This window comes from Cnephaeus nilssonii (genome assembly GCF_951640355.1).
Source record: "Cnephaeus nilssonii genome assembly, chromosome: 3".
Lineage (NCBI taxonomy): Eukaryota > Metazoa > Chordata > Mammalia > Chiroptera > Vespertilionidae > Cnephaeus > Cnephaeus nilssonii.
The window spans coordinates 10993179-11137357 of record NC_137074.1 but is presented as its reverse complement, the minus strand read 5'-3'; the positions used below and the strand labels follow the sequence as shown (position 1 = coordinate 11137357).

The window sequence follows — 144179 nt, the reverse complement described above, 5'->3', positions numbered from 1 at the left end:
TGAGGGGAACTGGGAGTGTAACAATGGAATACTCTCTCCAGATAGAAGGAAAGGCCAGCAGTAAAGAAGTATATTCTCCCCATACACAAATGGCCTTCCTAATGAAGAGGTTTTGGTCCTCTATGAAAGAGCCTTACATACTCCCTGATAAATAGAGTGCCAGGTTGCAGGGGGAATTCATCTTATGCAATACCTATTACCATAGAATTCTTTATGAAAATATGTTTTTATTGATTTCAGAGAGAGGAAGGGAGAGGGAAAGATAGAAACATCAATGATGAGAGAGAATCATCGATTGTCTGCCTCCTGCGCATCCTCTGCTGGAGATGGAACCCAGCAAGAACCAAACCCTGACCTCCTGGTTCATGGGTGAACACTCAATCGTTGAGCCATAGCAGCCAGGTGAATATGTATTTTGCTATAAATGTCTATGAAACGATGTAAACTTTTATCCCATTTGACTTCATTCTAGGAGAGTATCTGCCATAATAGCCCAATCATCCTCTGGCTCCTTGTACAGCTTTCCATTATTTTTGTCTGAATTCATTTATTCAGAAAATATTGTCCAAAATGTTACATATTTCTTTGACTGTAACAGACTAGTTTAATTTGTCCTATTTTTCTATAAAACCAATTCTGTTGGATTCGCTTCTACTTCAATTATGTTTGATGCATTAATATGTGAAATGTTGTCCCATACAATCCAGGGCTTTATGGACATCTATAGTTTTGTCAATGTTTCTATGCAAGTTTACAGATAGATTGAGTCAATAGAAACTTTACATAAACCTAGAAAATTTACTTGTTTGTTGTAATAAATTTGTTAAATTTAAAGTTGGTATCTTTAGAGAGTCCTGAATCTGTACAATGTCTAGGTATTAAGATGTTTCCTGTGTTTACAAGTAGAATGTTTGAAATGTATTCTATCCAGATCCTCTGTGTAATTGGGTCAGTAAAAAAAAAAAGATACTATATGCATTGTTTTATGTGTACTCATTCAGTTCAATAACAATTTATTGAATGTTTTCATGTGCTGGGTGTTCTATTAAGCATGGAGAATACAAAAATGAATCAGACAGACTTCAGAACTTGCCTTCTGCAAAGGAAAGCATACAAAGGAACAGAAAATTATAATATAGAGTGAATGTGTGTGCATTATAATACAGAGAGATGTATACACAGAGGTATGGCCAGAGTGACTACTGTGGCAGTTTGAAGAAGAAGCTGCTTTCCTGGGCCTAGGAGGTAGAAAAGTAGGAGCTCTTCAGGTAAAAGGCAGTCAGGGAGCCGGGAGGGCAGTCATTCCAGGCAAAGGAGCAGCAGGTGCCCAGGGCAGAGGATGAGATAATGGTGCTGGAAGGACCCATAAGTAGTTCAATATGCTGGTAGCACAGAATGGTGAGAGATGAAGCTCAAGAGACAAACATGAGCCAGAACAAGATAGACCTTGCTTTTCATTTGTTTGTTTAGTTACAGCTCACTTTGTTCCAGAAGAGTTCTCAAGTGCCTTGAAGGGCTGTGAATACCACCCGAAGCTATTTGGAGCTCTTCGAAGACAATGGCGAGCCTTGTGGGGAAAGCAAGGTCATCCGATTTGTACTGTAGGAAGAAAATTCTGTCTTCTTAGAGGAGAATAGATGGTAAGGGACAAAGACAAAGTCAGAGGGGCCAGTTACTAAGTTGCAACAGGTAGTTGGTTGATAAATGCACCAGGAAGGGCTGAATTCAAGGAGAGACTTTGGTGATGGAAGGAAGTAAGAGCTCTAAAATAAGCACAAGTACATGGTTTGCTAATACATGTTTTATCAATGAATGATTTGTAACTAATCGTATGTGTGGGGTGAGGAAGAGAGAGGTCAAGGATAAATTGCAGTTTCAGGCTTGGGAGACTAGGTGGGTGACAAGAAAAGTCTTTGCTTGGATGGTGAATGCATTCCTTCTGAGCTCTTTGTATGCCTGGGAACAGTGACTGTTGCTTGTAGATTTATCTTGAGTCTACAGTAAACCCTCTGGGAATAAGTCAATATCTTCCTTTTTTATTCTTATACATTTTTCAGCACTGAAAACAGTACTGATCCCACAAAACAGGATCCATTATCTTCACGGAATTGTAAACAATTCCTGTTTTAATTGAGTACCAATTGGGATTCTTTGATTGTGTGCAACAGAAATGGACTTTGACGAACATAAACCAAAGAGAACTGTGGTGTGTTATTGGGAGTTCTCAGGCATGACATAACGTCTGGAGAAACAGGCTTGGAAACCGGCAGTGAGGCCAGCAGGTGCAGAGAACAAGCGAACCACAGGAAGTGTCCTATCGCACGAGGGAGCTAGTCAGGAAGCCACTGCAGAAATGGACAAACCACAACAACTTTCCGTTCTTTTCCTGTGTTCAAGATTCAAGTTCCAGAGAGCTCTAAATGATTGCTCATCTTGAGTAACATCTCCACTGCCTCCCTAGTGCAGGGCTGGGCCCCTAATTATAGTCCCAGAAGAAGGGAAGGGGGTAATTCCTCAAATATTTAAAAATCATGGTGTTCCTACTTAGGAAGAAAAAAAAAGGAGGCTAGTCAGCCAAATATTACAAATGTCCACTTGAAGCTGATTATAACTTCTGTCGTATGCTGTTTAGAAAAAAAAAGTCTTAGAAATAAAAATGAAGATTTATGAAGTATAGGCATGAGAATTTTATTTTCTAGCTAAAAGGAACTTGGATTTTCAGTTCAGCTACTCTCTTTGACAACTTTAATCTATTATTTAGCATCTGGAGAGCAAAATGGACATTTGAGAAATAGAACACAAACACTAAACTGAGACACCATAAGAAGTCCTAGGCTTGGAAGGAAATATATAGATTTTACAGGAGAAATGGAATAGGCTGGGGGTGGGGTGGGAAAGAAAACGTGAGAAAAAGGAGGAACACACACACACACACACACACACACACACACAGAAGAAAAATCCAGCCTTATTTGGATAAACTTTAGAACAACATTCAAACCAAATCTCTCTCTTGAGTGTTGGGAGGGAACACCCGACACTAATTACAGGACGAAGATATGCAAAAAGCCACTTCAGGGCCCTGGGGCCCGACTCAGTCATCCCAGTGGTGGCTTTTAAGATGTGGTTGTGGTTGTTTGTTTGGTGGTAGAGGGAGTTTAAATTTACTTCCACTGGTCTTAGTAGATGTTGATATTTCTTCCATCTCTAATCTCCCTCCAGAGCTAGGGAGATACCTGTGCCAACTATGGCTTTGTTTGGTATGCAGACAGCCCCAGTGCTCCAGAGTCAAATCACCAGGAAGGATGTTTATGTAAATGTGGGAACCAGGACTGCAGGCCTGTTTGAAGTTTGCTTAGAGATCTCTGAAGATCCCTTACCCCACCCTTTATGAGAAAATAAAGGGACTGCTTTTATGCTTGAATTTGAAAACTATGAAAGGATTTTACATTGTATTTTCTTGGAAGCCACCATTTTGATGATGTTCCTATTTTCTTTCATTTCTAATACATTTTTTAAAAAGTAAACAGTAGTTTCTCTTTTTTCTGCAAACGTAGATGAGCTCAACCTTGAGAAAGCCTGCATTTTTTCGTAGGGTAGAATCCAGATGAGACATTTGATATGATGGGTGAAAAGTACTTTATTGAAAACCTAATTAGCATTTTCTGTGAGAAATGTGGTTTTGTTACTGTATTAGACATATTATGTACTGGCTCAACAAATCTATGGAGTTGAGGTTATAAATTACTCTGAAAAATCTGTTTTTCTTTTTCCAAACTATCTAGAGATGTCCTAGAGAATAAACAATGACTTAGAATTCATTTATTTACAGTTATTTTTAAATCTCATGGGTGTGATTTTTTTCTTTCTTTATGTAGGAAAGATGATTATGGAACATCCGATGGGAAGAGGTAGTCTTCAAAATTTAGAAATCGGATGTCTGAGCTAAGGATTAACTTTAAACTATTTTAATTTGTCACACAGAAAAAAGGCCTGACATATTCTTTCTGCTTCAGAAATGTTTATCTATTCTTATGGCTAGGAGAATCCATACATTGCCAAGGATTAATGAAGACATTAAACATAAGTTTATAAGTTGTATTAGACAACCTTTTAAATTTTTTTCAAAAATGAACTACTTATGTTACTATTGTGGTCAACGATGTAGTCAACAATGTAAGCCAGACTGCCTGGATTTAAATGCCAGCTCTCAACTATAGAATCAGCCACCATCCATAAGTCGCAAACAAGTGGCCTTTTGCAGAGCTATAATAACTATGTATATTAGTTGATGCAGAAAAAATCCAGAAATTTTACTTTACCAGTTGCTCTGTCATTTGACGGTTCTAGAGAAAGCTATGAATGTGTGTGTGTGTGTGTGTGTGTGTGTGTGTGTGTGTTAATATATAATAGACATCTGTGTATGTGGAAACATGTATGGATTTAATGTATGTATGCATGTATAACTAATAAAGCTGACAGCCCTAATGAAGATTAATTTAAGGGTCTAAATCCTACTAAGCTATTCTAAGAGGAAAACTTTTGTTGATGATCATAATGCTGCTCTCCCAACCCCTTTCACAGGGAACAGTTATGTCATGGTTGAGCCTCTCTGCACTAGCTCCTTTGTCTAGCATAGATTCCTTTTTGTAGACAGATGAGATGAGTTGGTAGGTGAAGGTGGAATGGAATTCAAGATAGATTCCTATTTGTTTTATAAGCTCTTACTTCAGTCTGGGAAGAGGGTATGATTAAGGTGAGTGCTGAGATATTGTCCCATAAATGGCAATCATTATAATTTTTAATATGGAATATAGAAGGGCATGTTGGTGATGAAGAGTTGATAATTCAACGTGGGCAGATTTTTACAATAATTTTCTTTTTCTTTTTAGTCATCACTCTCTTCCTTTTAGGCTGTTATTTATGGAGCATGATGAATCTTGCCTGATAGCTTGGAGAAAGTCCTCGAACTAAATTAATTCAGCCTACTATTGACAACAAAATTGTATGGCTCTCTGTGCATTTTTGGGATTATGTCAGGACAAGTTTGGTATTACTGGACCAGAAGCCATTTTGAGCTATCTACCAAAATAAAAAATTTTATTCCCTGGGCAATGCTTACAAAATTACATGCATTCATGATTGTATTTCCTGATAATTTGTCATGGATAAGAAGTGTCCTTGATCTAATAACAGAGGAATAAATTCCCAACTACAAAAATGTTGTCAAATCTGGCTTTATTCCAGTATGAAAGTTGACTTTGAATGTTTGTTTGTTTGTTTATTTTTTGTGAGTTTTTTTAGGGGTAGAGTGGGATAAGAAAGTTTTAAAATCTTGTTTTATTTTGAGAATTTATATTTCCTTTGTTGCCGTGACTTTATTTGGGTGGGATAATACCAAGGGCACTTATTTGGAATTTGAGAAGTTTATAGCAGATTTTTCATTCTGACACTTGTACCAAAACTATTTAGAATTCTCTGAATTCTCTTCATGGGTTCATTGTCTATTCATGCCACACTGAGAACATCATTAATATATGGCAGCCCATCTGGAAACTGAGTGGCAAGGTCAGGTAGAAGTCATGGAACATTCCAGAAAGACCAAAATTATAAATAAAAACAGCTTAACTCAGAATGCTCTTCAGCAAGCGATGATTGTTTTGGCTTCTGCAGCAATGCCTGCCATTAAGAAGCTTTCAACAAGTAGATTTTTAAAAAACTTTGCCCTTCTCAAAGAGGAGTAAGAATTTCATTGACTGTAAGCATTAGATATAGGCATTCATTAAATCGGAGTGTTTTCCTGAAGGTCACACATTGTCATTATTCTTTGGTTCTAGCATTACACTGTCCAGTATAGTAGCTGTTAGCCAGGGGTGACCACTGAGCTCCTGAAAGGTAGTGAGACAGAGAAACATAATTTTAAATTTAATTTAATGTTAATTGCTTTAAATGAAAAAAAAACTAAATATAAAACATCTCATTAATATAGTAAGGTTGCTCATGAGTTTGGAATTGTCCCTTCCTCCTCTGATTTCTGGGCTTATGGAAAATTATTTTTTCTCCTTTAATATTTAATAGAATTAACCAATGAAGGTGTTTGAACATGGACATTTTCTGCTGGATGCTTTTTCCCACCATTGGTTTTCAACAGTGTGATTAAGCTATGCTTTCTTGTGGTTTTCTTTGTCTTTATCCTGTCTGTTCAGATTTTTAGATCTGTGGATTTATAGAGGTATTATCCAAAGGGTACAAAAAGTTTTAGTTCTGCAACATGAATAACTGCTAGAGCCCTGCTGTACTGCACAGTGCTTGCAGTCAATTATACTGTATTATATACTGAAGAATTTGCTGAGAGATTAAATCTTATGCTGTGGTTTTATCACCCAAAATAATAATAAAGAAGGTGGGAGAAACTTTTGAAGGTGTTATATATGTTGATGGCATAGGTTTGGTGATGGTTTCAAGGTTGTACACTTATCTTCAAACTCAGGTTGTAATACATTAAATATGTGCTTCTTTTTGTTGGTCAATCATACCTTTATAAAGCAGTTTTTAAAAATAATTTGGAGAACTTTTGACCAGTCTTTTTTTTTCTTTTTATTTGCCTTTTCTTCTTCTTTTGTTGACGCTCCCAATTTTTCCACAGGTAACTGAGGTTCTGTTTATTTCTTTTTCAACTCTTCCCCCCACCCCCCAATACTACAGTTTGCATTTCCTTTGCTCTGTTTTCAAGTTCATTAATCTTTTATTGTTCAGTCTCTAATCTGCTATGAAGTCCATCCAGTTAATTTTCCCTCTCAGATATTATGCTTTTCAACTCTAACAATTACATTTGTTTTCTTAAATCATTCATTTCTCTTGTCATTAAGTTCTTGTTTATATTCAAACCTTTGAGAATATGTATAATATTCTTATAATGTACTTGTCTGCTAATTCATCATCTGTGTTATTTCTCAGTTTATTTCTATTAAACATTTTTCCTGATTATGAGCTAGCTACATTTTTCTGCTTCTTTCCACGTTCAGTAGTTTTTATATAATTAGAGATATGGTGAATGTTATAGTGATAAGGGTACGGATTTCACTGTCTTCATTTAAAGAGTATGGAAGTATATTTTGACAGGAAATTAAATTATTGGTGGATTATTTTGAATTTATCTTTGTGCTTTTTTAGGGTGGCATAGAGACTAGCTCTGCAATGAAGACCCCTTCTGGGGTCTCTATTGAATGCCTCAGGCATTCAACAAGGTTTCTCCAATTTGGGTGGTCCGTACAAATAGCCTCCCACCCTTGTTGAGTTTGGGATTTATTCAGCTTACGTATAGCTCCAGAGTAGTTTTCATTATTGCCCAGCCTTCTTGCATTTTACTCCATGCATTGCTTGGTGTTCATCTAAGGCAGTGGTTCTCAACCTTTCTAATGCCGTGACCCTTTAATATAGTTCCTCATGTTGTGGTGACCCCCAACCATAAAATTATTTTCGTTGCTACTTCATAACTGTCATTTTGCTACTGTTATGAATTGTAATGTAAATATCTGTGTTTTCTGATGGTCTTAGGCGACCCTGCTAGTGGTTCTCAACCTGTGGGTTGTGACCCACAGGTTGAGAACCGCTGCTGTAGAGCCTAAGACCATTGATCTGAGGTTCTCAACCACGGATCTAAGGTCTTACGGGGCACCATGCAGGTGCATAGAGCTATTTCTTTGGCAGTGTCCTTGTCATCTGTACCCTGCCTTGTGAATCCAGCTGCCTCCTGTTCTCCAAACTCAATACCCGTCCCCTGAACTCAGTGGGACTGCCATGCTTTGCTTGGGTTTCTCTTCCCTGGCTTGAACGTAGGAAGTGCTTCCAGGCAGGAAGTTGCACTGAGCATAGAGTTCACCTCATGTGTTTCATTTCTCTCAGGTGTCACGGTCCTGTACTGCCAGTTGTCGAATGGCTGGAAATATTGGTTTCACATGTTTTGTCTGTTTTCTTATTTATCATGGGAAGGCAAGGTCAGTTTCTGTGACTGTCACAGGAAGAAGGTATAGTTCTTTGTTAACTTTTAAATATCTGTTTTGAAGTTTAATGTGTCAAAATAATAATTCATGATAGTATACTTTCAAAATCCACATTTGTTATAGATGTTGTTGAAAGAGGAATTAGTAATAGAAACTTTTATATTTTGGGAATTCTTACAGATCTCTCTGCCTGTCAGAATAATAATATGGCTTCAATTTTGATAATGGCATTGAAGATTAAAATCTTTTAGCAAACAAATTCACCCAAGCATCCTCAAAGCAGCCAAATGTGTTTTGTTTATTTCTCATTCATAGTTTTTAGAGTTAAATTCATATTCTTTAGATTGAACTAGTACTGCTGGGAGTTTTTTATTTCTTTGTCTTATTTTACATACTAGAATCATAGTCTTTCATTGAATTCCAAAGCAAATAAATAAAAAGACAAGAAATAAAGTTAGAATATTGGCATGTATACACACACACACACACACACACGCGCACACACATGCAATCCCGTATGAATGTAAACTTCTTTTTTTAATATTTAAATTTTTAAATTGAATTCAAAGAGGAAGGGAGAGAGAGGGAGAAAAAAAAAGAAAGGCGGGGGGGAAGAGAGAGAGAGAGAGAGAGAGAGAGAGAGAGAGAGAAACCTCAATGATGAGAATCATTGATTTGCTGCTTCCTGCATGTCCCCCTACTGGGGATAGATCCGCAACCTGGGCATGTGCCATGACTGGGAATCTAACCTTGACTTCCTCATTTATAGGTTAATGCTCAACCCCTGAGCCACACCAGTTGGGCTGAATGTAAACTTCTTTTGCTCTCTCTTTTTTTTTTTTTGAGTCATTTTGCCATGCAAGTAAACATACAAAAGGGGCAACTAAACATTAGTGCTCCCTGGCATATAATAAAGATGAGTTTCACTGTTGTGTGTGTGTGTGTGTGTGTGTGTGTGTGTGTGTTTTCAGAAACTTTAAATAGTGTCTGTCCCCAAATAGCACTTTAAAGAGCTCCCATTTCCATTCAACGACATGTATAACCAATGTTTCTAACTCTGGTCAGAGTCTCACTTTGATTCCTTTATCGACTCTCCCTCCTTATGTCCTATCTACCTACTCTTGCCCTAAATCAGACTGGCACACCACAAAGGCAGCACAGGGCTTTCCGGTGGTACAATTCCAGATCTCCTAGTGAGGACTAGAGGTCCTGTGTACTGCTGGGTCCCTGAATCTCAAAGAGGTGTTGGTTTTGGTCGATGCCTGTGGTGGGAGGTAAAGCAATGAGAGAGGTGGGCATGGTACCACGCTTGCCATGAAGAGCATAGTGAAGTTTACGGAAATGTGAAGTGTTGTGAGGACATGAATGTGGACTTAGTTCCTTTGAGTCAATAGATGAAAGACTGCTGTTAACAGCACTGGCAGGTAATTTGACTTCAAGTCATGAATTATTGATCTCTACCCATAAAAATGCAACAGGACAGGTGACCACACATTTTCTAATTGGTTTTGGCATCATCAGCTTCTGGTCACCTCTCTGTGTATGTGTTTTCTTCCGCAGGTAAATAAACTAACTCCAACTGTTCCGTGTCAACTCTTCCAACAAGCTTGGACCTTGGTTCTGATTTGGCTCCATACAAACCAAGCACTGTCTCCACCCTAATATTTAGTTTGACTTCTTTTTTCTCAGGTCCATAATACTCATGAGTGTTTCTCAAGTGATTTCCACATATTTTCATCCAATTAAGCAAGCATTGAGTCAGCACTCAATCTAGCTATCTTGAGTCAATGTTGTCCTGGACTAAAGGGGTCTGTTTGCCTGCGGCTCATCAGAGCCCAATCAAAGGCAAACAGGAGTATATTGCCAAGAAAGTAAAGGTTTATTTTTAAGGAAGTGGCACCATGCCCAGAGTCACAGGTGAGCTCCTGCTCAGAGACCTGGCTCCCAGATGGCTTCTAGGGGATGGGTTTGATAGGGCACTAAGGTAGTTAGGGTCATGGTTATGGTCCTGGTCTCTAGTGATTGGTCAGCACTAGGGTAGGGGGTAGTTGGTTATTGTTAACTGATCCTGAGGTCAGCCATGATATCACTCTGTCTGATTTTGCAAGGGTGTTGTCACTGGGGGCATTCTGCATTTCTGGGTCTGGAGCTGAAACATAACTGAGGCCTAGATGTTATCTCTAGATTGAAACTCTGTCTCTTTGGTCAATAGACTGGAGGCATTTTTTCCCAAGATTATTAGATGCTGACCAGAAAGAACCTCATTGTCCTGACAGCTTAATGATTAAGGAAGTGGACAAGCAAGAGAGAAGGATGGTGAGGCAGGTTGCTGAATGGGGCCAGAATCAAAAGGAAAGAAAGGAGAAAAAGTCATATTAAAGAAATGAAGTTTCTGTGTGGTTACATCAGTAAGACAGAATACGATGCCATATTTGAAAGCATTTGCAAAAAACTACACAGTACTATTTTATGTGTAAGAAATTAGCATCATTTATCTAGAAACTTGAGGTTTAGAATTATCTTGAGGTATTTAGAGCATGTTAGGTGTTAGCATTATCTGGGATCAGGATGTACATGTTGATCATCTCAATTTTTCTCAGATCCTTGAGACTACATTCAGTGAAATTAATAATAAATAGTTATCGGTTGAGCCAAGATGTGAAATTGATTTAGAGGATGGAAATGGGACCATTTGCAAGGTTCTTCTACTTTGAAGATGTTATTTCTCTGTGTTTTTTCTTCTCATTTTCCTATTGCTATTAACTTATTCATCTTATTTCAGAGCTAATACTTTGATACTTTTTGAAAAGCTAATAAGAAAGATACAGAGAGAAATTAAATGAAAAAAAAATTAAGTGAAGGGATATAGTATGGGACCAAAAACTCAAGGAGTGAATGTACTTGAGGCTTTAGGACTTTTCAAAAGTAACGAATTCTAGATACCATTCCAATTGATATTTTTCACTAGCTTTGTCATTGGCGCTTCTCAACTCACCTGGGTATGTCTACTTAATATTTGAATTCAGTTAACGGTAATCTCATGTTCATTTTATGATTTTAACACTCATATTAGCAATACACTTATCAATGTTAAGATGCCATTTGACAGGATCAATAGTTATGGAAAAGATCTATATGAATATAAAATAAGGTTATGATTTCTTAAAGTAATCCTCTCAGATATTTATATATTCATATTCAATTTAGGGAAAATTATAGTTTTTAAGTTTTTGTTACAAAAGTCAGAGGAGTAAACATTCATTCTCTTTCTCAACTTTCCCTTCTCACATTCTTTCTGTTTTACTCAATGTCTTTCTGTCTCTATTTTTACTCATGACTTGATTTTGTTGGTATATTCAGTTTGCCATTCATTCACTAAAATGACTGGAAGTGAAGTTCCTTTAGAAGGTTAGCACAAACACGACTGGTTTATTTCAGAGGGAGTCCATCAACCAAAGGTGGAAAAAATTCCAAAAAATTCTATTTGCTGGAAAATTTGCTAATAAGCTTTTGGTTACTCAAAGGCTTGCTCACAATGTGGGATTTGAGGGTGGGGGCCTGGGTGGAGAGAAGACAAAATATAATAAACACAACAGAAACTTCCTGGCATCAAACTAGAGTGCATTAGGAAAACACGAGAGAGAACTGTGAAAACAGTCTTTGTACTTTGAAAAGTGGAACGTTTCAGAGATGCCGATTATAAAGATTGGAACTAATAGCAGTGCCCCAAAGCAAGTTTCTGATTCAGGCCTGCATTTGCACATTTTATTCTTCATTCATAAAGAAATCTTAGTTTGCAAACAGGATGTATACCAGACCCTTCAATGATCTAAGAATTTCATTTACATAGAAAATTAATGTAAACACATGCCCTTCTTTTAGAGTGAGAAAAGACTAAGCTAAACTGAAACAAAGGGCATTTACCATAGCTTATCTAATTTTTAAAAATTAGATATGTAAAGTGTATGAATGAAGAATCAGATTTTTAAGTAAAAACATATTTTAGCATGTTTTCATTTTTCCCGGCACATTTATTTTTTTCTTCCATTTGTTGACTCCAATGTGAATTCAAGTAAGTTCTTGGTTTATTTGACTTTTGATTTTAAAAAGCAAGGGATGAATTTCAGTCCCTAAATTTGGAAACATGTCTCTGGAGTGAGGTCCTTCTAACTTCCGTGAGGGAGTGGCAATTAAATTGGCTCTTAGAGAAAGGGTATGATTTCAATAACAAAAGGATGGGGCAGAGTTCTCCCATACCAAGGGGATGGGATCATTGAAGGCAAGAATGTAGATGTGGATCAAGTCATTTTTGATGAGTGAGAGTGACCTTACAGTGTAAGACAAAAGCAAAAGAAGAGGAAAGTTAGGAAATTAGTCATGTGCATCACCCCAGAATGCCAGGACTAGGAGTTCTATTTGAATAATTGGCCAGTGGAACACATTGACAGTTTTAAGCTACATGAAGAGGCAGTGGGTAAGCTAGAAAAGAAAACGAATGAAGAAAGACTAAATGCCTATGGAACTATTCCTTGTGCTATACATTATATAGGTATGTCAGATTCCCCACAATGCAGATAGGGAAACGTGAGTTCAGAAATGTTGAAAACTGCTAAGATCTATAAATTTAGCATTCAAATCCCAGTTTGTTGAATGAAAGCCTAACCTTCAATAATGACAAGATGCAAGAGATATTTTAGAACCAGAGATCTGGCAGAAGGCATAGAGATTGGGGGCAGGGACACTAAATTGAGGCCTCTAGTCTGCATCTAGAAAGACCTCATGGACTATGATGTTCGAGAACATAGGGCAAACACCAGAATTCTGGTTTGTTATTTTTTCTCATTATCGAAGTTAATAGGATTTCTGGGTTAGCATACTAGCCATACTTAATAATATACCTCATCTTAACTTCCCATTAAAATATCATAACGATACACAGACAGAGTGGCTGCAGCATTATAAATTAAACACAAGAAAAGATCAAGGCCAGAATTTTTTTTAATTGTATCTCTGGTGTGGCAGATTTGAAAAGCATAGTCTTTAAGCTATATGATCTGGGTTCCAACCTCTGAACTTGGACAAGAGAAAAGCCAGCCAAGCCATTAGGCAAACATGTTTATCTCTCCATTACAGGTGGCTGACTATTAGATTGAAGGGGCTGTTCTTCTGGACACATAGGCACCGACTTCTGAATGGTAAGTGTACTCAGATCCAAACTCATGAAATTCAGAGCCCAGTTCTTTCCTTCCTTTCTTCTGTGTATATGCATCCATTTCTCTCTTAACATTCACTGAGAGGTTACAAGTTCAGGGTACTAAAAGCCAGGAATTAAAGGGGGGCTAAATGTAGATAGAGATGGGAAAAAGTTGCTAGTAGCACACTGAAGATATGAAGAGCTGTGAACTGTATCTGATTCAACCATTGTCAGAGCAACCTACTGTTAGCATTGAAGAAGATGCAAACTCAGTTCACCACGTGCCCTGCCATGTTCCACAAAATGAGCAATGCATTATGCACCTCATCTTGGCTTTTAGGTTCATTGAATCCACATTCAAATAGATTATGAGAGAGGCTGGTCATCCTCTACATTGCAAAAATCATGTATGGATAGAATTCAAAGATGAGCCATTAAAAACTAAATCAAATCAAAGCATGTGGCCTCTGAAAGGAAAATATAGAATAAGAACCAAGAATGTTGCCACAAAGGCATGCAGGAGTACTTTGCATGATTAATCTCCTGAAGGCACTAAAAAAAAAAAATACCAACACCTGGGCCTCAGTGCCAGAACTTCTGAAATTATTAGTGTGGAGGTTTGCCTGAGCATTGGTATGTTTTAAACCATACCACATAACTCTAATGCAGCCAAATTAAGAACATGACTTAGCAAGAACATCTCTCCACAACTGTGCTCCCCTCACTGAATGGCACTTTCTTGATATGGTAGAAGAGAAACCTTCAGTAAGAAAACCTTCAGTCAACCATTGTGTTTCTCCTACCTTCGTGGAAATCTTTCTTCTGTAATGCATATATTATAAAATGCTCCAAGAAAATAAATACCATTTAACAACATAAGAGCCAATAAGAAAGTGAGATAAGCTGAAATTACATGATGACCTGAGATTACTTCTTTGCCCCTTTTTTATAGAATGCACTAGAGGCCTGGTGCACAAAATTCTTGCATAGGGGGGTCCCCTCAGCCCAGCCTGTACCCTCTCCAATCCGGGACCCCTTGGGGGATGTCTGACTGCTGGTTTAGGCCCGATCCCTGAGATCGGGCCTAAACCAGCAGTCGGACCTGCCTCTCACAATCCAGGACCACTGGTTCCTAACTGCTCACCTGCCTGCCTGCCTGATCGCCCCTAACTGCCTCTCTCTGCTGGCCTGATCGCCCCCAACTGCCCCCTGCTGCTGGCCTGGTTGTCCCCAACTGCCCCCCTGCTGGTCTGGTCACCCCCTACTGACTCCCTGCTGGCCTGGTTGCCCCCTCTGCCAGCCTGGTTGCCCCTAACTGCCTCCCCCGCCAGCCTGGTCACCCCTTACTGACCCCCCCTGTCAGCCTGGTCACCCCCAACTGCCCCCCCCCCCCCGCTGGCCTGGTCGCCCCCAAAGGCCCCGCTGCCAGCCTGGTCGCCCCACGCAGCCTGCTGTTCAGTCGTCTGTCCAGTTGTTTTGGTCGTGACACCCCCTGGCTTTTTATATATTAGGATTGTTGAGTTCAGATTAACAGAGAGCAGTTCTAATAAAGACAAGGACTGCTAACTGGGACCATTGCACAGGGAAGCTGGCTGGGCTCTGTTCATGGTCACGAAACCCAAAGAGTGACCTGAAGATCTAGCATCACCAACTAAAAAAGAAGTGAAAGTGTTTTCCTGGACTATTTTCTTCTGAACTCGCTTGCCCTCGGGTGTTTTATCTATGAAGAGGACAGGTGATATGATTTAAAGCTTCCTTAAGTCTGATCTATACATTATCATATTGTTTTTCAGTATTAGAATTTGATTAGCATTGAGGACAACAAATAAAACAAAAAGTATGTTCTACTTACCTTTCAACAGTTACTTTAGATGTCATGGATATTCCAACATCAGATTTACAACGAGGTGAGTGAAGAACTTGCATGTAGCACCAACTTTAAGGAGCGGGAGGTGCCAAAAGACTCAGTAATTAAAAAAAAAAAAAATCTAGTGTCACATTTAAAAAATCAATATCAGTACAAAATATCTATGATGAGCAAAATATCAATAACCAAATAAAAATACACTACATTTTAAAATTTAGATTTGCTTAGTGTAAATTAATGTTTATAGGGTTTGACTGGGTTAATATTCAAATGCATGTTTATCAACCATTCATACAATAAACCTGGAGTGATTGCAAATACAAGGATGTTGAAAATATAGTCTTGGACTTGAAAACATTTATAATCTAATGTGGGATGGTGAAGTCTGTGGGGTAGGGGGAGAAGTAGACACATGCATTTAATTTTAAGACAAGGCAAAATAGAAGAGTATAATAATACAAGTACCCATAATATGGATATTTAGAAGACAGGGTTTTTGACAGGGAGTGTGTGTGTGTGTGTGTGTGTGTGTGTGTGTGTGTGTGTTTGTGTGTGTGTGTGTGTGTGTGTCTGTGCACACACCCTGTGAGGTAGATTTGGGCAGTCTTCATGAAAAAATGTGACTTTTTAACTGTATAGGGTTTTGTGAGGAGAGATGATGGAAAGACAAACTGAAGGAATGAAGTGACAAAGGCTCAGAGACTTGGGGATACAGAAAAAAATTCAGGAAAGGAGACGGCTTTTGTGGCAGAATCGTAAGTGTGCATGATTAGGTACAATAGTCAGACTTGTGGCTGGAAAAGTTGGTAGGAATTTGAATGTTATGAGTACCCATCATCAGCTAGATTCCAGAGTCTGGTCCTCCGGGGTGAGGAACAGAGCTGTAAACACCCTTTAAAGTTTGGAGTCCCCACAAATGAGAACCCACTGTGTTTCTTAATGCAACAGTGTTTGGGAACTTGGTAGCTCTGACCTGGTAAACTTTGCCAAGAAGGTTTAGTTAAACATTGAGGGAAACACGCTGCCTCCAGAATTTAGCTTTGAACTGACAAAAGCCACTATTCACTCCCCATCTATGTCACGTGCACAGTGAACCAGAACAAAGGTAACACATTTTTAGCGATTGGCCTCAGGTTGGGTGGCTCATGAGTGATACCATTCACTGTGTAACAGGTTTTTGAATGAAACCAAGACTGACTCTTAGGATGGAAAAGAATTGCTGTGAGAGAAAAACAAAGCACATCAAAGAGCAATCATTTTTCAAATTGTACACTCGCTTCTGGAGATGTAGCGTTTTTGGCCTTGACTTGAAAGCTGTGGTGTTGAGTCTGGGAGGAGGTGGAAGGTAATGTCTGTAGACAGCAGCAATAAACGAGAACCTCAGGAACCCTTCTGGTTTGGCATGATGGAATCCAGCAGCAAGTACACTGTATGTATCTAAAATGAATAATAACCTCATAAAAATGTAAGCAAAAGTTTGTTGTGTGTCCTCCCCTGATCTTACCTGACCTTAACCATAACACTTCTCTCTCTCTCTCTCTTAAATTAATTAAAAAAATGTTCTACTTAAATTCTAAGATACTGCATATTGTGTTTCCTTTTTGGTTTTGGCCAAATTTCCATCTATTGAGTTATTGGTGATTTTCTTACTACATTAGGATATTGTGGTTGGAAATAAAGAAAAGAGAACCCCCATTTTTTTCTCTTTTGTCAATTAGAATAGAATTAGGGGTGTTCTAAATGGACAAGTTTAAGAATGTATACTTTGGCTCTATAAAGCCTTTATTTAACTCTTATTCTTAAACAAAAAGATTTGAAAGCAAAACAAGAGCCCAATATCTATAGCTAGTGACTCATGTAAAAGTTGGACTGGGGTTGTTTATTGTATGGCTGTATTTTTGTATTTTTTAGAGTTCTTGTATTTCTAGAATTCTCTAGAAACTAAACTATGCCCGCTAACAGTGCTTGCTATTTAAAAATAAGTGCTATTTGCACCTAAAATAAAATGTTGCTTAAAAATGTGCTTGAAGGAACAAAACTTTCATTCTTCTCCATTTCTTCATTTGGCTATATGGGAAACATTCCACTGAGCTCATTCAGAAAATGTGCAAACCTGGCTTTGGGCGCAATACTAATTTTCTAAAGTGGATGGGCCAGGACTGGTTTCCGTATATTTCTTGCAATCAGTTGCACGTGGCTGGAAGACTAACGGTGATTTATAGTAATTGCCTGTCATCAGTCTATGCCATGCTCACCTGCATAATCCATCAATTGTCCCAACAATGCCCAGAGCTCATAACCTCTCTAAGGTTATTTGGTTCTTGTGTGAGGAAACACACACCAAGTGCCAATGTTCCAAGAATGAAGCCCTGGCCCCCTGTGCCTGCTGCTCCAACTGCCACAGCAGCAAGTAGAAAAGAGTCACAGGCATGTTGCCTCGCGTCTAATTGGAAGGTAAGAAGTCGTCCCCTGAGATTGTGCATTACACAGGCAGAGTAGGACAGGCATGGTCTACAAGGCAGGGTTCTTCAACCTCAACACTATTGGCATGTAGGATGGGATAATTCTTTGTGGTAGGGGCTGTCCTGTGCAATGCAGCATCCTTTGATTCTACCCACCACATCCCCCACCCCGGCCCTGTATTGTGACAATAAAAAATATCCCCAGACATTGCCAAATATCTCCTAGAGGGACTCAATTTCTCTGGAATGAGACCTGTACTGTACTTGGGGGAAAGTAAAACAGCTTTCATAATTGGCCAGCATTGCATACTCAATGCATGACATCTATAGCAGTCTACAGCATGGAAAGGAATAAGACAAGTATTAATTAAACATATTTAAAAGTAATGTATATACACACAAAGCATAGATCAACACTTTTAGAAAACTTTTCACTGGAGAGGGGAGTCATAAAAATAAACCTCCACAGTTATGGTATTTCTGAAGCACCTGTGTTTGGAAGAAAAGTGAATGGTAGAAAGTTTTTCTACATTGGTTACTATTTTGATCAACTCACTTATTTTTTTTTTATTTTTTTTCAACTCACTGATTTTAATTCTACCCTTCTGTTATATAAAACTAGAAGCCCGGTGCACGAAATTCGTGCACGGCAAGGGGTTGTCCCTCAACCCAGCCTGTACCCTCTCCAATCTGGGGCTCCTGGAGGGATGTCCGACTGCCCGTTTAGGCCCGATCCTGGTGGGATCGGGCCTAAACGGGCAGTCGGACATCCCTCTCACAATCCAGGACTGCTGGCTCCCAACTGCTTGCCTGCCTGCCTTCCTGATTGCCCCTAACCGCTTCTGCCTGCCAGCCTGATCACCCCCTAACCACTCCGCTGCCAGTCTGGTTGATGCTTAACTGCTCCCCTGCCAGCCTGTTTGCCCCCAACTTCCCTCTTCTGCCGGCCTGGTCACCCCTAACTGCCCTCTCCTGCAGGGTTGATCACCTCCAATTGCCCTCCCTTGCAAGCCTGGTCCCTCTCAACTGCCCTCCCTTGCAGGCTGGGTGCCTCCCAACTGCCCTCCCCTGCTGGCCATCTTGTAGTGGCCATCTTGTGTCCACATGGGGGCAGGATCTTTGACCACATGGGGGCAGCTATATTGTGTGTTGCAGTGATGATCAATCTGTATATTACTCTTTTATTAGATAAGATAGAGGCCTGGTGCACGGGTGGGGCCAGCTGGTTTGCCCTGAAGGGTGTCCCAGATCAGGGTGGGGTTCCCTTGGGGCGTGGGGTGGCCTGAGCGAGGGGCCTGTGGTGGTTTGCAGGCGGGCCACGCCCCCTGGCAACCTAAGCGGAGGCCCTGGTATCTGGGATTTATTTTCCTTCTACAATTGAAACTTTGTAGCCTGGAGCGCAGCCAAGCCTGCTGCTCCCTCCGGGGCGGCAGCCATTTTCTGTGGCAGTTAATTCACCTTCTACAATTGAAACTTTGTAGCCTTAAGCGGGTGAGCCCGGCCAGGGTGTGCGGAAAGCTTTGCTTCCCCTGTTGCCGCCGGCAACCCTGGCCTGCTCTCTCAAGCTCCATTCTGTTGCCATTTGTTTGAATTTGTTTACCTTCTATAATTGAAACTTTGTAGCTTGAGTGGAGGCTTAGGCCTGCAACGGCTATGGAAAGCTTGGCTTGCTCTGTTACCTGGGAAACCTTGCTCTCTGTGGCTGTAGCCATCTTGGTTTGGGTTAATTTGCATACTTGCCCTGATTGGCTGGTGGGCGTGGCTTGGTTGGTGGGCGTGGCTTATGTAGTGGAGTGATGGTTAATTTGCATATTACCATTTTATTAGAGAAGATAATTATAATTTTTCTTCCCCATGGTAGTCCATCAACTATTTGAAAGCATCCTATCTAATAAAAGAGTAATATGCAAATTGACCATACCTCCGTGACACCCACAAGCCATGCCCACCAGCCAATCAGGAGCGAGTATGCAAATTAACCCAACCAAGATGGTTGCAGACACAGAGAGAGCAGGAGGGAGGCTTGGGTTTCCCCGGCGATGGAGGAAGCCAAGCTTTCCGCACACCCTGGCCAGCCGAGGCCTCCACTCCAGGCTACAAAGTTTTAATTATAGAAGATAAATAAATCCCAACAAAAATGGCAGCAGCCATGGACCTGGAGAGAGCAGGAGGCTAGGGTTGCCCCTGGCGATGGAGGAAGCCTAGCTTTCCACACACCCTGGCCTGGCTTGGCCTCCGCTTAAGGCTACAAAGTTTTAATTATAGAAGATAAATAAATCCCAACAGAAATGGCTGCCGCCATGGAGCGACCAGAAGGCTTGGCTCCGCTCCAGGCTACAAAGTTTCAATTGTAGAAGATAAGTAAATCCCAGAAACCAAGGCCTCCGCTTGGGTCGCTGGGGGGCGTGGCCGGCCTGAAAACCAGCACAGGCCCCTTGCCCAGGCCGCCCCATGTCCCAAGGGAACCCCCACCCGGATCTGGGACACCCTTCAGGGCAAACCAGCTGGCCCCCACCCATGCACCAGGCCTCTATCCTATCTAATAAAAGAGTAATATGCAGATTGACCATCACTCCAAGACACAAGATGGCTGCTCCCATGTGGTCAAAGATCCTGCCCCCATGTGGACACAATATGGCCACCACAAGATGGCCAGCAGGGAAGGGCAGTTGAGAGGGACCAGGCCTGCAAGGGAGGGAAGTTGTGGGTGATCAGGCCTGCAAGGGAGGGCAGTTGGGGGCAATCAAGCCTGCAGGGGAGGGCAGTTAGGGGTGACCAGGCTGGCAGAAGAGGGAAGATGGGGTGACTGGGCCTGCAGGGAAGGGCAGTTGGGTGGGACCCAGGCCTGGAGGTGAGAGCAATTGGGAGGGACCAGGACTGCCGGGGAGGGCAGTTAGTGGCAAACAGGCTGGCAGGGGAGCAGTTAAGCATCAATCAGGCTAGCAGGAGAGTGGTTAGGGGGTGATCAGGCTGGCAGGCAGAAGCGGTTAGGGGCAATCAGGATGGCAGGCAGGCGAGCAGTTGGGAGCCAGCAGTCCTGGATTGTGAGAGGGATGTCCAACTGCCTGGTAGTATCAGGCCTAAACGGGCAGTCAGACATCGCTTGAGGGGTCCGATTGGAGAGGGTGCAGATGGGCTGAAGGACACCCCCCCCCCTCACGTGCACGAATTTCATGCACCGGGCCTCTAGTATACTATATCATTCTAAAGGCCCTTTCAAACCTTTTTATCCTATAATATAGGATGTAGTTTTAAGTTCCTTCATCTTTCTCATTTCTTTGAACTAATAGAGATAGCCTATTTATATTATTCTTAAATTATGATTCCCAGGATTGAAATGAGAACTTGAATCAATTAGAAATGCTTTTGTTTGCAAGAAAGAGAAAATTCAGTACGAATTTAAAACTTTAAAAAATGGTCTCACAAAATAAGAATTTCAAAGATGGTTGATGGTTAGCATTCGTTCAGCTGTTCCAGGACCCAGTCTCTCGCTGATTATCTGTCTTACCCTTGTTCATATAGAGCCATGGTTGGCAAACTGCAGCTCATGAGCTACATGCGGCTCTTTGGCCCCTTGAGTGTGGCTCTTCCACAAAATACCACGGCCTGGGCGAGTCTATTTTGAAGAAGTGGTATTAGAAGTAGTTTAAGTTTAAAAAATTTGGCTCTCAAAAGAAATTTCAATCGTTGTACTGTTGATATTTGGCTCTATTGACTAATGAGTTTGCTGACCACTGATATAGAGCAAAAAGGGAGGGTAGAGAGGATGTTAGCATTACCAGTATCTGCAACATATATCACTGTATAATAGGAAGAGAATCACTGAATATATACAGTGTGTATGTTACTGCATCAATATACTTGAAAAGCCTAATTGCTTCTTACTATATTAATGACTGCCACTGTATTTAACTATATTCTAGAAACTATTCCATTGCAATATAATTTGTCTCTCCTTATCTTGAGATCATTGATTACTGGAACACTATATTATTTGTTATTGCACCCTAATATTATTGTAGCTTATATACATAAGTAATTACTAAAAATATTTTAAAATTATCAATGTATATAAATATGTTCTCACCTTAAGAGCAAAATTTCACTTGCAAGAAGTTGTTTATTAGAAAATTTCTATTTACAACATATTTATTTTTCCTTCTGCTACATTGGAATTTCTTGTGGAGGTCCATGAATTCTCGAGAAACTGTATATTGTATTTTGTGTACATGTACATTTAGGAAGTGAACCACAGCTTTACTCAGGTTTTAAAAGAGGTATTTGGCTCAAGAAATTGTAAATTCTCATACAATATAGATATTTCAAAAGAGGAGAAATAGAAGATCAAAAGAAAAATACTCTGAGAGAAGAAAAGTGTTTGGGAAATCTAGACAGCCAGAAAAAGCCTCTATTTGAAGAGATTTCCATTTTTAAAAGTTTGAAAGAGAAAAAAAAAAGTATGTGCAGTGATAATCCTGATTTCATATTAAATTCTGTCACTGAGCTCCCATAATGGAGACTAGTTAATGCCAAAATCCAAAAAAAAAAAAAGGTTTAGGAGTCTAATCTCTAGTGGATTGTGAGTATAAAAATAATAGGCTCCAGAAACACTATCAAAATTAAAATGGCTTTATTCTTTCAATAGGATAAAGATTCAACATACAGCTGTCTTTTCTATGGGTTCTAGATCCATTTTCAGCAAATGCCTTTTAAATTCTGTGTTGATGGATTTACACAGATTCTGCAGATATTTGACTGGCCCACAGTAGGACCAACGTAGAGGAACTGGCAGGATTTAGGAGTGAGATCTATCACTTGAAAGGAACAGGAACTTGACCAACGCTACAATAAAGAGCCAAATTAAGGAGGTAGATGCATTTATTCTATATCACATTTCCTAAGTCTTCGTCCTCCTAATTAGAGGGATTTTAGCTTCATATGAGATGACCTGCAGGTGACTAAACAATTTATTATGCTATTGTATACATTCAGCTTAATATATTTTGGGAAATAAAGATGTCCAATTCCACATGTACAACTGATACCGAAAGCTTTCTTTGCAGTCTTAAATTGGAGGCCTCCTTAAGGCAAACACTCCTGATCCACGCATGTTGAAATGATTTTTCAGGGAAAGGCATGCAGACTTGGAAAACAAAACAACAAGAAAAATAACAATGAAAATAAATTCATCTTCCCCACCCAAGGAAGAAGAGTCCCAAGAGTCGAAGCTGGCGCACCATGTGAATGAGGACTGTATGACTTATTGTCTGTGGCTTGGTTTGTACTCAAATGAATATTGAGGGTAATGATTTCCACTTGATTGGTAACTACTATGCTTTTATATTTCTAAACATTGTTGTTTTTAAAATGAATACCTCCATTGATTTGAATGTTGAAATATGGTTGCAAAGAAAAATAAACTTTAAAATGCTGATAACCAAAGTGCAAAAAAACGGCATATTGTATAATCTTTTAACTTCCGGAAGAATCAAGGAAGGATCTTTGAGTGTTCCTGATTTACACACTGGTAAATTTTTAATTAGTTTGTGTTAAAACGGGATGCTCCAGGGCTCCCAGTCTCTGCCATAAGAATTTCAGGTTCCACTTGGTCCTCTGCAAACACCTGCTTTTGTTTTGTTAAAATATATTTTTATTGATGTCAGAGAGGAAAGGAGATAGAAACATCAATGATGAGAGGAAAGGAGATAGAAACACCAATGATGAGAGGAAAGGAGATAGAAACACCAATGACCAGCTGCCTGCTGCACGCCCCACACTGGAGATCAAGCCTGCAACCCGGGCAAGTGGCCCGACAGGGAATCAAACCTTGACCTCCTGGTTCATGAGTCGATGCTCAACCGTTGAGCCAAGCCAGCCAGGCTGGAAACTCCTGCTCTGGGAACCCTGGACCACCTTGTGAGAAGACTGACTACAATTTGCTGAAGCGATCACAGGAAAAGGCTGCCACTATATGAAAAGGGAGAGGCATAGCTGAGCCTGACCTTCTCCCAGTCACTGCCAAGGCGCCAGGCTTGTGAGTGAACCTGTCATGGCAAGCTCCCAGATGAATCTCATCAAATGACCCCAGGCGATGTGAAGGACAGGCTTACGGTCCAGCTGAACCTTGACTCACGAAATCATTAAAATGTCATCTTAAACTACTAAATTTTTGGATGATTCGTTAAGAGCAATGTATAATCAGAACACCTTTGTTAAAATTTTAATTTATTTGATCAAAACCTTTATTCACTTATTTAATGCCAACGAAAGATTTCTTAGTTGCATTTTGGAAAACATTAATCCAGGCAAGAGATCCCCCCATTCATAAACTCCCATTCCTTTTGCCCCCGTTTTCAACCTTGTTTTTGGTTATTCATATCACTGTGGCTACAGATTCTGATTTTAGGCCAAGCTTTTAGCTAATTCTATCCTTGAGTCAGAGTGTTTATATGTCTAGCAGCCCAAGTGATTCCCTATCAAAGGTAGCTTAGATGGTCTTATTCCAAGACATTGTGCCAGTTCTAGTAACTCTGATTCTGTGTTTTTCTTTTGCATCCCCCTCCCTCTGTACTGTATGCAGTCCTAGTAACTGGGTCTTAACCTGTTCATTCTCCTTAAGCACCTAATTTGATAGCCTTTCTAATACTCCACTGTAAATTGAGATCTTTCCTTGTTTTCATTTTCTGTAAGTACCATAACAAATTGCTACACATTTAGCAGCTTAAAACAACACCAATTTATTCTCTCACAGTTCTACAGATGTCTAGGCTCAGCATGGCTCAGCTGAGTCTCTGCTCTGGGTGTTACCAGGTGGGAATCAAGATATCAACAGGGCTGCCTCCCTTTCTGGAGGCTCCAGGGATGAATCTGATTCCAAGCACCTTCATGTTGTTGTTGCAGTCTAGTTCCTTGCGTTTGTAGAACTGAGATCCCTGTTGCTTTGCTGGCTGTTGGCTGGGGGTTGTTCTCAGCTTCTAGACACCACCTGCATTTCTTGGCTTGTGGCTCCATTTCTTTACTTCAAAGCCAGCAATGGAGTATAAAATGCTTCTCATGCTTTGGAATGCCTCTGATTTCTCCTTCTGCCTTTCTCTTCTGCTTTTAAGAGTTCATATGATTACATTGTCCCCACCCCTCTCCAGTTAATCCTGGAAAACTTCCCATTTTGAGGTTTGTTGGTTTAGTGACATTGTTTCCATCTGCAAAATACTTTCACAATAGTATCTGGATTAGTGTTTGGTTGAATGATGAAGGGACGAGAACTATGGAGGAAACTCTTTGGAATTCTGCCTTCCACCACATACCATCTCAGGAACTGAAGATCTATCTTAAAATCAAGGAGCCGAGTTCTTGCTACCACCTATCTATTCTGGTTTCCCGACTTTCCTGGCCTAACCCTGGTTTCTTTTTGTCTTAAATGTCAGTGTCACACGTTTAGTTTAAAATATTTTCATTATCCCATTTTGTCCACTTGCAAAGACACCGTTGACCATTTTCTGAACTCCCTTCATAATGATTATCTCTGCCTGGATTGCCATTCATTCATTCATTCATTCACTCATTCATACATTGTAAAAGTTCTTACTAGGTACTTATTATATGTCAGGCACCTTTTAGGAACTAGTAATATGGCAGTGAAAAACAGAAAAACAAAACAAAAACAGAGACTGAGCCCTCAAAATATATATATATTTGTGTCCATATATGCATATATGTGGTATAAAACATATACAAAATGAGCACATAATGAAATTTCAAGTGTTGACAAGTGTCATGAGGAACAATGAAGGATGAATGGTTCTAGTCAGGAATGGCCTCTCTGAGAGATAACATTTAAGCATAGATGTGAAGGGAGAGAAGAAGCACGCGTCTCTCTGGGGAAGAATGTTCTAGGCAAAGGGTTCTGGAGAGGATTCCTGCTTAGTGCAGTAAGTAAACAGTAAGAAGATAAAGCAGCTGGAGCCCTGAGCCAGGGGAAGAAAGTAGGAGAGGAAGTCAGAGAGGAGGCAGGACCCTGATCCCAGGGGGCTTTAAGGTCATGGAATGTACACTTTTTCATTTTGACTAAGACAAGAAGGCATGGGAGAAATTTTTGCAAAGGAGTTAAATGATCTGACACGGCTCTAATGTATCTGGCTGCTGAAGAAAACAGGAGGCCCTATTAGGAGGCATTTGCTGTTGTACACGGTGGAAAGGTTGGTGGCTTGGACTACGGTGGCAGCCGTGCAGAAGCTAAGAAGTGGCTGTTCAGCATAACCTTGATGGAAGGGACCGCTACTCCTTATTCCTGTACACTAATATTCTGCCTGACATATCTGCAGTGAGTCACGGCTCCAGGCCCTTCTTCACTTATATAAGTTCTTCTGCCTGATCCTATCCAGCTCTCAGATCTGAGCTCCCATCTCAAAACTGCCCACAACCATACAACTAAGATCCAAGGAGCAAGACAAAACATTTTTAATGGGCAAATATAGCAGAGGAACTGGAGAGTAAAGAAAAAATGTGGATACATTCCTTACAATGTCTAGGAGGAACCAGACTTACTCGTATTTGGAAGATGAATAAGTTAGTGATTCCCAACAGGAGAGACTTTTTTTTTTTAACCTAAAGCTAGTTCAGCCACTGTTTTATGATGAATCTACTTACAAGCAATTTATTTATTTATTTTTATTTTTTTCAGAGTAAGATAGTTATATTAGTTTTCGATCGCTGAGCCACAATACAAATTGAGCAGCTTAAAATAAAACAAACTTATTAGTCTCCATATGTCAGGAGTTTGGGTATGGGTTTGCTGGGTTCTCTGCTTAGGGTCTCACCAGACTTGAATCAAAGTGTTGTCTGGAGCTGTAATCTCCTTTAGGCTTAGGATCAATTTCCTGCATCCCTGGTTGCTGGCAGAATTCAGTCCCTCTTACAAGCAATTTAAAAAGATACTTTCCTGCTGTCCAATATTTAGATGCTTTTAATAATAAGTAACAACAGCAAAGGGTCGGTAGCTACAATTCAAGACAAACACCAAAGAAAGCTGGAACAGGGAGACAAAATTCTGTAGGCGTCTAGAAGTGGAAAGAGAAATCTATATAACAGCAAATATTATGACTTCGTGTTACAGGGAGGTTCTCAGAGTGTTTCTTATCTTCCTCCTTACATGGGAACTGCCCCAAAGGGTTAATCATTCTAGGATTTGATTCTATTAACTTATGAGAGGGCCTTGGAGGGGAACTGAGAAAAAGCAACACCCTTTTGCTTGTGTCTACATTAAGACCCATAATATTTCATTCTGTGGGAAAACATAAGTTTAATCGAACAGATTAAACAATAATATATCAAGGAACACCCTACACAATCTGGGAAATAAAGACAGTTTTGACTTTCCAAACATCTATAGTTCCCTTTCTAACCATCTTCTTTGTTCATTCTACTCCTAATCTAAAATCTACCCCCAGGGCCATTTTTATGCCTTTGACCTTGTCTGAACTAGCTCATTATTAGCTGTGAAGGAGTTTGTAAGGTTAAATACCATAGGTTTTTGTTTTAATCCTTCCGAGAAATTTACTAGTTTTCTAAATCAAATTCTCTCTCCTTAAACAACAGTCCTTTGTACACTCTAAGCTCTTGCCTCTAGTCTTGCTGCTTTGCCTGATTCTCCAGAGTTTCCTTGCCATTTTTATTGGAATTTTAGGACCCCTCTTGGTTTTACACAGGGGCCCCACACAATAGGGCATCTAAACAGTTCCCCTCATTTCTCTAAACTAACACAGTCCTCCACCCAACCTACAATCCTTCCATCAGGCTCACAGTCTATAAGGATTTAAGACTCTCAGTGCTTAAAAAAGCAAATAATTGAAAATAAATGTCTAAAGTGCTTATAACAGTGCCTGGCTCTTGGCAACAGCTAGATGACCATTAACAGTTCTTATGATGTGATAGTCATCCATGATATTGGGCTCTTAAGACTAAGGTCAAAATGGTCATGGAGAAAAACATGTGGGAGAAAGTTGGTGAGGTGTTTACCTCTGGGCCTGACCCAAAGAGATGTTCAACAAATCTTAGCCATTTAGGATGGTTCTTTATGTACGATAACTTTAAAAGTATAGGTGTTTTAAATTATTTCTTAGGAAGGAAACATCTTATTAAGAAGAAAAAATACACAATTCTGCTATATTATTTGATATGAGAGAGAAATGCAATGTTTGCAATGCATACCGAACAGTTATGATTGCAGGTTTAAAAGGAATTGATGTCCTTAGGAACCTTAATACCACGCATTTGTGGTAATAAATAGGGTTTTGCTAGTGAATGTCAATTCTTTTTGAGTTTCCATGCATGCATAGCTAGAAAAAGTGTATCTTTAAAAGGGTAGGTGATCAGGTAGATTATGTTGCTTGCTCTTTCTAATTGAATAACACAATTTTGATATTAGACAGACTTAGGGAATGGCAGCCTGGTAAGAAGACTTGAAGCAATAGTTCCATAGTATCTTAAGACACAGAAAGTACTAATTGTCTGTGCCGAAGTGGATGAGGGCTGTTAGAAATTATAGACAGCCTAGAGTTTCCTTATGACCTGGCTGGGTCTACTGCTGTTATAAGAGTATTTAAAATAAATGGACAATAGTTTCCAACTCTAGAACAGATTATATGCAGTACATACTTTACCCTAGTTTACAGTTTACATTTATTATGCTCACTGAAACCACAAAGTCAATGTTTAATTTTACAGTTTGAAGTCACACATAGGGAAATGCTTTACAAAATAGGATATTGCTCCTCAATGAAAAATATTACAGTATAGGTCCCAAATGACTCAGTTCAAGTGCTTTACCCGAATAACAGCTGTTGTGGAATGCAGACTATAGGACATAGTAATGCTTTCAATAGTCGATTCCGGTTTGAAATTTGCCAAAGCTGAAGAAACATTTTAAATGAGATCCATCTTAGATTTCAAAGATTTTTTTGCTTTTCCAACTGCATTATATTTACGGAAAAATGTCATCACTTTTGGAAAAACAGGGCTCATAAGCAGCTTACATTTTACTGCTTATATACAACATGTAAATCTTCAATGTTTTACTCTACCTTGCAAGCACCTTTCAAGATTTAAAAATACTCAGTTCTACCTACTTAGAGTTATTACCTGAAATTATTCACAGACTCTAATACAGAAATCAAATATTTGTGCCACTGCTCACATAAAATTGAACATATTTCTACAACCTGTTTAGTTATCGGCAATCTATTTACAAAGCATGTGCATGATTTTCTCTGACAAATATGTAATACAAAAATGTAAGCAGTGTTTGTCAACTTCGACATTTATGTCATGCTTAGTGTATAATGCAAACACACCATCCAGAGGACTATGTATTTCTTAGTCAAAAGTCTAGTCTCACAAAGTACACAGAGCGTGATCTAGTCTCAATATGCTCTCAGTGTGGGATGAAGTGCTTCTAATATGTTGTGAATTATTAAAGCAAAGACTGAGATACAGTAGCCAAGTGTTTACTATAGATGAAAAATATTGCAAAGCTTAAACAAAGTCAGGTCAAATATACATTTTGTTTGTGTCTAAGAACCAAATAAGTGTGTTGAAAAGGAATGTTTGAGAAGAATTCTGATGTCTTAGTGAATGATGAAACATGACTCTTCTAAAAGTCTGCTACTCCAGCCTGATACTCTTCAAGTTTTGATGTCACCCGAAACATCCTCAATGTACATACAGCTTGTGTCACTGTACTCTGCTGATCAGAATGACCATTAGATGCAACTCCCTTAACTTTGAGTACCAAGGTATGCCCAGCCTTGACAAAAACAGAAAAGCCAAAACAAAACTTAGTTCTTTCTTGAAAACTGAAAACATCACATAGAATAAAATAGTAACTCAGAAATACCACATTTGACAGTTGATCACTGAAGATGTTAGCACCTTGATAGAAAATTATAATTGTTTATTGGATGTGCCAAAGAAAAATGGAAATAAAAAAGAATGCCCTGTTTTATTTCTAAATCACAGTTTTCTCACAGTGTTAGACTTGGGTCACTGATGTGACAGTGCCTTATAGGGCGATGGGCCACTATTTGCTTTTTCATCCACCTATGGTTGTCTGCATGGACCAGTTGGAGCTATGGGACAGGGATCACAAACAGCAGACTTATTGCTAAAGTGCTAGTATATTAGGAAGGTGCAATTAACTGTGTTAGCTAACACATACATTTCAATCCTATTCTCTTGTAAAATCAGCATCTTCTAACAAAATATGTATTTTTTCCACAAAATCTGTATTGGGAGTTGCGGTATCATGGCACCAGAAAGACATTTCCCAGATTAAATGCTTTTCTGGTCTGAACACCATGTCTATTTCCTTTATTGTTTCACTAATGCATGGGTTTTATTTCATTATGTTCCCATACACTAATTGACCAGAACACAATTATGAGTTATCAATTGTTGTGTTTCATGATGATATAACTTGAGAAGTCATTCCTGTCATTCCTGCTAGCAGGAAGCTCTTAGGGAGATTGCTTTTTTCCAGTGGACTAGTGAGTTAAGTTGATCTACTTGATAGACAATCTAAAACTACAGGTTGTTGGTGAATGAGAAAAATAATAGAGAAAACATCCAAGTTCCTTTTCTGTGTATCTAAATAATAGATCACCTTGACCCTGAACTCTATTACAGCTTTGGATCCTCATTTCTCTATTCATGGTTATTCATTTATTTTGTAGCTTTGAAATGTTAAAAATATAAGGTATTCTTATGGACTCAAGTTTAATTATAAATAGGATGGTAGTATTCACCAATCCTGCCAATGAGATTTCACACTCAGCCACAAACTATCAGCAAAATTTGGTCATTGTCACATTCAATCTTATTTCACAAACAGTGAACTCTAAGTCATGGCACAAGTCCTGAGCTTTTTAAAATTTGGCTGCTGTCCTCATCTAAACCACAACAAATGACCCTGATAATATGGAAGGAGGCAATGGGAAAAACATTAGAGTCAGAGATTGATCTGGTCAAATGTGTGTGCAAGGATGCTTTGCCTTATTGCTGTAACCAGACTGTAAAATCATAGTCAGGGGTAAGCTGATGTGACCTGAGGGGTCCCTGCCTGCCCCAAGCCCTACTATCACTCCATGAGAGACATTGGTAGTCACCCTTTATCAAATTAGACCCCATATTTGTAGAACCAGTTATGACCACTAACATTGGAATCAATTAAATCCAATTTGTTTACTCTCATCTACAGAATTCTATAGATACTAGAGACTAAGTGATATTAATTTTTAAAGCAGCAAAAGGCAATATTTGGTTTTATTATCATTGATATTACTTGGAGGTTATGTGTATACAACTTTCATATAACCCATCAACAACACTTTGTCCAAGTTTATCAGTGAAATGAATAGACCTGATTCTTAACTGTGTCTCATCTTCGGGGGGAAGCTTCCAGGTTATCTATGTATCCAAGTTTAAAACTTGGACCAAAGTTACTTAAATAAGTGTTTGTTTTTATTTGTGACTTGGAAAATCAGTATTTATGGAACCCAAAAGACTTGTCAATATAACTACAACTAATGACCACTACTGGTCATGAAATATTAAATTAATGTTCTTAGAAAGGAAAACTATAGTATCAGAATAAAGATGCATGAGGAATATATACATATACACTTGTTTCACACAGAAAGCTCTCTGTAAAAAAAATACAAAAGCAAACAGTGCTGTATATTATGTAAACTCACAAAGTGTACTTTATACACAAACATGAAGCATAAATTAAAAAGGAGGACAACAGCAAAACATTTTAAATATAGAATTTGCACATATTTTTGTTAAATAAGAATAAATAATTTTATCACACAAATTCACATACCAGTTGCAAAAACAATAAATTACTTTTTTTCAGTGCTGCAACTTTGTTTGTTTGTGATTAATCCCTTAATTCTTAGTTTAATGTGATAAAACTGTTTCCACAGGAAGGCAAAGTAAATTGAATTCATTGAATAAATTCAATCAATGCCCTTAAGTCCCTAAAAAACAAGGCAGGGCTTAATTTGACCTTATTGTTCTAGAAGAAATAAATGTTATTTTTTTTTGAGTTCCCTTTGTATTTGATAAAACTTAATCTGGACTGTTTAGTTCTATGAGTGAGGTTAGATTCTTACTAACCTGAGCATTTTCAGACAAACTTTTTTTTAGGAAGTAGTCTCTAGCATCATGAATCCCAGATTCTTTATTCAATCTGCAACTACCGTAAGTGAAAGGAATAGTCCTAAATCAAACTGGACTGAACTAGGTTGTGTTATAGAGGATTTTCCCTTTGCTTATCATTCTTTATATTCATCAAACACTCAATTTATCTGACTTCAGTTTCCAGTCTATATCACTTATATCAGGAGTTTAGACATACATTCCTTAGTCAATCTATTGATACTCATATAAAAACAAAACAACAACAAAAAATAAACACCAAAAAAAAAAAAAATAAAGAAACTTCCTTAACAGCATGGAATAGTGGTTTATTCATTCTAAGCTTGCTAGGATTGTTCAAATCAAAAGTGTAAAACTTCATTATTTGGGGGAAAATTAATCATTGATAAATCATAATAAAAATCTATGAATCCAGTATAGAGAAGCAGAGTAGGAGATAATCATGTTTGCTCTTCAATTATCTTTTAATGTTGCCGTCAATATACCCACAAAAGATAAAATCAAACTTTGTCAAAATTAAATTACTTGATTAAAATTACGTTGAAATTTGTAAAAAATAATGTTGGTCTCTCTAATAATTTTTCTCTGCATAGTTAAATGGTCAGTATGATTTTAATTTTTTTCCTGACTATTCTGAATAGTTTTGTTCCCTGTCCCTGATATCTGTTGACTTCTATCAAATGTAGGTTACCTGGCTTGTATAGGCCTCATTTTTCCAACTGATAATTTATTAAGAAAAAAAATGACCACATTTAAGCAAAGTCAGTTTATAAAAATCCAAATGATGGTGATCATTTTTGTAAAATAATTATTTGTTCTACCAAATAATTTCTTAAGAAAATACTTAAAACAGTGAGACCCACTGAAATGAATGTGATATAGCAAGATGAATTGCATAATTATTTTATATTAAAAATATCTTATAATAAAAATAAACTCTCATGAGCTTAAGGGAACTCAAACAATGGTCCCCTAATATCCTTATATGCAAATCTTCACAATAGGCACATTTGGTATTATTATTATACAATTTTATAAAAACAATTTGTTTTGTGATATTTCACAAAGAAAACAAAATCCCAATGAAATGAAACACTTTAGATTTTCTGAGCTATGGGTTGGAGGGATACAATTTACTGTCTAAAAAGAGATTTCTGGCATCTGATTGCAAAAACTTTCCATGTCTAACTATTAAAACTTACAACCTATCTAGACAGGCTATGAAAATAAAAGTAACAAACTTCTCAAAAATCATCATATTTCATCACTTAAACACATACTTATACAACCAAATGCTTTCCAATTGGGAAAAATCTTAAGTGCAGTATCAGTATACTTGGATTTTTTAAAAATGCAAGAAATTATTGCCTATATGGTGTGGAAACAGTCTTATTAATAACCACTTTTTTTTTTTTGCACTAGCCACATTAATGGTAATCACTTCTAGATGTGGCTAACTACCAAGTGATCTTTAATATTCCTATTAAACTAAGTCAACAAGAAGTAGAAAACCTTGAAGATCTTACAGAACCTTTGAACAAAACAAACACACAAAAACAAACACATTTTTAAAGGCTTGCTTGTAAGAGGCATACCAGTAGTGAGAGTGTTGAATGTGATTAGAAAACTCTTTGCTGTGTGTATTCATATATATTACACATTGTGAGATACCAGATGAGAGCCAAGGAAAGGGAAAGCAATTGTGAAAATATACATGGAAAATATGGTGAAGTGTGATTTTTCCCCCTTTTAAATTCTAACAGGAGGGAACTAATTTTTAGACTCGTGAATACCAATAACATACACACACGCAAAACACTATTTCTACAACCTAATTATGCATTAATTTGGCTGGCTGCCTGAAAAAATACAGGCCATCAAATGTTTAAGCAGATGGACCCGTGTATGTATTTAAATGACCATATACACTGAGATCCTTTTCCTTTTCGGAATTTCTAGAAGATGCTTGCCATCAAAACAATTTTTGACTAAAATTAGATCTCCTGTTGTCTGAAAGTTTACTAAGTCTTATTAAAACAGCAGCAAGGTCTTAAAATTTCCAGTAAAACATCCACAGCTCTTTCCAGAAACTGGAAGGAGTTGAAATAGCTGCAGACCTACTTTGGTCAAGCACTTTTTTTTTTTTTATAGAAATATATATATGTACATATATATTTTTTTAATAGAACCAAGTGATATAAAGTGACATACCAAGGGAGAATGTATTTACAAACAGTAAAAAGAAGCTACTGTGTACTGTGGGTGAAAATGACTACAATGCCTTTGAAGACATTCTGTAAGAGGTAGGTGACAAGGGGGAGACTCTTGTTCTGCCTTCTTCAAATGTCGCCTGATTCTACATTCATCATGGTTGTTCATTCTCGTAGGCCCAGGGGATGTCTGTCAACTCCCCAGTTTTTTTCTGTATTCCGGGGTCACCACTGTCACACGAAATGGTGCACACCTTCGTTTGCCGCAGAGAGCAGATTCTGCCCATAATCGGACTCCTGTTGACCATGACTCTGAAGCGTGACCTCCCGTGCTTTAGGCGGACCTCTTGTCCACCACGACTGACCGGTGGTGACAGATCGGTTAGCTCTGCATCAGAGCACGACCACAGGCTAGCACTTCTTTAGCAAACACTGCTTAAAGGCGGAAGGCCTCTGAGAGAGAAGACATCCCTTCGCTAATTTCCGGTTCCCATCCTGGCACTGCACCGTCCGGGTGTGCCAGCCCGTGTCACAGGACCTGGAACAGGCGAGCCACGGGCCCGTCACCCACTGCAGCTGTGGGGTGTGCGATCCCACTTTATTGCTGCCATGGCTGGTCACGGAGTTTCCTTTCTGAGTGGACTTCTTGGGGACAAAAAAGCTGTAACGGACATCTAGTGCTTTCGTTGGGTCTGTGGCAAGAATCTGCACTATGAGGATTTCCTTCGTGGCGGCGTAGCCCATCCCGTGCAAGAAGTCATCCCTGTGGCTCCAGCCGCTGTAGTTCATGACCGTTCCGTTGAGGTCAACGATGGTTTCCGAAGTGGAGATCATGTACTTCCCATTGATCAGGTACTCACCGTTTTTCTTCTTCAAGGCCAGGTAGGCAGTGAATCTAGTCTGGTCTTTGGCTTTGAACTGTCGGACTTTTATGTGCGTTGCCCCTTCGGGGATCCTCACAACGTCAGTGTAACCCTTACTGGAAGCAGGAAATGTCCACAGGGGAGACGGAAAGAGAGAGGGGGAGAGAAGAAGTAAACACTTAGTAAATGAAAAAAACCAAAAGAAATTCTCTAAAAGTCTTACCTTAAAAAGTCTTATCTTAGGGTAACACCAAGTTCCAATGTATTTAAGAGTTGACTTTAAAATTGGTTTCAAAAATTATTTTTGGCCCTAACCGGTTTGGCTCAGTGGATAGAGTGTTGGCCTGCGGACTCAAGGGTCCCAGGTTCGATTCCGGTCAAGGGCATGTACCTTGGTTGCGGGCACATTCCTAGTAGGAGGTGTGCAGGAGGCAGCTGATTGATGTTTCTCTCTCATCGATGTTTCTAACTCTCCATCCCTCTCCCTTCCTCTCTGTAAGAAATCAATAAAATATATTTAAAAAATTATTTTTGGTTGCCCTGGCTGGTGGTTCGAGCATCAGCCCATGCACTGAAGTGCCTTGGGTTCGATTTTGGTCAAAGGCATGTACCTGGGTTGCAGGTTCAATCCCCAGCCCCAGCGGGGGTGCGAACAGGAGGCAACCAATCGATGTGTCTCTCTCACATCGATGTTTCTTTCTCTCCCCCTCCCTTCCACTCTCTCTAAAAATCAATGGAAAAAATATCCTCTGGCAAAGATTAACAAAAAAATTAATAAAATATAATTTTCTTAAAAAATAGAATTGCGGTTAGACTATTATATTATATACATTTTTATGATGATGTTCAAAATTAGGATAATGTTAGCAACCTGCCTTTGTTTTAAAAATGTATACTCATTTCACTTAAAGATTTACAAAACATAACACATCCTTATTAAATCCTATCATCTTTACAAAGCTCCTGGATACTCTTCTGGAACAACCTGGGATAAATGTAAACACAAACTAACAGAAATCTGCCCTCAATCTCCTAGAAATCTTTAAATTAACTGTTTACACATCAGAATCACTTGGGCATCTTTTAAAAATGTCAATCCCAAGGCCCCAGACCAGTTAAATCTCTGCCCTTGAGGACAGGACATAGGCAGCAGTAACCTGGAGCTCCTCACACTGTTCCGAATGTGCAGATTAGCTGGGAAATGAGTTTCACAGACCAGAGACAGAGTGGAGGCTCTGCTTCCATTTCTACTAGAACAGTGGTCGGCAAACTGCGGCTCTGTTGACTAATGAGTTTGCCGACCACTGACCTAGACTCTTGATTCCAATAATTACAGGCTGTTGTTGTTCCTTGTGATTAAGCCCCTATCCCAGTGGTCGGCAAACTCATTAGTCAACAGAGCGGCAAACCGCGGCTCGCGAGCTGCATGTGGCTTGCGAGCCGCAGTTTGCCGACCACTGTACTAGAACTCTGGATTAACTGGGTGACCACTGCTTACGAGTATCATAAAAAAAAAAAGAATCTTTAATGTCTGAGCAAATTTCCCCAAATGCTTAGTGTCCATGAAGCATCCTGATAGAGTGAGTGAGGCTTTATGGTGGGTGACAAGAAAGATAGGTCGCCAAAGATCCATTATCGGTCCAGAGAAATGGGCAAAGGCATAAATGTCGCTAATCCCCATGAGCTAGTGGCAAAAAATGCTAAGAAAGAAATGTGAATTAAGCAACAAGGAGCTTTCCTTCCTTCCTTCCTTCCTTCCTTCCTTCCTTCCTTCCTTCCTTCCTTCCTTCCTTCCTTCCTTCCTTCCTTCCTCTGTTCCTCCCTTTATTCCCTCCTTCTTTCCTTCCTTCTTATTTTCATTTGGACAAATGGCCTGCACATCCTATGACCTAAGTTATATTCTCTACTCTGGCATTCACCAACCATGTAAAATTGGGTAAATCCTCAATTTTCAGAGTCCCAGTTCCCTCATTTGTAAAACAAAGGGTAGACTTGATCATTTTTAAGGTGTCTTGCACCTTTGAAATGTATGAAAATGCAGGATATAATTAGACTTTTAGGTTTTTTGACCTAGATGGCCCAACACAATTAGATGGATAATTATATCACCAGAAAATAGGAATAGCAATGCATCTATTAATTCAGAATAAATTCTTCAGCCATACAAATTTTTATCATATCGAAGATAATTTTTTACAACATGGCACACAACTGCTTTAATAAAACCTTATTGTTAATTTGTTTGCCTATTACTCTCTAGTTAAAGACAACACAGCACATACCTGAAGACAACAGGCATGCTTTCCCAATTGCACTCAGTATAAGAAGGTGAAGAAGAAAAATAATCCTGCATCCAGCCGCCATCCTAGCTGGTAGCATAATATTTTATGCCGGAAATTGGTACTTTAAAAACTTACATGTTTAAAGCAAGAGTGTAATCAAGGACCATGAGAAGCAGCAGGAAGCAGACATTACTCTTTATCGAGCGAGTCAGTTGAAATCAGGAACGTTAAAATGGGACTGTTGTCTATACCACAGCAATTAACTTAACATTTTTCAATAAGAAAAGTTTTCTCAAGAAAAATACCGCCCAATGAGAATGGGCTTGTAAAAAGAAAAGAGAAGGTGAGATGGAAACCAGCCATCTTTCTCTAAATTATGTCTCAGGAATGACAGACGTGCAAGATATGGCTCAAGTGCAATATCACTGCCTTTTCTTTCCGTTTTCATCCTGCGAGACCTTGACCTCATGGCCACCGCAGCTCACCTGCTTCCAGAGGCGCCATGTGCTTTCACTTGGGAGAAATTTTTTCATCTCCTCTTTTTCCCTTCTCATATGCATAATGTGTTAGAGCCCTGCTAGCCCTCCTGCTTCAGATAGTTCATGACGTAACATGAGTCCTCCTTTATCAATTTTGCAAGAGTCCAAAGCTTCATTCAATTCACATACGGGCAATTGTTCCATCACATTACCTTTTTTTGTTGAAGGTTCCAATAATCTTTGTGCAACTGGAGTTGTCTCCTCCACACACTCCACACTTGTCATACTGCAGCTTTGAGCCAATGATGCCATCGCAGCCAGTCCGCACACACTTCCCCCGGACGCAGACGGAATTACTGTACGGCCTACATTCCGTCCCATCGGTCACCTGCGTGTGAGAAACATGTTAGCAGTGGGCAGTACTTGTGCCCACATACTAGGTTTCTTTGGTAAAAGACCACATTCTAATTTGTGAGTTTTGAGTTTGATTGGAATAGATAGTACATTTAGGGATAAACGAAGAACCAAAAAACTATAGTTTTCAGGAGCATCTAACTGAAAAATCATTTACATGTTGGCAGAAGATCTGAGATAAGTCTCAGTTATACACTTTCTCTCTTGAGCTTAACTCTGAATGTGTTGAGACACCCATGGTATTCATCTCCATTTCTCTATGCATACCACATTCCCATTGTACAGTCTCTCCTTATTACCCCGAGCGAAGTGATCTTTCCACTTAGCCTGTGGGACTGTCACTTGCTTCAAGAGCAGAATATGAGCAGGAGATCTTTCTTTGCTGCATAATTATTAATATAGCAATAAATTTGAAAACCTAAACCTGGCCTTCAAAACCATGTAATGGTTGGAAAGCAGAACCTGTTGTGCCAAACTGACAGATGCTGAAATTGAGACAAACAAATTAGTGTAGGAAAAGGAGTCTGGGGAAGTCACTGAGAACTACTTATTGGAAGAAAATGAATTAACATCTATATATATAAAAGCCCAGCGACTGGAACGGCAGAATGACCAGAATGATCAGTGGTTATGACACGCACTGCAGCAGCCAACCAGCCTGATCCAGGCCCCGATTGCCCCCCCCCACCAGCTGGCCCCCAACATCCCGATTGGGGTGGGCCTGACCGGCCAATCACCCGCAGTCCCTCCACCATGCTGGCCTGGCCTGATGGGCCCCCATAGGAGCAGGCCAGACAGGCCCCACCTGGGTATGAATTTGTGCACCAGGCCTCTAGTATATTCATAAAGCTAGATATAAAATAGGATGTGCATGGACTACTTGTATTTATCTACACTCACATGCCCACACCACATGTCATATATATATATGTATATTTTGTATTTGTGAATATACAAAAGTCTTCATATATGTGTGTGTGTATGTGAGCGTGTATATATTGAAGTAGGGTATACTTCAGCAGGTTAACTGCTGTCTAGATGGCTATATTTCCAGGTGATGTTTTTGTTTTTATTTCCCTGTACTATTTTTAAAAAATGAAAATGTAGTATTTTGAAACAAAAAATAAAAAATATAGTTTTAAATTACATTAGTTAGACATGAACTTATTTTTCAATAATGTGTCAGAAATAACTGAAGGTCAGGTACAGAGGTGGATTTAAATGTAGCACCTGCTGTGAAGGGATGAAGAAGTACAGATTGGTAGTTTCAAAATAATCATGGGGATGTAATATATGGCATAAGGAATATAGTAAATAACTATGTATAGTGCCAGCTGGGTACTGGAAATATCAGGGAAACACTTTGTAAAGTATGTGATTGTTAAACCACTATGATGTATACCTGCAACTAATACAAAATAATATTAATGTAACTGTAATTGAAAAAAAAATAAAAAATAATGAATGCAGCATCTGTTTGTAAATTAAACAATATTAGATAAATTGCTGCATAATATTGATTGTGAGAAGTAAAGCTGCAGTAATTTAGAAAATGTTCTTCAGTGAAAAATAAGGGATAATTTCACACTCATATATTATGTGTACAAGTAGAGGAACATTGATTCATACTGAGTGCAAGGCATTTAAAAATCTAGTTCAGCCCTGGCTGGTTTGGCTCAATGGATAGAGCGTCCGCCTGCGGACTGAAGGGTCCCAGGTTTGATTCCAGCCAAGGGCACATGCCTGGGTTGCGGGCTTGATCTCCAGTAGGGGGCGTGCAGGAGGCAGCCAATCAATGATTCTCTCTCATCATTGATGTTTCTATTTCTCTCTCCCTCTCCCTTCCTCTCTAAAATCAATAATATATATATATATATATTTAAAAAGTCTAGTTCAGAGACAATGATCTTGAGATCTATCTTCATGAATCTCTAACAAAATTCTTAAGTAAATCATAAAGGGATAGAAAAGCTTTCTTGCTACATAGTCCCCTTTACAATCGTGCCTTGGAAATACCAGCTGTTTTCAGGGTTATTTGAAATGTAAGGTCGCATCTGACCTGACTTGATGAGTTACCCTTTTCAAAAACAGCTTTTAAAACATTGACTTGTTCTGCTTTCAAAAATTTTTTATTCATTGTATAAAGTTTGAAAATAGAAATTATAGAGATGAAAATAAAGTCCTTCTAAATCTAGCCACCCCCAAAATAATGACTGTTTGCAGTTGGTATCTGTAGGCTTCCTTCTACCAAATGATTTCCACCGACGATGCCGATTATGTCTGGACAGTTACTTACCTTTGGAGAAAACACCACATAGTAGCCGGTGCCCTTGGCCCTGCAAGTCAGCTTGCACACGTCCCCCGGCAGGACGCCGGCATACTTGGGAACCCATTCCACAAATGTTTTGACTCCTTTCGCATCCGACTGATATCCATTTTTGGCCTCACACTGCTCATGACGAAAAGATTTACCTAAAAAACAAACGTGTCACATTATTACTCTACTGTTCTGAAACTTACATACATTCTTGTGCATTTAAGTCATTTTAAGAAGTTGTCTTCTTTCTGAGCCTCTTTACATACCAGTGTCGAAAGACTTTTATCTATACATCGAGTTAAAATTAGCCATTATTTTCTTTCAACTTCCTGAATACTCAAATGTGTATAATAATAATCTAAGGAATCACTCAGGTAGTTGTTATTAATTTGCACACTGGTAGAAAGATGAAGTACAAGATGAATAGGCTATTTCACCAGCCTGCCCTATCCATTACTGCTAGAATAGAATTTGCAGGTGACACATGGTGGGTGCTGACACCTGGGATGGGCGTACCATTCACGGGGCAGGGCGTAACACTGCAGGATCGGTAGATGGCCCTCTTTCCTGTGCAGTAGCGGCCACTGTTTCTGGGTGCTGGGTTATTGCAGTGGCGATAGGCAAATTGTACTCCTCCCCCACATGAGCGAGAACACTGGCCCCAGGACCCCCAGGACCCCCAGTTGCCATGGCTTGATGTCTGAAATAGAAAATAGAAGACATGTTAACTCAGAAGGGAAGAAAACATTCATATGTACATTTGGACATCACTTGCATATGTGACAATGGACACTTCATCTAGAGTTACATTTCCAGTAAATGTTCTGGAATTACAATGTGTTTCTGATTCTAAGTAATTCATCTTCTCTGCTTCCCTTCTCTCTGGCACTAGAGGTTCTGAATGCCTCACCCTAAGCACTTAGCGCACTGCAAGAATGACCTCCTGGTTTCTCTGGCCATTTTAACTGATGCATCCGACATTGCACATTTCTGTCAATCACCACTGAAGCCTGATCTTTGTATCCACTCTGATCTTTGTATCCACTCTGATCTTGCACCTTTAACAAAATGTATGATGCTAAAGATTTTGCATGGCACCGGGTGTGACTTCATCATGCTTGTATCTGTTCTCCCTCTTTCGCACAGAAGTTCTGTAGTGCCTCTGGCATCACACATCCTGTCTGTGACAGACCCTCTGCCACATGCATCCATGTGCTTGACCTGGGGGTGGCTTAATTCCTAACTAGATTAGAGTCTCAGGGCTTAGAGAGGAAATGTGACGGATATTGAGGTGCACACACACCACGGGAAACAAAGAGCCCTATCATGACACCCCAGGCCTATTACTCTGGAAACATTGCAGCAAGGAAGCTCCAAGTCTTAAAGGAAGAATATTATTAACTCCTTTGTAGAGGGAACTTGTGAAGAACACCCTCGGGCTGCCTGTATCAGGGGATCTGAGAAGGTGTTAGCCTTTGAAGATACAGGCAACATGCATATGGCAACATTCTTCTAGGGCAGCAATCTGCAACTGTTATGCTATAAGAATTTTTAAAACATGCAACACCTGACTATTTAGTCAGGAGTGACCTCTTTTCCCTTAGATTGTCAAATAAAAAATGGCAACAGCCAACACAATAATAGCTGTCTGGTATGAGACTTGGATACAGGGAACAGGCTGACAGTTGTCAGAGGAGAGGGTTTTGGGAGGGACTGGATGAAAGGAGGTGAAGGGATTAACAAAGCACATATATGCATAGTCCATGGACACTGACAACAGTGTGGTGAAGGCCAGATGAGGGGGGCAGGGGCTGAGTGGAGGTGGACAAAGTGCAGGGAATGGGGGACATCTATAATAGTGATAAAAACTACCTAATAAAAGAGTAACATGCTAATTAACTGTAACTTCGTGACACCCACCAGCCAATCAGGAGTGAGCATGCAAATTAACCCAACAAAGTTGTCAGGTTAATTTGCAAACGCAGACGTGGAGGGGCCAGGGACGGGGCAAGATGCTTGTGTTCTGCACCACCCCAGCCGCTCTGGGCCTCTGGGCAGTGTGGGAAGGCAGAAAGGCAGCTCCAGACAGAGCAAAGGCGGTGCCGGCAGCCAGGGGAACGAAGGCCCATTCTTGCACGAATCTTCATTCGTGCATCGGGCCACTAGTGAAAAATAAATAAAATAAAATTTAAGAACAGGAAAATATTATACCTTTTTTTTGTTGTTGTTGTTGTTTTGGTCAGATAGAGAAAAAATATGTTGTGCCACAGAAGTTTAGTAATTAGTGTATATGTGCCAGGAGATGAAAAAGGTTGAAAATTGCTGTTTGAGGAACTTAGAACATTTTGCGGGTGAGTGTCAATAGAAACTTTGGGCCTTAAAAATGAAGTTGGCAGCCCAGCCGAGTGGCTCAGTGGTTGAGTGTAGACTTATGAACCAGGAGGTCACGGTTCGATTCCCGGTCAGGGCACATGCTCCGGTTGGGGGCTCAATCCCCAGTCTGAGGCATGCAGGAGGCAGCTGATCAATGATTTTCTCTCATCATTGATGTTTCTATCTCTCTCTCCCTCTCCCTTCCTCTCTGAAATCAATAAAAATAAATAAATAAAAAAAGGGGAAGGCAACAAGAGAGTTTCCTCTTTAAAAAAAATGAAGGTGGCAGTTGCTGACATAAAGGTGGACTGTGGGTGGGGGTGGGGGGGGGGGAAGTGTGTCCCTGGAGCAGGTGTGGATTACTTTAGCTGCTAAAGTTAGATGAACTTGCTAAGCAGGGGAAGCAGGACGATTTTGGCTCTCCCCGAGTATGTGAGGACCATGTGTTAGGTCGATTGCTATTTCCTTAATGAATTCAAAAAATGCAGTCTCATAACATCGTTAAGAGAAGTCTGAAAGTAAACCTCCTCCAAGTGGGCCCTACTGGGTCTTAAGCAGGTGGAATCTGGGCTGCACCCTTATATGTCACCGGACAAAACCTGGGCAGAGCACCTGTGGCCTGCATTTCCTCCAGTTTTTGGCTGGACCTGGCGCCTGTGGTTAAAGGAGGAAGCAGGACATAGCTCTCTCAAGCAAACCTAGTTTAACTAGGAAATGAAGCCTCCTGATGACAGCCCACACATGTCCGGGGAACGTACTCCAGGTCTTGGGTCTCCAGGCATTGCGTGGCAGGAAAACCACTTACCGAATAATATTTTTTCTTGGTTTTGTCCACACACTTGCCCTGCAGGCAGATCCTCCCTTTCCCACACGGGGTCCCTTCCACGGCGGGCAGCTTCTTGGTCAGACACACCATCTGGCCCTGGCGCACCACGGCGCACCAGAGGCGGGCGCAGACGTCCATGCCCGGGCACACCGAGTACTCGGGCCCGAAGGTCAGGTTGCACTGCTGGGTGGCATCGTAGGTCTGTCCTGGGAGCTCTTCGGGGCCCAGGATCTGCTTGCGAGGCAGGTCTAGCAAACAGTTACCTGAAAGAATAACCAAGATTGACCACTGTTCCGTGTGTAGGTTTTAAACCACTAAAGTCACAGATGTAAAGATGAAGTGCTCCAGCCCTAGCAGGTTTGGCTCAATGGATAGAACGTTGGCCTGCGGACTGCGGGGCTCTAGGTTTGAGTCCGGTCAAGGGCACATGCCTTGGTTGTGGGCTCATTCCCCAGTAGGGGGCGTGCAGGAGGCAGCCGATTCTCTCTCATCATTGATATTTCTATGTCTCTCTCCCTCTCCCTTCCTCTCTGAAATCAATAAAAATATATTTAAAAGATAATGTGCGCTAGCTGATGTTGAAGCATGATGCACCCACAGATCTGCAGTGTGATGCCCCCCAGGAAGGGACTCCGTGGGGGTGAGGCTGGGTGCCTCCATGTAATGTATTAACTCTGGGGTATCTATAATGATGGCAGTGGCATGATTGAATAAACACAGTTTGTAATCATTAGTTGTGAAAATAGCCATTGTGCTAAGAGACTAAAAGAAACTGGGATTGCCTGGCCGGCTGGCATGGCTCAGTGGTTGAACGTCAACCTCTGAACCAGGAGTTTGGCTTGTGGGCTCGATCCCCAGTGTGGGGAGTGCAGGAGGCAGCCAATCAATGATTCTCTCTCATCACTGATGTTTCTATCTCTCTCTATCTCCCTTACTCTCTGAAATCAATAAAAATACATACATATTTTTAAAAAGAAACTGGGATAGATGTAGAGGAAATAAAATAACAGACATAACAGGAACAACAATAAAACGTTTACAACAGTAAGAAATAGTGTGTCCTTGGCACTCTATTTATACCTCACTGTCCACTTTCAACTTATCTCTTCCTCATGTGCCTGCCCTTGTCCCCTCCTCGTTAACTCCATAAATAATAAACAAGCGGATACCTCCTTCATTCTTGCACTCACTGAAAACAATGCTAATGGGTATGATGCCCAACGTATTTGGTTAGCACCTACGACGTCCTAGTAAACATACTAGATATTGGGAAAACAGAAAAATAACCCAGATCCAGCCCTCAAGGCCTCCCAATAAAGTGAAAGAAATAGACTAAATAAAGTATTTCTCCCAGACTGATAAGACTTTGAATAAAGGGCTTTCAAGAGTCACAGAATAAAGGAGGAGTGGGAGAAATCGAGAAATAATCTTTGATGATTTGGGCCGAGACCCAACTTTTCCTCTTCTCCTCCCTCTTCTCCCCTTTGTGTCAGTTTTTACTAAGGTAGTTCGTATTTGTTGTTTGGCGTGCGTCTGCCCCCAACAAGTCGGTGCCCTTATTACAGAGTAATATGGGGAGTTTATAGTGAGCTGGGGGTCAATAGAAGCCAGCACTCCATGTGAATGATGCAATCTCAGAAGCCGAAACCTACCTTCAACAAGCTGCCCTAAGAATCCCTGCTCAGTGAGTGATATCATCCATTATCTCCCATGATTTGGGCGCATGCACATTGCCCACCATTTTCCGTATTTTTTTATTTACTTGATTTTAGAATTTACTTGCTGATTAGTAAGAGCACTAAAAATAACAAAGATTTCTTACACATTTACACTATTCTCAGCTACTTAAATGTATTAGTTTACTTATTCCTCATGAGAACTCGGCCAAGCAGATTCTATTGTTTCCTTTATTTTACAGATAAGGAAGCTGAGGAACATAGAGAGACAGACCACTTACCCAGGGTCACATAGCTTTTAGGGTTTTAAGCTCAGAGTCTGCCCTCCTCATCATTTACCATCTCACCTCTGCTTTGCACATGGATAGATTTTTCTGATTTTATTGCTGCAGGGCAAGCACAGGTAGGGATCCTTTAAATGGTGGGTATTGTGCCTCCTGGTAGAAACACCGGGTCTAAAGTCTAACTCTGGCAAAACACTAAGGGCTCAGTGTTCTTGGCCAACTTAGTTAACCTCTCCCTAATTTACTTTCAAGCTCTGTGAAATTTCTCTCTTTTCACTGTGACACCGTAAGGGTAATGTTAGCTAAAAGAGATATAAGAGGCCACTAGAAAAATACAAAACAATGGTAGTTGCTATTATGTCCAACATATATAACAACCCTTTAGATGTATTTGAGTTATTCTTTTTATTCAACAAAAGAAAGATATTTAAATCCTACTTTCCACCGAGAAATTAAATATTCAGCACATTTTAAATATACTGCAAATGTTTTTACTACTACTACATTCACATTTCTTCCAAGTGAATACCTTAGAATGTGTCAATCTGTGATGGAGGCATTATATGAAAATGAATAAAGAGCAAAGTTCCTATTTAACTTCTGGGCCAGAGCGTTTGAAGAGGTAAAACTTCTTAAGGCAAGCCAGAAAAAGCATTAAAAAATAAGTCCCCAGCCAAAGAGAACTCGGGGAGAAAAACATCGAGTTAAAAGAAAAACATCAACATCAAGTCAATAGGAAAGAATGATAGTAAAACCCCACGAAGCTTTGTTTGGGAGACAGAGGAAGACTGAGCACTCTGGAACCCCATGGAAAGCCTATCTTCATTGCTACATAACAAGCGCATTGTGTAAACCAGGAAAAGCTCAACAGATTGCTGACGTTAGGAGACTGTGCACGGATCTCTGAGACAGCAAGAATGCTTTCCAATTCTTCAAAAGTACTGCTTTAAAAAAAACAAAACACATTTTAATTTTACTAAAAAGCACAGACCGTAAGACTGGGTAACTAAATATTAGCTGGGAAGTCTTTACATGTGTGGGTGCATGTGGCAACAGTCTACCTGGTATGGCTCCAGCCAAAATAGCTCCCCACCTCTCCATGGACATGCAGTCAGCGACCTCCTTTCTACCTCACCGGTAGATGATGAGGGAAAAGAAACGTATAAGGCAAACAGTTTGAAATCAGCTTACAAAAGGGCAAGTTCAAGAGGTGACATCTCTTTATAACGCTTAATACCAAAGTATACATTTTGAAAATGAGCAACACATTTCTTTTGCTATGGAAAATGTGGTATCTCCGCTGCATGGCTTTTAGGTAGAGGTCACCTGGGGATGACCTTGACTTGCTTAAGTGATTTATTTCAGAATTGCCATTAACGCATCACTCTGATGTTCTCAACATGAGGATTTGATGCTGCCTTCCTTTCTTTTTACCCTGAAATATTCCATCTGTCGATTTCATCTATTTGTTGAATTACGACCTTTAGCTATAAAATAGGTACAGGCATCTCTACCAAATGGCAGACTGTGCCACAGAACAATAAAAAAGTAAAAAGCTTTATTCTGAACCTCACAGTATAAAATATTTAAAATCTCAGTAATAGTGGATTGGATATAGATTTTTCCATCTTAAAAATGGTGTGCATTTTGGGGGAGGGATGAAAGAGGAATTGATCAAACTTTTAGTATCATTCATTTCAGTCTACTGTTGACTTTTCTTGCTCTTTTTTATTCTCAGCCACTTTTTTACATTTACTTAATGTGTTTTTAATTTACCTTTGTCTGAAATCCTATCTGGGCTTGCCTGCCCACACTGGTCTGTTTGCTGTGTTCCACAAACTGCCAAGTTGCTTTTTCCTTTCTCCCTCCTATCTCTCCCTCCCTCCTTTCTTCTTTTCTTTTGTTTTAACATTTGGTGCCTATAAATGATGGTTTCTAAAGGGTATATGAATCCCGAATCATTATATTGTATACTTGAAACTAACATGATATTATATAGCAACTATATTTCATATTTGTTTTTACTCTCCATGTTAAGTTAAATGCTACAAGTAAGGTGAAAAATTAGAGAGTGATTTGAGATGGACAAATAAAAGAATCATCTCTCCATGGCCTCAAGGTACTCTAAGGGGTTATGGGAAGTGTGCCATGCCTCAAAGAAATAGAACAGAAAAAACTTTGGTTTTGTTATATCTGACTATTTGTCTTTCATATTAATGATTAATGAAAATTATTGGACTAAGGTTAGTGGTTCCTTATTCTTTTCATTTTTTCCTCCCTATTTCTAACACTGTAGTTATTTTATTATCCTTTGTGGTATGCGGATATGAAATTAAGCATTGGTCCAAATATCTATGGCCTAGGAAACATTAATTAATATTCCTAATAAAACTCAATCAAAAGAGCCTAACAATACTGCACACTCTCCTCTTTACTTCTTATCCTCATCTCCCTGGCCCTGCAACTCTCCTTTTAGTCTTCATTTGAATGTTTAATATCAACAGAGAAACTGATGCATTATGGGCTCGGCGACCGGTAAACTGACGGGGGCATTGAGGAAGCACAGACAGTGGTTGCTGACCAAAAGTAACTCAAGGGGTCTGTCTGTGAAACTTCTGGAAGCATGAGGTACACTGTCTAACAGATGTAATGCCAAGGAGATTAGGTTAAAAATTATCCATGTTAAAGGATAAAGCCTAGCTTTTTAAACATACAAGTCACCATGGACTTAAAATAGATGTCTCATTTGCAGATTCTAGTAAAGCCTACACTTATGGTGAAAATTAAGATACTACCATAATGGCCCTTTGAACTGATGAGGACTACCTTAAAAACTGAATGTTAATTCTAAGTAGACTGAGAGGGGTGATCACATTGTAAGGTATATGAATGTTGAATCATTATATTGTACACCTGAAACTAACATAATATTGTATAACAACTATATTTAAATTTTTAAAAAAAGAGCCTAGCCTGGCTGGTGTAGCTCAGTGGTTTCATGCTGACCCATGAACCAATACGTCACTGGTTCCATTCCTGGTCAGGGGTCAGAGCACATGCCCAGGTTTCTCTCAATCTCCAGTAGGGGGCATGCGGGAGGCAGCCCACTGATGATGTTTCTCTATCACTTTTTTTTTTTATCTCTCCCTGCCTCTCTAAAATCAATAAAAACATTAAAAAAAAAACTTAGAAACAAACAAATAACAGGATATAAGTACAAATGCACTAGATATTAAAAACATAATGAGGATGTTACGAATAACTTTATGCCAATACATTTGGATCGAGATGAAAAGAAATTGAGAGTTAAGATCATATTACTACCTTTATCGCCTATAGTTACAAGGGATTTCTACAATTGATTTTCTAAGACCATTTTATCTCCAAAGGTCTGTGGTTCAGTAAGTGACTGTAAATGAGACCTTCGAATATGGTCCATGTTAATGTTTCAAAGCTGTCTATCGGTTTTCCTGGGCAGCCTGTGTCATATGGGTGTAGTCCTGGAGCTGTGGCTACTTAGGTGGCGGCCTTTCTCATCACCTGGCGTGGAGACTTAGGGATACAGTGGGGGTTGAGTATTGTTTCTGGCTTCAAGGTTACAGAGCACTGAAGAAAGGAAATTCAATAACCTGCTTTCACTGCACAATTTCTCTGCCAGTGCTTCCCTTTATTTTTGAGGATCACACTCCTAGCCAGCTTGCCTGGAGCTAACTTGTATAAACACGGCAGAATGTCTACAAGTATCTCAGCCAGGTTGGGGGCGGGGGGTGCTGGGGATCCCCATGAGATATGGCTTCTCCTTTTCTGAATCACAAATCTGCAGGCACAGTTATTTTTGAGTGTGCATACATACTGACTTTCAACCATAACCTAATTGCTACATAGTTCTTGTTGGAACTAAATCAGGAAACACTCAGTATTAATGAATTTTAATTTGGCAATGGTTGAGTGCTATAAATGTCTGACTATTTATGGCTAATAATTTTAAAAATAAAGCAAATGATCTGAATGTAATCATACTCTAAGACCTCATTTCTCCAGCATTGCTGGAGGTGGGAGGGAGACAGGTGAGCTATTTTTTTTTTTTTTTACCCATAAATAGATTTTTCCAGATAATATTATCCTTAGGTACCATCTAAAAATTGTATAAATTTTGTGAGAGTATCTATTTAAAACAGCAGTTGCTTTGCTGCCCTTCTATTGGTGTCACAGTTTAATCTTCCTAAAATAAAGGAGTATCAGTTTTTGTATCATGCTGAAATATAGAGGTACCTTCACGGATCATGCTGGTAGGATAGGGTTTTTTACTTTTGGCAAAATGGTGCCAGATCTCTAAGCTTTAAATCAGGGGTCCTCAAACTTTTTAAACAGGGGGCCAGTTCACTGTCCCTCAGACCGTTGGAGGGCCGGACTATAGTTTAAAAAAAACTATGAACAAATTTTTATGCACACTGCACATATCTTATTTTGAAGTAAAAAAACAAAACGGCAAAAACACCTGCATGTGGCCCGCGGGCTGTAGTTTGAGGACGCCTGCTTTAAATGTTTTAGGACCACATCTTCCAGCTTTTCTGGTTTCTCCTTTATTGTCAAATGACATCATTTCTTGTTTTCAGTTTACCTGTATGAAGTGCACCCCACCCCCACCATGATTATATTATTGCTTAAAATTGTTGGTGGCCAAGAAAATTAAAACAAAAAATAGCCTGGCCGGCGTGGCTCAGTAGCTGAGTGTTGACCTATGAATGAGGTGGTCATGGTTCGATTCCTGGTCAGGGCACATGGCTGGGTTGTGGCCTGATCCCTGGTGGGGAGTGTGCAGGAGGCAGGTGATCAATGATTCCCTCTCATCATTGATGTTTCTATCTCTCTGCTTCACCCTTCCTCTCGGAAATCAATAAAAACTATATATTTTTTAAAAAGAAAAAGAGAAAAAAATAGATTATTTCTACTAAATATGAGTAAGTGGGCTCTGATGGGAAGCCTGAGTAGCTCCCTATAAGTAAAGTGAAAGGATTTTATGATATGACTTCATTATATCAGTTCAGCCTTCTGACAAAGATGTGTTTGTTGATTTGTTTTTCGATTGTCTTGGACTTCAACTTTCTTCTTGGTTCTCTCCTAAGCTCTGAAGTGGAAGTATCAGAACCTCAATCATCTGGAAATGGCATTTACTAGTTCCAACTGACACACTTCCACTTAAGTCAGTTTTCCAGGTTGCAATTTAAAAGTTATTATATTATTTGACTTCACATTTACAGAGAGCATTGCTCTGCATGCTATTTTGAAATGCACATAATTGAAAGCTTGCCATTGTATCATAGGGCCTTTTTTTCTTTCTTTCTTTCTTTCTTTCTTTCTTTCTTTCTTTCTTTCTTTCTTTCTTTCTTTATTTTTTTCCTTATTCTGAAATTTCTTGATTCCTTATAGGCTACTGAAAAAGGCTTTGTTGTTGTGTTATTAAAATGCAAGACTGCCTAACCAATATATTTAAAAGTGAGAGTCTAAATTTCATGAAATGAATAAACCACCTAAGAGAATTTGCTGTCAAAATTCAATTTAGGGAATTGAATTTAGTTGTTTAACATGTAAATGAGAAATTCAGATAAGACTTTATCATTGCAAGTGAATTAGGTCTGTTTCCACTAAAAATATGTTCTTGGTTGTTACATACCATGAGATCCTTTGGAACAGACATAGAGATATATAAAACATGTAAATTAGTTGCAAAAATCTAACAACTCTGAGAATGGACTCTTTTAAATACAGAAGTAATATTAGAAAATGAAGATAATACTAAAAGCATATTTACTGCACAGAAAGTAAGATCATGGATTCCACAAATGTGAAATAAATGAATCATTCCAAAATTATGGTAATAAGAAATAAAATTCTGCACAGCATTGTAATTAACTGACCTAATACTTGCACAGGGAAAAAAATTTGGTCCCATTTTAGCCATAAGTATTTGCTGCCTTAGCAACTAAATCCACCCATTTAGTGATTCAAAGTTTAACTCAACATTTTGGAATGTGTAACGTGTGATGCTGAAATAAAATATTAATGTGATTTCATTTTCAGAAAGCCTGAGAAAAAAATCCGAGCAAAAGCAATAGTAAGAGTAGAGAATACATGCCCGGCTGGCCTGGCTCAGAGGTTGAGTGTCGAGCTATGGACCAAGAGGTCACACAGTTCATTTCCCAGTCAGGGCACATGCCTGGATTGTAGGCTCTAACCCCAGTGTGGGGCATGCAGGAGGCAGCCAATCAGTGATTCTCTTTCATCATTGATATTTCTCTCTCTCTTCCTCTCTGAGATCAATAAAAATATATTTTTTTAAAAAGGCATTTGCTTTAAGAAAGAGAGAGAGAGAGAGAGAGGAGAGAGAGAGAGAGAGAGAGAGAGAGGAAGAAAGGAAGGAAGGAAAGAAGATGAAAGAAAGGAAGGAAGGAAGGAAAGAAGGAAGGAAGGAAGGAAAGAAGGAAGGAAGGAAGGAAGGAAGGAAGGAAGGAAGGAAGGAAGGAAGGAAGGAAGGAAGGAAGGGTTGGAGAATGCGATTCTACTCAAGAGGGACTTTACTAGACATTCGCTTGATCCATGTAGACAGGCAGATAATTAAATAAACATTAATTTTGGGAGTTTATCAATATTTAATCAACATTGTAAACTGAGCTAAACAGAAAATTACCACTTTATTATTAGTCTAAAGGCAAAGCCTAGTTCATTGATTCTCAGTATTATCTCAAATCTTTGAGATATTGAGATGTCCTTTCAATGAACAAAGAACATATATTTTGTATTGAGGAAAATTTTAAACCAAGTTGAGCATGGATTATATTCAGAAATAAGAAATTTTAAAATTCCGAAGTGGATAAAGCATTTCCACTAACAGAGCAAAATATGAGTTAATGAACAGATTTTGCCTACAAGCCACCAAAGAACTATGGAATAGAATTTATTTTTGTCTGAAAAAAAATTAAATTTTTAATTGTTTTGACATTATGGAGTCAAAGTTGAAGATGGTGAGCTCACTAAGAAATTACAAAAATATCAAACCCTAACTTTGTGGAACTAGGAAAAAGCAGTTATTACAGATTCTCTTTATCCAACTTTGAAGCAATCATTATAAAGTTAAATTTATGGACAATCATTATGCTCAACAATTTCTGTCATATTCAATTCAACCATGAGTTTTATAAAGAGACAAATTTTAAGAGAAAAAAAAAAAGCCACAAGAAATGAGACTATGTTCTTTTCTGTAATATGAGAAACTTGAACTAAGTGGTCTCTGAAGTTCTTTCAACTCTAATGAGCCTATTCTTCAGTGTTTCTAGTATTTTAAAATAATAAGGAATGCTAGGAAATTTGCAACTTCTTGTTTCAAAGATTACTTATGGGTCAGAACTTATTTCTAAAAACGGTTACTTCCTTAGTGTTTTAATAAAATTCACTAATCCTAGGTTTACAGAATTTAATAAAGCATGCTGTGCTCTTGAACTGTATCTGAATGAGAAAGCCAAAGATTTTCGTTTGAAGTTCTTGAAGTCTTTTCCCACCATTCAGATTGATTTTCTATTTCCGTTCCTCAGTTTTTACTCCACTTTCAGGAGAATCTGCCATGAGGATGAAATCAAATTCGTCCAGTGAATGCAAACCTAAAGTGCTCCCTTTCCTGGCTTTCTGTTGCCATAAAGAGAATCTGACAGAATTGTCACCTACACCTGAACCACACCCCTCTAATAGGCATGTAACAAGTAATTCTGCGAGTTGTATTAATAGCAGGGATATAAGATGTCTGCCAGCATTCTCACAGGAAGCCAGTGGTGAAAGAAGGAATAAAAGCCAGGCTTTCAGGCCACGAGCTAGGCCTTCTGTGTGGTCTCCCACACTGCTTCTCTTTTGAACTTTTCAATTCAAAAGCAAAAAATATCATTGCTATAATGCCACCAAGGATGTTGGCATTATAGACCAACAGACAGTCAGTTCTCTTGCTGCTTTTTTTTCTTCACACTGTCTAAACCACCATTGTCTTAGAGGGCAAGGTGAATGTCATGAGTATATAATAAAGGAAAACTCGTAATAATCCTAAATTTTGTTTTTGAGCCTCTGTTATCCTTGACAATACTTACCGTGGCCATCGTCCAGGAATTCTGTGATGGTGGCTGAGGCACATTTGGACCAGGGCTTGGATGCATCGATGCTGGTTAGGATGGAAGACATTAGGCGCTTATCTTCTGTGGAGCCAAAGTTCTCTTCGCAGAATTTGGAATCGTCATGGGAGAGGCCAAGGAGATGTCCTACAGGAGAGATTACAGGAAGTGCGAATCAGAGTGATTTTGCGATTCTACTTTTCTGAGACAATTACACTAGCACTTGATTTCCCCCCCACAATTATACATGAGTTCATTTTAACTGCCTTTCTCACGCAGCGACCGGGCCCCCGGGGAAATTAAAGCTGCATATAGTTAGAAGCAGTCACTTTTGGTAAACATTTAGGGGAAAATCTGAAAAGGACACTAAGGAGTAGATGTTCCCATGATGCATCTGGATCACACATGCTCAATGATACGTAGAAGTGAGGCCTTATTTAGAATCAAGAATTTGCAAGACAACTGTGGGATTAGGTCATAGCCCTCACTACATATTATTGTGATTATTTGTCTAATTTTCCCCCTTCTCTGGTCAATCAAAATCCCCATGAGATCAGAGAACATTTCCCTCCATTGACTGTGGAATCCTCTGTATTTAACTCAATGTCTGCAAGTTGTAAAGACTTAGTAGATGGCTTCTATTTCCTTAGCCAAGTAGCTATATGAGATGACTGGGAAAGAAAGAGAAGTGAAATGAGTAACTTTCTGGCTGCTTGTAAATGTAAGCTTGTCTCACCCTTTCATTTCTTTTTGTTATTTAGTGAGTTATGAATGTTTACTACTCCCACACATAAATGGCACAGTTTCATTTACATTTAAGAAAAGCCCTAAATACCAAGATGCTCATTATGGAGTGTTAAAGCTTAAAGAGAAAAGAAAAATATTGGGAAGGTAAGTGATTGTCTAAAACCACTCAGGTAGGTGATGTTTGTACTTATCCCTCTCAGCCATGTTTCCCCGGCTCCCAGTCACTGCCATCTCCATTCTACAAGATAGGTATTATATCACAGAGTTCATAACCACGGTCTTGTAATCCAACGGAACTGTTTACCACATAAGATTAATTTTTACATAGTCTAAGGATAAAGAGTCAATGTCCAATAAATCTAAAATGTTCTACAAAAATAAATTCGGGGCAGCAGTGTAGAAACTCTGAAAAGTAGGAAATAGATACTCCTGGTAGCATTTTTGCAAAAGTTTATAGAATCATACACAAACCACTACACAGGAATGTAGGAAATCCTACAGAAAAATGATTACTGCATTTTCTGTGGGTTTCTGAATACCAAAGGCAAGAACTTGGATCACTCCACCAAAAAAGTCCAGTGTGTACCAGTAAAACCCAACAGAGATGAAGTCTTTCACGCATTCCAACTACTTTTGGCCAACTTGTTAAATCACCAACACCTCATAACAAAGTTGTCCACGGAGCAGCTGGTTGCTGTTGTGGCTGACATGAAGTAGCTAGGACTTGGTGACCTTCCGAGGCTCAACATTTTCATGCTATTTAAGCAGTTATTTACTTCAATAGCATTTACTAGGCTAGCAAGTTTTCTTAGGGAAAACTTCCCACCAGCAGTCACGTTTTATTTGGTAACATGAAAGCGCATCACAGTCTGCAAAGTCCACTCCAAATAACATGCAACCGGAGATTGGAGGGGTTCTTCCAGTTTTGGGGTGGTATGTTGAGTTTTTCAGGGGACCCACAGCTCAGCTCTTTCATGCATGCCCTATTTAACATGGCTTAAAGTTACTTAGTACATCAAAGATGGGTTGAGAATACACTCTGTACTGCTTGGGTTTTTCCAAGGCAGAATGTTTATCAGCTAACACTGGGATTTGTAGGGAAATTTCACACTTGAGTTTTCCCCCCTGGCATAAACGAGAGGGGAAATGGCTTAAAGAGACCTCTGCAACATATTTATTTCATATTTAAAAAGGCACGTACTTTTTGCATTCTATTTCATAAAATAATCATATTTATTTAAAGGACTAAGAGCGTTTCCCCCCCCCCCCTCCGAATCTACATAAGTAAGTAGCACTTGCCATATGCATTTTTATTAAGGGATTGTCACTTCATTTGGAAGGTAGGTTTTAGGTTTCTGATTTAAAATGCAGGCCATGTGGCAGATGCCAAATTAACTTTGAGGGGCCTGGGAGAGCACCTCAACTTTTGTCTTTCATATAGTGGTAAGGCATATCATTTTAAAAATTTCGGTTATATAAGCAAAGCAGTTTCTTTTAAAATTAGTTGGTATAATTTTATGAATATTTTGGCATGCTACTTGGCATACTAGTGTGACTTGTATGCTCCCTACATTTACTGATTTAGCACTGCAACTTCACTTCTGCTGAAGATACAGATAAGAAATTCTTATATGGACCTCAGAAAATATTGCCATTCTGAGCATGAACGAATCTGAGTCCCGCTTCAGCAAGAGCTAAAAGGAGATGTGAATTTTCTAAGGTCCCCGAGAGTCGGTCAGGCGCGGACTTGCTTGAGCATCCATTGAAAGAGACACGGACTCTTCGGAGGGCAGATGAATGGTCCCTCCTCCATGGAAAAGTGTGTCAGCTGGCTGGGACAGGCATGCTCTCTCAAGGGCAGTGAGAGTCCTGGGCAATCTGGAGAACTTTTAAGCGCCCAGAGAATCAGGCAGCCAGTGCCACAGTAGCTGGAGCCAGGGCACAGTGAGAGAAACCCATGTGACTTCCCCGCAGGAGCTGGACAGGAATGAAAATGGAAGATCAATGTGAGGGATGTTGGATCCCCTTCAGGAAAGACGTGACACACATAGCAAAGGCCGTGAGCAGGAAAAGTGGCGATTTGCAAATGGGATCCTCCAATCATTATGCTAAGACGTCCAATGCCAGGCATGATACTGGCAGTATCTTTGAGCCCTAAAATGGCAAGGTACACATAAAAGCATTATCCTCAGCTGAGGATATTTCTTCCATAGATTTTTTTTTTTCAGATAGAGTGGAAGGGAGGGGGATAGAGAGAGAGAAATATCGATGTGAGAGAGACACATTGATCGGTTGCCTCCTGCACACAGTCCTACAAGGATTGAGCCTGTAATTGAGGAACGTGCCCTTTATCAGAATCGAACCCGAGACCCTTCAGTCGTGGGCTGATGCTCTAACCACTGCACAAACCTGCCAGGGCAGCATAACCTATTTTAAAAGGACATTCTCAATAAAGACAACACACAAGAACACTAAAAGCTGACTCAAAGAGAAAAATCCAGAATCTAGGAAATTTTAAAAAGCAATGTCCCAGCTGAAAACAATATATTTCAAGTGCATGTTGTGAAGGGGAATCAGAATATAACATGATGTCATTGACTACCTAGGACATTGCCTTTTCCAGTGAGAGTTTGCTCATAAATCACTCACAGAGAATTTTAAAATTACAGATGTGGATGGGAGATTAAGCATTTCTCCGACGAGCTGCCTCCAGCAGGCTTAGCATGGATAATATTCATACATGTGCCCCAGAGAGTAAAACAGCCAATGTAAGAAAATATTGGAGAAATTGTTTACAACTCTTAAAGTGATTCATTGTTGTTTTCATCAAATATGTATTTTATGATGAGTTTTTAGAACACACCGAGCAAAGTTATTTGAGGGGTAAGGTTTTGGAGGAGGCAGGGGGATGGATTCCAGAAAGTCACAGAAGAGCCATTGTTACCCTTGGAAAGAGAGAGAGAGACATCTTTCTCAAGTCAAAGTATAGGAAAAGAAAGATAAAGAGGTCTCAAAGCAATTTTGGAGGGTAAAAGAAGATGTTAGAGAAAGCTTAACCAAGTTCCTGCAGTAAAACAGGAAGTGAAAACTCCTAGTGGATTTAGGGCAACAATTCACTATCAGGGTTTCGCGTTGAGGTCCTAGAGTCCTGATTTATGGAAAAATTAGTATTTGTATTTGCAACCATGTGTAATTAGTAGATTGCAAAAAGCCTGAAGAAGTTCATTTGCTTGAACTAAGTTAAGCAATCTTGTTTACATTACTATTTTTATTAGTGAATCTCTAATTCTCAATTGATGTAATTGCAAACTTCTCACCTAAAATCCTGAGGCAATTAAGGACCAAATACATTTGCATAGTGGGTGCACTGGTTAATGGCATTTGCATTTATACACGAAATAAGGAAGAAAAGGTATTAGAGAGGTCAGAGTAAAATTTAGAGAATCATATAGCTGTCTGATCAGTATTTACCCAAGTGAGGCAACCACCAGAACTGAATCTTGCTGTTTAAAATCAAGGTGTAATTTGTAAGTGCTTTTGGAGAAAATACTGATCTTTTCTTAATAGACACTAAAGCACATCATAAATACAAAAGTCATGCCATTAAGTGCCCATCACCCATCAAGAAGAAGTTTATTTCAATTAGGCTAAGGAAATGCTTTTCATGGTAGATTATGTCAAAGCAAAGACTACGGGGTAAGAGTTTGAATTATATTGTTAGTTCAGATAGCAAACAACTAGTCACATGATACTTTCTCTAGTATGATAACCGTCTTTTAAAATTGGCAAGTGGGTGTGATTGTATTAAATAAATTTCATCTCTAATATTCAAAATATAGATTTTTTAAATCACCTTGCCTTCCTAAATTCACAAGTGAATCTGCTGTTAGAAAACCTGAGATAATGTTCACCTGGGTGAAGACATGTTACTTTAAAGGAAAATGTTAGTTCAGCTTCTTATTCAACTCAGGTATTACTGTACAACCAGAGCTGACTTATAACATTAACCTCAGAAAGGAAATTGGTTGTTTTTCTAAACTTTGGTCTGCAAGTTAAACAGAATTTCAGGCTCTTGACCCCAGAGTGACCAATGGACAAGGGGATACAGCAAGCTCCTAAAAATGTGTCACAAAACTCTGTAATGTGTTTACTTAAGAAAGCACTGGTCAAATGAAGCATCTGTCTCTTAATGAAATCATGTTTTTATTTTACCTAATTTTCCAGCTGGGATTATTGAGGTGCAAGAAGGTCATGCCAAGGGGTTGAAAAGTGAGTCAATAGCTCACATGGGATCAGAATCTAGAATCCTTGAAGAAGAGATCCGGGAGCTCCGATAGGAGGAGAGTTCATGTGCATTCAAATGCAGTTTTATGTAAAAATAATAAAACTCTAGAACTCCCATTTCAAAGCAGTAAACATAAATGGCAAATATTGCATCAATTGGAAGGAACAAAACTTAATTATTATTATTTTTTTTTTACTTTATAACTAGCTGTGTCAATACCCTTCTGAATCAAATTCAAGATTATCTCCTTCAAAATGAGCACCAACAAGCCATTAGAGGATGGTATCAAAATCTTGGGGTCTGCGGCCAGATGAAATGGGTTAGAATTTTACCAGCATACTAGTTGTTGACCTTAGACAAGTTTAGAAATTTCTCTCTATGTCAGTTTTCTGTCTCTTGCGTGACCCATTAAAAGTGCTTACTTCATGGTGTTTTGTGAGCATTCAATGATATAAAAGATGCAAAGTGCTCAGAATACAGGCCTGACAAATACCTATTGCCCAGTAATTGTTAGCACTTTGTTGTTCTCATTGACATCCTGGGCTTATTATACTTTTACGTATGAGTATTCCAATCTTCAGTCATTTTGATAAATTTTGACATTTCTAGACACTCTTGATTTGGGAGAGAAGGGGACATTTCTTATCATAAGGAGAGAAAAAATCATGCATTAAGTGTGTGAGATATTTACTTTTTAGGCCACTTTCAACTGGTTGGGTTTCCACATATGGCAAACCATCTACTAGGATAGGCCTCCCCTACAGAAATATTAATTGGGATTTGATTTCTAAAACAAACAACTGATGCTAAACACTAAATCTCTCCGTGCTGCCAGGCATACAACAAAGACTGATTCCCACCTTTCATCTGGGGGCCAAGAAAGACACAGTGTGGCACTGGCCCAAACTGGATAGAAAGAAAAAAAAAATGCTCAGTTGGTGTTGATTAAAGCTATGGTTTTGGGGGAAAATACCAAATTTCATCCTAGCTTCCTTTCATTTCACATCTCACAGCCAGTCCTGACATCTGATTCTGTGCACTTGGCGTTGGTCTATGGTGTTTCCACTTTCAAAACACGGCCTTGTTTAATCTAATCATCTAGGGGAGCACAGTCCCACGCAGATCAGCACAACCGGGGAACGCACTCTAACCACAGCAAAACGCGGGCAGCTCTGCTGTTGTGTCTCAACCACTTCCCAGGTCTCCAGCCAAACGTTTGGCTTCAGCTTTCTCCGTTGCCTGCTTTCAGCTGAGGAGGCATTTTGGAATCTTTCGTGGTGAAGAGAGTCACTTAGCACATTTTATAATTAACTGCCATGAAGCAAAGCTTCGGCAAGTTTGCAAATCATGGATTTCATTAGTCTAAATAAAGTCAGATTGTCCCTCCTGCTGTATTAGAAGCTGGCCCAACATCAATAAAATTATTATTTTGAGCAACCATGTGTGCAGCAGGTGAAATCTTTATTATTACAAGCCGATAATAAAACATTTGACAAGTTAAAAATATAAACTCAAAATATAAACTTACATCGACTTGAAACTTTCTCCAGTTCACATTTGGGTTGTAAAATGGCTGTAACCACATTCTTGCCTCCACTCAAGGAACAGAGGTGGGGGACTGGGTTCTTGATGGTTTAAAGCGACTTTCATAAATGTTCTCAAAATGTAGTTAGTGTTTACATGCACATAACATAGACAGGAGGAAGGCAAAGACTTGCTGCTTATGGAGAATCTAAGGTCATCAAAATTTACTTTCCAGAAGCCTGTCTGGGCACCAATTGAGTAGGTACCTCCAACATCTAGCTCTTTCTTAGAAAGAATTAGCAGGGAAAGAAAAGTATTCCAGTTAACATGCAGGGCATGGAAAGAGTCACTTCCCCAATTGTTCACTTAACCCACTTCTTTCTGACTTTAACACCATGGATTGAACAGGTGCCAAAAGGCACTTCAGGCGGACTCTTTATCTTTCCTGTTAATTCTCAATACAAAAAATTTTCAGCTGGAGGAGGGAAAAGAACAGAGAAAATTTTCATTCAAGTACAATAGCTTTGTGTTTAAAACTACTATGTATAAAAAGAGGATGCAGTGGGGCATTCCATGAGAAAATTTAAGTCGGTTCATGAAAGTGTTATTCTTAACCAAATATAGCCTTTAGAGCTTATAGAAGAAATAACAAAGAAAAAATATGGAAACAGCCTGGACATTTTCTCCACAGCTTATGTTTTTAAGCTAGTAACATATTTACAGTCTGCGTACATGAAGCAAACTGCACATTCTGAAATGGGCTCAAGGAAATTCAAAACACTCTAGCAAAACCGTGGTCTCACAAGGTCACTTTCATCACCAGACAGAGCCCGTATCGTTAACCTCCAAATCTGGGAGGTAGTATATGTCTAATAAAAGGGAAGGGAGGAAATCACATGAGAAGGATGGAGCAGAATTAGAATCTAGAGCATGAATAGCTCGTTACATGGCCTCATGCAACAACCTAAAAATAAAGCACTGGAAACAGACTCCAGAACACACTGGCTGTGGAGGGGAGACTGTAATCACATGCAGATGATTAGGAACTATTTTGTAAGGTTATCTTCTCTAAGTTTCATAAGGCTCAGACTTTATAACACATGTTCACAATTGTTTAAGGCAAAAAGTGAAATTAAAGAATAATAAAGCAATTAAAAAATGAATGAAAGCCAGATCCCTTTATGAAATGGGAATTAAATCCATATTCCTCTATGCCCAGATCTTAAATGTCTCAGATTGGGCCATATGTCATGCAAAAAGGGAAATTAAGTAGGCAGAGTTTGATTGGAGAACAAATTATAGAGAAGTTTAAAGTAGTAAATAGAGGTGATTCAACCAAGAAATGAAAGGGGACTGAAGGGTATAGCCATATGTCAACAATTCAGGTTTGATTTTTCACATAGAAACCCACATTTCTCCTACATTGTTGTCTTGTAAAACGATGTTCAATATTCTTGTCCTATTAAGAAAAGTTTGTATTGCATACATTTAGTTTTAATAAAACACTTGTTCTCATTGGTATCTGGCTTCTTCCCTTTCAGACTGTTGCATCTGTCTGTGTGACCCAAGACCCTTGGGTTAGGATTCAGGAGGGCTGGGAAAGGTGATGCTGGGAGCATCTTCATTCCAGCCCACTCGGCTTGAGAGTCAATGCAGCCCCAAAGAAGATGCACGTACTACTGCAGGGTACTCTTCCAAGGAAGTCTCCCAGATGCTGTCCAAGTGTGAAAAGGGATCAGTATAGGACTGAAGGAAGTAATAGCCCTTCCTTCAAGGAATTTGTAATCTCTTCTTGGGAAAATCAGGACTTGGCTCATAATCTTACAGATGGGCGATGCCAAAATTCAGCTCTGTTCCTTACTCCTCACCATCCCTCTGCCCAGACAGAGAAGAACCACCCCCTGCCTTCCCAGGGATTTAGAATCTTATGGGGCTTCTCTCACTCTGAATAATGGTGATTAATTACTGGTGTTACTTTTTAAATCTTCTGTTTAATTACAATCCTCTTGAGTATTTGGACTAATCTCTCTTGATGCAGAATTGGAAGGTTGCCAATGCTTGGGCAGCTTTCATGTTTCTGCCTCTTACTCACTCATGAACACACAGAGACATGTAATAAATATTGAGTTAGGATCTATATGAGGCTATAGTTTTGTTTTTCTTTTCTTAATCCTCACCCAAGGATATGTTTTCATTGATTTTAGAGAGAGAGAAAGATGAAGAGAGAAAGGAAGGGAAGGAGAGAGAGAGAGAAGAGAGAGAGAGAGAGAGAGAGAGAGAGAGAGAGAGAGAGAGAGAGAGACATTGGTAGGTTGCCTCGTATACCTGACCCTATTGGGGCTTGAACCTGCAAACTTTTGGTGCATAGGACAAGACTCCAACCAACCAAGTCACCTAGCCAAGACGAGGCTGTAATTTTAATTAGTTACTTTAATATGCATGAGTGAGATACAGGTGAAGGCATAATCCCATCCCTGAAGCTCAAATGGCATATGGATCTTAAAAATACTTTCAGCTCTTCTAGCCCAGCACAACAGAGAGCCATGGATTCTGAGAGTGTCTAAATGACTCACCTGACATAAAACACAGAATCCTAAGACAGAGCTGGGATTTCATCTCAGATCATGGGTTCCTTAAGCTAAAGATGCTCAATTCATGAGATGTAATATTGAATTATTATCAGCTGTGCCTCTGAGTGGTTATTTAGGCAACAAATACTTTATGTTTGTTGCTTTTTTTGCTTAGATGCTAAGAAGAGTGTCAGTTAAGAAAATTAAAGTCATGATTAACACATAAGAATTGAAATTTAACTACAGATCTCTATTTTACTGCTGCGATACACTGATGATACATGCAATTAATTACACCTTTGATTTGAAGAATTTAAAGAACACATAGAAGCAAGAAATCAACACCTTGGGAATATTCTTTGCCTACTGAGGATGTGAAAAAAATTAATTTCTATTTAAAAATTAGGGTTTTAGCTTAAAAAACAAAATCTATTTAATAAAATACAGCAAAAAATAACAATAATTATCAAATCATACCCTGCCCTTCAAAAAAAAATGTTGCTAAAAGGTGATACATACATTTAAAAATGGAAATGAACTATTCAATTTAAAAGCAAAACAGATGATTATGTGGATAACAATAACAGCTGATACCTATGATTTAACCAATTTGGTCCTGAAAATAACTCCATGAAATAGGCAATGTTGTTCCTATACTTCAGATATAAAATCTAAAGCTTAGAGAGTTTAAATAGTAAGACCAATGTGACAGAGATAGAAGGTACTTTAGCAAGAATTGAGCCCAGACGTGTCTAACTCTAACATCTAATCCTAAGTACTGAACTAACCTCTCATACACCTACCTAGTAGCCTATAACAATGTTAGAAAACACATAATCCTAACTGCTGGGATATTTTTCAACAACTAACTCAGCCCTAAACTTCTAGTTTTAGGATTTAGATGTGTTTCATATGACAAACACACCAGTGAAGTGACATTTTAAAACAAACTCTGTTGCCCATTGAGCTTGGCTTTGCTATTAAAAACAAGACAGGCATGTTTACCATAAGCTATTGATTACCTCTGACAGGACCAAACTATTATCAGCCAGGGTGGAAGAAAACATGATAAATTTGTGTGCAAACCGCTTAGCCCTGGATGAGTCAATAGAGTCTTGAGTAACCCCTAAGAGGAACATCTCTGCATTCCTAGCCAACTGTGACAAATCTCCTCTAAGAGTCATTTAAGGATGCTTAAAAGACAGTGGCAGTAGCAAATTTCACTTATGCTTTTAAATGACAAGTGTCAGACAGGAAACATCTACTGTGTGCCTGACTTTGCCTTCCGTCTCCCTTATTAGTTAACCCTAAAAGTGCAAATACAAACAAATTTAATCCCTAAGGCCGCATCTGAACCAGGAGAAATCTGGAATTCATTGCCAAGTATTTCAGTTCCTGCTGCAGCTGTTACAAGTGTTTGATTTGGCGAGGGAAGAGAAAGGGCGCTGCATACCAATTTCGTGAGCCACAGTGAAAGCTGCGTGGAGGCCATCGTCTTCAATCACAGCACAGCTGCGCTCCGGAGAACATATGGTCCCAACGTCTGCCATTCCCAGGGTGTCACATGAATGATGCCCACATAAATCCTTCCCAGGAGAAAGAAAGAAATCATTAAAATCAATTACCATCCAGAAGGGTCCACCTTGGAAAACCACTTGCTCACTGCAAAAGGCAGCACTGGGGTATGTTTATGGTATCACCTGTTCGGCTCTGGAAATGTTCCAAAGACAAACCAATGGCATCGACTCTTCTAAGCTTCTCTGAGCCCCAGAGGCACAGAAGGATGAGGGGACTCAATTACATTAAAAAAGATATCGGAGGATTGTAGCCTGTCCATTGTAGTAACAGCTGGAGCCTTCACCAAGCTATAGCCCATGTATGCAGACACATATGTCATGGACCACTTTCACATATGGTCATGCTTAGGAAAGCCTTAATAGTCTGGCCTAAATGCATGCTAACTTTATCAGAAGCCCAGCCTAATAATTTATTTTCCATCACAGGGGCAAACGGCAACCACATATTTGTGGCAGGATATCAATTTATCAGTAATTTGGATAGGAAACTAAATTTTAATCTAAAACATGATTCCTTAAGCATCTATTAATTTCTAAATTGAGTTGTAATTTCACAGGTCGTGTCTTTAGAAATGTATGCATTTAATGAACTATTTCTCAACCAGATCAGTACTCAAAATACATGTTATATATTGTGTTTATATAAGTGAGTGTATGCATTTTTCTGGTGAGAAGTTGTATATTAAGAGATTCTTAAAGGGGAACATGATCATGCCCCACTAATGGTTACAAGTTATAGATTTAGATAAAAGAGACATCAACAGACAATTTAAAATGGAGAAGTGTAAAGAGAAAACATAAGCCAATGTTTTTTGCATGATAGATCTATCATGATAAACTTTCCTTTAAATGCTATTTGAGTATTAATATACATTAGAATTTATTGTGCTTGTCTTTGGTTTTCAATAAAAATTAATCGGCAGTGTGCATATTTATATCTGAAAAAGCAAGATAGTATCCTAGTAAGCCATAGTTAAATTACTACAATGAAAATATTTTTAAAAAATTATTAATTACTATGAAAGATGACAATGTACTAGTTGAAATAACATGCACAGTTTTTATTACAGCTATCATCTTAGTATCCCCACTACCACAGTGTCTGACTTATGAAAGGAGCTCAACAAACATTTGCTTAATTGAGGTGAATTGTGATGTACAGTCAGACACAACGTCGACCTTACACACCTTTAACAAGCTATACGCTAGCTAAGCTAGTAAGACCTCAATGGACTTCTGGAAGCCAGCACAAGATGTTATTACTACATAACTAATGCCACCTCCTCATTGTCAACATATTCTTCTAACTCTTCTCTATTTTGCTGCATAAAAAACAAACCACAGTAAAAAAAAAATATTTAAATGATATATCCTATGATCTCTCTAGTACATTTCCAGGTTCTTACTATGTTCCATGCATTATGAAATCCCAACTGTGATGAATTACACTGTGGCTGCCATCTTATTATACTAGTAGTTCCAGACAGTGGAAACCTTGGCCATGGAGGCTTGATGAATCAAATCACCAAACCATCAGTAGCCTACCAAAGTTTCCTGTGTATCTTTATATGTCATCCTGTGGGATCTCAAATTACAGCTGTTGAGAACAAATTAGTAGTTTTTAAAATTGAAATTGGAACACACTTTTGCATAATAATAAGTCTTAGATTTAATAGTATAGTACAATACATTTTTTTAATCCATTTCCCCCCCAATCCTTTTAGTAGCTTTAAGACCAAAGATCCAGGTCATGGTTTAAGCGAATTGCTAGACACTCTAAGTTTATTTCTGCACACATATACTTTTTTTAAACCAAGACTTGTGTTTATCTTCACAACTTGGGGTTCCTTATCTTCAAGTAGAATATTAAAATTCAATATTGTTTCCCCTTCTTGCCCCTTACTTCATTAACGAGTTTGAAGAGCCACAGCAAACAGAAATGGTCTTCCTGTTCTGAACAAAGTTTAATCTGGATTTTTAATTTCTATATGTTTGCTGGTAATGAATTGCTCATTAGAGGCCATCAGTCCTCCTTGTCATCCTTGAATTGCATTAAATTCATTTGGCCCTTTGCCATGGAAATGTGTGCATGTGACAAATTTATGAAGAGAAGCAGCTATTTTTTTAAAACACACTGATTAAACCCCATGATGACATAGTCACACTCTCTATATTTCTGTAACTATAATTATGTAAACTGGCAGCCTTTCCATTTAATTCACACAGTTTCAAACACTGGCAGCCCCGTTATGATTTCAATCTTGGGATTCACAGTAAATGCATGTGTTTCTTTGTGATCCAATGTTCATTCCAATGTATTAAAACTCAACTTGTGCATCACATCACACTCATGTCTATTTTTTGTGGTGACTTACAGCAATATTTATAGGTGAGAATCTTATTTGAAATTTATAGGAATCTGTATTATTATTCACAGTAGAAGTAACAATACTGTTGGGGCAATAGCATTTATCTAGCCATCTATCTGGATTTGGGGGAGGGGATCTTGAAGAAATGTGAGTCACATACAGTATCCACATGAGATAAATGAATTAAAAGTGCTGACAAGAGCTTTTCTGATTGATTAGTGTAGATATGAAGGTAAGTTATATCTTTGTTATGTTAAAGAAGTTCTTTTCATGCAGGATCAATATTTTCTCACCATGGTGTAGACAGACAGTAATGCAATGGGAGATTTAGTAAAAACTAAAAAGCGAGGGTTGCAAGAGTATGCAGAGATTTAACCAGTGGGCTTGTGGTGTGGCATTGGCCAGGAGACAAGCCTGGGACATTGTATCTAACTCAGAAATAGAGCGGAAATGGTCAGCAAGACTGATGAAGACTTGACAGGGAGGTCATTGGCATGGTGACCATTCAATAGTTTGGCCATTATGAATATGGCAATATCTGTGACTGATGGAATTTAGAAGAGCTACTAGTTCCCCAGACCTATTCCTGCAGTTGGAGTTGGGGACAGGGAGCCAGCAAAGTATACAACCTTGACAAGCAGATGCTGAGAAGACAGTACAACTTGGGGAATCCTGGCGGTCAGGACTGGGTGAGAAAAATGAACCAAGCAGGTGTGTGAACATGCAAAGTGAAACAAGTAACAGGAGTTGTAGGATTTCTTGCCTTGCTCAGGAGCTAGGTCTCTCTGTACTGCTAAGAAAGGGATCGAAAAGGAAACACATGCCGGTAAGAGCACAAATCATCACAACTGCAGCAACAGCAGCCAAGATGAAGGAAGAATACCTTGTAGAAGAGAAACTCGAGTTAAATAACAGCAGCTTCTGTTTCTATGTATATCACCACCTGGGAAGGGCAGGTGTGGAGCTCAAGGGGAGGGCCTAAAGAAAGGTTCAACTAGCCTCAGATGTCTATCTGTCTGTCTACCCAATTCCTATGAAGTGGGATTAGTGATAGAAGATTAGTCTGATGCGGAACATATTTTAGTCATAGTATTACACAAGCATACATTTACATACCACAATTCCCAATCCATGTGAATCCAATTCTTGATGTGTCATTTGGCTTTCTGGCTACCCCAATTATAAAGGTCTTGATTTGGATCTCAGTAGAGACTACATTAATTGTGTCTGTTGGTCCACCCATTACAATAACCCATGTTTATACAATCTCTATCTATGCTTCTGATACAACTAAGCAATACCACACACACACACACACACACACACACACACACACACGCACGCACACACAGAGCCCAGCTGGATTAGGGGCCAAGAGATCCAAGTGCATGTATTCCTCAAACAATTATGGTGTGCCCACAATCTGCCAGACACTGTGCAAGGTGCTGACACTGTGGTACACAATAAAATAAGAGCTGATCCTGACCCTCAAGAAACATAAGGATCTGGTGGCAAAACAGATATGCTATGAGAGGAGCAGATTGTGACATGCTGTTATGAATAGATTGTTAAGGGAGTGCAGAAGAGGATTTGGGGGAGTCAATAAGGGTGTCTGTAAGGAAGTAATTGGATCTTGAGGGATAAACAGAAGGCTGACAGTCTCAGAGGAAGGATACTCTAACAAGGAATGATTGGTGAATCCATCAGGAGATGGTGAATGGCAGGGTCTATTTTGGAAATGACAGGAAGTTTGTTGGGGATGGAGTAGACAGGATTTGTTAGATTCAGGGTACTTGGGGAAGCTGGAAAAATAGTCTGGGCCCACCCAGAGTTCCAAGACAGGAAATTTTCTCTGATAAATGTGTAGTCAGAAGAAAGGGAAGAAGGAATGGAGCAAGTTGGGGATTGAAGGGAATAGATGCTTGGAGGAGTCATTTTGGAGAACAGAATGGAAGCTAATTAGAGATAACAAATGGAATGTCAACTGCTTTTTAGTTCTAACTCTATTAGTAAAAGTCATTATGTAAGTCATTTATATGCTTTCAGACAAAGCTCCTTCATCATTAACATAAGGAATTTGGACCAGGCGATCTCTGTGGCTTTCCAGCTATACATGTGTTGGTATTCAATGAAAACATTCAATATATAGATGGAGAAATTAAAGCTCAGGGGCAATAAGTGTTCAAAGTGGTAAGCTTGAGACTAGTGAAGCTGACATTCAACCTATGTCAAAAGACTCCAATTCCTGAACCTACTTTGCCATGGTACTGTTAGATCATCATACATGTTATTCTTCACATAACTCTTATTTTTTACATTCATAAATTGTGCTTGGTCAAGCAAATCCCTTTTTTTGCAATAGATAATACAGCATAGTCTTTATCTCTATGTTGTGTTTGGCATAATTCAATAATTTAGAGGCATACTAAATATACAAAGTGCACAAAGTTGTTCCAGGAAAGAATACAGAAGTGCAGGATAAGAAAGCTGTGACATCATCAACTTGCCTCTCTCTCTCACCTGCCATATCTGATAGGTCACTGTAAGTCACTGACTCCATCTACCAAAAGTCTCCTGTAACTGTCCTCTCTTTCTCATTCATTCCATTATTCCTTCCTGACTAGACTATCATCCAAGGCTGGTCCCATTGACTCTTGTAACTTCCCTACCTGTATGCTTAGACCCCGGATCTTTTTTCAATGTATTTTAATTTTCAATAACAATTTACACTCAATATTCTTTTGTACTAGTTTCATATGTACATACACCATAGTAGTTAGACCATAACATACTTTACAAAGTGTTCTCTGATATTTCCAAAACACTAACTCAAAAGAATATATGCACCCTTATGTTCATTACAGTGCTATTTTCAATAGCCAAGATATGAAAGCAATCCAAGTGCCCATCAGTAGATAAGTGTATAAAAAGGTTGTGGTACATGTATACAATAGACCCTGGATCTTATAAGATTCCTCCATTCCTCTAAAATTTAAGACACAATCTTAGCCTCCATTCATTCATGCACAATGCAACCCAAGCTTCCTGTCAACCTCAACTGCACCTTCATGATACATCTTGTCCATTATTCCTTGCATATCTCATCAATTTTGGCCCCAAACCTTAGCCTCAACATTCCTTCTGCCAAAAAGAATGAATTAACTCACATCCACCTTACTTTAACATTTCTTAACTTGATCTCTGCTTCTCTATTTTCTGGTGTCATTGCTTTCATTTAGACCACCCTGAGTTTCCTCTTGAAGATTACTGGATCCACACAGCCACATAGGACAGAAAGGTTTTTTCAGAACACACTTCTGGTCACTGCTGTTTCCTTCCATAGATATTCTTTGAATTTAGTTTACAATTTGAACTCTTTAGCACAATGCTATAAACTGACTTGGGTTCCCCCCCAAATTTGTATGTTGAATCCTTAAATCCCCAGTGTGATTGTATTTGGAGACAGGGCCCATAAGGAGGTAATTAAGAATTAAGAATAAAAGAGAACATAAGGGTGGGGCCCTGATCCATTAGGATTAGTGTCCTAAAAGAAGAGATACTAGAGTTCTTCTCATTCTTCCTCTATAATTTGATTGTTATTGTCTTCTCTAGATTAACCTATCACCCTTCCACTCTGATATTGTCTGTCCTATCACATATCACCCCCTTCATTTCACAGAATCACCATATTGCCTCTGGGCCATGTAGTTTGGTGTGTCTGCAATGCCTGTCTCCTCCTTATGAGTCTGGCTAACTCCTACTCTTTCTTCCAAATTGAACCAGATGGGTCAGTCAACTTTCTTATGTACTTGCATGATATCTAATGACCTCATCTATTATAAAAGTTATCATGCTGCACAGCAATGACCCATTTCCTTGTCTGTTTCCTTGAAAGGATTCTTAGGAAAGTGGCCACTTTTTAAGCATCTGAATCCCTCTCTGCCTATTAAGAACATATTGAATATCTGCGTATTTTTATTATAACATTTTTAGGTTAGAGAACACTAGATATAGACCAGACAATCTTCTCTGTCATTTGTCAGCTGTAACTCTTAAAAGATTATCTCTATTTCTCTTTGTATAAATGTCCTTCTCTGTCAAATTATAACAATGATACTAGGTTGCAGATTGTTGAAAGATTCATTGTAAAACTGTTAATGATTATGGATAGTATATAAAAAATGCTCATTGAAAGCTGGGTGATTCCAAAAAATATCTAACCATCCTTCAATGGTCCATTCAATTGTATGTGTAATGAAGCCTGCATTGTTCCCTCCCCTCAAATTGATTGTTCCCTCCCCTCGCCTTTTGCAGACTTTGTTTTTAGCTCAGTTGTAGCATTGATCAGAGTTTCCTAACATTACAGTGACTTATACATTTATCTGCTTCATCCCCCACTGGTTATAAGCCCTGGTGGGAAGGAACCGGTATTTTCAATCTGCATTATTGTCATGTACTCTATGAGAAAGACAATAATGAAATAGGTTCTGTGTATTGTGCTATATTGTCTCTACTAGATTTTAGACTTTTCCGAATATTCTTCAAAATGTCTTTATTTTTAATTGTTATATAATTGACTTATGATGCTATATTAGTTTCAAGTGTACAACATAATGATTCGATATATGGTCATGTCATGAAATTAGTACCACAGTAAGTCTAGTTAACATCCATTTCCACATGGTGACAGGTTTTTTTTTCTTGTGATGAAAATTTTTAAGATCTAGACTCTTAGCAACTTTCAATTCATCAATCATTTTTCAAATGTCAACTTAGAGCTGCTCAATCTGCTCCAGTCTTCCCATTTTTGAGTTATTTTGCCTTTTGTTAGTTGGGGTTACCTATAGGCTATAAATCCTTGCTAAGGGTTCATTTCGGCTTTAAATGGGATTTGAACTCAAATATGAGATTGGTTTTGCCAGTCCAGTCAGCAAGCAAATAAGAAGAAGCACATCCTTCTGCCTCCCCCAAGCATCTGGTCTCCTTGTAGGGCCCCTATTGTCTGAACCTAACAAGAAGCCAGATGGGAGAGGAGACCCGCTATCAGCGGAGTCCCTACCTCAGCATTATAAAACACAACATAAAGAGAGGTGTTAGCTGGGAGAGAATTGCCTATTAACTGCCACACTGGTAATTCATAGGGAAAGTGAATGAACCTTTTATTTGCATAGTCTCCTAGCTGGTTCAGTTACAATCCAATGCTTTCCATCCACGGGTGAGTGAAGCTGTCATTGGTGTTGTCCCCGTTAGGGGATGTTAAACACTGCCAATTTTCTTATCAAGCAGGTGGGGGTTTTGCTTCTAAAGAAGAGTGCATGGTCTCCAAAATGGGCTTAAGAGTTTATCTTTAAAGAAACTACTTTAAAATAAAAGAAGAAGCTAGGAAGAAGGAAAGAACTCTGGAAAGTACAATTAAATCCTGGGGAGATTGGGTTTCGGCTGTTTGATGGCACAAGTGGTGTGAATTCCAGCAGAAGTGCCATTCCAGAACGAAAAAGGACTCTTGTGCCAGAAAACTGACTGGTGCTAAAGTTTCTCTAATTAGTACAGTACTGAGTGCTGGGGGACAGTCCTGACAATGAAGCGTGTCTGTTTGATAAATGAATTACTAGCACTATTCTGCTGACTGCCGGACGCAACGCTCAAGGTGGCCCCGGCTAGTAAACAGGGGTGGAAAACACATCCTCACACAGTTGCTTCATGCCTGAAAAACAAGTAATTTAGCAGAAGACAGCTGGACACAAAATTTGAACAGAGCTCAGAGCCCATCAAAACATGGCTTTCATGGCTTGGCGTCTGGCTGCTAAGCAACAGATTTATGACATCAAAACAGAGTTGTAAAAGTAGGATCCTGGTGCCAACTCTGGGTAGTTCCCATTGAAAAGAAAGAGCTGCGAGCACTTTTTGCTAGGTCTTAAGATATCTGATTTCCCTGGGATAGGAGAGCTCAGATCATTTCTCCTCTAGCCCAGAATGTGTTTTCCACATTCTGAAGTATTAGGTGGAGATTAACTTTGCATTCTTGAAGTACTCTCAAGTGCATGCTGCATAAGGGTCTCAGAGTATTTTTCTCAGCTCTTTAATTAATAGCACTCTTTTAAATTAGGTGCATGTATGCATAACACACATGCTTTTCAGATATTTGGTTCTCATCCAGTTTGATGCATATACCAGAAGGCCAGCCCCAAACTAAATGGCAACTGCTTTACTAAAAGTGTGACTCTGCTTGGTGAGGAGGCCGGAGAGGGCCCATGCAAAATACTTTCCATGTGTGGACCAAATAAGAAAGAAATGTTATTATGATACTTATTAACAATAAGATAGACTGTTCATTTATTTCTCCCTTGCGTTCATCTATTTAAAATATACTGGTAGGTTTCAGAGCTTGGAAAATAGGAAATGTTAGCTACCCAAACTAAAAACAAATCCAGAAAAAGCAGCAGACATCATTTAGAATCACTGACTAGTTTTCCCTTTTCCAGGGAAGCAATTAGGAAAACTGTAGGGCAGGAGGTAAGAAGTAACGGTCTTCTACTAATTTTTATTTATTTAAAAAATTATGGAATGTGCATTTGCATTTAAAAAGGAAAGTGAAGCATTAAAATGACCTACTCTTTGGAGCAGTTTGCCTACAAAAGTATTTTTCCCTTTGTCTTTACAGAACTTCCTTCCATAAACTCTCTGGAGCCTCCTTCTTGGCAGCCTCTTGTGATGTAGCAAAGCAAGAAATCCAGACATGGAAAGTTGCTCAAAAAAAAAAAAATAAAGAACTTGGAAACCAAAGAAGAAAGAAATAGTTTTACAGGAGAACTTCACACTGAAGGCTGCAAAACGAATGTTCTTCCGTTTCAAAGGTGAATGTTGTGCAGAGAAATGAAAGGATGTTTGCAGAGATCAGTTCATGAGGAGACAGATTTTCCATGGTGCATAGCACTGTGTCCTGCTGGGTTCTCCCTAAGCTGCTGCCCTCTGCTGTCTTTGTTTACTTGTGGTTTACATTTATGTCTGCCCCATAAACCACAAGTGTTTCTCCACTCCAAATTTATCAACACGTTTTCTTCATGCCAGGGGTACCTTAGTGAAAAAAAAAAAAGGGGGGGGGGGAATTTGGTAGTGGAGCTCCATGATTCTAAAACCTCCTGCAAGCCACCATTGAATTTCCTATCCTAGCTCCGGTTGCTCCATTTCGACCCAAGATTTTGCATACTGTTTCAAAGCTGCTAATCCTCATCTATACTGGGTGGATCTCAGACACTTAAAGAAGGAGCTTTAAAAGTCGCTTCTTACCAGATATCTGAGAGGCACAACTTAAAACTACCAGTTAGAGAAGAGTTGTGAAAATTGAGGCTCAGAGCGGAGCAAGCCAGGCTCACAACCAGCCCAGACTTCTGTGTCTGAATCTCACACTCACATGGTGTCTAATGATTGTGCAAATAGAGATTGTGTTCTCCCCAGAACCTCTGGGCCTATAAAGATCAATGTCTTTCCCTTTCTGTAACCGTCTTCCTTAAAAGAGGAAATCCTGAGAAAACATTCTTCCCCATGTCTTAACTCTTGGCCCAGATCTTTCCACACTTGGGGCTTCAGAAACATTCATCCCAAACCCAAAAATGTAAGCTGGATGTGACCTTTCACTGAGCAGGCAGTATTGGCCATGCACTGGGCATCCAAGCCAAAGGCGTTACCAAGAAACCTCACAAGATTGGGTTTCTAACCAAGGAACCTCACAAGATTGGGTTTCTACATCCTCCTCACCCTCCTGCATGCCTTCCTTCCCAGGAATGAGATTCCAACAGGGTGGACATGCAAGAGCCTCATCCGGAAGCCAGATTGAATACAGAGTCCTTCCTTCGGAAACTCTTCCCTCAACTGAATGTGGAAGAGGCTTAAGGACGAATGCATGAACACCACAAGGGAAGGTGATGGATAAAAATGACTACCATGGATGGATCATCAAGCCCCTTCCATTAAGCTGGACAAAGTTCTATTTTCCCTGATTTCCAAGACAAACTTGCTTTTCCCCCTTCCCACTTAGCTATCTTCATTTCCCCAGCATTCTAGTCCCTTCTTATCCCCTTTATGCATCGATGACACCATATCTTGGACTAGAGACATCCTGCCTGATTGATTGATTGATTGATTGATTGTCTAAGCAGCTCTGGTTCTTTAAGGCGGGGATTGCTGCTGGGGTTACCCTGAATACAGAAGCAGAGTGGGTATCCTGCAAGAAGCAGGTAAGCATATCCAGAGTGGCAGGTGGTTTTCGGAAGACGCCAGCAGTCAGGACGGCTGTCCCACGGCCCGACCTCCGTCTACCGGGCTGGACCTACCTGGCGCGTGAAGAGGATGGCGGCATCGTAGTGCTCCCCGTGGTCGTCCCCCAGCTGGTTGTGCTGGTGCTGCCACTTGCAGAAGTTCTTGAGCGTGGTGGCCGCGTTCTTGCTCACCTCCAGGCTCTTGTCCTTGTCGCCCAGCACCACCACCTTCACCACGGCCAGGCGGATGTGGTTCTCGATGCTGGCGTGGCTGTACAGCCGGTTGGCGATGGAGGCCAAGGTCAGCAAGTAATGCTGCAGGCCCCGGCCGTACAGCCGCGCCATGGACGCGTCGGCCACCAGCAGCAGCTCCACCTGGCGGGCCCGGGAGATGGAGCGGCGCCGCCGCCGCCACCAGGTCTGCGGTCCCCGGTCCCCGTCGGACGGCGGAGCCGACCTGTCCAGGAGCTGCTGCGGAGCCAGCGGCCAGCGTCCGTCCGGGCTGCTGCGCCGCGAGGGGCGCTCGAGGGGTCCCGTCGGGGCCGCGGGGGTCTCGCAGCTCGCGCGCGGCGGCAGGGCCTCGAAGCTGAAGCCCTCGCGGGTGTAGGCGTGCAGGACCCTCGTGGACCCGTCTCCGTACACGCGCCCGGCCTCCGCCTCGGGCCGGGGCCCGCGCAGCAGTGGCTTCAGGGTGTAGCGCGCGTGCTTGACGGCGAAGAAGCCGTCCAGGCCGCCGCAGAGGTCGAAGACGGCCAGCGATCGGGGGCTGCCGTCCACCGTGCCCCGGTAGAAGCAGTGGCCCCGGTGGCGCGCCGTGGCGCTCGGCCCGCCTCCGGAGGGCACCAAGCCAGCGGCGCCCACCGAACCATCCCGCTCCAGGTCCAGGAGGAACCTCCGGCCGCCCGCGTAGACGAGGTAGCCCACCTTGCCGCCGCCGGAGTAGATCTGGTCGATGTTCTGCACCAGCCCGCGGCTCCTGCGCTGCGGCGCCAGGGGGTGCGGGTGGCCCGGAGGCTCGGCCCGCTCCGGCGCCTCCTCCCCCTGCGGCTGGCGGGGCTGGGCGGCCGCTGCTGCAGCCCGAGGCTGCCCGGCTTTATCCTGGGCAGGTGCCGCGGCGGGGCCGGCGGCGAGCAGGGGCAGGCGGAGCGCGCACAGCAGCAGGGACGCCCACCTGAGCAGCATAGTGCGCTGCCCGCGGGGAGGGGCTGCGCGCGGGGACTTGATGGGTATTTGTTATTCGCTCTGGAAGGTACCGGGGCGGGAGGTTGGGGGGGGGGGGGGGGGGGCACACACACACTCGCTTGCAAGTTGAGTCAAGTGTCCTGGGAGGGGGACCCCGCAGCAGCGCCAGCCCGTCCGTCCGGGCTGCCGTGCCAGCGTGCGAACTTTTCTTTGTTGGTTTGGAAAATGTTTGGATTCGTGCTCCGGAAAGAGCGGAAAAAAATAAAAACAAAAAGGAGAAAAGCCGGATTGTGGCGATTCAGCAAATATGAGAAAAGGGGGGGCGGGGGGAGGGGGGAGGAAGACCCAAATCCTCCCCAAATGCAGCCACGAAAAGTAAGGAAGGTGCGGGGCACCGGGCGGGCCACTGCTGTGCGCCGCCTCCCGCCCCCGTGCAGCTGCCCGGGGACCCGTGGGCAGCGGGGGCTCCACGCTCCGGAGCCCACTTTCTTTTCTTATTTGGTGGCTTTCTTCGACTCGAATGAAACCAGGAGGAAAGGAAGAAAGAAAGAGAAAAAGGCCATAAAAATAAAAATTAAAACAAAAACGCCAGGGGCGGCCTGCAGCGAGTCAGCGAAGCGGCGCGTCCGTGTCCCCTCGGATGCGGTGTCCTCCTGCCCGCGGTCATCCCCAGTCGGCCGCTGCGAGCGCGGAGAGCAGCGCGCGCGCTGTGAAGATGCGAGGAGGTGGAACAATGAATTTATAGCGGCATGCCATCCTGCAATGGCAATTTCAACAATTCGTCACTGCAAGCTGCCTCTTAAAGGGAGAGCTTCCCCCACCACTCCCACCCTTCCCGGTCCGCGCCTAATCAGATGGGGGAGGGAGGGCGAGGGGGGTGATCGAGGAAAGGGAGACCAGGAAGGAGGAAGGAACCCGGCGAGGTGGAAGGAGGGAGCAAGGACGGGGCGGGAGGGGGGGGGTGGCGGGGGGAGAGCAAGTATTTGGGTAAGGAAAACAGAAGATTTCCTTGGCCTCATTTAAAGCCACAGCAGCTCCGGATTTGTCTGATATTTCACAACGAACTGGGGTTGGCTAACCTCGGCTTACCTCATCTCCTGAAGGGGTGTTTGGTGTGTGTTTAAAGTTACTGGGACATTTCGAGTCTCTCCCTGCCTCCTTCTCTCCAGCTTTTCTCTCCTTGGGTAGGAAGTTCCTGCCGAAAGTTTTTCCCCCTTTGCACGCCGGCCTCTTAAACGTTGCAACTCCATCCACCAGCAAAGGGCTTTCGGCTTCCCAGGAGCCCAGCTTCCCGTGCGCCCCCTGGTCCCGCGCTCCACTCGCCTCCTCCCAGCCGGCCCGGTCCCGAATTTCTCCCCCCTCTCCCACCCCCCACCCCTCACCCCCATTCCCGGGTCTGCGCGCTCCGACAGTCGCCAGTCTCCGGGTTAGGGCTCCGGGTGACTAACTTCTCCCAGCCACCAGCAGAGGGGCCGGGCGGCCCGAGTGCCGCAGGCGCTTCCTGGCGCGCCGCTGCGCCCAGAGCGCTTCTGTGCCCCCAGCTGGGCCGCCCTCGGCCTGGGAACTCCACGCTTTTGTGTGCGAGCCCTGGGCTCCCCTCTTTCTCAAGCGTGCTTTGCATCAGTGCCCACAATCGGTCACCTAATCCCGGATGTCTGGAACTTCTTTTGCCTTGCTCTAAGAGGGCTGGGCCAGAAGGAGTTAACTCTTGAAGGGAATTGCGCTCGTTTTTAAAATATTGGTACCCGCACTTTTCTTCTTGCAGCCTACGTGGTAATAAAGTGATCAATACTGCTATTTGTATTGATCTCTCCTACAACAACAACCAGTTATCGCCCTAGGCCCTGACTTGCTATCCTTCTCAGAAATTCCTTTCAGGAGAGAAAGAAGACTTGGGGTGGGCTGTAGGGTGGTGCGGGTCAGTGGTATTGTCACTGTGCCTTGGATATCCCTTCTTTGTTTCTTCTGATTGTCCACTCTAATAGGAAGAAAAAGAAAACCCAGTGACTTTGTAGCCATTACCTGTCAGAAGGTCTACCGTAGGGGCAGGAACAGTCTCCTCCCCCATTATTCTCCACACAAATAAGTGAACACACCAGTGAAAAATGGATCCGGTATTATTCGCACACTTCTGTCTTTCCATGTGTGTTTAACGTACAGGGATGCGGAGGCCTCAGTGGACCCCAAGCTGCTGGTGGTATTCCTGGATCCTTGGTAAGCGAACTGATCGATTTTCACGGAGAGGATCTAGGAGGTCCTGGGCTGATGTGAGGTCCTCAGAGTGGGAATGAACCCCAGGATGGAATCCTGGAAGTGCCCAGCTGTGGTTCATGGCCTGTGCCTGGTGCACCCTCTGGAGCATCTGGGTGGCATGGGAGTGAAACATGTCCTGAGACTTAGTTCACGTTTATAATTGAAGTGATCGCTGGGGTCGGGGTTTACCCAACAACCCCTAGTGGATTCTGAAATACCTCCAGAACTGGGAGGAAGTTGCTATTGCTGAAGGTCATTGTCTTTTAGTCCCCCTACCCCTCAGTGTCTCCTCCCTCAGTGACCTGCCCATGGCCAATACTACCAGTTGAATATTTTGAGGAAACAGACATTCAGGATAAGTATAGAAAGGTTTCAGCAGGCTTCTCTGTGCCACCAATAGCCTTCAATTGATGTGGGTTTGTGCTTAGAGAAAGCAACGTCTCTCCTGCCAATTCCAGTGGAAAGTAGTCCGATATTTGGCACTAGCGCCATCTCTAAAACAATTTCAGTCATTGTAACAATTTCATCATTATTACTCAAAGGATCATTTTGATTGGTAGTTTAGATGACAGTGGTTTACATTTATTAATTACAATAATTTGCATTCACAGATAAGAGATTATTTAGCATGTAAAGAAATTCTAACTGAATTTTCTTCTTAGTGAATGTTTTCCCGTTGTTTCTAAAACACGACATTTCTCACATGAATCATGCCTCTGAATTTTATGCCTAACTCTAAATTTAATTTAATAATGACATTCATACTCATACAGATTATTTAAATGTTTAGAAATACATCGAAGAAAATGATAGAAGCAGATAAAACTCCAAATGTGAACATCAAGAACTAAATATTTATAGAACCATATGTCCATAAGGAAAGGAATTCTTCCAGTTTACAACTATAATGAGAAATTCTTACATATTCAGATAATTTCTACTTGAATTTAACTTCATTTTTTGTTAATTTGGATACTTTACGAAGTACATTTGGTGATACTTTTAAAATATAACCCTAGTGGGTTAGGATGAACTGCTATGTTCCAAAAAGAATTCATGCCTTTCAGTCCAAGGAAGTAATTTGCACTGAATGAAAGTAGCTTGCAATTATTTATTTATTTTTACAGTAGAACAACAAAATATATTAGCAATCATGTTCAAGTGGATGAATTGCTAGGCTATTATTTCATTATTCCGGGTAGCAGTTTTACTTGTGCATATTTGATGAGGAATTCCCACTGGGTTTACAGAGTGCCTGATCAAACCTAATACATAATTTTACATTTCCCAAAAGGAAGAGAGACTTTCTACTGTAGGCCGTTACAGTGGGAAGTTATCTTGGAGGTTATTTAAGGCAACTGCCTCCACATACCAGTGAGAAACTGAGCGTAGAGACCAAAGTGGTTATAAAGCCCATGAGCGGCCAGCTCCTTCGAAACCTAAATCCCTTACTCCCTTGATTGGTGCTCAGTCTACAACACCTCTTAAAATCTATCCAGTTCCACAAATACCCATCAAGGGACTGCTGCAAAGTGCTCCGTGAGGGTCTCTGAAGGCGTATAAAGACGAATAAGCCATGATTACTGTTCAGAGCAGCTCACACTTCCAGAAATGGAGCCAATTATACCAAGAGATACTTGGAATATGAGCCGGAAGCGACAAGTATAGAGGGAAGAAAGCAAGAAAATGGCTCCTGCAGGTTCTCCAAGACATGTGTTTCCAGTACAGCTTCACGCCACAGGATTTGTGCATCCTTGTATGTTGTATTCTCTCAAATTTCCATTTGCCAAAGTATCATTTCCTTCCTCTCCCGCATCTATGATTTTAATGGGAAGAGTGAGGAAGTAACAGACAATAAAACATGCCCCTCTGAACAACACCTGCTCCTTACCTCCCATGTAGGAGAACTGTAGTCTCTCAAGATCCCTACCTTATTTTTTTCTCTACCCTGGACCTCGCAGTATTTTCAGCTCCGTTAACATCATCTTCTTCAGTGGGAAAGCTGGGAATCAATCAGGCACTCCACCACTACTTGAGGCCATCCATGCAAGCCACCCGAGAGACCTTGGGCCAGCCTTTTTCTCCAGTGTCACTTAGCTTTGCAAATTCTAGTTTTCATAAGACTTTCCTCAAAACCACAGGTTATTTTAGGGGCCTCATAGAAATGCAATCAAGCAGTATTTGTTCTGTGACTGGCTTATTTTTCACTTATAACATCTTGCAGGTTCACCATGTCATCACACACAAAATAGTCAAACTCACAGAGGCAAAGAGTAGAATGATGGTTGCCAGTGGCTAGGGGCAGGGAAAGGGAGGAGTTGCTATTCAATGAGTATAAATTTTGAGTTTTGCCAGAAGAATAAGTTGTCGAGATCTGTACAACATCGCGCCTGCAGTTAACAGCACTATATTGTACACTTCAAACACTACTAAGAGTAGATTTTGTGTTTGGTTCTTACTACAAAACCAAACCAAACCAAACATAACACTTTGGGAATAAGAAAAGGAAATGGATGAACTATGCTAGCTTTGATATGAATCCTGATGTTTTAAAGAGTGAAACTATATCTGAACAGTCCTTCTCTTCTTTTCTAGCCTTTTACCTCCATCTGTGTCTCCTCTTATGTTCCTCAGTGGTCTAACATGCATCTTTGATATATATATATATATATTTCAGAGAGGAAGAGAGAGGGAGAGAGAGATAGAAACATCAATGATGAGAGAGAATCATTAATTGGCTGCCTCCTGCACGCTCCACACTGGGGACTGAGCCCACAACCTGACTGGGAATCAAACCATCACCCCCTCATTCATAGATCAATGCTCAACCACTAAGCCACACCGGCTGGGCCTAACATGCATCTTGATCTTGACACACTGGTGCATGTGCACAATCTCCCACACATTAGAAACACCAGGCATATCAGTATGGGTGTGCTCAGATGCACACTCATCCAAACTCAGTTTCCCCTCTAGGCTGCACTGACTGGTGGGTAGAAAGTCCTGATCAAAACTGAGATAATAGGAAAGAGGATTTTACCAACTCTACCTTGTCCCTTGCAAACAAAACTTTCTTGGGACCTGCAGTGTGGAGATTTTATTTTTCCAGGGACCATTCCTGCATTCCTGATAAAACTCAGAACATTTTACCTGCTATCTGTTTAGGAGCAGTCAATCTGTGGTGATGGATAACATATGCTTCGGAATCAGTTTTACCTAATAAAAGAAAAGAAAATTTTGGAAAAGCTACATTTTCGTTTTTCTTATACACAGGCATTTTATACTGTCTAAAAGTCTTTGGATGAATAATGTACATGTGTATTATTTAAGACATACAGGTGCTCTTGGTAAAGCAAAACCGACTAGTCAGTTTTATGCTGACCAGCTGTGAAATGTTGTTTTAGCTTTTCTCACGCAATTATGTGCATATTACTTGCTTTTATGAGTTGCCCCAGTTCTGCTTTTTTTCCTTTATTTTCCGGAAATCATCTCAAAATCAAACCTTACTGGAAACACATGGAAAATCAGGAATTTCCAGCCTAGAGTAATTCGAAACGTTTGAGGTTTTTATTTTTTCCTACATGAAGGAAATTCAAGCAAAGATTTCAGATTACTGAATGAGTAGTAGCCGTAGTTATAATTGTAGCAGGTAAGAACTCTTGGTTCGCAGCCCTAAAATTAGGTTCTTAACTCCAGAGTATCACAGTCTTCCTTGAAACTATCCAATCTTTCCCTATGAACTGCAGTTTCCTTATGGTGAAGTACCCTCATTGGTGACTACTTCATTTACCCCTGGGGGTAAGAAAATGAAACAGTATCGGTCTAATCAATAAGGTTGCCTCCCACCCATGATGCTGGGGTCACTGCAAGTTGCTTACATGGTTCAAGAAAAAGACACACAGTATTCTTTTTCCATGACTGCCCATGGACTATTATATCTCTCCAATACACACCTCCCTAATCAGGTACTAGCAGGTGGAAAAGCAGTCATCCAGGTTATGTTCCTACATGAGGAGGAGGTTCAGGGAAAGGCATTGCAGTTTTTCTTTCTTTTATGTAGGAGGTGTCACTCTTCTTATAATCCTCTTCCCAACCCCTGAATCATGTGGGAAACAGGACAGGACAAAGCCACCATTACAGATGGAATGAATGAAGATTTGATTCTAAGTCCCAGAAAGGAACCCCTTACAGGGCAATCATCATGAACGCCCCTTTCACCACTAGCTGAAGTGCCCCAGCATCCCAACAAGGTTGCCACCTCTGACCCCTGAAGATAGGGCAAGATGAGCGTGAGGTCGCAGGAAGCCAGTAGGAAGTGGGACTTGACCAACGTACAGTTCAAGGAACTAATCTTGGTCCACAGTTTCCTCTATTCTTCCCAGAAGCCAGACTCTCAATTTTGCACCTCTCTTTCTCATTTTGGGAAACTCTTCCAACTCAGCAACACCCTTTCCAGTCTATGTTAGTGATGAAATAAGATTTCCCCTTGCCCTTCAGGCATGGGCTAGGGGACTACAAATTCTTTCAAGAACAGAGGTGGGTAGGAAAGCATGAGGATGTGGTTCTATCACAGAAGGAGTCCTCCCTCACTGCATCTGCCCACGAAGGTGATCAGACCCTTGCTGGCCCATGTCAGTTAGGGCCCAAATGTTTTAGGTGAATGTTGAATGAGATCTGGCATAATTCTTTTAACTCCTGACTTTAGAATTAATTACCAATAGCTAGTTGTGAATTACTAACCATAATTAGCTATATTATCTTTAGCCTGTTTTTAAGCATCTCAGCTCGCAACTCATTTCTGCCAAAATGTTAACCAAACAGGTCATTATTTTGTTCATCTATTTGCTGATGAGATGCCTTTTTTTTTTTTTAGAAAAATCAAATGAAGTGCAGATTAACACTAAAGAAGGTAGTGGCATTAACAGAAGGAAACTGTCAGGGATAGTCTCAAGGGGATCACACAGCTAACTCTACAGAACTTTCAGAGAATCCGAAAATAACTTAAAAAAAAATATTGGTAGTGAGAGGATGAAAGGGAAGACTATCCCAACTGGACTCTTTACTAGCTTCCAGCCAAACAATTTACCATCCCCCCAATGCAAAACAATGTCTTGGGATTATGAGGTGTTTTTTTTGTTCCCTTTTCTTTCTTCATCATAAACCTTGTTTTTGTTTTTATTTTGGTCATTGACAAGTCTAATGGTTGGGTTCCTCCTACACAGGTAAATTTTTGCATGCTCAAAATAATGTTTCAGAATTATCCTTGGCCTCCCTCTCTTCCTTCTTTCCACACTCTTTTTTTTTATTCTCCTCCCTCTCCCTTTCTTTTATATCTGTTCTTCCCACCAGAATGCATGCCCCAGGAGAACAGCAACAATGCTTGTCTTTGTCACCATTGTAGCTCCAGTTTCCAGCTCAGTAATTGGCAAATAGAAGGTAAAACATGTAGGTTAATTATTTTTTAAAAGTTTGTTGATATTTGTCACTCTTAACCACTCTTTCTCTAATAAGAAAGCCATACCTCTTCAGGGAAATCCAATCCACGGATTTGAATAAAGCTGATTCCATTCCTGTCCCCTTCCCATAAATCTGGGCACTTGATACCAAACCTGGCAACCCCGAATGTCCCATAGATTTGGCCATGGCTGTTGTTTCCAGGAAAAGCTCTGCCCACTGGAGTCCCACTTGGGACATTTCCCCAAGTCAATAGCCAAATGTACTCTTTCTCCACGATCAGCAGATATAAGACCATGCATTAAAACAGAAATCTAACTGCTATAATAAACACCCGTAAATCCTCAAAGATCTCATACAACCGAAGTTTTGCTAATTGCTGTAGTAAACACCATGAAATTTTCAGTGGTTTTACATAATCAAATTTTATTCTTTGCTCATATTACACGTCTTTGTGCGGTGATAGCAGTCTATGCAATCATTCAGGAATTCAGGCTTGTTTCATTCTGTGATCCTGCTCCATCCTCTACCTGTTTCCTCGAAGGCAGACTTAGAAAGGGAAAGTAGACAAGTCACCTTCTCTTACTCGCCTCATTCTACAAGTGGCATACTTCATTTCTGTTTGCAGTCCATTGGCTAAACCAGCCAAATGGCCCCACCAAGATGCAAGGTGTAGGTAGGCATCTGGGGACTACAGAACAGACGTTAGCTCAAGAAGAAAGGGGGATAAAACCCCCACCTCATTAGTCTCTGCTGATTACCATTTATTTACCTTAGTGATGTCACCAAGTAGAAAAAAGACTAAGAGTAAAGCCAAGCAGTGGTGAGAAAGAGAACAAGAGGGAGAAAGTAAGGAAGAGGGGGAAAGAAAAAAAGAACAAATAAAGAGAGAGAACACCATTAAAACCCTTGGGTCAGCAATGTCAATAAAATCCTCATTTTTGTTTATGCTGGTTTAATTAGGAGTTTTGTCAGCAAAAATGGATAGGATTTGGATGAGCACATTCTTGTTGCGCTTGCCATATTATGTCTAGTCTCAAGCGCAATACTTTGCATATGGTATCTAGTCTAAATAAATTTTTTAAAAATATTTTATTGATTTTTTACAGAGAGGAAGGGAGAGAGATAGAGAGTCAGAAACATCGATGAGCTGCCTCCTGCACGCCCCCCACCGGGGATGCGCCCGCAACCCATGTACGTGCCCTTGACCAGAATCGAACCCGGGACCCCCCAGTCCGCAGGACGACGCTCTATCCACTGAGCCAAACCGGTTTCGGCATAGTCTAAATAATTTAAAAAATATATTTTTTATTTCAGAGAGAGGAAGGGACAGAGAGAGAAACATCTTTGAGGGAGAAACATCAGTGGGCTGCTACCTGCATGCTCCCCACTGGAGATAGAGCCCACAACCTGGGCATGTGTCCTGACCTGGAATTGAACCAGCAACCTCCTGAGGCAGGGACAATGCTCAACCAATTGAGCCACCCTGGCCAGGCTAAATAATTTTTTGGAATCAAAGATTATAAAAATAAATACTCATTATTATGTTGGTCTGATATCAGCTAATAAGCTTATCTCATACATTGTTCCTAAAAATTGTCTTCTCAAGTAATTAATAAATGCACACCAAATATTATATTATTGCATATTCTGTTATTTTGTTCTATGTGCCTCACCTGTGCATGTCTCATGCTGGTTTATATCAAAATTGTCAACACGTTTTCTCTGGGTTGATATACCAATTACAGAATTTTTATATATATGATTAGTTAAAACAGAGATTTCCATTGTATCTGTTATTCTGAATTTGTTTAATCTTATTAAATACCGCAAATATATGAAATTCTGGAACATAACAAATTTCCAGGTGTGGGAAACCACCTATTGTCTTCACTAGCTGAGAGGTGTGGACAAGGAGCCCAGAATGCTGGTGACCCTTGAGCCCTGGCAAAGGTCAGAGCTATGCACCCACTGTTTAGTCGAGACAATGGTAGCTGAAGCAACTTCCCCACCAGACAGTCATATAAATCCTTACTGATAAGATAGTCTGTCTGTTACTGGAAATTGCCTGCCTAAGGGCTATACGTGTATCCCAAATTGAATAAAAGGATGGCAAGACCTGAGCCCAAGTGGAGTCCTTCCTCTTGGGATGGACTCCCGCCTGGCCCCCAATTTCCAAATTATTATTTCTTGTCTCTTTCATTGGCATGTGGCCCCTTCTCCAGATCCCGAACCCTGAACCACGCGGGATGTGGGTATTCACATCCAGGGTGCTCTGAAGAGAAAAGTGGCTCACCTGCCTCCTCTCTAGCCCAGTGGGGCACAAAGATACTGATCACATAGCTCTTAGTAGCTAAAGCAGACAGCCAAAGCTGAACATTATAACAACCCCCCCCTCACCAAACAGGAAGGCATGCGAGTAGCAAAAGATGTACATTATGATAACTTCCTATATGGTTGGGCACACCCATTCAAGAACAGTCATGGCAACAAGTCAAAATGCCCAAGTTTATATACCGACCTAGTACTGTCTGTGATCCTGGGGAAGTTATGTAGACCCTTTGTGCACCCGTTTCCTCATCTGCAAAAGAGTGACAATTGTAACACCTACCTTACTAGTCAGGTTAGTAGGGTTGGCCTCTCATACCCAGTAGGGTTTTTATTAAGATTAAGAGTTTAAATATGGATGAAGTGCTTGGTGCATAGCAAAGAAATAATGACTGTGTTATTACAATGATGATGATGATGATTATGATGATGACCATGATGATGATGATGATGATTCCACGTTAGCAGCTGAAGACTTTGTTTTAACTCTTTCATGTCCATTTATATTTTGGCTCAAAGAGTGTATCTCGGACTTTATTCTGATAGGAGGTTTAGAAAGATAACCACTCCGCCTGTGAAGAATAAAGGTATTTGAGACATTCCAGGTGCTAAAGTTGGAGAAAAGCTTGATGCAAAGTAGAAACTTCAAAAGGGTTTAGAGAGATGAACCTTCTAATGGTCATTACCTCTGATGTCTATGTGAACGGTAAAGAGAATGTTAAAAACCATTTTATTTGTCCCAGTCATGTCCTCTGGTGCTTATACTCCCGGGTAGAAGTAAAGCCAATTATTTGCTTGTCTTTTTCTCCCTCCTGCTACCGCAGAGTCTGAGGACTGCTACCTGCTTCTGCCCAGGCCTCCAGCATCTAGCACATCAGATCTTATGGTCTTGCAACAACAACAAGAATTTTTTTCTGCAAAAAGCTTTATTGTTTCATTTGGTCCAATGCATGCGAAAGGGCTTCAGGATGGTTAAAAGAATGGCTAGTAGTTTGGGAGAGAGGCTCAGGCAAAAGCCAGACACCAGGGGGATGCATAGGGGGCCCCTCAAAGGCCTCTGGGCTCCAAAGGCTCCTAGACATGCTTGAGGATGAGCCTTTGGAAGAGATTCTCTCCCAGCCCAGCCTGGGGGCCGGCAGCCTACAGGGGTGAGTCAGGTGTCACCCCTCTTCTTGATGAGTTTCACCTCCTCACCCCGGAAGTGGTCCTCCAGGAAGTCCCAGAGTTGAGGGTCTGCGCGGGTAGAACCCAGGGCCTGCAGCTCCAAGAGGGCCTGGGTCAGGTTCCCCTCCAAGGCCAGGGCGGCTTCCATGGGCCCTGAGTTTTGCCCACTCACCTGGGGAGGCTTCAGCACGTCCTGGAAGGGGATGTGGCCTTCATGCTGTTTTTGCAACTTTAAGAGACGCTCAGCGCCCTCGGCTTCTTCTCTGCCAGCTCACAGAAGTGGTCCATGCCTGGAGAGCCACATCGTCACCGTCACAATAGAAGCCCCGAGAGAGGTAGGTGTGGGAGCCCGCAGAGGCAGGGGGACAGGCGGTTGGCCGCAGCCTCCCCCTCGGTGGAATAATTCTGATGAATTTGGGAGCTCATGGTTGTTCGGCAATAAGGAGTTAAGGTAGAAAAGAAGCCGGTGTGTAGGCTGTTCCGGAGGTGGTTCTGAAGGTGGTGAGTGGATGAGACGCAGGAGGGAGGCCGGAGGCTGGGAGAAGGGCATCCCTGAGTCTGTTCTGTCCAAACACTACTGAAGCAGGAGACAGATCTGGGACCGCCGAGGGCACTGCCTCGCAACAAAACTTTGCTTAATTAATTCCAACTAAATCAATTTCCTCTAATCTCAGAAGTTTTGGGTGAGGAGAGACAAAACAAAAACTATTCAATTTCTGTTTATTTTTTATTATCTTGGTCTGAATTGAAGAAAAAGAGAAAGAATTTGGGCTTATGACAGTAATCATGACTATCTGTAACTGCTTGATAGAAACTTTTGTATTCTAGAGGCCCAAGTCAAGAAGAGAATTCAGGCGGTGATGATAAGATATTGGTTGTTGGCACATAAAGACTCAGTAACTCTTATCTTTCCAATCACGTGATGTAAGATATTCAACCCTTAGGATTAGTGGATATGGTCCAATTCCCATTTCCAGTTGTTGGGTGGCTCCTGAAGAACTTAGATATATAGGACACAGCAATGTATAATTTGAAATGTGTCCCCCCTGGAACTTCTGGTTCTGGGTTCTGTTTGTTTAGTTTTGTTTTGAATACCCATTATCACATAACAAACAGCTAAGGTAAAGAGATTAAGCAAAACCTAAAATCACTATTCTTTGTTTCTTTAAAAGAGACCATCCCAAACCACAGAATATGACCTTATTTGGAAATAGGATTGTTGCAGATGTGTTTAGTTAAGATGAGGTCATCCAGGATTAGGGTGGGCCCTAAATTCAATAACTGGTGTCCTTACAAGACAGACACACACACACACACACACACACACACACACACACACACGCACACGCACGCATGCCTGCAGAAGATGGGCACGTGAAGATGGAGATCTGAGGGATGCAGCAGCTGTAAATCAAGGAAGGCCAAGGATTTCTGGAAGCCACCAGATGCTAGAAGAGACAAGAAAGGATTCTTCCCTGGTGCCCTCAGAGGGAGTGCAACTTTAGTGACATGTTGCTTTTGGCCTCCAAGATATGAGAGAATAAATTTCTGTGGTTTTGAAATTAAAATAAAACTAAAGTTTTTTTCTTCTTCTTTAAAAGGGACATTTCTTCAGAGGAGGTAAGTATTTTGTTGGTGTAGAAGTGAGTGTGTATGACACTTGTATTTTAAGGCAGAAAAGAAATTGGATATATTTCAAAAGGGGACTCAGTAATGGCTCAGATCTACCATGTGGACCATTTTACTTATGCTGCCCAGGGGTATGAGAAAAGGAGGTAAAAGGGATGGCGACTCCAAGCGGTTCATGCAATGCAGAGCTTGCTCACCAAAGAGATAAACATTTGGGAAAGTTGCAAGATGATGAAATGTGCCGTTACACACAAAAAGCACCAACTGTGAATTCCCATGGACATTAGGTTGAAGAGAAAGTCAAGAGTGCAAACATTTCTACAAAGCTATAAGCAGTGAAGCCAAGAAGAGGCAGTTGGACTGAGCATGCCTGGAGCAAATGTTGGTTTAGAACATCCAGAAGCATTTTATTTTTTGACACAAGGGAAGTCAACAAATGCATTATTTGGCTCATTGCTCCAGAAGAGTTCTCTTGAAGAAATGAAGTTCATAGAGGGGAAATAACATGCGCAATAAATGAAAATACCTTCCAAAATATTCATTCATCCATGAGATGGGTAAGCAAACATGAGGACTTAAGGAGGCCAAGGATAAACTGACTCATCTACTTTTGTGGCAATGTAGCACATTTTGGGATTAAGACTCACTTGTTTTTCTGTTCTGTCATTTCCGAACATTAAGGAACTTGAATAAGAACTCCTTTAATGTTTATTGACATTCCATTAAAAAGAATATGAGGCATGGCCAATTCCTTTATTTTTTCTTTAAAAAATGTTCACAAATACTTTGTGCTAAGATGATATTTTAAAATGTGTGGGTTGTCAATGTTTTCTTGACATCTATAGAGGGTAGAACACTTTATACTTTTTCTTCATGTTTCTGCTGAAACAGTAAAAATAAACTTTCGTCCTCTAGACAAATATGTTGTGGTCCGTTTATCCCTTTAAAAATTAGTGAGGATGCCAAAAAACTCTGGTTTATGTGGGGCCCTCGATATGTGACCATATATATTGATTGCTACCCTAATAAAAATAGAACTCAAAAATAAATATTTATTTATTTGGTAATAATAATCTTTTACATGCTAATGTAGGCAATATATTACTGAGAAATGAGAAATCATAAAAATAAAACTGTATTTTTAAAATATAAAACTATTTTAATTAATTCCATTGTTGTATGCTGTGGTCTTAATTAATAGAGGGGACTAAGTGATGTCACAGGTCACTGCCTTTGAACAAAAATGTTTGATTCACTCACAGGTCCCCTAGAAATGACATCATCGGTCCACAGGAGGAACATAGGTTCCAGTCAGGAAGCAGAGGCACAAGCTGGGGTAAGCCCTGGCTTTTATTGGGCTATTTACAGGAAAGAGGCAAGGCAGTGCGGGGTAAACAGTTTAGGATTGTCTAGTTTGAATAATTTTGGTGGACTTAAGGATGTAGATGTGGTTCCTAGTTGCCTCACACCCGGCCCTGGAATAAGTAAGGAAGAGGAATATTGTCATCTGTGGTGCACAGGCCAGACTGAGGCGGAATGGCTTTGGGTTGGCTAGTTTGCATGTCAAAGGCATGTTCCCCAGCTGAATCCCTTTATAGCTCTAAGAATTGGCTAGCCCTGGAAGGAGCAGTTTTTCCCCAACCAGAAAGGTTTCTTAAGATGTCAAAACATAATAATATACAGTAAATGAAAAATATAGGCAATACATCCAATAAACTGCATACAGTTGGAGATAGTAATTTGGAAGAAAGTATTGAAGAATTTATCTAGAGAGCATCTGTCTTAGTTCATTTGGGCAATTATAACAGAAGTAGAGGCCCGGTGCATGAAATTCGTGCACGGGGGTGGGGTGAGGGGGGGAGGCAGAGTCCCTCAGCTCGCCCTGTACCCTCTCCAATCTGAGACCCCTTGGGGGATGTCTGACATTCCTTTCACAATCTGCTCCTAACCGCTCGCTTGCCTGCCTGCCTGATTGTCCCTAACTGCTTCTGCCTGCCAGACTGATAGCCCCCAACTGCCCTCCCCTGCCAGCTCGGTTGCCCCCAACTGCTCTCTGCTGCTGGCTTGATTGCCCCAACTGCCCTCCCCTGCAGGCCTGGTCGCCCCCAATTGCCCTCCCCTGCCAGCCTGGTTGCCCCTAACTGCCCTCCCTTGCCAGCCTGATCACCCACAACTGCCCTCCCCTGCAGGCCTGGTTGTCCCCAACTGCCCTCTCCTGCTGGCCTATTTTCTCCCAACTGCCCTCCCCTGCCTGCCATCTTGTGGCAGCTATCTTGTGATGATGTGAGGGTGTCGCGCAAGGGCGTGAGGACCACCTAGGCTTTTATTAGTATAGATACCATAAACTGGGTGGCTTATAAACACTAAACACTTATTTCTCACAGTTCTGCTGACCCAAGATCAGTGTGCCAGCAGGTTTGAATAAGGGCCCTCTTCTGAGTCACTGACTTTTTATTGTGTCCTCATATGCTGGAAGGGGCTAGGGAGCTCTGTGGGGTATCTTCTACTAGGGCACATCCCATTTATTAGGGCTCCATCCTCATGACCTAATCACTTCCCAAAGATCCCCATCTCCTAATATCATCATTTGGGCATTAGGACTTCAACATATGAATTTGGGGAGGACACATTCATGCAGACCACAGCAGCATCACAGAGACAAAAGAGCTGGTAAGAGTTGTGGGCTTTAGTCAGGGAGGGTCTAACAGATTAGGGAATAGAAAAAAAGGTAAAGAATTCTATGAAGAGAAAATATTTGATATGTTTTCAGACTTCATCAGATCAAAAGTTTACTCTAAATAATTTCTATTTAGACTAATCAGGCTGAACCTTTCTAACATGAAGGATATTAGTTTATCTTAATGATCACCAGAGTGGGGCAAACCCAGATTTAATAAACTTTTTGTCAGGAAAAAAAAATTAACAGAAAATATTGGATTAATATTTTTAAAGGACTGAGGGGAAATCATTGTAAGGCTAGAATTTTATTCCCAGCTATATTATTTTTCAAGAATGAGGGCAAAATAGATATTTAAACAAAATTTCCAAGACTAAGAAATTTTACCATTAACCAACAGGCCCTTATATAGAAACTGTTAAAAGATGAAAATTAGCAAGAAGGAAGGTCAACACAGAGGAAAGGCATAGGATACCAGATAAAATAATGAATGCAAGACTGATATGTTGATCAATCTTTTGAATTTCAACATAAATGAAAAACAACATTTTACATACTTTTTGCTAAAGCATTTATCTAAAATAACAAAATGCGGGAGATTACTATAACTTTAATATAGAAGCCAACCTGAAAGAGTGCTCAGTGGCCAAAGATGGAATAATTTGAGCAACAAAATAAATAAAGTATTATTGGATTATAACCCAAAGCATATAATAATTATCTAAGAGTATATACTAATATAATTATATTATTGAATAAATAAATACAATGGAGCAAATTTCCATATAGAATTTCACATAATGTGTCAATACTTTCTCCCTTAAGGAGATGAAGCCTAGCTCTGTATCCCTTGAGTATGGGTTGCACTTTGTGACTTGAATTCAATGAATAGAGTTTAGAGAGGGGGAAAATACCTTGATAGTGGAGAAACACTACCCTGCCAGATGATCGAGGTTAGCAATGCCAGTGATAAGTAATGTTGGTAACAAGTACCCTTGATGTGATATGATGAGAATGACATTTAATCTTTTATCTCCATAGTCTTCCTTCCAAACACCTACAACCTCAGTGAACCACATTTGGAAAAACACATTTGGAAAATGGGGGACTAACGTTGCTAAGAGCATAGAGAGGAGAGGAAAGAAAGGGGAGTTCTAAGGAGCCCAGAAAACTTAGTAGTGAAACAGAAATGTAAGTATAGAAAAAAAGGAGAGAAAATGAAAGTTGATTTGGGCCCAGTTAGAGGGATGAAGAAGCTTTAATAGTGAAGAGAGAAGAGACAGAAAATTAGGTAATGTGTGGCAATATCCAGGTAGGACTTAACTTTAATGTTAAAAAGAGAAAATTGCTCTGGCAAAGCTGGAGGAAAAGAGAAAATAAACAGATTTTGTGAATGGTGATGATGTTTTGGTTTAGGAAACTGAATTAAAATTTGAGTGTGTTTATGTGGACCAGAACTCAAAGTAAGTAATACGGGGCTTTCTAGGAAGGTTCATACATGATGCTAAAAGGAAATAACTCCCTTTTAAAATCTCTCTCTCTCTCTCTCTCTCTCTCTCTCTCTCTCTCTATATATATATATATATATATATATATATATATATATATATATGACATGGGGACCTCAGATCCCAGCTTCCAAAAGGAAGCTTAGAAAAGATGCTTTGACCAGATATAGTTGTGTCAAGAGGGAATTCCTAGAAAGTACTGCAAGTCAGAGTTGAGGCCTACATATTTTGTATCAAAGACATCACTCTTTCCCTGAGTTTTCTTATGCTCTAAAAAAATTCAATGAGGCACTTGTTTTAACTACAGGTGGTTTCCTCACTTACAGCAATTTGACTTATAATGATTCACTTGCTCAATGCTCTGCCAATTACTCAGAGTCCTGGCAGGAGGCCACACATTGGCCCTGTCTACTTTCAAAGATGCATGCATACTTGGGACCCTATCACCTGGTCCTTGACCTCAGATGGCTTCCTGGCAGCCTGTAAAGCTCTCTCTGCCTGGGGTTCTCTTTGGCTATTGGTCTCAAATATTCCCTGTCAAAAATTAATAATAATAATAATACAAATAATAATGTAGAATACATATATAAGTCCTTGTTATTCCCTCTTCTGAATATATTCTTTCATTTTGTACCAGTTGGGGCCAGTAACCAAATATCTACTGAGCACTTACTATGTGACAGTCACTAGAGTAGTCACTTTGGAGAGATGACTGTATTTAATCCTTTAACAATCTTATGACAAGGACATTATAAATTGTATATAAGTTGTAGTTTGCTTATACATACATTAAAGTTTTGAAAATAATGTGTAATTTAAGCAAAACCAAAGAGCTGGTATGTGGCAGAGCTGGCACTAATCCAAGTTTTCTGATCCATATCTTATTCCTACTTATAAAATACTAGAGGCACGGTGCACAAAAATTCATACACTTGGGGGCGGGGTGGGGGGTGGGGAGGCTCAGTCCGGCCTGCGCCCTCTCACAGTCCAGGAACCTTCAGGGGATGTCCACCAGCTGGTTTAGGCCTGCTCCCAGGAGTATTGGGCCTAAGCTGGCAGTCAGATATCCCTCTGGCAGTCTGGGAGCCCTCTGGGGATGTCCGACTGATGGCTTAGGCCCCCAGTCATAGCCTAAGTCCTGGTTGAGGGTTTGATCCCCAATGTAGGGCATGCAGAAGGCAGATAATCAATGATTCTCTCTCATCATTGATGTTTCTATCTCTCTCTCCCTCTCCCTTCCTCTCTGAAATCAATAAAAACATATTTTGAAACAAACACACAAAAAACCCCAAATTATTCTTCATAAAGATGTAATGGTAAATTATTTGAATTATGCAACATTTAAAAATGTCAGGAAAAACATGATGAAATTATCACCCCGAAGAATATCTTAACAGTCAGGCAATTATAATTTTTATGCATCTTATTCCAGTCTTTTATTTCATAATTTTATCAATTGTATTTTTTATCACATAGATTTTTTTTTAAATGCAAAAAGGCTTAGAGTTAAAAATAGTATGCCTATGATTTCAGACCCACTAGTTCTTGTCTTCAGAAGCAACTCTTTCAAAATGTTTAGCTGTTGCTTTTGATATTTACTTCCATATTGCTAGACAGTATGTTAATGTTATTATTATATTTTTAATCCTTGCCTGATTATATGTTTATTGATTTTATAGAGAGTAAGGAAGAAACAGAGAGAGAGAGAGAGAAACATTGATGCGAGGGAGAAACACTGATCATTTGCCTCCTGTACCAGACCCAACCGAATCTGCAATCTAGGTATGTGCCCTGACTGGTATGTGGGAATCGAACCCACAACCTTTTGGTGTGTGGGACAACATTCCAACCAGCTGAGCAACCTGACCAGGACAATGTTATTTTTTTGACTTACCAATTTTAATCACCACCCAATAACTTCCTATGCTAGCTAAAGGTTGATCTTTTATATAGCCCTCTTATCCACTTTTTTTCTCCCTATATGTACCCAATAGGATTAGACAAAAATTTTAGATAAAATCAGTAGCTTGTGAAGGTTTTACTTCCCCAATATATAGGAAGCAAGTTTGTTGGCTGAGAGTAAAGAAAGAGAAGAAGATATTGGAAGTTAGAGAAGAGAGAAGAATGTGAGAGAGTGATCTAGAAAATTAGGAGAATAAATTGGTTAATCATTCCATTTCAGTGTGTTCTTGAGAAGGTAAGGTGAAGATATCAATTCTTGTTGTCAATTTTGCATGCTTATAAGAACAAAAGAAATAATTTTTAAAAGGCTAGAGTCTATTATTTTAAAAATGCATATGACTATGCAGTGAGCTTTTAGTTAGCTTAAATATTAGGGAAAATTGTATAAATATATAAATATATATTGAATAAATAAAATAAATATATATAAATAAATATATATTGAATTCCCAAGATGTGGGGGCATCTCTAGTTAAAGTAAGCTTGTTCTCTACTTACCTCCTTCTAGCCAACTAAAGGCAGTACCCATATGTATGCTAAAGCTGACTTATAATAGAAAAATTATGTTTTCTCCAAAGAACTAAATTTGGCTCAAACCCACCTCCCCAAAATAAATATTTTGAATATTTAGAGATCTTAAGTAGTTTTTATGAGGTAGCTGACTGTGCTAGAAATAGCATGGCTTTTGGGTTGAAGAATCACGTGTTTAGTTTGCTTCTCAACTCTGCCAGGTAAATTTCCTCATCCAATAAAATATCCCAAATAATATTTTCCTCATCTATTAAAGTGAGAAAATGACCAGTTTCCACATCTATTACAATAACATTGCCGTTTCGGCAATGTAGGGTGGAGTAGAAGTCTTTTTTATATAGTACCAGGTACTTTGGAGGCCTTTAATTATTAGAAATAGCTTTGCTGCAGAATTACAGATTAGCCATGCTGCAGAGTCTTCTCCAAGAGGTTATACTGAAGTATAAACTTTGCTCAGGTTAAGAATAGGAACATTTTACACCCATGAAATGAAGCATTCCCAGTGCATGAAGGAGGCCAAATACCATGTAATTCTTGCTACAGAAAGTTTCCCATTATTTTGGTTTATCTTCTTTTGAACTAAGGTATCAAGTTTGTGAGGTATTTGCATGTGGCCACTGTAGAGGGCCCCCTGGGAAGACACATGGACATTCTTTAGATTGCTGAGCCCAAGATATTTGACAGAGTCATGTCAGTTGCACCCCGCCCCAGGAGTGTGGAGGTGTTGTCATTTCCTGGCTTACCTTTGTCCAGGTTCCGGAAGAGGGCTTTGAGATGTGGAACCAGTCTAGCACCGGAAAAGAGGAAATGAAATAGACCTGGGCCCTCCCAAGCTCCTTTAATCTTAAGTTTTCCGGTGAACCCCCCCTTGTATATGGGAGTATAAATAAATGTGCTGCGTGGCTCAGGGAGTCGTCTGTCTCTCCAGCAGAAGAGGTCAGCGACCCACCCGGCACCCAGCTTGCATCTACTTCTGTCTCTCTTTATTTCTATATTTCTCAATCCCTGGACGCCTCTATCAAGAACCAGTTTCATCTCTCTCCGTGCTGGCCACGGAAAAGGGAGATCCCCGCCGCATCAGGCCCCCGCAGGCCACTACCTTTATTGGCCTATTAAGCATTGGGTGTTCATTAATCTATCTATCTATCTATCTATCTATCTATCTATCTATCTATCTATCTATCTATCTACCTTAATATGCAAATAGACCCAATGGCAGAACAACCAAACAACCGGTCGCTATGATGTGCACTGACCACCAGGGTGCATGTGTGGAACATGGTGGGCATCGGCAGCAGGCAGCAGAGTGCAGAACTTGGCGGGTGTCGGCCACGGCGGGATGGTGGAGAAGGTAAGCAGGGGCGCCAGACCAAGGCGGGTTGCTGTCATTGGGGCAAGCTTCTGGTGGTTACTGAAAATTCTTTGCTCCCATGCACTGAGGTTCTGCCTGGTGCTCGCACCTGCTGCCGGCACCAGCCCCACTCGCACCCGCAGCCAGCACCGGAGCCACCACTCACACCTGCTGCCAGCACTGGCCCCACTCACACCCACAGCTGGCACTGGAGCTGTCACTCACACCTGCTGCCGGTGCCTGGCACTGGTCCCGATCGCTCGGTGCTGTCAGCGGGTGCAAGCCATGGCTGCTGGCCCCAATCGCCCCTGAGGGCTTCTCCACTCCCCCTGCTCCTGAGGGGCAATCAGGGCAGCAGCCACCGCTTACACCCGCTGACGGCACTGGCCCCAATGACTCTGCGCCATCAGCCGGTGCAAGCGGGGCTGGCGTCGTCAGCATGTGGGAGTGGTGGCAGTGGGAGCAGGACTGACAGCAGACAGGGGATCAGGGGCCGTGGCAGGAGGGGTCGGGAGGGGGCATGGAGGATGGGCTGAGACCCTCCCCTGTGCCCACCACAGCCTCGCGGCCCACAGTTCCTTTTAAGATGCATAAATTCGTGCACTGGGCGCCTAGTAATGGATATAAAGGAATCACCATGCCTATGAAATAAGAATGATGCTGGCTTTCAAACAAAAAAGAAAAATAATCATTGTTTATTGTATCCTGCCTTTTCATACAATTGCAGCATACGTGGGAATAAAAAGACTATTCTGGTTTATTTCCTCGGCCGTTATTTTTTTAAATTGTGTTTGGATGACATATAAATGTAGTAAGTATCTCACAGTACACAAAGATAGCAATGCTTGTCCTGTATAGGAATCACTAAATTAAAAATGCAGATTTTTGTGTGTGTGTGTTTTTTTAACTTCTAGGTTAAGTTTGAGCCTGACATTTAAATGAAGTACAGTACTGAGTGGTTATCTTACAGCTATAAATATAATGAAATGTACATGTCAATAAACCGCTGTACATTTTTAGACATTGATAAAGTCCAAAAAATGCATATATAGCAGGAGGAGGAGATGCATATGGAATATCACTTATATTTAAAGCCAAAACATGCCAAAGTCAATCAATCATTGAAAAGTTTCCAGTTTTTGATTGTATCCAAGGAGAAAGAACATTCTTATTGACAGCTGATTTACTCCTTGTTTTAATGACTCTTCACATTCCTCACTTGCACATGTTCCACCCTCCCAAACCACACCTCTTCGCCTATCTCCCTTTGCCACTCTGCCAAGCTCCTAAAAACACAAAACAAAATAAAATAAACACAGAATTAAACACTCCCTGTGTGACTTACTTCCCTCCTCACCCTTGTATTGCTTGACCTTCTTAAGGTCCTGGAATCGCCCCAAGCTGAACATCACTAGCCAAGAGCCTGGACAAAGTAGGTGGACGAGTAAATATTTATTAGGTGAATGAATGAATTGTGTCAACAGCCCACGAGTCCCCCCTATCATTTTTTTCCAGTTCATGGCATTGGCATTCATTCATCTGTTGCAGAAAAAAAAAACTGTGGATTCTTCCTCATTCCTGACATTTATTTGGTCAGCAAGTCCTGGCAATTGGACCTAAAAACTAATTCTAAATCCGTCTCCTCCTTCCTGTTCACTTTTGTCATGTTATCTCACCAGGGTGTTGCCATTGTTTTTTTAACTGATCTCTTTTCTGTCTCACCCCACCCTAGTTTTCTCCTTAGCTTCTAGGGTGAACAGATTAAAATACATACACATACAGTAAAAAACAAAAACACAAATATGTGTCTCATGAACCCTTAATAATTTACTATATTAAGTATTGAGAGGTCCCCATTTCTTACATGAATAAATCGATAATCTTTAGGCCACACAACAAGGTCCCAGATCACTCCTTTCTCCTTCATTACTAGCCTTTCTTTCATTCATTCCAGATGCCGGTCAAATAGAATTTCCTTCCATTCTTTTTTTATAAATTTATCTTTATTGTTGAAAGCATTACAAATGTCCTCCCCCCTCCCCTTTTTTCCCACATTGACCCCCTCCACCCTGCACCCGCCTCTCCCAGGCCTTCACCACACTATTGTCTTTTCCCAAACACCCTTTATTTCTTATCCCTGCTAGTTTAATGACCCCCTTTCTCTTATTTATCTGGACAATATGCATGTAACCTGTAATTATAGCAAACACTTTGTGATGTGTACCTTGACTCAAGGAGAAACTGACCTTTCTTCTATTGTGTACCTACCTACTGTGGACAATAAAGAGGTGCTTTAATAAAGCATACATTCCTCACTGGGCAGGCCATGGTGGATAGTTACACCCAGGCCTTAGAGAAAGGCTTGTAAGCCAGCCCTGTCCATTGTTCTTGTGCATCTAGGTTAACACACCTTTCAAATGTCCCTTTTCAGAGATTTCCTTTGAAAGGGTGACCACCCTCAAGGGAGCACATAATCTTAACCATCCTGTAACCCAATCCCCGCCTTACCTTCTCCCACCTTCTCATAAACTTTCTTACATTACCTCCTTCATTTTAAATGCCTAAAAGAAACTGCAAATTGTTATTATCCAGAGCATTTGAGATCTTGTTCCCTGACATATGTCATCATTTTCGTTCAAATAAACTACAGGGTTGGACGTCTCTTATTCAGATAAACTGTCGTTGCAAAGGCTTATAATTACTCTTGACAGGTCTCTGCCCCCCCTGAGACTGTGATAAACTCTCTGGACGATTCTTCATTTTACTCTTCTCTCTACCCACACTAGTTTCCTGTGGCTTCTTTAAGAAATAATCACAAACTTGATAGCTTACAACAAATGAACTTGTTTCCTTCCAGTTCTAAAGGAGGAAAGTCCAAAATTAGTATAACTAGGCCAAAATCCAAGTGTCAGTGTGGCTGTGTTTCCCCTGGGGACAGGAGGAGGTAATCTGTCATTGTCTCCTCCAGCTTCTGGTGGTTGTCAGCATTTCTTGTTTTGTGGCTGTATCACCCCATCTCTTGCCTTCTTACTAGTAGTTACCTTGTCTTTTCTTCTGTTTGTGTCAAATCTCTCTCCATCTCAAGTATTCTCCATCAAATCTCTCTCCATCTCCCTCTTGTAATAAGGATAAGTGTGATGGGATTTAGATAATACCGGGTAATCCTTAATTTAATCACATCCACATAGACTCCCCCCCCCCCCCCCCTAAATAAGGTAACATTTACAGTTTCTAGGGTTTAGGATCTGATATCTTTGGGGACCACTATTTAATTCAGGACAGTCCACTCTGGCCCTCAAAGTTTCATGTCCACACCACACACAAAATACACTCACACCATCCCACTATTTCCCAAAGTCTCAACACATTACAGCCTCAAGTCCAAAATCTCATTCAAATATCACTACATTAAAAGTTCCAAATCTCATCACCTAAATCATTTAAAAAAGAAATAAATGAGACTCCAGGTGTGAGCCATCCTGAAGCAAAATCCCTTTCCATCTGTGGACGAATAAAACTAGAAAACAATTTACCTCTTCATAAAATATAATGACGGAGCAGACATAGTATAATAGTTATAGCAATTCCCATCCCCAAAGGAGAATATGGAGGGGAGACAGAGGTCATTGGTCTCATGCAAATTCGAAATCCTGTGGACAAATTCCATTTGGTTTCAGGGCCTGGGAATAATCCTCTGGGGGTTAGAGGCTCTGGCCTTTGTGGCTCCACCCTCTGAGCCTATGGTGCCAGCCCCTGTGTTGACGGTCTTAGTCACTGCACCCATGGCTCTGGCCTCCAGGACCAAGTCCCTGCTTTTGGAGTTACACTTTGTTTTTCTTGAATGGTAGCACGTGATTGCAGCTGAGTAGTTTTATCAATCTGTTTCTTGCTTCTAGAATTTTGGGACTCCGACAACCTCCTTTCATTTTCTCCTGCCTCTTTCACTTTCAATGGGAGCTGACAGATAGAACGTTCTTTAAGAAATGTCATGGCTCTCCAGTGTATGTTATGGGGATTCACTCCATTAGACAAAGGTGGCCTGCGAAGATCTTTCCTGTGTAATTCCATGTCTAGCCCTGCCTTCTGCTGAGATAGCTGAGGAGATCCACCAGTCACTGCCTGTTCTCTTCAGCACGAGCAAAACATTGTCCATTTGACCTTTTTCCCCAGAACATACTTTTCTAATGGTGAATCTCTAAATTTTAACTTTTTTTCCCCCCAATCTGGATAGGCTGAGAATGTCTCCATTATCAAGTACTGCTTTCTTTTTGTTTAATAGTTCTTTCCTCAATTAACTCAAATTTTATTATAAATAAAGGCAAAAAAAAACACAAACCCACAAAAAACCCACACAAGTTGCATCTCAACACTTTGCTGGAAATCGCCTCAGCTAAAAATCCAAGTTAATAGCTTATAAGTTCTGCTTTCCACACAACTATAGGCACAATTCATCTAAATTTACTGCCATTATATAACAATAATTGCCTTTTCTCTAGTTTCCAATAACATGTGTCTCATTTCCTTCTGAACTTAGCAGAACTGCCTTTAACATCTATATTTCTACCAGCAGTTTGTTTAAGACAATTTAGACTTTTCCTATCACGTGACTCAAAATTCTTCCACCTTTTACCCATTATCCCATTTCAAAGTCACTTCCACGTATTTACTTATTTGTTACAGCAGTACCCCACTTTCTGGTAACAAAATCTGTAATGGTTAAATTTCCACCAGAGAAACAGGATAAATAGAATATACATAGATTAAGGTATTTATTACAAGGAACTAGTTTATGCAATTGTGGGGATTGGCTTTGTCAATTTAAAACCCATAAGGCAGGCTTTCAGGAAGTGCAGGCTGGAACTCTCAAGCACCATCTGAAACTAGTCCACAGGCAGAATTTATTTTTCAGGAATGTCACCTACATCACTGTTGAATTGTATGACTGGGGTCTATAGCCTAGATAAGTTGATACACAAATTGGACCCTCATAGTGCTCTAGAAGTTATGACAGGTTCTAACACACAGTGGGCTCTCATTTCAATTATGCTGAATAAACAAATGACGATGTCTCAGTTGATGAGCCTTCTGCAATACGTGACTCTCTGTGAACCTTAAATTCTATGGTTAGTTTCTTACTTAATGTCATCACTAACATATTTCAGCCTCTATGATCATGCATGCCATTTTCCAATCTTAGATCAGCACCACTGCACCATTTCCCCTTTCCTAATCTTGACTTACAGTCATGATGCCTTTGAGCATCGGTATAGAAAATCATGATTAAGAGAAGAAAGGGGCTAATACTGAGTCTCAAGTATTTCATAAATATAAAGACATGAACTTTTGAAATGTATTCTTCTATTTTTGCTCATTAGAAATTTATTTACTTGAATTATACCATCTTAGTTTATTCCCCCTATAAATCACTATTTAACATCTTTTCCACATTTGTTCTTTTTTTTTTAAACTCCCTCTGAGAATCATGAGTCTGAGAAGTTATCCAGTGATAAGTTCCTATGCACAGTTTTCCAGGCTCTCCTAAAAAACTGCCAATAAGTCAAATTGAAGTTAAGTCCTCAAATTATTCAGTGTATGAACTAATCTTTTCCTGTTTGCCATGAATTATCAAAGATTACTTATGGGGACTTGGCTTATCCTCTGACATTTCATTTGAGTCCCTACAATTCACCAGGACTAGACACTGTAATACACTGAAAAGTTAACGCCCTTCCCTATTTTTTTCCTTAATTCAGGCTTCAATTTTAACTAAATGAATTATTTAACTTTGAAAATTATCGTCTTTGATAGAGAAAATGAAACTAATATATTAGATGAGTTGTTTATTCTACTCTTTGAACCCCAGCTTCCAATCTTATACAAATTGATTATGTATGTCATCTGTTTGAATCTTACTCAGAGTATAAATAGTTGTTAAATAAACAAGTTTTATTGTTCTTAACATTTCTCAAAAGCCTCCATTTTCCACTCACTTTTTTCAGTAACTTTTCAATTTGTAATTTTTCCCTAGGAACCACTGCTTATCTCTTTTATGTTGCCGTTTGGCAAATATTCATGCACCTAAAAGCATTTAGCTCAGATTTATAAATTGCCTTAAGCACATCAGCATTTTTTTTTCTTCATGAACATAATTTTTAATTACTTAGAATTTCACTTCTTTATGTCATCTGCTCTCTTACTATTTCCTCCCTTCCAGAGTTCCTATTCATGTGGACATTCTTATACTCTTTCCTGAACTGTTTGAAATTCTGGTCATTAAATCTAGAATAGATGTTTGAAAGGATAAGATACCAGGCAATATGGATATTCTAAGCTATTAAAACTTACAATTTCAAATTGGGTCAACTACTCAGGGAATTCTTGATTTTGTTTGGTGTGAAAATTTGAGTAAAGTACATTCTGTGGAATATTTTAACCTGAGTTTCCGTTAAATTGACTGGAAAAATGCCAAACCAACCATGTGTTGCTCATGATTTGTTTTTCCACCCTACCTCCTCCACTGTTACCCATATTCATCTGACCGTAAAAGGCCTTCTAACTAGGGCAAACCCATCCGTGTTTGGGTTCCTCAAATGTTTCAAAGCTATTTTTCCAACTGTTGGGGTTTGGCAAACTCTGGTGAGCTTTTTGCCAAGATGGTTATTTTTTCTTTTTAATTTTAAAATCCGAGTGTATTTCCAGGGAAATGCAGTCCATATGTTTCTTATTTACTTATATATAACTCATAAAAATAGTTTCTAATAATTATTTTAGATTCACAGTATTTGAATGCTATTGGTCAATCTGTGCTTTGGTCAATCCAGAAATGTTTCCCCTTTTGTGTTTTAACTTAGCTAAAAAATTTTGAATCAGATTTGAAACACAGATGGGCCAGAAAATTGAAAGGTTGGCAAAATATATTTTTCATTTTTCTTATTACCCTTAATAGAAATGAATGTCGCCCTTTTGCCTATTTCAACAAAAAGTTAGGTCCATTTAAACAACTAACAAGTAACACATGTAATAGTCTGTTAAAAATCAATCAGGAACAAGTTCTTTATATTGTGTTCCTAATTGCTAGACCCACTTATTTTGGAATTTGCCTCCTTTTCCACTCCTCGAGAGAGACTTTTTCCAGAAATAAAAACAATGCTAGTCCTCAAGTACAATTCATTGGGATGCTTTTCATTTTTTTACATACATTAAAAATTCTGACTTGAAGTTAAATCTTGATGTCTGAAGTTACTAGTGCTTGCTCTAAGTTTTTTTTTTTTTTTTCTCATTGATTTTTTACAGAGAGGAAGGGAGAGGGATAGAGAGTTAGAAACATCAATGAGAGAGTAACATCGATCAGCTGCCTCCTGCACACCCCCTGCTGGGGATATGCTGCAACCAAGGTACATGCCCCTGACCGGAATTGAACCTGGGACCCCTGAGTCCACAGGCTGACACTCTATCCACTGAGCCAAACTGGTCAGGGCAACTCTAAGTTTTGACGGTGTTCTCTCTTTCAACTTAATTTATATGATCATCATTCGATTTAACTTTTGTACAAAGTGTGTTTCCTTGAGTGTGCCTCTACCACCATCATCATACTGTGGTCACACTCCAACCATCACCTTATGTCTCTTTTAACAGGACTCTTTGTATCCATCTCTCTCTGCCCCCATCCAGCCTCCACACTGCTACCAGAGAGATGGAAGAATTGTGTTGTGTGCTTCATGAGCCCCAGTTAACTTGTCTTTAGCCCAAAGGCAGATAGAGACTTAAATCTCCACAAGATTAAAAATAATTGGTATCCAGTGGTCACAGCTCAATTTTAGCTTTCACATATGTTCTAATTTCTAATGAACAAAATCAAACCCATTTAACTGTGACAATGCACAAATATAACCCTAGAAGCTGAGCTCAGGGATCGACCTTAGTTACTTTTTAAAAGTCCATAAAAAGTGAGCATGGTATTGTTCGTGAATCAGTCAGCCAGCAAGAAGTAACACATTTGATGATGATGATCCAGGGAAGCTTTAGTAAAGAGACTATTTGCAAATGAGTGGGCAAGGTGGGGGAATCAAGGGATAGTGCATGGTAACTTGGGATAATTGGCGTGGTAACAGTTGGGCATGCGTGGCAGGGAAAGAAGTGGGATCAATTTCCATGGTCTGGGAAGGAGAGAGTCTATAGAGAGTGTCACCTAAAGAAGAGGAGCAGTGATCAATGTAGCCAACCTCAGGCAACCCTACAAGAAGGCTTCAGAGGTAAATATTTTAAATTTACTTTTCTCTTCTTTTTTGACAGAAGATTATCTGGGTCATATCGAAAAGGCCATCGAAGACTCCTGCTTAACAAAGGTACGAAGGGGACACAGTGCTGACCCAAACTTACTGGGCTGGATGGTTCTAGGTGACTTTAGCACTTAGGTAGTTCACTTCTAATACATCTCTCAGGTCTTGCTGGTTGATATTTCCTATTGCATGAGGACAAGAGACATTTTGTAACATCAGGGTAATCTCATGCCCCTGATGGAGAATGGGGAACAGAATGCTAGGTGTATCAGCCTGAGAAGGGCTATCCTGCTGGAGAACTCAGCCTTCGGAAAGTAGATTCAGTTATTGTCCAAATCTCTTTGGATCACAATCCTCAGATCCAGTTATTACAGGCATCACCTATCCCCTGTTCATACAGACCCACCGAGAGAACCTCTGGTGAAAGAGCATAGGCTAAGGAGTTGACTACTCAAGTGCAAATTTTGGGTTGGTTCTCAGAAAAGCCATTTAACCTTTCTTAAGCTTCATGAATGCTTTAAGTGTTACCTTGTCATCCATTCTTTTATTTTTACTTTTATTTTTTTAATCATTCAAAGTTCATATATTTTTAATTTTTATTTTTGGAACTAAAATATGTTAGAGGTAAACATTATTTGAAAACTAAGCCAATTGCCCATTGCTTCTCCATCCTGGCTCATTCTAATCATCCATGCAGTTAAAACAAAACAAAACAAAACAAACAAACAACAACAACAAAAACAATAAACTAGTAGATGTCTGGGTTCCAATTACAAAAATTCTGACTTAGTAGGTACAGGATGATTTCTGGTGCTATGTGTTTGAAAGTTCCATAAATGATGTTGATGTGTGGTGGGGGCAGTTGAGACCCAGTTCTATCAAGTTAAAATGATTGCTTCTGGGCTACACAACACCTACTTCTCTCTGCCTCTTAGTCCCTGCATCTCTGTTTCTAAATATTACATGCCCTCAATCACCTTCATGAGTTTTTGTTAGAGCTATGCACTGAAGAAATAAGGTGTGTGTGTGTGTGGGGGTGGGGTGGGATGGGGGGCAAAGAGCACTGGGCAGATTTAAAAGTCAGATTATACTCTTTCCCCTACATAATGATTTTCAAATTGTGTTCTTTAAAACTCTAGGTTTCGCTCTTTCTCCGCCATCGAGGTGCGTGCGTTCGCTTCTCCTTCACCATATCTTCCCACAAGACTTTCAGGATCAAGAGGTTCCTGGCCAAGAAACAAAAGCAGAATCGGCCCATTCCCCAATGGATTCGGATGAAAACTGGTAATAAAATCAGGTACAACTCGAAGAGGAGACATTGGAGAAGAACCAAGCTGGGCCTATGAGAAATCACACATGAGAGTTGACTCCCATATTTATGCGGTATCCAGGTTGCCTACACCTTTAAATGACTGAAAAGATGCTACTGTCTGGACAATTGGGGCATTTTAATTGGAGAATTAATGGACTTGTGATTTTGCTCTGTTGATTTTCCCCCCCCTGCAATAGTAGGATGGTTAGTAATAAATGTGTGAGACCTTTTTAAAAAAATAAAAATAATAAAAATAAAACTCTAGGTTTCAACAAAACTCCTGATTTTCTATCAGTGTTTGATTTAATTTTATTAAATATATTTTTAAATGATTCAAGCCCCCCAATAAAAAGTGCCATTAGCTTTAATTCACCTATCTATGAATGTTGCTTCAGATTTCACCTTTATACATATTTAAATATCTAATAAATTTATTATTTAAGATGGTTTATTTTGCACTATTTTTTTAAATAAATCAGTCTAATGCATATGGGCTAAAGTAAAATAATATGGAAAAATACTCTTTTGGTATTTATTATCAGAGAGAAAATCAGGAGCATCTATTCAGTGGGTAATTGGATCACAGCTTAATTTCACATATTAATCTCATAGCCTCTCACTGTGACAATTTGGTAGTGATTGCAAGCATTCATTATAGATACACCAGGCCAATATAAGACCTTAAGTAATTCAACTTTGAATCAGAAATTTGTCACTATGAGGTTTTTCATGAATTTGAGTTGGTTTAGAGTGTCCTGAGATTTACAAAGTAAGGCACTTAAAAAACTGGTGATGTTTCAACTGTTTATGTGTGTCCCATATTGTCTCGAAAACTGTGTGTGTACATATTTTCTCAAAACACTATAGAGAAATAAAATACCAAGGTTCATATAAAATAAAAACAGATGCAGGAATAACCCACACTTAAATTATTTTGTTACTCAACACAGTTTTATTTTCTTATTGATTTGACACTGCCATAAATTTTAACTTGCCAAACAAACTCATATCAATAAATACTACTTTTATCTGATTAATAATTCTAGTAACTGTATGGGTGAGGTCTAATTTACTAAACATTTCAAATTGTGTTTTGTAAAACTTGCTAAAAAATACAACTTTTGCTAACTATAGATCTTGTAGGTCTATGTCTACAGAGAACATGTCTAATAGGCAAAAAAAAAAAAAGAAGAAAAAAAAGAAAAAAAAAGGATAAATATATAGCATGAGCTGGCTGGCTGAGCCTTGGTGACCATAATTGCATTATTTTCTTCCAAAATAAAGTCTTTATTTTCCAATTTCTGTCTCAGGGCTGTCTAACTTCTAATCTGTTTTCTTTCATTTGTTTCCTCATTTGTGATGCAGTTTCTCCATTCATTTTTTCAGGCAATTAGTTTCTCAATAGAGAGGGTGAATGTCTGGTTCACTAAATTATTAATTTATTAATTCAATAATTATTATAAGCCAAGTGCTGTTATAGGCATTGGCTATAAAAGGACAAAAATTTAGAGATTTTTGTGTTCAATCATTATACTTCCGTGGTTAACATCCTTCTCTGTGAATAGCCTTTTAGGTTTTTGTTGTCATTGCTACTTTATTCTTTTCTTTTTCTCTTAATGTCCCTTCAAGACATACTACTTTCCTAAGTCATCTAATAATATTTCTTTAGAAAGAGAACTGAAACTGGGATTCCTATGAAAGTGACTTATTGACAGCGTGGTCTCAGAAAGGATTTTTAAAGGAATGAGGGAACTAGAATGGACCAGAGGAGAACCTAGGCAAGCATATTGCTCAGGAAAAGTCTAGACTGATCCACAGGAAACTCTGAAGTATGAATTATGTCACAGGGGCTGTTCTGCTAGAGGCAAAGGGGGTGAAATCTTAGACCCTATTTCATTAGTCACTGTCTATGAAGCAATCCCATGGGTCTAGAGGTTTACCTTCCATTTATGTTCGGGTGAGTCAGTTCCCAATCTCCAATGCTTATCTTCTGGAGAAGGGTGATGGTATAAACTGTTAGCAGCAGAATACAGTGGCTCAGTAAGAGGAGTCTCAATAGGGCACCCAAAACTAATGCTGCAAATATTTTGGGAAGTGGATATATTTCATTATGTAATAGGAATATGATTTTTTGAAAAGGATAGGTAATTGGTAGAGGCCTACGGATACACGTCATGTAATAGCACTTGGAATTCAGGCTCCCAGGTAAATATCATCCTAGAAAAACATCAGTTACCTATGATCAATTTCCTCCTAAAAAAATTATCAACTATATAAAATAGGGCCAATACTCTGTTTTTACCATGGAACTGTATAATTACAGCACCAAGTTGATTCATGTGTCCAGGGCTATAAGGTCTACCATTACTCCATCCCACACAGCAACATGGCTTTGTAATTATTGGGGAACCATTACCAGGCCCCAAGTGCAGCCCCACATTGCTCCACCATCAGACACCAGTAATGATAAGAGAATGATGGAGTCACCATGGAAATCCACATATTGTTACAGTCTGTGATAGAACAGAAGCCCTAAAGATGGTGAGGGTTTTTGGTATCTCTTTCCACATTTCAAATACAAGTTCACATGTGCTTACCGTAGTAGACACCAAGAAGTCTCTAAGAATTGAAAGCTTTCTTATGACTACACAGGCTTTATCCATTTACTGGAAGAGCGAAATTCACCATTCCACTATTATCTAATTACCAAGCTGAACCCTCATAAAGTATGGGCCATAGAACTGAGGCTACAAGCAGTCAACACTGACCAGAATACTAATGTTGCCTCCAAATAAATAATTTTATAGAATTATCTCCAAATCCTATCTATTGACCCAAATCAATAGTTCATATGTGGAATATTAGAATAAGGTCAGTTAGATTTTTATATGCTTCCACCATGCCCTGACTAACCAGCAAAAACTCCATCAAGACTAAATTTTGAAGAACAAACTGTTACTAGGTTCTAATACTGCTAAGACACCATGAACTCTTGCCTCTGGAACAACATATTAAAGGGATTAACCAAATTGTCCAAAATACATCATATTGGGCCAAGATACACTATTGGACCAAGGTGCCACTGAGACCAAACCACATCCACATGCCATTTCTATGCCAAACAGGCCACAAACAGAAGTCAGACGCCTGACTAGTTGCTCAACAACAGTGCTAGATGCCATAAATCTTCAATAAATGCACAAAGGAATAAATAAGTTCAAACCACTGGGCCCAACCCACAAGCCTTTACTATTGGCAATACCCAAAAGAGATCTCTTTCAGCTTCTCCTGGCAACAGACCTTTAGACTAAATGGATGCACTTAGCCTTGCAACGATCTGTGCACTGCCTTCCCTTCTAACCAGGCTCAGGTTAAGGTTTGGCAAGAACTCAAGACCTTTGACCAAGTTCTTGCCAAGCTCATGTCCAAGGAAACTCTGCTGACTCTTCCCCTTAAGAGAATTAAGATTCTGGAATCCTCGTCTCCCTAATGGTAATGACTTCCTTCCTAAGTACTTAATTTTGGATTCAGTTTCCACAAATTGTATCACAAGTCTCAGATCAGAGGAATAACATATCTGATACATGTAATTTTTCACTCTACTTTTTCTATGGCAGAGATGGTTCTGGAATGGTACCTGTTTGGCAGGCTTCCCAAATGATCTGTTCACAGTTATTAATAGCAGTTCTGAAAGCAGTCACTCCCTAGCAAATGAAAAGCTCACTAACCAACTCCCCAGGACACAAGAGCTTAGAAGTGCCAGTTACGCGCCACACACAGTGTGGGGATAAAACAGGAAATCGACAATGGACCTTGTCCATAATGAGCCCACAGATAGGAAGGGCACATACAGAACATGACCCACAGATGAATCATAGTGTCAATTGGCGGTGAGCATGCAGTGCACAGGGAAATGAGAGGAAGGGATGATGGCGTTCGCTGGCAGGATCAAGAAAGGCTTTATAAGAGAAGATGTGGAATGCTTTTTAAAAAAAGATTGTTGGTCTAGTTCTCCTCTAAGCATTTCTTATGAACACCAAAGTCATTCCCTTAGCACAATTTTTATTAAAGATGAAGCAATCTTTAAGATAGAAAAATGGAAAAGACCACAAACCCAGGACGTGGCCCTAGATACACCCACAACTTGATAATGCCCAAGCAGGTGGTCTTGCCTGTCTAGACTAGTTGGTAATATGATCAATTAGTCCTTTTCTCTCTGTGGTCTGAGCTTCCCTGTGATGTTCCTGGAAACTAGTATCCGAGGCCCCTTCCTTTGTTCACTGCCCTGTACTGGATAGCTCTTTCCTTGGCAGATGGCTTGATTGAAGCCATTATAAAGTGTGTTAAGTCCTGAAATATTTCCATAGGGGAGACCAACACTCCAGGAGACTCCAGGCCACAATTATTCCTCAAGCTTGTCTGTAATCAACTTAACATTTGTGAACCATGAAGTTCGTCAGCTAGTTTTTCTCTGAATCATGTGCCACAAAACCAGCTGAGTATTGTTAAAAAATGTAGATCTCAGAGCCTCACTCTAGAAAGCTGAGACTCTAGGGTTGTACGTAGAAATCTGAATTTTAACCGATCCCTTGTTAAATTTTATTCAATTAAAAATTTGAGAACCTCTCCTTTATTCTCTCAACATGATCAAATGGCAATCAAGGTACACTTGGGTAAGTCAATTGATGAATTCATGTCTTCTATGTATGCTGTCATTCAGGGGTCATTCTGGCTCTATCTGCATTGCAGGGTGGCTGTGAGAGTTCAAGCCTATGCCAGTGTAAGCTCCATTGAAAAAATCAACATGTCTTCATTATGTTTACCTAATTTCCTGAGTACTGACACCCACACCAAAGTCTCTCTTAAAAACTAAACCTATATAACCATTGACACAATCTGTCAGCTCGCAAGGATGTTCCTTGTGAGTAGAGATGATCCTAATGACAGCATAGGGGGGTCAAGTTTTATTTGTATCACCTTTTCTTTCACTTGCTATAGCACCCAACTTGACTGTCTTAGGTCTGCTCCTGCTGATATTTAGGCCACTAGGGTGTTTTTCAGGATGAAAGGTCTCATTACTGCTACCCTTTCCCTGGGTGGGAATGTCTTTCCAATAGGAAGTCCCCTCCCATGATGCCAAGTAATTAACCTGATAAAAGAGTATGCACTAGAAATATTTATGACTTTTTCCCCTTCCCTTCCCTTCCCTTCCCTTCCCTTCCCTTCCCTTCCCTTCCCTTCCCTTCCCTTCCCTTCCCTTCCCTTCCTTTCTTTCTTTTCCTTTCTGGTTTTAATATCCGTCCTTAACTTGTTTCCCAACTTTCTAATAATTTTATGAAGCTGCTTTGGTGATCAAGCACCTTTGGCCACTCTTACCAGGACTGATGCAGGCAGATCTACCTACCATCAGTTCCCCGGAGATGGTGAGAGCACTGCTAAGAGCTGTCATACCTGAAAGATGAATGGGATCCACTGGGCATGCTCCCTTGGCTGTCCGAGGAGCTGAGAATGGAGACTTTGGCAGCACTGTGACTGGGTTTGGGTCCTGGCTTTCCCTTTGTGATGTCAGAAAAATGGAGGTCCTTCACTTCTAAAAACAGTCAATTTTCTCTTTTTTAAAATAAGGACCTCAATGCTTATCCTACAGGTTGTTCTAAGGATTAAATTGGGTGCTCAGAGCAATATCAGGCATGCAGAAAAAAAGAGGTAGCTATTTGTGTTCTTGCTGAAAATGCATAAAAAATCAATTCGCAGGAATTAGATCAACCTGACTTCCACAACTTTAGGATCTTCAAATTATGACTTAATAGAAATATAAAACAAAGTTTTAATATCAACAAATATTAGTTTCACCATCACTATGAAGTATAACTTAATAGTTATCTAAATTTGGCTCATATTCTAATAGAGTCAGATAGCCATAGTTTATGGATAAATGCTCCATGAAACAATTCCTATGAACATATCTCTTCAAAAAATAGTAAATAATTTTGTGTGTGTGTGACACTGTTATTTCCAAGAAGACTTTTAAAAAGCAAACAAAAATCATTTACTCAACCTATTCTCTCCCTGTTTTTTATTTTCTACTTAGACAAAAGAAGTGATTTTCAAGTACTTAGCATGTATATTTTATGGACTAGGGGCATAATTTTATGCTGTTGAATTTTTGACAACATATCCTATATGTGTGCAGTCCCTCTCTCACTTTCTTCTCGGATTATACCAAAAACACTGGATTTCAGAACCATGTAGAATTACCATATCACTCCTGCTCAAATACAAATAGTAAATGAAGTTGTTCCATTTCAATAAAAAGTGCCACTACAGAGTAGAAATTGAAAGCACTTAGCAATGAATGTGTTTTTGCTCCTGAGAAAAATTTCCACATTAACAAAGCTACAAGTTTCCCGTTAGGTTTACTTCCAACTTATGAATACCTCATTTTTTTTAAAAACAGTGGAATATTAAAGTACAGTCATAACTTTATTGAAAGAACCAAAATTATGAGAATACAGATCCCATTTTGACATTCTACTATGAAAATGAAATGGGCAAACTCTATGGCTAATTATTGTCATTCATTAAATACCTACCTGCCAGACACTTCGTATGCATTCTAACATTCAACTGTAGTAATATCTCTAAGGAAGAAATATTCTTATCCTCATTATGCATTTAGCTAAACTGATTTGCCCATGGTCATAGTTGTAGTGAAGATGGGAATTGCTGTTGGAACCCAATTCCTTTTGATGCTAAAACAAGGTTTTTCCTCCTGCTCCGTGAAATGGAGTCAAGCAAGGGAATGTTTTGAGAATGTGGTTTCTGGGAAGGTTCCTGATCCAAATATTCTTTCACCAATGACTACGATGCTTGAAATTTCTCCAGAGGATATTTATTTCTGTGAGTCTTAAGGGATTTTAATCCATTTAATCTCCCACTAAAATCCGAACCTTGTGCTCAAGGTTAAAATGCCAGAGCTTTAGTGAAGTAGCGGGGAAAGAATTATGCTGAATGGGCAAATGAGAGCAATAATGAAAACTTTACTTTCACTACTTAGAAATTACGCCTTTTGGGTTGTTGTTTCTGCCCTTGCCATGCAGCTTTTAAAACATGGAATTTGAAGTACAAAATATTTTGCTAAGGGAATGATTTGTAACATTCGCATTTTAGAAGAGCCGTTGGATATTGGCTTTGATGGAGTCTTAAAAGTGGTGGGAAGTAGGCCTTAGGAAACGTTCAATGGTAAACAGATGGCACTGGCTTATAGAAACCACACGAATCTGGAAATCGGCTCTATCTCTACCTCATGCACACACACATTACTGCTCTGCTGGATTATGGTAAAGGCTACAATTACTTTAAAAGGAAGAGTCTTGTTGCAATTGTAGGGGTCATGGATGTATATGAATGTATGTATTTGCGTATGTACATCGGTGTGTGTTTGGAATCTGAATAAATGGTTTTATTTACAAATTTTCTGTATGCACTGGCCAAATAGAGGCAGAGTGGAAACATAAATTAATTATTTGGATGATTCAAGTTAAAGTGATACCTTCACTTCAAACACACAGTTACTTCTAAGTAAAGAGGTAATTGCCTTAATTCCAAACACTTTCATGTGTAGACATTTGCCATACATGGACTCAATGAAATGTTTTTCAAGTGAATTATCAGACCTCATGCTGGATGGTGACGTAACTTTCACACATAGCAAAACATGTTGACATGGACACAAGTGTGGTCACTGCCAGGAAGGGGAGTGGGAGGAGGTGAAGGAGGGTGGAAGGGGGATAAATGGTGAGGGAAGGAGATGTGACTTGGGTTGGTGAACACACAATACAGTGTACAGCTTATGTATTGTGGAATAGTGTACCTGAAACCTGTGTAAGTTTGTTAACCAGTGCCTTTCAGCTCTAACGCCCAGTGCCTACTGATTCAATAGGGAGGACAGAATGCAGGTATTGGCCATGAGATAGAAGTTTATGAGGTATAAGGTGGTTGTGCCATCAATAAGGCTTTAATCACTGTGAGATTCTTGTGTCTTACTTTGACATAATGACTTATGTTATCTTGTTGTCATAATGATTTATGTCACACTGATTTGAAGTATAGTAAATAATCCTATATAATAAAAGCATAATATGCAAATCAACCGAACGGCAGAATGACTGGTCGCTATGACACACACTGACTACCAGGGGGCAGATGTTCAACACAGGAGCTGCCCCCTGGTGGTCAGTGCGTTCCCACAGGGGGAGCGCCGCTCAGTCAGAAGCCGGACTCACCTCTCCCGCCTCCACTGCAGGCAGGTGGTAAGGAGCGAGGGGTCCTGGGCTGTGAGAGCCCCGGACTGTGAGAGGAATGTCTGACTGCCGGCTTGAATCTGCAGGTGGACCTCCCCCGAGGCGTCCCAGACAGCGAGAGGGCGCAGTCCGGGCTGAGGGACCCCCCTCCAGTGCATGAATCTCGTGCACCAGGCCTCTAGTTATACTATAAAAACGAAAATTTTTACTGATCATAGAAAATGAGTTAATATATTTGACTAATTTCCTATGCTGTAAATTCCATGGTGACAAGGACTCTACCTTTTGTTCACTGTTCCTATTAGAATATGAAATACATACTTAATAATCAATGATTGTTTGTGAAATACATTAGTAGACTTTGAATAAAGTTTGTCCAGAACAAATAATATAACTTGTTCAGGATACATATCCTGTATACAGTGAAAAATAATAATTTCTTACAAAGGAAGAAGATTTAACTTTTTTCAGAGCTAATGAATATTTAATGAGCTTTGCTGGGAAAAATCTGGATTAATTTGTTTAGATAATGAAACATTTAACTTATTTTTAAAGTTGCTTTTGATGCAGAAATAGCAAGCAACCAACCTAAGAAGTTTAGACATGAGAAAAAGAAATTTAGAAAGTCACTTTAATATAGCTGAGATTAATCCAAAAATTTAAAACGGAAGAATATATAATACATAGTTCCTGAATAATACCCATTTGGGCTTTAGTATATTCTACTCCTGCCAAATTTGGATATCTAAAACAAAGGATATAAATGATATTGTTTGGTTTGAGTAAAGTGTTTTATTTTCATTAAAACATCTGTTTTTGTTGTTTTTTAGTTAAAAAATGAAAACTTGAGGAGTTCTAATTGCTATTAAGTGAATGCCATCTGAAAATTACACATAAACTTTCAATGGGTTAGAATTATTTCATTCCCACCCCTTAAAATGATGACCTTGTCCCTTTAATACAAGTCATTGGAATAACTACAGGCTTTTGCAATATAATCAGATGATCCTAAGTCTTTTCTTTAATGGCCCTATCAGCATTCTGTCCTTGGATTTCAAGAGTAGTCAGCATGAAATAAAGACTTGTTATTAAACAATATTTCTGGCAGATTTTGTCTGTCTCACCCTTCCTTAGCTAAGAATCTTGGGGCTTTCTGAATCACTTACAAATAAATCTTTTGGATAGAAATAGCAAGAACCATGTTACATTTCTGCTGTGTTTCCAGGAATCTCATTCTTAGAATCTGATGTATTGCCACCAATTATCCTATATAATAAAAGCTTAGGTGGTGTGACGCCCTCACGTGACATCATCACAAGATGGCTGCCACAAGATGGCCACCACAAGATGGCCAGCAGGGGAGGGCAGTTGGGGGTGAACAGGCCTGCAGGGGAGGGCAGTTGAGGGCAACCACGCTGGCAGAGGAGAGCAGTTGGGGATGACCAGGCCTGTAGGGGAGGGCAGTTGAGGGTGACCAGACCTGCAGGGGAGGGCAGTTGGGGGCAATCAGGCTGGCAGGCAGAAGCGGTTAGGGGCAATCAGGCAGGCAGGCAGGCGAGCAGTTAGGGGCCAGAAGTCCCAGATTGTGAGAGGGATGTCTGAAGGGTCCCAGATAGGAGAGGGTGCAGGCCGGGCTCAGGGACAACCCCCCCTCCCCCCGCATGCACAAATTTCATGCACCAGGCCTCTAGTACACTAATAATCAGTGATTATATTTGTGTGTGTGTGTGCATGCATGTGTGTATTTCTTGATACCAAAGATAATGTATTTTAGCCATTCACATATATTTGGCATCAAAGCAGAGTATGGCTTAAAGCAATGCGTAAGTAACAGCAATACACAAGAAATATTATTGAGCCTTGGCTGGTGTGGCTCAGTTGGTTGAGCATCATCTCATGCACCAAAAGGTCACTGGTTTGATTCCTGGCCAGGGCACATTGCTGAGTTGTGGGCTTCATTCCCAGTAGGGGGCATGCAGGAGGCAGCCAATCAATGTTTCTCTCTCATAGATATTTCTCTCCCTCTCCCTTACTCTCTCTCTAAAAAAATCAATAGCATATTTAAAAAAAGAAATATTAGTTTCGCAATTCACCCCCAATATCACTTACTCTTTGAAAGCAGGCAATTTTATAACATATTCTTCTAGCTGGCAAACATATGGCATATTTTTTCTGTTTCTCCCTATTAGTTAGAATCACTAGGAGAGATTCTTTGTGGTAATTATTTTTAAAAAATCCCATTTTGTTGAGTATTATCTCTTGGCTCACTTGGCAGAAGTATTTGAGGAGTGAATACACAGAAACTAATGATCACTTACAGGCCTTATAAGGAACTTCTGTGAGATTGTATATACAAGTTGAATTTTAAATTATAGTGTCTCATGCTTTACTGAAAACACAGTCTTGACACATGACTTACAGGAATCAATACTAATGTTACATTAATATTAGAATTAGCAGACATGAATTCAATTATATGCCAGGCAATTACTTGATTCTGGGATAGTTACCTCAATTTTCTTTTTTGTAAAAGTCTACAACATGGAATACATGTTGGGTGATCATAAGATGCTCTATTTAAAATTAAAATAACAAACAACTAAATATGAAAAAAAACTACAAAGTTATTAAAAGAAAAAGTAGAAATTTATCTTTTTGACCTACAGATTGGAAAGGATTTCTTAAAACATCAATGGCAAAATTATTGACACTTTGATACTATAAGAATGAAGGATTTCTTTTTCAAAAAGGTCACCGCAGATGAAGTTAAAGACAATTTGCCAGAATGGAACAAATATTTGTAATATCTAAAACTGAAGAGGGGTTAACAAACACATGAATAAAACTCATGAAAATCAATAGTACGGGGACAGCAATCAGGGGTAAGCAAAAGTGGGTTTATAGTTGTGAGTGTGAAAAAGTTTATTCTTGTATTATTATTTATTAATTATTATTTATTTGTATCACAACTGTAAACCTACTTTTGCCTACCCTTGTATAAAATAGGCAGTATCTATGAATAGAAACGTAGAAGAGGAAACGCAAAAGTCTGACAATTATATGATAAGATATACAGAATATTTGATATTAGAAAAATGCACATTAAAACAATGGAATATAAATGTAAATATATAATACTGTAAAAAATAGCAAATATAGCTAATGTCTAAGGTTATGATTATGGAGTTCATCTGTGTGGATGGGCTAGGGTAAGCAATGAAGATGAATGACACCAAAAACTTAGTGGCTAAATATACTAAAAGTTTATTCGTCACTCCTGTTAGGTATGTTATAATGTCAGCAGCAGTCCTCTGTAAAACACACTCAGGGACCCAGTTTGGGCAGAGAGTGGGGGAGGGGATGAAGTTAGGATGGGGGCTGGGTCTTTGCATTGGCAGATAAATGACATATGACAGTACTACCCACAATTCATTGCCCGGAAGTATCCATATGTCCCAGCCACATGGAATTAAAGGAACCTTCATGCATTTCTGGTGGAAGTGAAGACTGCTATACTGATTCTTCAGAGCAACATGGTCATACCTCGTCAAGTTAAGCTATGGCTTTATCTCTTCCCAGTGTTGACTTTTTAACAAGAGGGCAGCACTGAGGACAAGCACTTCTCAACTGCTCTTAGCCTAGGTTGCTGTAGGCTTTAGGTTTTGCTTCCTAGAATGCCCTTGACTGCACTAGACCTTTTTAAAAATTGGAAAGATATCTTTTCATTGGAACTACCAATACCACTGAAGTCAGACACTTGGATCTTCCTAGATCTTTCTTAAGGAATAAAAATTGTTTTAAAAGATGTCATATTTTTTACTAAAATAACAAAAAAAATTGAAATGAAACATATCTCTTGTGTAGATGTTCTGCATAATATGTGAATAATACATGACAAGTAGTAGTCTTAAACTACCTACTCTTGGTTTAAGAATCAGATCTTTCTGCTCACCTGGGCGACACTAACCAAGAAGGGAGAGAATCTTACCTAGCTTCTCTGTAACCTTGTTGCTATTTTTGGTACTTAATGGGTTCCTCCCCTTTCTTCTCATTTGCATGATTCCAATCCACTCTGTGGTCCATGTACATCTCATCCAACTGTGCCTCTTGGAGAATCATTTGCTTAAGTTGCTTGCAGCAAAGAAAAAAGCATTAAGCGAAAATCATTTCTAGAATGAATCTTTTCCATTCATATTTCTGAGCAATATTTGCTGAAAGCCTTAAGGATATAATAAAAAAAATATCTGTCTGTGGTTGCTGGCCCACAGATGCTCAGTGAGCCCTTGAAATAAACTTTTGTGAAGTCTCTTTCCTCATGCTAGGAGCTAATTCCTTTGAAATGTCAGATTGTCCCCTAAACTGATCATTAAATATGAAAAATTAAGCTTTGGAAAGTCATATAAATAAAAGTAAACAAATTCTTCTTTAGTGTTCTATACCTAAAGAATAGTTATTTCATTTAATATCTACAATTTCTTGATTATAAACTTCTGTATTTTCTTTGGCCTGTTTCTTTCTAATCTGTAAGTCCATTTGAGCTAGAGATGTCTATGTTCTGTTTTATACTGTGTTCCTTGTATCTAAAAGATAATATGCGCTTAATAAATATATGCTTATTGAATTAACAAATGACTGCTCTGGCTTCAAAAAGAAGATGAAAATGCATTGGAGCTCTGAATATTCAAAATATAAAGAAAAAACAGAAATGGAAAAACTTGAATTTAGGATACTAGAAATATTAAATGATGAATCAAGGAGTTGGTACCTCTAAGGACTTATTGGTCAGTTTTTTTTTGTTTTGTTTTGTTAATCCTCACCCAAGGATATTTCCCATTGATTTTTAGAGAGAGTGGAAGGGAGGGGGAGAGACAGAGGGAGAGAAACATTGATGTGAGAGAGACACATTGAGAGAGATACAGCGATTGGTTGTCTTCCACATGTGCCCTGACCAGGGCCAAGGATCAAGCCTGCAACCTACATACTGCCCTTGACTGGAATAGAACCCAGGACCCTTTAGTCCACAGGCCGACACATTATCCGTGAAACCAAACTGGCTAGGGCTGGTCAGTTTTATGGGTTGACTTTTATCCCCCATAAATTCAAATTTATGTGTTGAACTCCTAACTCACCATTTCAGAATATGACCTCACTTGGAAGCAAGGTCATTGCAGATGCAATGATTTTAGATATGGTTCTATTGGAGTATGGTGGACCCCTAAGCGAATGTGACTAGTGACCTAATGAAAAGAAAAAGATTGGACACAGTCAGGCACATGAGGAGCACACCATGTGAAGATTGGAGGTATGCTGCCATAAGTCAAGGAAGGCCAAAGATTTCTGGCAAACCACCAGAAACTAAGGGAAAGGCATGGAATGTATTTTCCCTCACAGTCCTCAAAGGAGCCCACCTTCCCAACACCTTGATTTTGGGCTTCTAGCCTCTAAAATATCTGTTGTACCCTGACTGGTTTGGCTCAGTGGATAGAGCGTCGGCCTGCGGACTCAAGGGTCCCAGGTTCGATTCCGGTCAAGGGCATGTACTTTGGTTGCGGGCACATCCCCGGTAGAGGGTGTGAAGGAGGCAGTTGATCGATGTTTCTCTCTCATCGATGTTTCTAACTCTCTATCCCTCTCCCTTTCTCTCTGTAAAAAATCAATAATATATATATATATATATATATATATACATATATATATATATATACATATATATATATGTATATATATATATTTTTTTAAAAAAATATATTTTATTGATTTTTTACAGAGAGGAAGAGGGAGGGATAGAGAGTTAGAAACATCGATGAGAGAGAAACATCGATCAGCTGCCTCTTGCACACCCCCTACCGGGGATGTGCCCGCAACCAAGGTACATGCCCTTGACCGGAATCGAACCTGGGACCCTTGAGTCCGCAGGCCGACGCTCTATCCACTGAGCCAAACCGGTTTCGGCGATAAAATATATTTAAAAAAAATAAAATAAAATATCTGTTGTTTAAGTGACCTAGTTTGAGGCACTTGTTATGGCATCCTTAGAAAACCAGTAGAGTCAATAATAATGATCTTATTTTTAAAAGTGACAGAGGTTGGGCCAAAGTCAGTAGCCTAGACCAGTGGTCAGCAAACTCATTAGTCAACAGCGACAAATATCAACAGTGCAACGATTGAAATTTCTTTTGAGAGCCAAATTTTTAAACTTAAACTTCTTCTAACGCCACTTCTTCAAAGACTCGCCCAGGCTGTGGTATTTTGTGGAAGAGCCACACTCAAGGGGCCAAAGAGCCGCATGTGGCTCTCGAGCCGCAGTTTGCCGACCACGGGCTAGACAATAGTTACCTTTCTTACTCAGAATCAAATAACTCAGGGAAGAGACTTTTTTTGACATGCGATTTGAAAAATCTGAGTGGTGGCTGGTTTATTACTGAAAGACAAGGGGGGTGGTGTAGAGAAAACAAAAAAGCTGGTTGAGTTCATGAAATGTTTCTGTTTTGAAGGTACCGATTGCTAGATCCTAATAGTTACTATTCAAAGGTTTCCCATGACTAAGTTATGGATATGAAGACACATTTTTCCAGTACCCAATCCGCTTACCTAATTTTAAATTAAGGGATCTTAGTAAATGCAGTTGGGTACCCAGGGACATTCAGACCTGAATTAAGAGTAGGGGTCTGAGCCCTGGCTAGTGTGACTCAGTTGGTTAGAGCATTGTCCCATGCACTGAAGGGTCGTGGGTTCCATTCCTGGTTGGGGCACAAGCCCAGGTTGTGGGTTTGATCCCTGGCCAGGGCACATACAGGAGGCAACTGATAGATTGATGTTTCTCTCTTGCATTAATGTTTATTTTTCTCTCCCGCCCCCCCCCCCCCCCCCGCCATTCCTTCCTTTCTCTCTTAAACCAATAAAAACATATCCTTGGGTGAGGATAAAAATAAACAAACAAAAAAAAGGTGAAGGGTCTGAGAACCTTAACAAATGGAGGGAAATTTACCTGCTGAATCTTACCTAAAAGACAAAGGCTATGCTGACTAGTTGGGAATACTTATTCTCTTATCTTAATGCTTTTCTATAGGGGAGCAATCATAAGATAGGATTGGGAACTTACCATGGAGTATCCTTTAGGAGACTTAGTCCAGCACAAACTCCATCCTGACACACAAGCAAAAACAAGAAGGCAAAATATTTTTATGATGCCTTCTATAGGAAATTTCTACAACAAAATTTATTTTAGCTGATATAGTTGAGTCTTTGATGCCCTATCTATAAAATATACATAAAACAATAAAGCACATGCCCATGGTTGGGGAGGGAATTTTTTCCATGTTTCCTTGAAAGAACCCCATTGATAGCTTTTCTTCTCCTCATCAAAGATTGAAAAAGAAGCAGTGAACCCAAACTGGGCATTTGAAATTAGGTGGAGACTGGAAGCTGTTTACATGACTTTAAAAATTTTTTTGGTACAGTTGCTTTCCCACATCCTATTCTGACTCTATTTAAACTTCATGTTGGCCATTCAGAGCAAGGGAACATTTGTAGGGACATGTTAACCTGTTATGGAGACAGCTGCCCTAGCATTTGGGGCTTGTGTGGGAAGGAATGCCTCAGCCACAAGCAATTCCTGTTGGCATTCATACTAAGGCAGCATCTAAGAAGATCCTTCTACCCTTCAAAGTGTAAGAAAACACAAATTTAAAAAAGAGCTTACTCATGCCTGAATACTTCAAAATAACTTCCACTTAACTAGTTAAGGCAGGGAGTTTGTGCTTTGGAATGCAATAAGAACATTTGTGATCATGCTATTTTCACATTCATTTTTTATTGAAATAGATATTCAATTATCACCCTAATTTTGAAACAATGTGCTGATGCAACTCTTATGTTATTAGCAAGATCTATGAAAATAGCAAAGGTAGAAAAATATGGTATGTGTAGGATCAAGTATATACAACAATGCAATAGGAAGATTCAGAATCACTGGTTCCAGCCATTGACTGGAGACAAGACTACCTATCCAAATGTACAAATTCATTTATTTTCCTTTTACAAAAATATGTGAACTTTTGCTTTGTTAATTTACATAACATGGAATTCTTTCTTCTTTTCCTCTCCAAGAAAGAAAAAAAATCAGTTATTCATTTAATGAACAAACTGAATTACCAAGCAAAATAGAGACAGACTCATAGATAGAGAGCAGGCAGATGGCTCTAGTCGAGAGGTGGTGGTGGTGGGGGGGGGGGGGGGGGTATTGAGGGATTGAGAAAAAAAAAAAGAGAGAGAGAGAGAGAGAGAGAGAGAGAACTCATGGACAACAGTGTGGTGATTTCAGGGAGGGGGAAGTGGAGGTGGAAGAGGGCATAGAAGGGATAAATGGTGATGGGAAAAGTAAAATAAAATAAACATAAAAAATCAGTTATTTCAAAGAGTATCTAAAAATGAGTTAATAACCATACATTTACACAGACAGAACTTTATTTTTGTCATTCTGTTTGTCCAAATAAATGAAAAAACGGAGGTATCCAAACCGAATTTTTCCTCTGCTGTTATTAGCCACCCAAATATTTGCGTTCTCATTGAGTTAGGGTTTTAGTCTAAGTAGCTTTCAATATGCTAAAAGAAGTAACTTAAACTATTAAGTACTGGTAGAATTTTTAATTAAAAATTAATTTATTATGTAATGGTGCAAGTTAATGAATAGTTATTTAAATATATGCTAATTAAAATGTTTTTAATAGTATTGCATTTACTAACATATTTAAATAAATAATGTTGCCCAAAGTTAAACTTTTTTTTTTTTTTTCAGAGAGAGGAAAGGAGAGGGAGAGAGAAATAGAAACATCAGTGATGACAGACAATCATTGATCTGCTGCCTCCTGCACACCCCCTCTAGGAATTGAGCTCGCAACCCTGGCATGTGCCCTGACTGGGAATCAAACTGTGATCTCCTGGTTCATTGGTCTACGCTCAATCACTGAGCACAGTAAACATTTTAAAAATTATTTTGTTAGATTAAAAAATAAGAGCTTTAAAGATTTCTTAAAATACAATCCTAATATATAAAAAGCCAGGGGCCATCACGACCAAAACAACCAGACAGACGACTGAACAGCAGGCTGAGTGGGGCAACCAAGCCAGCAGGGGGGTTAGTGAGGGACGGCCAAACAACTGAACATCAGGCTGCATGGGGTGACCAGGCCGGCAGGGGGGTTAGTGAGGGACGACCAAATGACTGAACGGCGGGCTGCGTGGGGTGATCAGGCAGGCAGGCAGGTGAGCAGTTAGGAACCAGCGGTCCCAGATTGTGAGAGGAATGTCTGACTGCCGGTTTAGGCCCAATCAACTGGCAGTCAGACATCCCCCGAGGGATCCCGGATTGGTGAGGGTGCAGGCTGGGCTGAGGGGACAGCCCCACCCCATGTACGAATTTCATGCACTAGGCCTCTAGTACAAAATAAAACAGACTGAATTACCACAAAGCATATACTTCTACATATATGAAAACATATAATGCTTTTCTATATAATTTTTACTAAGGACCACTATAATAAATTCAGAAAATGTGTTCTTCAAAACATGTTTGGCTTTAAACATAATAGAAAACTTTACAATGAATAAAATTTAATTTTACATAAAAATGTCACCTGAAAAGATATCAATTCTCAGTCTGTTAACTGTAATATAGTAATTGGTAAAAATTACAGGAAAATACACCAGGTTGAAATTACTTTTGAGAACATGGACCAATTAATATATTAGGGTGGGGGTGGGGCCTTCTAAAGAGGACTGCCCAGCTGCCATCTCCATATCTCGACCAATGTGCTTCATTTGCCTGAAAACACTGCCTCCTCCCAACAAATAGAGGATTGACCGTCATCATTTGCCATGGGACTAAATGGCCAGATCTTGTCATATTCCTTTTTTCTGAGATGTCAGTCACCTCATTCTCCTACATACAGTGTACATTATTATTCTGATCCTATCTCCCACTCCCTACTTTGATCCTGCTCACTCAGCATTATTTTCACCTTTCCCAGGGTTTTGATAATACAGCCAAATTTCTTCTATGCTCAAGCTTTTTATGAAAGTTTTCTTCATCTTGTTGCTCTGAAAACTGGCTCATTGTTGATTACACAACCTATCCTCTTGTGGTGTCAAGTGGCAGCCACATTGCTCCAATAAACTTGTTAGCATGGACCTAGAGATGGACAAGGCATACTTGCTCTTTGCTTCTTTTAGAGCTAATGAATAGCCTTGTTTGGGGACAACTTTTGCCACTAACTAGTTGAATGAACTGAACACATCTCTTCCCTTCCCTGAATCTATTTCTTCATCTGGAATTTAAAAGGATTGAAATAATATTTCCCTGGGGACACAATTGTAATATTATATAACAACTTTACACCACCAGTTTTGAGTGAAAGAGTTAGAGGGCTCAGAGGCACATTTCATGATCCATGTTTGACAAGAACTTTGCTAACAGATGTGGGGAGGGGCAGCTTGTGGAATGCCTTGAGATAATGTTATGTTATACCAAAAATATCTACTTGGGTTTTTAGAAATACCAGACATTTTAGTCGAGTCTGGAATTTTTGCAGAAATGTTTCACATAGGATCTGTCATTTCTAATGTGCAAATTTTGATGTGATATTTTATCCTTTCAAATATGTTTTTAAGAGACAACCTTGAGATATAACTCCTTCCATAAGATAAGGAATCTTAATGATCAAGTGTAGAAATTTGCTTAATTTCAGTAGAAGAGTAACATTCTGAATTTTATATGTATAATATAATTTAAATATATATGTTGCATATGATATATAGTCTAAAATATTTCATGTGTATATGAAATGCTTTCAATATTGAGACTGATAATTTACATAAAAGTAATTTATTTAACTAATCTATTTTAAATTAAATTCACCAAATTTATTTAGCTATTTTACTAAGGCAAGATAATGTTAGCAAATGTACTATTACTACAACATTGCTTTTGTTTTGTTTTGGTAAACATTTTGATTAATTAGATATTTGAAAACAGATCTTTAGTTTGCTTTTTCAGAAAAACCCAAATATTTCCCTGAGGTGACATGAAAACTTAGTAGCAAAACAGAAAGAGTAGCAATCAATTAGCACCGCCCTGATCTGTGGCCAGCTGTAATCTCATAAATGGCATGTAGAAGCAAAACTGAAACCTTGCTCTTCCATCACCGTGCATTATGGATCAATGCGCTTATCACGTTCTATTCAGGGAACACAAACAAAACAACAAACAATTTCACAACCTGCACTGAAAACAACCCAAAACATGACAAAGCAAAGAAATATGAGTTATGCTCGCCAGATCCAGTTCCACCCAAATAAACAAAACCTTAGTAATTATACCAAAAAAAGAAAAACCTTGGTTTGATGGTTAATTTTATATGTCAATTTGAGTGGACCACAGGTGCCAGATATTTGATTGAATATTATTTCTGGGCCTATCTGTGTGGGTGTTAATCTATTAAAGACCTGAATAGGACAAAAGACTCAGTAAAAATCCTCTCTCTGCCTGACTGTCTTTCAGCCAACACAGTCTTCCACTTTGGGACTTGTACTTAGACTAGAATTCAGAGTCAGCTCTTTGGGTGTTCAGGGCTTCAAACTTGAACTAGAATTGTACTATTGGCTCTCCAGGGTCTCCAGCTTGCTAAGTGCAGATCTTAGACTTTTCAGCCTTCACAAACATCTGAGATAATTCCTTATAGTAAATTTCCTTAGATACACCCATCAATAGATCTTGATGGGAGCATAGCAAATTAGTTAGAAATGAAAAATGAAAAATAAGTGGGTAAATATAAATTAAAATGGACTACTTAATATAATAATAAATTAATAATTATAATAATATTTGTATTATTTTTAAATCACACAAATGCATAATTCAAATTTACCATCAGGTAGTATAAAAGTTGAAGAGAATAAATAGAATTAAAATGTATATAGCTAATACTATATTTTCAAAACTGACAAAAGGAGATGGTAAGACAAATTCACAGTCATAATTTGAGCTTTATATATACTTCCTTTAATAACTAGTAGATAAAGCAGACAAAAATTCCTTTTGAGCTAAAATATAATGACAATATTACATATATTTTAGGATGCTGCTATAGATGTACTTAGAAGAAAAATTATTATATATACATTCATAAGAAAAGAAAATATGAAGTGTTAACAATAAGCACTTTCATCAAAGAAGCTGAAGAAAAAAGCTAATAAAATGGAAACAAAGAAATAAAAAGTAAATGACAAAAATCAATGAAACAAAATAAAGACAAAATTTGCTTGTTTAAAAATACTATTAAAATTGGTAACCTAACGAACCTGTATTTGACTTAAAGAAGAGAGAGATAATGCCACTTGTTAAAGAAATACAAAGGATATGTCTATGTCTGATAAATATGAAAATACTAGAGGCCCAGTGCATGATTGAATCATGCACGTTTAGCGGGGGAGCTGGGTGCCTGTCCGCTGGTGCACCAGGCCTTTCAGAAGCCTCCAGCACGGCGAAGGCTTCTGAAAGGCCTGGTGCCTGAGTGGACAGGCACCCAGCTCCCATGCTTTTGCTTTCGATCTCGGGGGAGCTGGGTGCCTGTCCGCTGGTGCACCAGGCCTTTCAGAAGCTTCCAGCGTGGCAGAGGCTTCTGAAAGGCCTGGTGCCTGAGCAGACAGGCACCCAGCTCCCACGCTTTTGCTTTCGATTGCTGGTGCACCAGCTCCCCCGCTTTTGATGGTCCGCGGTGGGACGTGAGCTCGCTGCCCCAGAGGCCCCTTCTGTGCCGCAGCACAGCCATGGTGCAGATGCTGAGCTCGAGCTGCCGCTGGCGACGCGAGCTCAGCGTCCCTCCGGCCCAATCGGCCACCCCGGCCACCCCGAGTCCCGCCCCCCCCACGCCTCCTGGCCAATCACATAGCGAAGGTATGGTCAATTTGCCTATTTGTCTATTATTAGGTAGGATATGAAGACTATAATCATATTCAGTGAACCAATATCTTGAAAACTACATTACTGAAACTGACACAAGATGGAAGGTTAAATGTAAATTGTTTTATATATTTTTCTGTTCTTTATTTTATTATTTCTTTTCATCACCATTTATCCCCCACATACCATTTTCCACCTCCACCTATTGCCCCACTGAGAAAACCCCATATCATTAAAACAAACAAACAAACAAACAAACAAACAAACAAAAAACCAAAACAAAACTCTTAGGGATAGAAATAAATTTAATATTTCCCCAAACATTTTTTAAAATATATTTTATTGATTTTTTACAGAGAGGAAGGGAGAGGGATAGAGAGTTAGAAACATCAATGAGAGAGAAACATCGATCAGCTGCCTCATGCACACTTCCTACTGGGTATGTGCCCGCAACCAAGGTACATGCCCTTGACCGGAATCGAACCTGGGGCTCTTGAGTCTCCAGGCCGACACTCTATCCACTGAGCCAAACCAGTTATGGCAATTTCCCCAAACATTTTAATGAAAAACATAAGTTGATGCCAAAACAAAGCATGGATATTTCAAGTAAAAAAACTTGCAAGCATTTTTTAATTTCAAGAACATAGACACAAAAATCTAAAATAAAATACCAACAAAATTAATCCAGTAATGCATAAAGTAGTATTTGTATATCAATCATGATAACTTATTGCATTAATAAAAAATGAGGAAAACAGAGAATCATCTGCTTAGATGTAGAAAATATTGATAAAATCAATATTTATTTCTTTTTAAAAAAATCTATTGGCAAACTGGTAGTAGAGGGGAATTTTATTAAACTGTTAGGGGTATTATATCCATTGGTTATTGCAGCCTAACAAATCATCTCAAAACTCAACGACTAAAATAATACATATTTTTTTGCTCTTGATTGTGTTGGTTAGATGATTTACAATGGGTTTGAAATTAATACATATAAAATAAAGTATTCAAATAATATTCTTTAAAATAGCATCAAATATAGGAAGTATCTAGGAATAAATAGTATGAAATATGTGCAAAACATCTAAACAAAAAATTACAAAACAAACATTACTTAAAGAAAGGAAAATGAACATATCAATGCCTTAATGTACTATGATTATTGATTGGAAGACTCATCATTTAAAGATATCAATTCTAGATTTCCAAAATATTAAATGAAATACAATACTAATCAAAATTCCTGCAAGGTTTGTGTGTGTGTGTGTGTGTGTGTGTGTGTGCATGTAGATTAAAAAATGTATGTGTGTGTAGATTAAAAATATATATAGTCAAGAGTAGTAATAATCTTAGAGAAGAATAAACTGGAGAATTTAAATTACTGGGTATTATGTTTTACTATAAAGATACAGTAAAAGCTATTAATACAATCAAATAGTCCAGTGGAACCCCCAAAAGGACCCACAATGATACATGCATATAAACAATCACATCATTTATAACAAAAGTGCCATTGAAATGTAGTGAAGAAAGCTTCATATTTTAAGTATATGATGCTGGATAAATTGGGTGTTTCTACAGGAAAAAAAGTAAACCTTTACGTTTTCAGTAGATGATGCCAGGTCAACTGGATATGTAAATGGAAGAAAAATTGAGTTCAACTTTTTCCTCACATCTTACATTGTATATGAAAACTAATTCCAGATGGATTGAAAAGCTAAACGTGAAATGTAAGTTAATAAAGCTTCCCTCCAAAAAGACTACTTTTATGGCTACAACATGAATGAGTTGCTTTAATTTTTTATTTTTTGTTAATTCTCACCCAAGGATATTTTTTCATTCATTTTTAAGGAGAGTGGAAGGGAGAGAGAGAGACAGAGAGAAACATAGATGTGAGAGAGACACATCGATTGGTTGCCTCCTGCATGCACCCTGATCAGGGCTGGGGAACCTGCACCAAGGTATGTGCCCTTGACCGGAATTGGACCCGTGACCCTCAGTCCTCAGGCTGATGCTCTATCCACTAAGCAAAACTGGTTAGGGCTGAATTAGTTGCTTTATAATTTGATTGTGAAAAGTCAGTCATGACAGAATATATGCAATACTCTATGATACCATTTACATAAAGCCCCCCCAAAACAAACAAACAAACAAACAAACAAACAAACAAACAAACACAAAACACTATCCAATGATGCTAGAAATCATAATAGTAGTTTACCTTGGTGGGCTAATTACTGAGAATTTATACCAGGTTTCTTCTGGAGTGCTGGTTATATTTATAATACCATTTACAATAGTATAAAAAAGAATTAGATGCTTATGAATAAATCAAAGGAAAGAGGCGAAAAACATCTATTCAGATACTGAAATATAAAGATTATGGAGAAAATGGAAAAAATGACTAAATAAATAACATGATCTTTTCCTAAGCTGGAAGACGCATTATTGTAAATACATCAACTATGTCCTCAAAATAATAAACGTAAAGCAATCACAATCAAGTAATATTTTGCTATATTTCAATATCAGCTTGTGTATGCTATGCTTCAATTTAAAAAATAGCACAAAAAAGAAAAGACATAAAGTGAATTGTAATTACCTACAGAAAAGAAAAAAAATAGAAAAGAGATATGTTGTAGCTGGTTCTTTCACATTTAGAAGATGAGGATGTATGACTATCTAGATATGGTGCTAATGCATTCCAGTCCTTGTGTCAAATTTCTCACCTTCTCAAATTGCATGAACGCAGACATTTTGGACTTTTATACCAGTGACATTCTGGAAAATGGCCTTACCATTCCTCAGTAATGTTTTACAAGTGAACTTGATGTGGAAAGGATCGCTGGCCTGCAATATATTTGTTTGATGGTAGAACAGTTAGCAATCTCCTCAGTGACTATGGAGCACAGTGATATGAATGTGAATAAGTATCCTGAGGGCCATTCTAATGAACTATTCTACCCCATGAGATGCATCCAAAAGGAAAGTTGGACTGAAAGTGTCCTATTATCCTACTGTTTCATTTACAACCAAAATCTGTGACTGAGCATAGCATTCAGCATGTCCATATGTAAAGAATTTATGAAAATGAAATGACTTAAAATAAAAGGTATTCTATTTATATAATAATTTAATAATTTTGCCATTATTCTGCACAATATTTTATGATATTATTGAACGGAAGGTTTGTGAATCTTTAGAGATAAATTAATCCAGCTTCTGCTTGACAGAATTTCTCTAACCTGTGGTTTTCTAAATTCTCCTTTAACACCTATAGAGATGGGAAGGTCATTATTTTATGGGATAGTTTATTAAATTTTATAGACATGCTAATATACAGTCTGTTTTTTATTTAATTTATATTTATTGTTTTTCATTCCTCCCTGTAATGCCACATAGAATAAAAGTTTAATCGCAGGCAAAGTCACATATATTTTTACATTGTTTATAAAGTATTTAGTCTTCTAGATAAAATTAGGTTTGAAAGTAATCTGGTATATTTTGAATTAGGCAATAGATTGTGTTTAATGAACATCAAAATCGATGTCAGTTGTTAGCACTTTAATTCTCATAGAATCTTAGTTCAGCTCAAACGTTATTCCTGGTATAGTTTTATGTTTTCTTTAAATTTTATATTGTGAAGAAATAATTTAAGCATTGTAACATGAAATGTATATCACAATTAAAATTTAAATATCCCTCTAAAGGTTGATTTGATTCTTAGCTGATAAAAGAATCCAGTATATTTTTCTCCTTCACCAACCATTACGTCCAGCCTGAAGAACACACAATTATTTTAATTACATTGGTATAAGCTATTTATTTCAGTATCTTTATAGTCATATGTTAAGGAGAGAGTCATCTAGAATGAATGAATATTGAGAAAAATGATCTGTGGTCATATTCTAGGTTTATATTATCACATTCTCTTAACAGTTGTGAAGATTCCACAGACTGAGTAAATATTACACCAAAAACATTAAAAGCCCATAGCACCAAAGGCTTTAACATAGCAACTCATAGGAATTCTTAAAAGTAGAGAGAGGTAGTGGTCCTAACTCCAATGAAACTTAATAGCATTCAAGATGTGAATCTATTACTTGTTTTTACCATATTGGATAAGCAAAAAGTCCAGTATCACTTTCACTGTGATTTATTAACATGATTCATGCAATAAAATGGATTCATTCTCAGTTGGTCCATTTTATTTGCCCAATTTATTGAATGGTTCACCAAACTACAAGGAAAGACAGTCAATCCTTTCTTCCCTTTGAAAGTATTCAAGTTTCCTTTCTTTTTCCTTCTGCTGCTTGCCTGAGGGGCATTTCATGCTTAAAAGCCTTGGATGGATTTCTGTGCCCATTGGTGCTTGCATTTGCCATCTGTTAGTTGAAGTATTTATAAATTTAGAAACGCAGGACAGATAGAACATGAGCCATTGAGGAAGTTTGAAGAGATAGAACAGAGCAACGATCAAACTTTACATGAGCAGTTATTGGTTCAAAGTGTGTTGGTAATTGCACTAACTGACTAACATGAAGTTTCAAAATTAAATAGCTTGATACAAAAGCATTAAAAAAGAAAAAAAAGTAAGGTTTTTGAGAACATTAGCTTTAAGGATGTGTAAAGAATGGTCATATATACTGGGATTTTTGAAAGTAGAGACTTAGAAAAAAGCAACTTCACTCATAATCTTCAAAGACTGTTAACTTGTCAAAGACATTACTGGTGGGGGAAATATGCAGTCATTAAACTTGAGTGAAAGAAGAATGCAACCCTCTTTAGCATCTTGATCAGTTTATTGCTGCCTGGGGAGCAAAGAAAGCTCTTTAAAGGGGTACAAATCCTCACATATACTAAGGAAAGGCAGTGAAATTAACTTGGTAAAAATATTGTGATTTAATTATGCAAATGCTTTTGTAATTTGTCAATTGTATAAATTAATCCTTTTAAAAGGGGATTGAAAAATAAGCATCTTAGAATAATGTGAACTTATCTTCTCAGGGTCTTAAAAACTCAAAGAGAATAACTTGTAGAAACTTTTATTCCACAAATTACTCTCTGATCTTTTAACACACACACACACACACACACACACACACACACACAGGAAGAACCAATGTAAAGCATTAGTCATTTGTTTATGTGTCTGGATTTCTTGGCATTCTCCCTCCCTTTTCCTCCCCTCACTGCTTCATATGTTTTGCCTTATTTTCTGCACTTCCCCCTGGTTCTCCTGCGACTCTGTGCACCTCCTCATGGTGGAGGTTGGCCAATGTCAACCATTGTTCCCATGATGTTTACTACCTCAATTAAATCAGGCTGTAATTGGAATGTGCTTCCAAGATCTCTCTTCCCACAGCAGTAACTGCTCCCACAAAGAATACAGTTGCCTAGTATGTCAACATCTGGAAAAACTGCGGTGGTTGCAGCTTATGATCCATGGTCAAAGCCCTGACATCAGCAAATGCACAAGGCAATGAAAAGGAAGGAACTCAGGGCATCAAAACAGTACACAGGGGGAGTGTTTGACCCACCCACCACCACTGTGTTCCCCAAAGAAATTCAGCAAAATATTTTTCTTTTCATAAAAATTAATCTTTAGAAGAAAAGGATCATAATATAATTATGGGAATTTAGAGCCATAAGGGACCTTCAAGGTCATAGGGTTTATATGCCAAATACCCTAGTTTAGAGATGAGAATTCAGGCAATGAGGACAAGAAAAAAGCAAACTTGGTGACTTTTTCCCTCTCTAAGTCTCAAACATTGTTATTTGTCTTTGGAAAACCAGGGATCCTCAGACTATGTGACTGACTATATTGCCTAATAAATAAAATAGTCTTGAGTTATTGTATTGGAAAGAGATCTGAACTAAGAAAAAGAAGTGGGTTCATGTTTTGCCACTGACTAGATATATAGCCTTTGGCAAGTCACTTTTCCTATCTGGACCTCATTTGAAAAATGATGGGATTAGATCAGTCATCTTTATGTCAGTTCCAGGCTATTTTGAAAACAAAATTTAAATCAAGGCAAGGAGGTGAAAAATCAGTCAGTCAAGCAATACATGTTGTTTGGGTTGGGTGAAGTCAAAATGGTCAAAATTTGCAGGTAATGCTTTCTGAAAAAAAAAAAAAGTATTGCTCACTTCTCTCAGAAATAATCTTCAGACCCCGAATAGCTGCAGCAATCCTGAGAAAGAAGAACAAAGTAGGTAGGATCTCAATACCAAATATCAAGTTGTATTACAAAGCCACTGTTCTCAAAACTGCCTGGTATTGGCATAAGAACAGACATATAGACCATTGGAATAGAATAGAGAACTCAGAAATCAACCCAAACCACTATGCTCAATTAATATTTGACAAAGGAGGCATGAACATACAATGGAGTCAAGACAGTCTCTTCAATAAATGGTGTTGGGAAAATTGGACAGATACATGCAAAAAAAATGAAACTAGATCACCAAATTACACTATACACAAAAATAAACTCAAAATGGATAAAGGATTTAAACATAAGATGTGAAACCATAAAAATATTAGAGAAATCCACAGGCAACAAAATCTCAGACATATGCTGAAGCAATATCTTCACCAATACAGCTCCTAGGGCAATGAAAACTAAAGAGAAAATAAACAAATGGGATTACATCAAAATAAAAAGCTTCTGCACAACAAAAGAAACCATCAACAAAACAACAAGAAAGCCCACGGCATGGGAGAACATATTTACCAATGTTATCAGTGATAAGGGTTTAATCTCCAATATTTACAGGGAACTCATACAACTGAACAAAAGGAAGAAAAACAACCCAATCAAAAAAATGGACAATGGACCTAAATAAATACTTTTCAAAAGAAGACATAAGGAAGGCCAAGAGACATACGAAAACATGCTCAAAGTCACTAATCATCTGAGAGATGCAAATCAAAATGATTTGGTACCATCTCACACCTGTCAGAATGGCTATCATCAACAAATCAACAAATGACAATTGCTGGCGAGGATGCTGAGAAAAAGGAACCCTCATGCACTGCTGGTGGGAATGCAGACTGGTGCAGCCACTGTGGAAAACAGTATGGAGTTTCCTCAAAAAACTAAAAATGGAACTCCCATTTGACCCAGTGATTCTACTTCTAGGAATATATCCCAAGAAACTAGAAACACCAATCAGAAAGGATATATGCACTCCTATGTTCATAGCAGCACAATTTACCATAGCTAAGATTTGGAAACAGCCTAAGTGCCCATCAGGAGATGAGTGGATTAAAAAAGTGTGGTTCATCTACACAAGGGAATACTATGCTGCAGTAAAAAAGAAGGAACTCCTACCATTTGCAACAGCATGGATGGAACTGGAGAGCATTATACTAAGCAAAATAAGCTAGTCAGAAAAAGATAAATATCACATGATCTCACTCATTTGTGGAATATAATGAACAACATAAACTGATGAACAAAAACAGATCCAGAGACAGAGAAGCATCAGACTGTCAATCCTCAGAGGGAAGGTAGGGGAGGTTGGGGGTAAGGGGAAGAAATGAAATAAAGGACTTGTCTGCATGCATATAAGCATAACCAATGGACACAGACACCAGAGGGGTGAGGGTATGATTAGGGAGTTGGGGGGGGGGGCAATGGGGGGATAAGGACACATATCTAATACCTTAATAAAGAAAAAAAAGAAGAAATAATCTTCATTGGGGGCAGATTTAGTAAGAAACATACTGCATTCAATTCTTAGTTTTAATAAACATGTTTACTTGTTCAACTTATACTAGACAGAATATTGAATATGAATAGACATTATGATCATACAGTTTTAACTTTTTTTTTTTTTTGGTTTGTGACATTTAAGGTCCAAATAAAAATCTCAGAAACTCTCCTAAAGAAAGTCTAATTTTTATTTGCTTTTTAGATTTCTAAGATCATTGTTAAATATATAAATTGGTTAAGAATTAAAAAGATAAACTTTTTGTGACTTTAGATGGTCATCTCATCACTGTTAAGGCAAATTCCTAAATATTTACTGTGTCCTTCAAGACAGTTCATGCCCTGGTTCAGTTCTTCATTTTCATCTTCTCCCATCATTCTCCTAGCTGACTGCTTCCCCTAGTGGACTTCTCATCATGCTGGGAACCCACCATGTTCCACTCCACTTCAGTGACTTTTAAAAATATATCTACTTTTAATGTAGTTTTTATAAATAAAAATGTGTATAGTATCAAAAGTCAAATTGTTCTTTACTATTTATAATTAAACTAAGTTATCAAAGTTACGGGGAAAAAATGTCTCTGCTGCACACTCAATTCCCATTCCCAGTGGTAGTCACTTTCACATCTTTTAGATGTTTCTTCTACTAATGAGCTTCATATTTCTATATAACATGCTTATATTGTTACTAGAGGCCTGGTGCATGAAATTCATGTACTCGTGGGGGGTGGTGTGGGGGAGTACCTCAGCCCTGCCTGCGCCCTCTCATAGTCTGGGAGCCCTTGGGGGATGTCTGACTGATGGCTTAGGCCCGTCAGTTGGACATCCTTAGCACTGCCGCGGAGGTGGGAGAGGCTCCTGCCACTGCTGCTGCACTCGCCAGCCGTGAGCCTGGGTTCTAGCTTAACGGTGCTTCCTCTATGGGAGCGCATTGACCACCAGGGGGCAGCTCCTGCATTGAGCATCTGCCCTCTGGTGGTCAGTGCACATCATAGCGACTGGTTGTTTTTCTGTTCAGTCAGTTTGCATATTAGCCTTTTATTATATAGGATTCCTTGAATTTCATTAAGGTAGTATTACTGACTTCCTAATTTGTAAAGTACCTCTCATAAACCCACACTATCTTCCAAACACACACATCCACAACCACACCTCATCCTACCACAAATATATTATAAGTTGAAAAATACAAAATTAATTATTGTAATGTATGTTTACATAAATATTACTTTTCAGGTGAGTCGGTCATATTTTATATTTTAATTATTTTTCTTTATTTTTTTTATTGGTCTAGTTTTGCATGTGACTGCCAATAATTTATTTCCCAACTAGAGGCCCAGTGCATAAAATTTGGGCATGGGGGGGGGGGCTATCCCTCAGCCCAGCCTGCACCTCTCCAATCTGGGACCCCTCGAGGGCAGTTGAACATCCCTCTCACAATCCAGGACTGGTGGCTCCCAACCACTCGCTTGTCTGCCTGCCTGATTGCTGCTAACCACTTCTGCCTGCCAGCCTTTTCACCCCCTAACCACTCCCCTGCCAGCCTGATCGATGCCTAACTGATCCTCTGCTGGCCCAATTGCCCCTAACTGCCCTCCCGTGCAGGCCTGGTCACCCCTAACTGCCTTCCCCTGCCGGCCTGGCCACCCCTAACTACCCTCCCCTGCTGGCCTAGTCGCCCCCAACTTCCCTCCCCTGCTGGCCTGGTTGCCCCCAACTGCCCTCCCCTGCCGGCCTGGTTGCCCCCAACTGTCCTCCCCTGCCAGCCATCTTGTGGCAGCCATCTTGTGTCCACATGGGGGCGGCCCTCTTTAACCACATGGGGGTGGCCATCTTGAGTGTTGGAGTGATGGTCAATTTGCATATTACCTCTTTATTGTATAGGATTCTTGTATTAGAAGTCCAAATCTCCAAATAATGTGTTCAAAAATATCCAAGGATTTTTTTTAAGGAAAAGAAAAACCACTTTTATTTATAGATTGGTCTCTTAGAGCCGGCTGTAATCCTGCTCCTGTCTGGATGGGCTGCACTTTGGCCGGCTGAGTTGTCATTATGGGGTTTGCCTTCAGAGTCTCAACTCCATGATTTTGTTGGATCTTCTGCTTCCTGTATTCTATGTCTTTTTCCTCTAGGTTTCCTTTTTTCACTCATGATATGCATGTTTCTAGATTTATGAAAAGTGTACATAGGGAAGGGAGTTTTTTTGATATCGTTTTTTCTGAATTGTTGTACATTCATTCTTGGTTGAGGGGTAAGTTAGTTAAATGATTCTAGATTAGAAAAAAATCTAGAATTTTGTCTTAAAATTTCCACTTATAAGACAAGCTCTGGAAATTTATTGTACAGCATTGTGCCTATAGTTAATAATACTCTATTGTATACTTGAAATTTTCTAAGAGAATAGATCTTAACTGTTCTCAACACTCACACACACACACGGTGACTGTGTGAGATGATGGAATTTTATTGCAGTAATAATTTCACAATGTATACTTGTACTAACTCATCACGTTGTACAATCTAAACATAATAATTTTTATTTTTCAATTTTACTTCAGTGAAGCTGAAAGACATTTAAAAATAACGCAAAAAGATTTATTGCTCACTTATACTAAATCAGCAATGAGGTTGCCGTTTTCACTCAAGGTCCCTGACTATACTCTCTGGAATATTGCAGATTGGGGAAGAGAAAAAGCAAAAGCTCACTGGAACTTCTCTTATAAGTCATGTCCACCCATACCCATTGAACACGACTAGTTATATGACCCCTCCTAACATCAAGGTGACACACAACTAATGATTCCCTTCTTCCCACCTAGAATTAGATATAAACCTGACATTAGTAAGTGATCAGTTCTCATGCCTAGTGGGCTGGTGAGTTGATGAGTTCCAATCAGTGCTTAGAACTAATTGTCATCTATGAGGCAAATACCTCCTGTGTATACTGGCCTCATAATCCAGTCCAATCCAATCCAATCCAATACTCCCTACACAATGAATGCATCATGAATACTTATCATATTCATATAGAAGCCAGAAACCATAGTGAGAAGGGGATTCTGGGAAATATAATCCCATACCTCTTCTTTAGGATGCACAAGAGACATGGAAGCAGCTAAGGGTAATAAAGCCTTTAAGTCTATAGACAATCTGAGCATACTCAGGAAAGTTAAGTAAACTATCCACTAGTAAGTTCAAACAGCAAATACATGGCCAAATTAATCCTTTATGGGACCAATGTTCTGTGACTCTAAGTTTAATATATTCATCATGCTGATGTGTCTCAGACTTTATACAATTTAATTTGTACCCTATCTTTAGAGAACTTGTCCTGATATTTATCTTTCTTTAAATGACATTATTTTTGCCGTAGATGTATTTCTATTTTTAATTACCCTATAAGAAAACACCGAAAATTTAGGAAGAACCATGGCCCTAGAAAAAGAAAACCTATGCACAGAATTAAAAAGCGGAATTTAGGAATACCAAAGCAGGACAGAGATATGTGTCCCTGGCTCCAAGGGACCGAGAAATTCAGCAAGTAGGACTAGAGAGTGAACAAGTGAAGAGCAGACTGACATGGGGTTCCCACAATTCTGCAAGAAAAGAAAGAGCTTGGAAAGAATGACAGAAAGTCCTGCCAAGAATGAGAATGAATATGGACTGAAGTTTGGATTTGAGGGCCTGAGACAGTTATGGGTCTGAGAGATGAGGGAGGAAGGGAGCGAGCGGGAGAGAGAGAGAGAGAGAGAGAGAGAGAGAGAGAGAGAGAGAGAGAGAGAGTTTGAGGAAGGAGCAATGGAGTTGAAAGGATAGATCCTGAGAATGAGAGAAGAGGTGGGATACAGGGAAAGGACTGGCTAAGGAGGCATGGAATTGGAAGTTCAAAGCGCTGTGGGAAATGGTTTTGGATGAAGTAATTAAAGAGGAGTGCAGGATGAGTATTGTATGAGTCTTAGGTTGTTTTTAGGGGAGGGGGAGGCAAATGTTGAGGTGAAGGCAAAGGGATGGTTCTGTGATGGGAGTAGAGCCGATATGGGCTGGATAGAGAGTCATGCAGTCACCAGTTTCTGAGACAACACGGTAGCAGGCATCTCTGTGATAGGATTGAATAAACACCTTCAGTTAGAATTGGGCAAAGGAAATTGGCTTGAATACCATATTTCCTCTTTTATTTTTCATTTTTTAGTATGTGATGGTTCTTTTGCAAATCAACTCCAACTAAGGTAATAAACAAAGAGGGAATGTCTTTTGATACATATTAATTTAATAACCTGCAATCTGATAGGGGAAATATTCTTTAACGTTTTTGTGGTTGCAGTCAATACCTGGGGAACAGTACCAAGGAGATTCTACATGGCCATATTTTTTCACTTTTGTTTTTTTTATTTTGCTTCATCATTTAAACTGGTGAAAGTAATCAAGTAATCAAGGGCTTATAGGGGGGATATGAATATGAAGATTATTCAATTTATTTGATGCACAGTCAAAACATTTTTAGATTTTTAAAAAATAAATAACATGGTAAATGACTCTTCTATATTTTAAACTAGAGAACCATGCTATTGATAGCGTTGGTTTTGGGGGGTGATAGGGGAGAGAAGAGGGTCTTTTCCTTTCTTTTTTTTTCAGGAAGAAAGATTAAAATTAGTATTAAAGTAGTAGTAAAACAATTGATAGTTTTGCTTAGCTTATGAATTTTGCAAATATCTTGGAACCCATGGCTTGAAGGCATCTTGTTTTATCCTGAAAGGCCCCTTTTTTGTTAGAAAGCTTGTCTTTTCAACAAAGGAAAGTCACTGGCTGGTAATCTAATCTTTGAAAAAGGGCTTGGATTTTTCTGGCAACAAAAAAGAGAAAAGCCATATTGGGGAAAAAAATAATCGTGCTTGAAACCAAAAGCTTGAGAGGAAGGAAAAACAACTCCTTGAAAATAATTACTACTCAGGCCATTTCATCTGTTAAGATGCTTAGTGTTGGGTGAAAGAGCTTGGGTAGTCTGGCATCCTGTCACCAGCTCCAATTAGGAATGAGTTCTGAGTTCACTAGTGGGAGGAAGCAACTCACAAAAGATCATTTTTCTTTTTAAAAATATTCTTGTTTGTTATTGATAAAAGAATGGGCTTCTCCTCCTCCCTCATACTGCTATATTTTTAGAAGTAAAAATAACAGCACAACATTTTTATTGCTCTGGAGTCAGGCACGCCACATGTTTCTGTTGAAAGTAATCATGATGATAAGGATCTGATCAGATTGTTGTTTTTGATATTGTCACTGAGTATCACATTGCCAACCTTTAAGAGCCAGAATGTCAGGAAGTGCTTTGGGAAGGAACTATTATTAAAAACAAACTCTCATTGCTGACTTCTTAGCTATTTCCCAATGCTTTTCAGCATAAAGTTTATATTTCCCAGTCTCATTTTTCTTCCATTATATTGGTATGTAGTTTCCTCTGAAGTAGTGTATTAGTCTGCTCTGGATGCTATAACAAAATATCACAGACTGGGGGCGCTTACCAATGGAAATTTATTTTCTTATGGTTCTGGAGGCCAAACATCAAAGATCAAGGTTCAGTTGATTCTGTTTCTGGTGAGAGCTCTCTTCCTGGCTTGCAGACGGCTGCCATCTCACTGTGTGCTCACATGGCCTCCTCGTTTTGCATGAATATGGAGAGAGACAGAGAGAATCTTCCTCTTATAAGGCCACCGGTTCTATTTGATTAAGGCCCTACTCGTATGACTTTACTTAACCTTGATTATTTCCTAAAGACCCACTGTCCAAATATAGTCAAATTAAGGGATGGTTAGGGCTTTAACATATAAATTTGGGGGGAAACATAATTAGGTTCATAGAAATTCCATGTATATATGCATATACTGTATATATGCACATTCTGTATATACACAATACATATCTCATATATATGTTTATATATTTTCGTATATGTTACATATTTTTGTCAGTGATGGGAACATGAAAGATGACCTCTTTCTTGCCTTATGTATTATAAAAATCTGAAAGTGACTCTAAAGAAAGCAATTGAACTTACATTTTATAGTTAAGTTTAAAATACATTTAGGTTCCACTTAAGACTTTTTAATATACTTCCAGGTCAAATATTTTGTCTGATCCTTACAATGCACTTGTAATGGGAAACCTGTCATTAAGCCTTGGCTAAGGAAACTGGGTCAGCTGGTGGAGAGAGCAGTAAGTGTACTGTGGAATTAGAAGATCAGGAGAGAAGTTGCAGCTCTCCCCGCCAGGGAGGTTGAATCAGTGGTTTGGGATACAGGACCCTCAGCCTAAAATGAGAGTGTTGTGTTCGATGAAGCCCTAAGGTCCCTCCTGGCTTTAGAAGTCTGTGTTCCTATGAAGCACTAAGAAAATGAAGAGATTTACTACCAGCCACACAATGAATTAATAAAAGTTATGGGTTTAGAACCCTGTCTTCCTGACTTGCAGCTAATGGAAATTTCCAGAAATATTAAAAGTCTAGTGCCAAGTCCCCCATCTTAATCCTCTTGACAGCACTAGAGTCTTATGTTTTACTTATTTCAGTGATAAAAACACAGAAAGAACATCTCCCTTTAAGGTTTACTAGCTGTTTTATGTCCTATAGAGAGAGTTGTGCTTTTCCTTAGAAAAGAGAGGAAAAAAAATGACGAACGCAGATGTTTAAGAGGATGGCTATTAATTCGGTGAGCTATAAACAAGAATGGTGATGGGAATAAAACCTAATGCCCTTATAGGGAAACCCAGAAATGCAGAGACTTGTGCATGCGCCTTGCGTTGGGGTTTGGTGTTTTAAAGAAGCTTGTGGTGGTGCGAAGGGTTTGCCTGTAAAATGAGACATGAATGCTGTCTGGCAGATCCGAGCACAAAGGAAGATTTGAAAGCTCTTGTGTTTACACTTGTACAATGACGGTTGTAAGCAGATCTTTCCAAACCAGACGAAGCAATTTAGAAGGATTAAGAGATCTGAACTCAGCAGAGTGTGTGCCACAAGGTCCCTCCCTTCTAAGGCTTCACGAAACTCAGCTCCCGTGCTGATAAACCTAGAACAAAGGGTTTTGAAAGTGGCTTGGAAGGAGTCTGCTCTCCCTGGGATCTTGTTGCTTGTCACTTGAGTTTATCATGTTGCTTCTTTTGTTCCACGGGGCTAATCCTTTTTGGTTATTTTCCACGTAGTAGCAGTTTCAATGAGGTAGCTCCCTAAGGCGAGGTAAGAAGGCATATACATTTTCAGCCTTGTTCTGAAAAGGAGTGTTTACATATCTTTGAGCTAGAATGGAAAAAAATGTCCTTCGGTTCGTAAGTCATCCTTGTTTTTTGTTCCCATTCCAAGATAAATTTAGTGTGGGGGAAATTGCAATACAATGCACAGTCACTTTTGATTTATGTTCGAATAAAAGAAAAACTCACAAGCTGGAACTTTTCTCGGATGCTGAATTGGTAGGGCAGGTCTCAGAGCTGCCTTTCAGGTGAAATCACATCATGATTAGTCTTTTGGCTACTGCATTCAACTAACACTCACAGCTTCTCACACTCACCCCGCGTCGGGCAGAACTTCAGCTGTATGGGAAGAGCACACATGTTTTGATGCTTTGAATTCGAAGTAATCCAGAGAACAGGCGTTCGTTTATGACTAAGTTATACATCCAGCTGGTTACATCACCGCGTACTTCAAATTAAGTAAGAATGCTGAAAACATTACTAGGTACAAAGGCATAGGGCCGATGAGCAGATTTTTGCTGAGAGGAACATTTTTATATGTAATTATATACACATTAAAATATGCATTATGCATTTACATGTAATTATATTCATAAAATACATATGATGCATTAATAGAACACTAAATTCTACATATTAACCATATAATGATACTAACCATGTAACTTTTATATGGATCTCATTCAATGAAGTGTTTTTTGAAACATTTTATGAATTCATCACTCTGGTGGGTATTGCTGAAGACACAAATGATGAATAAGACAGGCCTAAGTGGAAAGACCTTTCTAAAAGTTCTCTATTACTGCCCTTCTTAACATGAATGCTCAGCTCTTGGGATACAGCTAATAAAGTTATTGTCTTTTATCAAAACTTTTGGGACCATATTTCTAGTTTTTTTTGGGGTAGAAAACACATTTTCTTTTTTTTTCAGTGAAAACATCAGCGACATTCCCCATGAATACAGAGACTGTTAAGAAGTTTATGACTTGTTTTGGTTTGAGCAAAAAAGAAAACCTAATCTTCATAAAAATCAATTTTATGGAATACAAAGTGTCATCTGTGTTTTGTGTCGATTCTAAGATAAAGAAAATGTATTCTGGGACAATGCCCTGAGGACTGATGGCCAGCTGCCTCCTGGATTCTACTTTTGTTTGGCTCTTGTAAGAACCAGTAATTATCACAGGACAGGCAGGTTTGTGACTTGCGTGGAAGTGAGCTGGTGGACTTTCTATCCCACTTCCTGCTCGGAGGGTATCGATCTCACAGATATTATCCCCAATCCTGTGAGATCATCCACACACTCTAATTTTCTTCCATATTTAAGGGAAGACATTGATTTTGTCAGATGAATATATTCCTACTCTTTCCCTGACAATGATCATTTCCATCCCAT

General features: G+C 39.6%; 1 protein-coding gene across 1 annotated transcript; it reads right to left on the bottom strand.

The window, feature by feature from the left end:
* Window positions 1-24310: 24310 nt before the first annotated feature.
* Window positions 24311-76250, bottom strand: ADAMTS5 (ADAM metallopeptidase with thrombospondin type 1 motif 5). Its single transcript, XM_079767182.1, has 8 exons — window positions 75017-76250; window positions 64194-64326; window positions 53594-53761; window positions 43484-43767; window positions 40822-41005; window positions 40285-40460; window positions 37787-37962; window positions 24311-34929 (listed from the first exon to the last, which is right to left on the bottom strand). The coding sequence occupies exons 1-8, from the start codon at window positions 76121-76123 to the stop codon at window positions 34362-34364; spliced, it is 2796 nt and encodes a 931-aa protein (XP_079623308.1). The 5' UTR covers window positions 76124-76250; the 3' UTR covers window positions 24311-34361.
* Between the last annotated feature and the right edge of the window lie 67929 nt (window positions 76251-144179).

Bases quoted from the DNA above. Each gene is read 5' to 3' on its own strand.
- ADAMTS5 (XM_079767182.1), bottom strand. From the start codon at position 76,123: ATGCTGCTCAGGTGGGCGTCCCTGCTGCTGTGCGCGCTCCGCCTGCCC. The intron at 43,768-53,593 runs GTAAGTATTGTC...TTATTCTTTCAG, and splicing joins ATTCCTGGACGATGGCCACG to GTAACTGTTTGCTAGACCTG. The intron at 41,006-43,483 runs GTAAGTGGTTTT...TTTCTATTTCAG, and splicing joins CCAAGAAAAAATATTATTCG to ACATCAAGCCATGGCAACTG.